A 139,440-nucleotide genomic window follows, 5' to 3' on the forward strand; every position below is an offset into this window, starting at 1 on the left:
CCTATATGATACACTACCTCCTTCCTATGTGCCCATACACTACCTCCTTCCTATGATACACTACCTCCTTCCTATATGATACACTACTTCCTTCCTATGTGCCCATACACTACCTCCTTCCTATATGATACGCTACCTCCTTCCTATGTGCCCATACAGTACCATTATTCCATAACATGTTTTTTTAATAAATTATGTGAGAATTTGAAACTGCATCCCAATGATGTCATATTTTGTATTCTGGAGGTATTTAACCCTATTAGTAACATAGGGGGACTATACCAGCCTGGGGGTAGCAGTCAGCGTCATGTATAAAGCTTTTTTCACCTTTTCATCAGCATTCCTCTTTCAGCTCTATATTGTGCCATCCCTGTGTCATGGGTATGGATAAATGGCCACCTGGGCCAAACCATTCCCCTTGTTACAGGGGAGCATGGAAAGCACATTCTGGTAGGTACACAATGCAAATAGACAAACTAAAACTGGTGACACCCACTTGTCAATTTATTCCCAAAGTTACTAACGCCATGTAATGAAGATTGAGGAGCCATAACACTGTTGCATTTGTTTCATTATTTTGCTCCACAACTATTCCTTTATATGTTAATTAGGAGAGTAACAAATTATCGCTTTGGGGGTCACAAAAAAAACAAAAACAGCATTTCTGCTGGAGAGGGACAATGGCCGGAGCAGTGATGTCCCCTGCCCTGTGCTCACAGAGGCTGCACATCCGGACCGGCATCGGTTAATGGATGAAGACAGAAGGCTCCGGGACACAGGCGGCGGTGTGCACGGGGCTGTACCGGAGGGGAGGGCTGTACCGGGGGCGTGTGTGGCCCCTGACTGTGGCCCGGCCCAGCATGAGGACACGGCCGGCTCCGCCCTGCACGCTCCAGCGCCGGGTTTTGCCGGCAGCCGGTAGTAGCTCGCTGCTCTGTGAGCCCTTTTTTTCTTGTTGTGTTTCTGTTACTCATCGCCATCTTGTTGCAGCCCCGGTCCTGTCTGGAAGGTCTGCGGGGGCTCGGGGTGACACAGCGGGCTGGTGGCTGCCGTGTATGTCGGATACAGCCCCCTGTATGTGTCACTGATTCCTGGGGGAGACGACAGAGGAGGCCCGAGACATGAGCCTGGAGACGCTCCTGCAGGCAGCCCTGTTCCTGGAATGGCAAGCCCAGCAGCAGCAGCAGCGGACACGTGGTGAGTGCGGCGCCGCCGGCCACAGGCGCTGTGTGCAGGCTCTAGGTGTGTGTGCAGGCTCTAGGTGTGTGTGCAGGCTCTAGGTGTGTGTGCAGGCTCTAGGTGTGTGTGCAGGCTCTAGGTGTGTGTGCAGGCTCTAGGTGTGTGTGCAGGCTCTAGGTGTGTGTGCAGGCTCTAGGTGTGTGTGCAGGCTCTGTGTGTGTGCAGGCTCTAGGTGTGTGTGCAGGCTCTAGGTGTGTGTGCAGGCTCTAGGTGTGTGTGCAGGCTCTAGGTGTGTGTGCAGGCTCTAGGTGCAGTGATCGGCGCGTGTTGCAGACAGTGGCTGCAGTGCCGGGTTGTGATTGGCTGCAGTGCCGGCTCCCTGGTCTGGCGGTGCCGCAGCACTTCGCCAGCGCTACCAGGTGCCGGCGCCTCCGTGCAGGGCGGTGGCAATGCTCCAGCAGCACTTTGCATAATAGCATGACACGGGCTTGTCATATGACTCCTGACAGCCTCTCCCCTTAACCCCTGCACTGCCCGGAGCGCCGGTCCCTCCGTCGGGGGCACGGTCTGTGTCCGGTAACGGGCGGTGTGTATGAGGCCGACGCGGTGTCATCCCGCTGACAGCTGCAGTGCGCCGTCCGACAGCGAAAGAGCAGCAGGCGCCCATCGGCGGAGCAGGGAGCGCCGGCACTGAAGGGGTTACGTGTGACTGGTGACGTGTCTAGCCCCGCCTCTCCCCCACGTGCATTGGGAACACGCCCTGTGCTGGGGAAGGAGTGGAGCGAGACTGAGCGGGACCCGGAGACAGACAGAGGGGGCGGGGCTAAACTGGGCAGCACGCACACCGCGTGATGCACGAAACTCGCAGCCTCCTCCCCCTCAGCAGACGGTCCCCGAGCAACACTTCCTCCTCCGCAACTGCTCCACTCCTACAGCAACTCTGCACGTATCCAACACCCCCCAAACCAGGGCCATGGTAGCGCGCCTGCAGCCCCCCGCACTAATCACTGCTGCGCAGCTCCCTCACTGCACAATGATTACCTCACTACCTGACAGAGCTCTGACTGTAGCTGTCGCCTTATTACACCATTGCCTGACAGAGCTCTCACTGTACCTGTCGCCTTATTACACCATTGCCTGACAGAGCTCTCACTGTACCTGTCGCCTTATTACACCATTGCCTGACAGAGCTCTGACTGTAGCTGTCTCCTTATTACACCACTACCTGACAGAGCTCTGACTGTAGCTGTCTCCTTATTACACCACTACCTGACAGAGCTCTGACTGTAGCTGTCTCCTTATTACACCATTACCTGACAGAACTCTGACTGTAGCTGTCTCCTTATTACACCATTGCCTGACAGAGCTCTCACTGTACCTGTCGCCTTATTACACCATTGCCTGACAGAGCTCTCACTGTAGCTGTCTCCTTATTACACCACTACCTGACAGAGCTCTGACTGTAGCTGTCTCCTTATTACACCACTACCTGACAGAGCTCTGACTGTAGCTGTCTCCTTATTACACCACTACCTGACAGAGCTCTGACTGTAGCTGTCTCCTTATTACACCATTACCTGACAGAACTCTGACTGTAGCTGTCTCCTTATTACACCATTGCCTGATGGAGCTCTGACTGTAGCTGTCTCCTTATTACACCATTGCCTGATGGAGCTCTGACTGTAGCTGTCTCCTTATTACACCATTGCCTGACAGAGCTCTGACTGTAGCTGTCTCCTTATTACACCATTGCCTGATGGAGCTCTGACTGTAGCTGTCTCCTTATTACACCATTGCCTGATGGAGCTCTGACTGTAGCTGTCTCCTTATTACACCACTACCTGACAGAGCTCTGACTGTAGCTGTCTCCTTATTACACCATTGCCTGATGGAGCTCTGACTGTAGCTGTCTCCTTATTACACCACTACCTGACAGAGCTCTGACTGTACCTCTCTCCTTATTACACCATTGCCTGATGGAGCTCTGACTGTAGCTGTCTCCTTATTACACCATTGCCTGATGGAGCTCTGACTGTAGCTGTCTCCTTATTACACCATTGCCTGATGGAGCTCTGACTGTAGCTGTCTCCTTATTACACCATTGCCTGATGGAGCTCTGACTGTAGCTGTCTCCTTATTACACCACTACCTGACAGAGCTCTGACTGTACCTCTCTCCTTATTACACCATTGCCTGATGGAGCTCTGACTGTAGCTGTCTCCTTATTACACCATTGCCTGATGGAACTCTGACTGTAGCTGTCTCCTTATTACACCATTGCCTGATGGAGCTCTGACTGTAGCTGTCTCCTTATTACACCATTGCCTGATGGAGCTCTGACTGTAGCTGTCTCCTTATTACACCATTGCCTGATGGAGCTCTGACTGTAGCTGTCTCCTTATTACACCATTGCCTGATGGAGCTCTGACTGTAGCTGTCTCCTTATTACACCATTACCTGACAGAGCTCTGTCTGTAGCTGTCTCCTTATTACACCATTACCTGACAGAGCTCTGACTGTAGCTGTCTCCTTATTACACCATTACCTGACAGTGCTCTGACTGTACCTCTCTCCTTATTACACCATTGCCCGACAGAGCTCTGTCTGTAGCTCTGTCTGTAGTCTGTCCGTTTTAGGCTGGGCTTCACTGGAGACCCAGGCAAAAAAATTACTTGACACTTTATTTTTTTTTGCCTTATTGTATGGGTTGGACACCCGACTTGAGCACCACCAGCAGCATTATTCCAGAGTACCTTGTTATTTATTTCCATTCACTGGAGACCCAACATGGCAGTGATAAGGGCCTTTGCCGACCCCAGCCGACATGGTAACCCATTGGCTTCCTGTGATCACGTGAACTCTACCACAAAGTGGAGACCACATAAACATACAGATAGGGCTCATCAAATGCACAGGCATATAGTTTACAATAGTCACTAACTGCTGAGCCATTTACTTCAGACCTCATACAGTCCTGACATCTGCATACGCACAAAAGCCGTGTATCAGGAGCTTCATGTCATGGATTTCCGTGGCTGAACAGTTGCATGCAAATCTTACATTACCAAGCACAATGCCAAACATCGGATAAAGTGGTGTACAGCGCATGACCATTGGACTCTAGAGCAGAAGAAGTACATTCTGTAAAGTTTTAACTCGTGCTTCTCAAGATGGTCTGATGGATGATTTGAAGTTTGGCAAATTAAATGAAAGAAACGTGGTTAAAAACCATAGCCAGCTCACCGACCAGAATCGCAGGTGCACGGAACTTTGTCTTGATGAGACGAGGTGAATGCAATGAAGGAAAAAGTGAACGTTCCAGCTCCTTAAGGAAAATTTAAGAGATGAAACTCCAATGCCAGTGTGGAACAGGGGGTACAAGCTTGTACCCCCCATTCCACACTGGCATTGGAGTTTCATCTCTTAAATTTTCCTATTATGGATCAATAAAGTTTGAAGATTTTTAAGGAGCTGGAACGTTCGCTTTTTCCTTCATTGAGGTTTGGCAAATTCCAGGAGAACATTACCTGCTTACATTGTGCCAACTGCTAAGTTTGGTGGAGGAGGGATAATGCCTGTGGGATCACACCCTGGCAGGTGCCTGTTCTGTAGGGTGGCACTGGTAACACGCCCTTCGCCATCCCGTCATGGCCTATGCGTGCTTGGTGTGCGTGTTACGCGGCTCTGTACGCTGCATGTAGAAATGACGTGTGTTGGCAGAGAATTGTGCATTATTCTGGGGGGAATCGTTAGTGTCGTGTGATATTTCTCATAGCGTCTCTTTATATCCACAATCATGTTGACCGGCAGAAGATGTGATCTTGCACCCGTCACAGCCGGTTCGCCAGCGTACGCCATATCTGTACATTAGTGTAATAGACACCTCGCTGTGTGCGAGTGACGGTCTTGATGCATGCCTGCCTCATATTCTTTGCGTAGTGCAGACATTTGTATGCGAGTCATCGGCGGTGATGTCAAGGAAACCACCGCTGTCTGCTGCATAAGACTAAGCATCTCTGACATGGCGCGGATCTGGTGGCATTGGCGGCTTACGCGGGTCTGTGTACATGACATGGTTGCACTGCTGGTAGCACATGGAAAGCAGCGTGTTGTGTACATAGTCGGTGACCATCGGGCAAAGTCTGTCCCCTGCAATGGGAGTACAAGCACAGCCGCATTGCTGCACACTATTCTCTTGTTTATTTGCTGGTATTAATGATTTTTTTTTCCTCCTCCAGCACAGATGTACAGGGGGTGGAGTGGGGCGGCTCCTGAGTGGGACAGATTCCACCCTCCCCTCACTGCTGTGTCTGGTTCTGGGGAGAGCCCTCCAGAGTACATAGGAGTTGGGGGAAGGGCAGACACTACAGGGCAATCCTTATTAACCAACTTCCTGCTCGCACAGAGCCAGAAATCTGAGCTTCCCACCTCTTGTAGTAGAGGCTGCAGAATCTGATGGGGAAGTCGCCGGGCGGCATTTTCTGCATCGCAGCCCACCGATTACTGGAAAGAAAAAGCTGCAAATTATTAATTTTTCCACTTCGTATTTCTAGTTAATGACTAAAGCCTGGTTAGGAATCCCGCTATACTATAACCCAAGCAGTGATGGAGGCGTCTTTATTATAGCATTGTGCAAACCCAACTGGTGTTTTATTAATGCAGCGTGGTCATGGAAGCCCCTGTTTGGAGAATTAACCCATTTTGCCATTTCCTAGCCATCTTGATACCTTTTTTTTTTATACATGATGATTCTGTTACTGCAGCTAAAGAGGTTGTCCTAGATCAAGAAAAATGTCTAATAATGGTGGGGGGATTTAAAAGAATAAAGCAGCATTACCAGCTAAATCTGAATGTACTGGTCCAGACATGACTGTTCCCGAGTGCTCCTCTGCATAGCGTGTAGGACCTGCCTCATGTATTTTCCCCCTGTAAACCTGAAGTACTTGTGCAAAATAGCCGATACGTACCAGCACAAAGGCTAATGCGGGGTCTGACTATGGACTGTGAAGAAACACGTGAAACCGTCCATATAGATTTTTTTCATGGAAGCTTGCAGAAAAACCTGCCATGTTCAGTAAGACCCTTTATTATGGGGAGTCTACTCTAGAAAATAGTGTTTCCCCGAAAATAAGACAGTCTCTTATTGTTTCTTTGTTGTGAAAGATGGGATAGGGCTTATTTCCAGGGAATGCCTTATTTTTTTTCCATGAACAACAATCCACATTTATCCTTGAACAAAGAAAAAAATCAACATTTGTTCAAATAGATGATGCCATCACGCACACTACACACACGCGCACTCTGCGCATACCAGCCTGTCTCCCCTTAAGTTCCTCTACACTAATGCAGTTAAGGACCTTTGCTGACATCATGGTCACATGATCGTGATGTCACGAAAGGTTCTTGTGCAGTCTTGGCCTCAGAATGGAAATTGCCCAGTTTCCCCCCCTAACACCAGTCTTGCATACTCGCCTGTCTCCTCTTTAGTGTCTTATTAATGTCTGCAGTGAAATAACATTTTTAAAATGAAGCAAGGCTGCAGTCATTCTCTCTGGTAGGGCATAAAGAAATGAGCTGTCTTGAAGAGATGTTTGCAAGTTGAAAGGAAGGTCCTCTTACTAATGGTCTGAGGAGGTCCTCTGACTGTACAAAAGCAGATAACTATTGCAAAACAATGGGGAGACAAAGAGCGCAATAGGGTCTTCTCCACTTTACACAGAGGAGAATATACACCAAATTTGCTCACCTGGTTAGGATGAGATTAGAGCATATAGATAGTGGCTGCTGCAGATCCACAGGTCTTCACCGACCAGGGAAAATGTCTTCAGAAGGAGATTCGTAGTTAAAATTCTGCGCTGCCGCGGAGATGAATTTCAGGAGAGTATAGTTGATCCACAGTGGTTTTATTCAACGCGTTTCAGGGGTCTCATGCTCCCTTCATCAGGAAATACCGCGGTATTTCCTGATGAAGGGGGCATGAGACCCCTGAAACGCGTTTTCTAAAACCACTGTGAATCAACTATACTCCCCTAAAATTCATCTCAGCGGCAGAGCAGAATTTCAACTACGAATCTCCTTCTGAAGACATGTACAAAAGCGGAGGCACTCACTATTTGAGACTACAGCTATATAGGGGCATGAACTAGTGCTGCCACTGAATGCTCGGTAGCTATATTGAGGAATGAACTAGTGCTGCCACTGAATGCTCGGTAGCTATATAGGGGCATGGACTAGTGCTGCCACTGAATGCTCGGTAGCTATATAGGGGCATGGACTAGTGCTGCCACTGAATGCTCGGTAGCTATATAGGGGCATGGACTAGTGCTGCCACTGAATGCTCGGTAGCTATATAGGGGCATGGACTAGTGCTGCCACTGAATGCTCGGTAGCTATATAGGGGCATGGACTAGTGCTGCCACTGAATGCTCGGTAGCTATATAGGGTCATGGACTACTGCTGCCACTGAATGCTCGGTAGCTATATAGAGGCATGGACTAGTGCTGCCACTGAATGCTCGGTAGCTATATAGAGGCATAAACTAGTGCTGCCACTGAATGCTCAGTAGCTATATACACCATGTACAGAATTATCAGGCAAGTTGTATTTTAGAGGATTATTTTTATTATTGATCAACAACTATGTTCTCAATCAACCTAAAAGAGTCATAAATAGCAAAGCTTAACCCCTCTGTGACCTTAGACGTACTATCCCGTCGAGGTGCCCTGGGCTTATCTGACCCTGCACGGGATAGTACGTCATAGCGATCGGCAGCGCTCACGGGGGGAGCGCCGCCGATCGCGGCCGGGTGTCAGCTGCTTATGGCAGCTGACATCCGGCACTATGTGCCAGGAGCGGTCACAGACCGCCCCCGGCACATTAACCCCTGGCACACCGCGATCAAACATGATCGCGTTGCTGCGAGGGTCTTACCTCCCTCCCTGCTCCAGGCCCGGATCCAAGATGGCCGCGGATCCGGGTCCTGCAGGGAGGGAGGTGGCTTCACAGAGCCTGCTCAGAGCAGGCACTGTGAAGCCTGCAGCGCTGCATGTCAGATCAGTGATCTGACAGAGTGCTGTGCACACTGTCAGATCACTGATCTGTGATGTCCCCCCCTGGGACAATGTAAAAAAGTAAAAAAAAAATTATTCCAAATGTGTAGTAAAAAAAAAAAAATATATATATTCCAAAATAATGAAAAAAAAAAAATTATTATTCCCATAAATACATTTCTTCATCTAAATAAAAAAAAAACAATAAAAGTACACATATTTAGTATCGCCGCGTCTGTAACGACCCGACCTATAAAACTGGCCCACTAGTTAACCCCTTCAGTAAACACCGTAAGAAAAAAAACGAGGCAAAAAACCACGCTTTATTATCTTGTCCCACAAAAAACGAGCCGCCATACAGCATCATTAGCAAAAAAATAAAAAAGTTATAGTCCTGAGAATAAAGCGATGCAAAAATAATTATTTTTTTCTGTAAAATAGTTATCGTATAAAAGCGCCAAAACATAAAAAAAATGATATAAATGAGATACGGTATAAACGCCTCCCCCAATAGAAATTCATGAATAGCTGGTTTTTGGTCATTCTGCCTCACAAAAATCGGAATAAAAAGCGATCAAAAAATGTCACATGCCCGAAAATGTTTTCAATAAAAACGTCAACTCGTCCCGCAAAAAACAAGACCTCACATGACTCTGTGGACCAAAATATGGAAAAATTATAGCTCTCAAAATGTGGTATTGCAAAAAATATTTTTTGCAATTAAAAAGCGTCTTTCAGTGTGTGACGGCTGCCAATCATAAAAATCCGCTAAAAAACCTGCTATAAAAGTAAATCAAACCCCCCTTCATCACCCCCTTAGTTAGGGAAAAAAAAAAAAAAATGTATTTCCATTTTCCCATTAGGGCTAGGGTTAGGGCTAGGGCTAGGGTTAGGGTTAGGGTTGGGGCTACAGTTAGGGTTGGGGCTAAAGTTAGGGTTAGGGTTTAGATTACATTTACAGTTGGGAATAGGGTTAGGGCTAGGGTTAGGGCTAGGGTTAGGGTTGGGGCTACAGTTAGGGTTGGGGCTAAAGTTACGGTTAGGGTTTAGATTACATTTACGGTTGGGAATAGGGTTGGGATTAGGGTTAGAGGTGTGTCAGGGTTAGAGGTGTGGTTAGGGTTACCGTTGGAATTAAGGTTAGGGGTGTGTTTAGATTAGGGTTTCAGTTATAATTGGGGGGTTTCCACTTGTTAGGCACATCGGGGGCTCTCCAAACACGACATGGCGTCCGATCTCAATTCCAGCCAATTCTGCGTTGAAAAAGTAAAACAGTGCTCCTTCCCTTCCGAGCTCTCCCGTGTGCCCAAACAGGGGTTTACCCCAACATATGGGGTATCAGCGTACTCAGGACAAATAGGACAACAACTTTTGTGGTCCAATTTCTCCTGTTACCCTTGGGAAAATACAAAACTGGGGGCTAAAAAATAATTTTTGTGGGAAAACAAAAAGATTTTTTATTTTCACGGCTCTGCGTTATAAACTGTAGTGAAATACTTGGGGGTTCAAAGTTCTCACAACAAATCTAGATAAGTTCATTGAGGGGTCTAGTTTCCAATATGGGGTCACTTGTGGGGGGGTTTCTACTGTTTAGGTACATTAGGGGCTCTGCAAATGCAATGTGACGCCTGCAGACCAATCCATCTAAGTCTGCATTCCAAATGATGCTCCTTCCCTTCCGAGCCCTCCTATGCGCCCAAACGGTGGTTCCCCCCCCCCACATATCGGGTATCAGCGTACTCAGGACAAATTGGACAACAACATTTAGGGTCCAATTTCTCCTGCTAACCTTGGAAAAATACAAAACTGGGGGCTAAAATATAATTTTTGTGGAAAAAAAAATATTTTTTATTTGCACGGCTCTGCGTTATAAACTGTAGTGAAATACTTGGGGGTTCAAAGCTCTCACAACACATCAAGATGAGTTCCTTAGGGGGTCTACTTTCCAAAATAGTGTCACTTGTGGGGGGTTTCTACTGTTTAGGTACATTAGGGGCTCTGCAAACGCAATGTGACGCCTGCAGACCATTCCATCTAAGTCTGCATTCCAAATGGCGCTCCTTCCCTTCCGAGCCCTCCCATGCGCCCAAACGGTGGTTCTTCCCCCACATATGGGGTATCAGCGTACTCAGGACAAATTGGACAACAACTTTTGGGGTCCAATTTCTCCTGTTACCCTAGGGAAAATACAAAACTGGGGGTTAAAAAATAATTTTTGTGGGAAAATTTTTTTTTTATTTTTATGGCTCTGCATTATAAACTTCTGTGAAGCCCTTGGTGGGTCAAAGTGCTCACCACACATCCAGATAAGTTCCTTAGGGGGTCTACTTTCCAAAATGGTGTCACTTGTGGGGGGTTTCAATGTTTAGGCACATCAGTGGCTCTCCAAACGCAACATGGCGTCCCATCTCAATTCCTGTCAATTTTGCATTGAAAAGTCAAACGGCGCTCCTTCCCTTCTGAGCTCTCCCATGCGCCCAAACAGTGGTTTACTGCCACATATGGGGTATCAGCATACTCAGGACAAATTGGACAACAACTTTTGAGGTCCAATTTCTTCTCTTACCCTTGGAAAAATAAAAAATTGGGGGCAAAAATATATTTTTTGTGAAAAAATATGATTTTTTATTTTTACGGTTCTGCATTATAAACTTCTGTGAAGCACTTGGTGGGTCAAAGTGCTCACCACACCTCTAGATAAGTTCCTTAGGGGGTCTATTTTCCAAAATGGTGTCACTTGTGGGGGGTTTCAATGTTTAGGCACATCAGTGGCTCTCCAAACGCAACATGGCGTCCCATCTCAATTTCTGTCAATTTTGCATTGAAAAGTCAAACGGCGCTCCTTCCCTTCCGAGCTCTCCCATGCGCCCAAACAGTGGTTTACTGCCACATATGGGGTATCAGCGTACTCAGAACAAATTGGACAACAACTTTTGGGGTCCATTTTCTCCTGTTACCCTTGGTAAAATAAAACAAATTGGAGCTGAAGTAAATTTTTTGTGTAAAAAAGTTAAATGTTCATTTTTATTTAAACATTCCAAAAATTCCTATTAAACACCTGAAGGGTTAATAAACTTCTTGAATGTGGTTTTGAGCACCTTGAGGGGTGTAGTTTTTAGAATGGTGTAACACTTGGGTATTTTCTATCATATAGACCCCTCAAAATGACTTCAAATGAGATGTGGTCCCTAAAAAAAAAATGGTGTTGTAAAAATGAGAAATTGCTGGTCAACTTTTAACCCTTATAACTCCCTAACAAAAAAAAAATTTGGTTCCAAAATTATGCTGATGTAAAGGAGACATGTGGGAAATGTTACTTATTAAGTATTTTGTGTGACATATCTCTGTGATTTAATTGCATAAAAATTCAAAGTTTGAAAATTGCGAAATTTTCAAAATTTTCGCCAAATTTCCGTTTTTTTCACAAATAAACGCAGGTACTATCAAAAATTTTTTACCACTATCATGAAGTACAATATGTCACGAGAAAACAATGTCAGAATCACCAGGATCCGTTGAAGCGTTCCAGAGTTATAGCCTCATAAAGGGACAGTGGTCAGAATTGTAAAAATTGGCCTGGTCATTGACGTGCAAACCACCCTTGGGGGTAAAGGGGTTAATATTTTTGGAAGTTGGAGTGTTTTTTTTTTTTTTTTTATTTTACATTTGGCTATCTTAGGAGGATATCTGTGCAGAATTATTAGGCAACTTTATAAAAACCAAATATTATTCCCATCTCACTTGTTTATTTTCACCAGGTAATAATCTATAATCATTATTTTTTTTATATAGCGCTAACATATTCCGCAGCGCTTTACAGTTTGCACACATTATCATCGCTGTCCCAATGGGGCTCACAATCTAAATTCCCTATCAGTATGTCATTGGAATGTGGGAGGAAACCGGAGTACCCGGAGGAAACCCACGCAAACACGGAGAGAACATACAAACTCTTTGCAGATGTTGTCCTGGGTGGGATTAGAACTCAGGACTCCAGCGCTGCAAGGCTGCTGTGCTAACCACTGCGCCACCGTTCTAACCAATATAACTGCACACAATTTAGAAATGAACATTTCTGACATGCAAAAACAAAACCCCCCCCAAAATGAGTGACCAATATAGCTCCCTTTCTTTATGATGACACTAACAGCCTTCCATCCATAGATTCTGTCAGTTGTTTGATGTCTTTACAATCAACATTGCTTGCAGCAGCCACCACAGCCTCCCAGACACTGTTCCGAGAGGTGGACGGTTTTCCCTCCCTGTAGATCTCACATTTTATGAGGGACCACAGGTTCTCTATGGGGTTCAGATCAGGTGAACTAGGGGGTCATGTCATTATTTTTTCTTCTTTGAGACCTTTACTGGCCAGCCACGCTGTGGAGTAGTTGGAGGCATCTGATGGAGCATTGTCCTGCATGAAAATCATGTTTACATACAGACTTCTTCCTGTACCACTGCTTGAAGAAGTTGTCTTCCAGAAACTGGCAGTAGGTCTGGGCTTCACTCCATCCTCAACCCGAAAAGGTCCCATAAGTTTATCTTTGAGGATACCAGCCCATACCAGTAGCCCACCTGCACCTTGCTGGCGTCTGAGTCGGAGTGGAGCTCTCTGCCCTTTACTGATCCAGCCTCTGGCCCATCCATCTGGCCCATCAAGAGTCATTCTCATTTCATCAGTCCATAAAACCTTTGAAAAGTCAGTCTTAAAATATTTCTTGGCCCAGTCTTGACGTTTTATCTTATGTTTCTTGTTCAAAGGTGGTTGTTTTTCAGCCTTCCTTACCTTGGCCATGTCCCTGAGTATCGCACAACGTGTGCTTTGTGTTACTCCAGTAACGTTGCAGCTCTGAAATATGGCAAAACTGGTGGCAAATGGCATCTTCGCAGCTTCACGCTTGATTTTCCTCAATTCATGGGCAGTTATTTTGCGCCTTTTTGCCCAACACGCTTCTTGTGACCCTGTTTGGCAATTTCAAGATTGCTGCATCCCTCTGCAAGACATCTCACAATTTTGGACTTTTCAGAGCCCGTCAAATCTCTCTTCTGACCCATTTTGCCAAAGGAAAGGAAGTTGCCTAATAACTAAGCACACCTTTATATAGGGTTTTGATGTCATTAGACAACATCCCTCCTCATTACAGAGATGCACATCACCTGATTTACTTAATTGGCAGTTGGCTCTCCAGCCTGAACAGCTTGGAGTAGGAGAACATGTATAAAAAGTATCATGTGATCAAAACACAACTTGCCTAATAATTCTGCACACAGTGTAGAGGTATAAACTAGTGCTGCCACTGAATGCTCAGTAGCTATATAGAGCCATAAACTAGTGCTGCCACTGAATGCTCCGTCTCTTGCACATCTCTAGCGGATTCAGTGCATTTAACACATGTATACAATGGCTTCGCGTCTAAGATGGTGGGATACACAGAAGGTTCGACATAAACCTTAAATCAGTAAGGCCATCCATAAAATGCAGAAAATAGGGGTCACTGTCCACTTTGCCTTCTGTAGACTTCTCTCAATGTTGGTACAATATCGTGTCTGTGACTTGAGGTCTATTTACACTGCAAAATTATCATGTATGCTCGTTTCCCAAAACTTGTGCAGTGTAATCAGGCTGCTGATCACCAGACAAATGAGCAAAACACTTGTTCGTCAGGTGAAATGAGCTTTAGGTTTGTAAAACGCTGACTCTCAGACTTTGTTTTTGCATCTGTGAAAAAAAAACTTTGAAGTCTGAATAAGGCCTAAGGCAAATAACCCAGGTCTGTCTGACCTCTGCGACCATTTTGATAACCTGGTAGTAGTTTGAAGTCCTTAGGTCAAGGTCAGTGACCTCTGACAACCAGGCCTAGTATATACTTAGCAGCATGGCGCATTGTGTTTACAATATAATGATATTTAAGCCCTTAATGACCAGGACTCAAAGGGCTTTAAAAAAAAAAAAAGGAACCTTCATTAGTCATCCCTTCGGATCTTTCAGTAGTGTGCCTCAGTCTGGCTGCACGATTGCAACCAAGTATGTTTTACCCTGAAGTTCTGCAGCGTTTTAGAGAAAACATTAGCATGAAAAGCCGTCCGGAGACACCTATGGTAACTAGTCCCGTCTGGTCTCCAACTGGCTTCTCTCTGCTCCGCTACCTTTGATTGCCAGGTCTCTCCCTATGTACACACAGTCGGGAGGCCCCCAAAATATATTAAGTTCCCACTATGAGTGTTTGGCGCTGCCAAGTTCCTCTGCGCAAAAAACGCAGCATCTCACAGTTCCAACAAAGTGGATGGATTTATAGAGAGCTCATGCCCAAAATTTTTTTTTTTTATGTTCTGTATAGTGGAAAAATACAGAGAGTGCGCATAAAGATTATGTACGGAGGGTAACGCTGTAGTGAGCTGCACCGTGTACTCCCATCCTCTCTTGGGACAGGACATCAGATGTTCAAAAAGTAAGAAAAGATGGAATGGTTTAGCAGACAGTGATCCCGTTGTAGGGTATGTGCCCACGGTCAGTAAACGCTGCGGGTTGGACGCTGCGTACATCCACAATGTCCATCCCGCAGTGGCCAGATGTTACAGCATAGTGGATGGGATTTCAAGAAATTATAGCCGGGATACATTATATTGATTAAAAGGGTTTTACACTACTGGACGGACACCTTTAACTGAGAAAGTGGTCAAAAGGAAAAAAAAATATATAAATGTACTTACCCCTCCTGAGTCATTGTTACGCCCACATGGCAAAAATATAATGTTAGGTGACCACCATTGAAAACTGCATCAATATCGGAGGAAATGGAAAAATGAAATGGAAAGTATTGAGATGGTGATCCATAGGTGCCTGCTCCAGGCTGTCTGTAATGGCTCCATTCTTAGCATCTTTTATGGGGACATTATTGTTTGGCTGAAAAGATTTTTTGGCCTTGAAGTTTACTGCAATTCTGCAACAATCACACAACACAATCCACGTGTTACATGCCGGTTTTGGTGTGCGTTGGCAATCTATGAAGCTTTGCAGCATGCATATATATGTGTGTTTTAAAAATTTTATATATATATGTATGTGTGATTTTTAGAACATCAACATCGAATGTTCAGTAAATTCCTGTTTACTTTTTATGCAAAATCTGCAGAGAAAATCTGCAGCAAGCTGTATGTGAATTTGAGTTATGAACAGTATTGAATTTTTGATCCAAATAGTTTTTTTGGGCATGTTCTTTGCTGAATTTACACAGGTTTGCGGACCAAATCGGCAGCATGTTATGGAACAGAAAAGTGGATGAAATTTTTCCATATATTCACATAGTGTAGAAATTAACCTACGGTACATGGAATTAAATCTGCCGCAAATCTGTGTGCAACACCTGCAGATTTTCAAGCTTGCACGTGTTCACATTAGGAGTGCTGTTTGTTTGTTTTTTTTTCCTTTATTTAGTTATTGGATGTTGACGGCATCCAGACTGATCTTGCACTCCTCCCATTGACCTTGCAGGTGGTGGTTATCAACTCCTACCTGCCTATAAATTGTAGGTTTAGCCAAGAGTGACATGTTTGTCTATAGTTGTAGGCTGGTGGCCCAAAAGTGGCATGTATGGTAGAGTAGGACCCATCAGAAGGAGATCACCTTGCCGTGGTTGATGGGCACACATGAATTGGCCAATTTATGCGCTAAGAATCTTCATTTCATCTACTACTGTAAGTTTCATAAAGGGAAAAAAAAAATTTTGTAAAAATTTGTGAAAAAAATATTTTTGAGAAGTATAATTCATATTGAATTTTTGTCTGTGTTTTCACATGGCCTAGATTCATGTACATGTGCTGCTGTTCTTTTTATCTATATGATGTGGTTTGCAGCTTGCACGTGTTCACATTAGGAGTGCTGGGTGGAGAGATATATATATATATATATATATATATATATATATATATATATATATATATATATAATTTTATTTTTTTATTTTACTTTTTTATTTTTTCTGTGAATGCTTAATCGTAATATTGTATTAATATAAACGCACATTTAATGTGAATTCTTTGTTTACTCTCCCCCTACAGTGTGAAGGCTAGACTACACTGATATTGGGTCCATAGATATAGTATATCCGGGTAGCACGGTGGCGCAGTGGTTAGCACAGCAGCCTTGCAGCGCTGAAGTCCTGGGTTCAATTCCCACCATGGACAACATCTGCAAATAGTTTGTATGTTCTCTCTGTGTTTGTGTGGGTTTCCTCCGGGTTCTCCGGTTTCCTCCTACATTCCAAAGACATACGGATAGGGAATTTAGATTGTGAGCCCCATTTTGGGACAGTGATGATAATGTCTGTAAAGCGCTGCGGAATATGTTAGCGCTATATAAAAATAAAGATTTATTATTTATTTATTATTATATGATCTTCCATGGCTGCATGAATGAACAAAATTGCAGTCAAATAAAATTAGGGGCAGCACGGTGGCTCGGTGGTTAGCATTGTTGCTTTGCAGCACTTGGATCCTGTGTTCAAATCCAACCAAGGACAACATCTGCAAGGAGTTTAAATGTTCTCTCCGTGTTTGCGTGGGTTTCCTCCGGTTTCTCAGGTTTCCTCCCACATTCCAAAGACATACTGATAGGGAATATAGATTGTGAGCCCCATCGGGGACAGTGATGATGTCTATAAAGTGATATGGAATATTATGGCCCTATACAAACAAAACATAGTAAATATGCCGTTATGGGCTGTGTTATTGCCGTACAGTTGTCACCCTGAGGGGTGATGATTAAAGAAGAATTTTGCCAATTAGTTTATTAAAAAATACATTGGGAAAAAAAAATCCAACCAAGACATTAAAGTGAAGCTCCAGTTTTGCTGATGTAATCACATTTGCAGATGTATTCTTTATTGGATTGCGATAGTCCCAGCAGCAGGGTAGATCCTGGGGAGCTCTTCTCCGGAGGTCACAAGGTCAAGTCTTGCTTTATCCGCAGCACATTGATTCTTTACTGGCTCGCTCTGCAGCCTGAGCAGGATCATTCCTCTTAGGACAGGAGTGAAATGAGGACAGTGGTTTCTTTCTTAGCACTTGGGAGGAGAACTGCTGACTAATACTTATACATTGAAGATAACAAGAATCTGAATCTTGTTACTTTATATCTGTTCTGAACTTCCAGAACACACAGGAATTGTAATTTTTGTCTCTGTATTACCATAATAATAATAATAATAATAATAATCTTTATTTTTATATAGCGCTAACATATTCCGCAGCGCTTTACATTTTTGCACACATTATCATCACTGTCCCCGATGGGGTTCACAATCTAAATTCCCTATCAGTATGTCTTTGGAATGTGGGAGGAAACCGGAGTGCCCGGAGGAAACCCACGCAAACACAGAGAGAACATACAAACTCTTTGCAGATGTTGTCCTTGGCGGGGTTTGAACCCAGGACTCCAGCGCTGCAAGGCTACTGTGCTAACCACTGCGCCACCGTGCCGCCCTTACCATCCATTGAACTGTAAAGAAAAGATTCATGTTTTCTAATCTGCATCTTGGCTCTCCGGGATGAAAGTGTGGAGCCATAATGAACATCTATCACTTATCCACCACCAGATCCAGAGCTCGGGGCCTTGTTTGCTCACTGCATGACCACGTATGAATGAGTCTGAAGGCATTGCTGGATGAGAATGGACTCTGCGGTTCTGTTCTCTTTGTGTATGGGGTTAACAGAAAAAGGTGGCTGATACATATGCAATATAATGGCCCCATATAATTCTATCTAACACCTCTCCCGTTCCCTGTTGCTCCGGTCTATTCAGCTGAAGAGACCGGAGGAATGGGGTGAGGTGAGTAGTTGAGGGGGGCAGTGCGAGCACTGGCACGGGCTCCTCTGACTCCCAGGCCCCATTGCATGCCGATGTCCCCTACGGTGAGAGGCCCCCCGTTCGTTTAGGGCCCCAGCACTTGTCTGGGTGCGCCTGGTGGTGACGCCAGCTCTGGTACAGAGATGGGACCCAAGCAACCAGACATTTAGCACATACCTAGGGGTCATCTATCCACTGGTTAGGTGATAAATGTCTATAGTGGTACCTCCCCTTTAAGGACTGGGGAGTCACAATATCTTCAAGTGTCATGTGGTCAAAGTTGGGTATCTGAGTTCCTCATCTGGTTCATTTACAAATCTTCTTTGCGGTGGATTCTTTTTGGAATCTACTCAATGCCCAACACTGTTAAGTCTGCAAAACTTCATAGGGAACAAAATGCTTCTAAAACCTTTATAACAGCTTCAAACATACAACCTCCGTTAAGACTAAACTACAGTATTTCCTGAATTGGATTGTGTTTTTTGAAGATTTTTCTTGGGATTTTTTTTTCTCCTACAAAAAGAAAACTGTGAACATATTCCTAAGGTGCTTGCTTTGACCCAGGTGTTCATAGGAACTCTTCCCCAACTATTATCCAGTGTGAATGGGCTTTTCCTTTGTTTTTTGTTTCAGACTGGACTTACAGTGAGAATGAAATGAATTGTTAGACTAAATCCCCTTAAAGGGCCATGAACACATCTTGTCCTTCCCGACCTCGGTGACTTGTCTCATACACCAGGTTTTGTTGTGATGGTGCTCGGGGAACAGTGATAACCCTTGACACAAACTGGATTCGAGACATTTGTTGCTGCCTCTATGGCTTACATAGGTCTTGACCCCTCACTTCTTTCTACAGGCATTGATTGGGATTGTTTTACCTACTGCAGTTAATCACCATTTGTCAGTTCTCTCTGTTTTTTTTACCCAGTGCTCATTATCCTCATGTGTGGATGGAGCATACATTCACCATTATGTGGTTTGGACACGAGCCCCGCTCCATGGAAGAACTTGCCGAGGGTAGTTTTGTGTTATCTGACACAGTTCTATAGTTTTACTTCCTTTTCATTTTGTAGCAGTTTTTATTACAGACACCAAGTTCCTTTTTCCTGCTCCTGGAATACTTGAGAATTTCTGACTACATGTCTGTGTCATGGTGAGGATTATAGAGACTGAGTATGGGTTTCCATTATGTTCTGGGAATATGGTTATGGTGTCACTTATCACTTTAATATGCACTGAATAGTTGCTATCTCCAGATTTTCTTCCATTTTACCACATTGTGACTCATTTTCCTGAATGGTGGCAGAATGTCACTATCATATCCCAACAATGGACGTCTCCCTCAACCCTGCCGCCTTGCTGGCTCTAGACTAGCAGCCTAATCCATTGAAATCCTATGGGAGCTTGGCCAACTTTTTACCCACCAGATTCCGAAACTTAAATCTTTCACTTTATCTCAAAGGATCATAGTCTGACATCTTGGGATCACTAAAAATACATCTGGGATTTCGGTAAGCTAAAATGACCCTTCCAGTTTGTTACACCAACAGAGTTGCTGTATCCATGTATTGCCTTTATATCTTACTGCTAAATATCCATGATCTGTGCCCAGTCTGATGTCGCCCATGAATGGTCTGTCTACATTAGTGATGTGGGGAATGAGCCTAACAATTTCTCTGTATCCATGCACCAAACAGATCATACTGCAGAAACATTATTCATTCATTTCTTCTCTATAAATGATCGTCATGGGTCATATTGGGCAGAGGCTTTTTCCTCCATGCTATCCCAATGAAAATCTACTTTGTATAAACCCTCCACAGTGCTTCATCTATTTAGAACCTTTCTGAGAATTGCAGTGAAGCTTGTTATAACCAGAGGAGACCCAAAACTATGAAAAAAACTATATATATTAAGCATGTACTATGTTTACTTCAGCTATAGTTTTATAGTGTAAATTGCCTTTTTACCTCCCACAGTCAGTGTAGTAAACTGCCTCTATACAGCTCCACTGAGGATTACATTTGGCCTTCAACATTCTGATACCAAAACAATTTACCAAAAAGGCCTATGGGTGGTCTTCGATAGTGCTCCATCAGTTGTAACAACTTGACTTTCCCGTTATACAATGTTAGACAGCGCCAATAGAGAAGGGTGAAATATCTGTAAGAAAGAAGACATTCATAAAAAAACAAAACCATCTTATGCCTGGTAAAATTCTGCCACCATTAATCGTAAAAACTGAGCAGGGTTTGTAGCCTTCATACATGATGATTTTTGATAGAGCTTCTACATTGCAGAATACTGTCAGTGACTGGGGTCACATTGTGGTCAGTAAGGTACTGACGCCCCAAAGTCTCTGTTTAGCCCCAGCCTAAAGAGGTTTTCCGCATTTCATTTTTTTTTTTAGTCTACAGCAGGGGTCCCCAACTCCAGGCCTCGAGGGCCGCCAACATTGCAGGTTTTCAGGATTTCTTTAGTATTGCATCAGTGGTAATGTGATCATCTGCACAGGTGATGATTCCAACCCCTGTGCAATACTAAGGAAATCCTGAAAACCTGCACTGTTGGCGGCCCTCGAGGCCTGGAGTTGGGGACCACTGGTCTACAGGCTTGCTCCCTGTAAGAATAAAAAAAAAAAAATTAGCCTAGGGGTTCTTTCACATTGCGTTCAGTGGTCCCATTCGGGCTTATGTCCCAAAACGATATTCAGACACATGAACCGATTGGGCCACAGACTATAATGGTGCTGGCAGAGTGAAAGTGCGCTCTGACGTGCATCATTTTCCGGCGTGCACGCTGACCGGAGGTGGATACTCAGAAGTTGTTGAGTGCATCGGAGTCCCCCTCTACAGTTTATGGCCTCGTCGGCACATATGTCCAAATCCCGTTTTGCTGGGGGTACGGACAGAAGCCACTGAATCGGGTGCCTAAACGCAGTGTGAAGGCACCCGTAACCCTCTGCCACTTCAGCTCTGCCTCTCTGTTGCCTTCCTGGCTTTTTCTTTCTTCTGACAAGTAGCATTGGTGATGTCCTGTGTAGTGTCTTGTTAGTTATGTAATTAGCAAGTAGAGGCCATGCAGCCCCTAAATCAGTGTAGATTGGTAGGTGGGCACTTCTTCAATTCTATGAATTCAGGAAACTCTTAAGTACAATTTATAGGCCTCAGTCTGCGCAACAAACGTTTTAACAAAAGGTTCTCAGTCTAGTGTAATATCCACAACAAGCAATTATAGCGTCAGCCATTTTCAAAGTATAGTCCTAGCCCAGGCTTTATTAGTAGGGATCGCTGTGGTAAATAATAGTTACCGATCTCCTTGCGGTATGTTTTCTACCCTTCCAACAATCCTTTTATTATGTATATAGACCGTGAACGTTTAGTTGTGGTGATTTATCAGGGTCTAGGTCTAGGAGATCAGTCATTCACATGAAGAGCTGACAATCTGCACATTAGGGCCTGCTTTACCTATAGTAGAAGGAAAGGGAAGGTTTGCCTGAGTAGTCTACTACGTCTGAGTGTCAACCTCCAGTAGGGGCATACGCCCGAAAGTGATGAATGTTCGCTAGGTCAGGACCATAATAGTCCATGGCCCCTCGGCGGATACACCTGAATCTCATATTCAGGACCAACGAATGGGTGCCGGAACGCAGTGTAAAAACGCCCTCACAAAGAACTGCGGAGATTATCTGCCGAGACAAAACAAATGTGATTTGCTAAATGAATAAATGACGTTTTCTTAGTTTCTTCATTCTTTTTCTATTCTCGGAGAACCCCTTTAATGTTCTTTCCCTTAAACAATCAATATAACATGTATGTTTTGGTCCATATAAATTATATAGGCTAACCATAGGGCATCAGCATGAAATCCCAGGCCTCTGCCACCCCGAAGTCTGAGTGGGTCACATTAGGTTGTCTAGTGTCGTTTTCATGTAACGTTTCTGGTGAATGAACATTGATTGCTGACCTGAATAGATGACAGCGTAATTTGGCACGGCCGGCGCAATGTCACACTGAGCTTCTATTTCCTCAGGATCTCCTGGTGCACAGGACACGGACTGAAGCCAAGGGGCCATTCTGTGTAGAGCCTGGGAACATGGGAAGAGGCCGACCCTGGGGTGATGGCTTTTTAGTTTGTAGCCTCGTTCTCCCAGTAAACTAGAAGCATTCATACACAGAGCTGGGCACAGTGATAATGGGGCTTATTATACTGCGAGCCTTCTTCCAGGCCTCTCGTGTGGATTGTGGCCTCCTATTTACTGGCGATGAGGAGATTTTGTTTTGCGATGTTGGAAGAAACTGAATGTGAACGTCTTTCTACACACTTTGGAGCTTTCAAGTGAACGGGAGTCTAAAAAATGTCATTCACACGTTGGACGGAGAAAAAAAACAGGCAGATCTTAGGGTGTGACTTAGATCAGATTTTCAGATCTATTGCCTGCCGCACCTAGTTTATTTTATTTTTTTTGCATTTTATATATAATATATAGGTATAAAAAAAATCAAGAGAATAAATTGTATGCATATATATTTATCTCTCTAAGTAGATATGGAAGTACAATTTTTTTTTTTTTTACATTTTATTCATTCCTCTTTTATGTGTATGGAAGGAAGGGAATGCTGAGAGTGTCCCTCCAAAACTATTGAAACTTTTGTCTCAAATGTAACTGAAAAATAAGTCTTCATGCAATAACATAAAGGCTAAACTTTTTTCATTCCTTCATGCCTGATGTGTGTTCTTGGCAGATATAAGGTATCATTTAAAGGGATATTGTCAAGTTTAAAAGTTCCCTATTGATAAGATAGGGGATTAATTTCTGATTATTGGAGTCCGACTACCATGGCCCTTGGGGATGCAGAGAACCAGCTGAATGCCGCTCCATTCATTCTAGCAGGAGTGTTGGGTTTGGCTTAGGATGTCTAATAATGGTTTGTAACTTTTATTTTATATATGTACAAGTTTAATATTAATATACATTAATATACATTTATTTTTCCCATGTTTGTGTATTCACTAAAATTTCCTTCTTCCTCCTTTTGCTAATAATGTGTCTGTAAAACCAGCATGAAAGGTAAAGGTGTGGTCTGGCTAAAACCAGGACAAAGGGAGGGACATTGGGAAGATGCACAATAGGTGCACTGCTTTCTACAGCCAACTAGGTCATTACAATTATGCCTATATAACCTGTATATTTGCTCCTCTGATGCGGCTGCTGCAGCGCAGCTTATTGTGACTGCACATCTGAGCGTTCCTGTGATAGAGCTCATCCCGCTATGAAAGGTTTAGTATCATTATATAATTATTATATTATTATATAATAAATAGGAAGAGTAGGATACAATTAATTTAGCAGGATATTCTTCAGCTACATCTCTGTGTGCCTCATTCCATCTAGGCTGGGGTTACACTGCAACTTTGGCCACGAAATGGGTCTTGTGCCGCCGCTAAATTACATCATGGTACAAGTGAATGGAGTCACATTGCAACCCACAAGATACTGTGACCATGACAAGCAAGTCGCAAAAAGTTGGAATCATTTGGATTTTAAGCGATTTGCTCGTTGCGGTACCTTATCTGACAATAGCACCACATTCACTTTTACTATGCAACATACAGCGATCTTTGGCTACCCTACCTGTGCAACACAATATAGCTATGGAGGATATCCCAATAGTAAAACATAACCTTTATTATTATAGAATTTAAAAATCTTGGATACCAACAAAACACAAACCAAAAGTGCTCAAGTGAACCAGTGCTCAAGAATAAAAATGGGATCGGTCTTACCAATATGAACGGACGTATCAATATAGCAGTTTGCTTCTCAATCTCCAAAGCTGGAGAGTGGTGGTCCAAATGTATGGGCAAGGGGTGGGGGTAAGTTTGCTTCCGCTATCTTCCCTGTTGTGCCCATGCAGAACTCCTGTACTCACAAGGACAGGCCACAAGTGAGCCCTACTATGGACAACCACCATATAATGTATATACCCAATGTCTCTCTTCTCCCTACGCGTTTCAACTCCAATAATGGAGAATCATCAGGGGAGTTCCAATAGAAAAAGGTGCTAATAGGCACAGCCAAGAATCAAGCAAAAAGTCCGTATATATCATGGGTCCCGCAGTAGCTAGGTACCCATAAATCAGATTGGCTAGCTGTGTCTGCAGCTTAAAGTAAGTCCTCAATGCCGTCTCCAAATGATCTCCTTTTGAAATGTGCCCGGAAACTCAGAGCTTCCCCCCACGCATGACGCGTAGGGAGAAGAGACATTGGGCATGTACATTATGGTGGTTGTCCATAGTAGGGCTCACTTGGGGCCTGTCCTTGTGAGGACAGGAGTTCTGCAGGGCTGTGATTGTTTTCTCATTCCGAATCGGCATCTACTATATAATTGTCTAAGGGTCACTTCCGTCTTTCTGTCTGTCCTTCTTTCTGTCACGGATGTTCATTGGTCGCGGCCTCTGTCTGTCATGGAATCCAAGTCGCTGATTGGTCTCGCCAGCTGCCTGTCATGGCTGCCGTGACCAATCAGCGACGGCCACAGTCCGATTTAGTCCCTCCCTACTCCACTGCAGTCGGCGCCCGCTCCATACTCCCGCAGTCACCGCTCACACAGGGTTAATGACAGCGGTAACGGACCGCGTTATGCCGCGGGTAACTCGCTCTGTTACCGCCACTATTAACCCTGTATGACCAAGTTTTTACCATTGATGCTGCCTATGCAGCGTCAATAGTAAAAACATCTAATGTTAAAAATAATAAAATAAAAAATCATTATATACTCTCCTTCCGCCGCCTTTCCTGCTCCTGGCTACGCTCCGGTGACCGCTCCATGCAAGCAGCAGGTTCCGATGGCAAGGATGGTATGGGAGAAGGACCTGCCATGACCTCACGGTCATGTGACCGTGACGTCATCACAGGCCCTGCTCGAGAAAGAGTTGCCATGACGTCACGGTCATGTGACCGAACTACAAGGGGCCCTCGGAAGGTGAGTATATGTTTATTTTTTAACCTGTGACATACGTGGCTGGGCAATATACTACGTGGCTCTGTGCTGTATACTACATAGCTGTGCAATATACTACGTGGCTCTGTGCTGTATATTACGTAACTGGGCAATATACTACGTGGCTGGGCAATATACTATGTGGCTGGGCAATATACTATGTGGCTGGGCAATATACTATGTGGCTGGGCAATATACTATGTGGCTGGGCAATATACTATGTGGCTGGGCAATATACTATGTGGCTGGGCAATATACTATGTGGCTGGGCAATATACTATGTGGCTGGGCAATATACTATGTGGCTGGGCAATATACTATGTGGCTGGGCAATATACTATGTGGCTGGGCAATATACTATGTGGCTGGGCAATATACTATGTGGCTGGGCAATATACTATGTGGCTGGGCAATATACTATGTGGCTGGGCAATATACTATGTGGCTGGGCAATATACTATGTGGCTGGGCAATATACTATGTGGCTGGGCAATATACTATGTGGCTGGGCAATATACTATGTGGCTGGGCAATATACTATGTGGCTGGGCAATATACTATGTGGCTGGGCAATATACTATGTGGCTGGGCAATATACTATGTGGCTGGGCAATATACTATGTGGCTGGGCAATATACTATGTGGCTGGGCAATATACTATGTGGCTGGGCAATATACTATGTGGCTGGGCAATATACTATGTGGCTGGGCAATATACTATGTGGCTGGGCAATATACTATGTGGCTGGGCAATATACTATGTGGCTGGGCAATATACTATGTGGCTGGGCAATATACTATGTGGCTGGGCAATATACTATGTGGCTGGGCAATATACTATGTGGCTGGGCAATATACTATGTGGCTGGGCAATATACTATGTGGCTGGGCAATATACTATGTGGCTGGGCAATATACTATGTGGCTGGGCAATATACTATGTGGCTGGGCAATATACTATGTGGCTGGGCAATATACTATGTGGCTGGGCAATATACTATGTGGCTGGGCAATATACTATGTGGCTGGGCAATATACTATGTGGCTGGGCAATATACTATGTGGCTGGGCAATATACTATGTGGCTGGGCAATATACTATGTGGCTGGGCAATATACTATGTGGCTGGGCAATATACTATGTGGCTGGGCAATATACTATGTGGCTGGGCAATATACTATGTGGCTGGGCAATATACTATGTGGCTGGGCAATATACTATGTGGCTGGGCAATATACTATGTGGCTGGGCAATATACTATGTGGCTGGGCAATATACTATGTGGCTGGGCAATATACTATGTGGCTGGGCAATATACTATGTGGCTGGGCAATATACTATGTGGCTGGGCAATATACTATGTGGCTGGGCAATATACTATGTGGCTGGGCAATATACTATGTGGCTGGGCAATATACTATGTGGCTGGGCAATATACTATGTGGCTGGGCAATATACTATGTGGCTGGGCAATATACTATGTGGCTGGGCAATATACTATGTGGCTGGGCAATATACTATGTGGCTGGGCAATATACTATGTGGCTGGGCAATATACTATGTGGCTGGGCAATATACTATGTGGCTGGGCAATATACTATGTGGCTGGGCAATATACTATGTGGCTGGGCAATATACTATGTGGCTGGGCAATATACTATGTGGCTGGGCAATATACTATGTGGCTGGGCAATATACTATGTGGCTGGGCAATATACTATGTGGCTGGGCAATATACTATGTGGCTGGGCAATATACTATGTGGCTGGGCAATATACTATGTGGCTGGGCAATATACTATGTGGCTGGGCAATATACTATGTGGCTGGGCAATATACTATGTGGCTGGGCAATATACTATGTGGCTGGGCAATATACTATGTGGCTGGGCAATATACTATGTGGCTGGGCAATATACTATGTGGCTGGGCAATATACTATGTGGCTGGGCAATATACTATGTGGCTGGGCAATATACTATGTGGCTGGGCAATATACTACGTGGCTGGGCAATATACTACGTGGCTGGGCAATATACTACGAGGACATGCATATTCTAGAATACCCGATGCGATAGAATCGTGCCACCATCTAGTAGGGAAATAATGGCAGATGTGATCTGCCCCATAGGGTAACACTGGGCCGAGTGCTATCTGATGTTTAGTCACATAATGCTCAGTTGTGTTATAAGGTAGTGTGACCCTGGCCTAAGACATCAGCTCTCTGGACTGAATTCAAGAAAAGTTTACTTAGCTTTCCGCTCTTACTACAACTTCCTGGTCTTAACGAAAAATGAAGAAATGCTAATGGTCTTCCTTGTTCTTGCCACCGAATGACAAAGGGGAAACGCATAGGAAATTGAGAATTGAACTCCTGCAGGCAGATAACGCACTATCCAGGGGATAGAGGGACGCTTGTTCCTATATGATGGCGTATCTAGCTTGGGGTGTTTTGAGGGTCTTTGCAGGATGTCTGCTCTGGTCTGTTTAAATCCATAAATGTCTGATCAGTGTAGACTCTTGTTATATGATAAAGGGGTTGTCGTCTTCCAGATGACGTTTGGCCCTTGCTGCAGTTTTATTAAACATAGCAAACTGCACTTTACTCGCGTTCCCCAAGTCCACCGGCAAGTCTCCACCGCTGCTTCCAGTGTCTGTAGCCTATTAGTGAGCTCAGCAGCTCTGCCCGTGTAGATGGAAGCACCTTCAGAGCCTGTAAGTTCTCTGATTGGCTGCCGCGTTGTAGACATGATGTCTGCTCCATAGCTATGGTGGACCCAGGGAAGGTGAGTGCAGCACTGTTTATTATGTTTTACCAAACTGCAGTTGGGATAGAACTTCATCTGACAGAGCACAACCCCTGTAATATCTGTAACTTTCTGTGTAGTCACTATATCTGATACATGTGCGGTTTTTATTTGTATAAAGGCTTCTAGATATCTTCAGGGACTGATGACAAGAAATGGGGACATCATTGACCATTGTGTGTTATAGTTCTAGGGTGCTGGGAAGGGAAACAATCCCACCATGTTTCTTTTTCCTTTCTTTCCGCGTTCTTTCTGATTCTGTAAGTAAATAAAGAGATGGACTTCCACTACACATAACTGTTCATTTGGACCTATATCGGTTAGTAGTAATTGCTTCTATCCTGGATATTGGTTTTTAGTTTACCTGTTTGGATTGTTATGAATATCTCTACATTCTTTAGAACTTAATATTTAATGTGTTTAATAAGTTATATTTTAAAGGCCCCTTTTTCTAATACAAGTTTTGGAACCCTTCTACAAGGGTTTCTCCTTTCTGCACAGTTCTCTTGTTTTTGTCCACACTTTTGTGTGCAGCAGTCCTTTTTATTGCTGCCATACTTTTCCTGAGATCATTGTAGGGAGATTGAAATTGTACTACAGTCCTTGTATTTTTTCATATATCTTCCAGCCACTTTCTGCAACTTAGATTGCGTTGTTATATACACTGGGTCTGAGTTTTGGGTCAGTCTCCCCCCAAAAAAGGGAGATTCAAATTCTCAACAAATTTATAGAAAAATACTTAGAATTGAGAGTCCTCAGTGGTTGATACCTTTTAATGGCTAACTGAAAAGATGGTAACAAATTGCAAGCTTTCGAGACTACATTTTCTATCTACTGGCTAACACGGTACCAAGATATATATTTTTCCTGTATCAACAAGTTTATATACACCTTCTACCTTGTTTTACAGTACCATATATTTTGGTTAGGTTTTCCAAGAAATGAAAACGTCTCGTGGAAGAGGCCGTGGGCGGTTGTTGCCAGCTGGTACTGATGGTCGTGGTGGTGCATCTGGTGGTAGTGGCAAAAGCACAATAGCACCTAAGGCTGGAGGTGTTGAGCCAGCATCATCGTCTGGCTACACAAGGCCTCGAAGGCTCCCTTATCTGGGAGTAGGAAAACAGCTTTTAAAGCCGGAGCAGCAGGAAAAAGTTTTGGCTTTCATTGCTGACTCAGCCTCTAGCTCTTTCGCCTCCTCTTCAAAAAATTCCAAATATAATAGCAGCGAGTCGTCAGTGGATGCTCCCGGTCAGGAACAAGACGTTTCCTTGTGTCCTTCACCCAAACCAAAAGTGAAGGATGCGCCAGGCGACACTACAGGTTACTCCATGGAGCTCTTTACACATACCGTGCCTGGGTTAGAACGGGAAATAGTTAACAGCCCATTACAAGACGAATCGGACATGGAGTGCACTGATGCACAGCCACAGCTAGATTATAATGCTGTTCCATTGACTCAGATCACTACATTGCCCTCGCAGTGTACTGAGCCAGAATCTGACCCTGATTAGACTATGGTGCCCCGTCCCAAATGCTATAGCACCTTACACGGTGACACAGAGGAAGGTGCACATGACATTGAAGAGGAGGTGATAGATGACCCAGTTGTTGACCCAGATTGGCAGCCATTGGGGGAAGAGGGTGCCGCTGCCAGTAGCTCAGAAGCGGAGGAGGATGATCCGCAGCAGCCATCTACATCGCAACAGCTGTCATCTGGCAGGCCCGTATCAGGCCAAAAACGTTTGTGAAAAACAGTTTTAGGACAGTGTGGCCATCCGGTAAAAGTAGCACAACGTGCAATGCCTGAAAAGGTATTCCATAGTAGGAAGAGTGCAGTGTGGCAATTTTTTAACCAAGATCCAAATGATCAGTCAAAAGTAATCTGTAAGAAATGCTCAAAGACCTTTAGCAGAGGGAAGAATCTTCAAAATTTAAATACAACGTGCATGCTTAGACATTTAACCAGCATGCACTTGCAAGCCTGGACTAACTACCAAACGTCCTGTACCGTTGGTGCACCTGCTCAGAATGAAGGTAGTCAGCAACGCTACATTGCTTCCCTCACTGTAAGCCCACCGGTTAGGAAACCACCAGTAGAAAATGTGGAGGTATTGTCGCAAGGCCGAAGCTGTCAGGGAATCACAAGGTTGTTGGTAGGAAACACTGTATGTAGGCCAACATCAAGAATACCATCACCAACCCTCTCTCTCTGCCATGTCCACCACTACCGCTAGTTCCACCATATGCAGCTCTCCAGTCCAGTTCACTCTACAAGAGACTCTCGTTAGGAAAAGAAAGTTCTCATCCTCTCATCCGCGTACACAGGGTTTGAACGCCCACATTGCTAGACTAGTCTCGTTAGAGATTATGCCCTACCGGTTGGTTGAAAGCAAAGCTTTCAAAGCCCTGATGGTCTACGCAGTACCACGCTATGACCTACCCAGTCAACACTTCTTTGCGAGAAAAGCCATCCCAGCCCTCCACCAGCATGTCAAAGACCGCATTGTCCATGCACTGAGGCAATCAGTCAGTAGAAAGGTGCATCTCGCAACAGATGCATGGCCAGGGATGTTGCGTGTCCATCACGACGCACTGGGTTAATGTGGTGGATGCGTGGTCCACAGGGGACAGCCATAGTGGGACAGTTCTGCCTAGCCCACGGTCTAGAAAACAGTTGGCTGTAGGCGTTCGCCAACCCCTCCTCCAGAAGCGAACGCTCGTCCACAGAGTGCAGTCGCACGACCACTCCATCCGCAGCTGCCAGTGGTGCACACGAGGTGTCCCATTATCGAACAGCTAGTGGTAAGCGTCAGCAGGCTGTGTTGGAAATGAAGTGTTTGAGCGACAACAGACACACCGCGGAAGTACTGGACGAGAACTTGCAGCAAGAAACTCAGTCATGGCTGGGCAGTGTACATTTTGAGGCAGGCAAGTTAGTCAGTGATAACGGAAGGAATTTTATGGCTGCCATAGCCCTTTTAGAACTTAAACACATGCATTGCCTGGCTCACACCTTGAACCTGGTGGTGCAGTGCTTCCTCAAAAATTATACGGAGTTACCAGCCCTGCTCCTGGAGGTTCGAAAACTTTGCTCGCACATCCACTGGTCGCCCGTACACTCCAGCCGTATGCAGAACCATCAGCGATCGCTGAATCTTCCCCAACACCGCCTAATAATCAAAGTTGCAACAAGGTGGAACTCCACACTGCACATGGTTCAGAGGCTGTGCGATCAGAGGCGTGCTGTTATGTATTTGTGGGAGGATACACATACACGGGCAGGCAGTTCGATGGCAGACATGGAGTTGTCTGGTGTGCAGTGGTCGAAGTTCCAAGACCTCTGTCAAGTCCTTCAGTGTTTTGAGGAATGCACACGGCTGGTAAGTGTAGACGACGCCATCATAAGCATGAGCATCCCGCTAATGCGTCTGCTGATACAAAGTTTGACACACATTAAGGAGCTGGCGGCCGAGGAGGAGGGAAGCCTTGATGATAGTCAGCCTTTGTCTGCTCAGGGAACTCTCCTGGACGAGGTGGCGGACGAAGAGGAGGATGATGGGGATGAATATTTATGGGAGGAGGATGCTTCTCAGGGGGCAATAGAAACTGGTGGCGTTGCAAGGTCAGGTACAGGGTTTTTACAGGACACAACTGATGTTGATTTGCAAGAAAGTGCTCCTCAACCCAGCACAAGCAGTGAATTGACACCTGGAACATTGGCCCACATGGCTGAGTATACCTTGCGTATCCTAAAAAGGGACCCCCACATTATCAAAATGATGACTGATGATGATTACTGGTTGGCCTGCCTCCTGGATCCATGATATAAAAGGAAAATTACAAAATATCATGCCACATGAGAACCTTGACCAAATATTGGCTACCAAACATACAACTCTTGTAGACCGTTTGGTTCTGGCATTCCCAGCACACAGCGGCTGTGAGGGTTCTCACACGAGCCGTAGAAGGCAACATGGCAGAGGTGTTGGAGGTGCACAAATCCGAAGTGGTGATGGACAGAGGGGTTTTATGACCAGGTTGTGGTGTGATTTCGCAATGACCGCTGACACAACAGGTACTGCTGCATCGATTCAAAGTGACAGGAGACAGCATTTGTCCAGTATGGTTACGAACTACTTTTCCTCCCTTATCGATGTTCTCCCTCACAGGTCATTCCCATTTGATTACTGGGCATCTAAAATAGACACCTGGCCTGAATTGGCAGAATATGCATTACAGGAGCTCGCTTGCCCAGCTGCTAGTGTGCTCTCAGAAAGAGTCTTCAGTGCTGCTGGTTCGATACTGACCAAAAAAGGACTCGTCTGGCTACCCAGAATGTTGATGATCTAACCTTCAGTAAAATGAACCAATCATGGATTTCAAATTATTTTGCCCCACCTTCTCCTGCTGACACGTCGCTTGCCTGAAAAATGTCTTGCTTTTGGCCTCCTCTTACTGACTTCTCCAATTCCTCCATTTGCAGTTGCTGAATGTCCACCATAGGCCATTTTTATACCTCCCTAAATGGGCTGATTCCCCCCACAGGGCCGTGGTCACCACCTGGCGCAAGCACCCGTGCGAGTGCCGTTTGCCTGGACAGGTGGGTGCGCCCACTCTTGGGTGACGGCACTGGCACAGGGTCCCTCATAGTACAATGAAGCGTCTGACGGTGGTGGTGCACAACCAACGTCAGACACACCGTCGTAATATGAGGGGCCCTGTGCCAGTACCACCGCCCACGAGAGAGTGTCCCCCCCCCCCCCCCCCCAGCTCGAACAGTGCTCTTTCACTTGCAATACTTACCTCTCCCTGCTCCAGCACTGTGTAGTCTGTGCTGGTAAATCCTTCAATGGCACTGCCAATACAAATTTGTTGAAATGATAGATGATAGTTAAAATATACAGGGGCCCTGGCCTCCATTTAGACCAGTTAATACTTTGCACCTACTACCACTGTCTGATACTCAGCAGAGGAGCCCACCCCAGTACCTAGCTATGCCACCTGTTTTATTTATGAAGTATTTTTTGGCAGACATTTTGCCCACTTTATTATTTGTGCCTACCAACTGTGTCTGCCACTCATTACAATTGTCCTCCACTGAACAAAGCAATGCTGCCTGTTTAGTCCTGTTACCAATTTTGAACTGCATTTGGCCTACTTAATCATTTGGGCCTACTAACTGTGTCTGGCTGTCAGCCACTCATTAGTTGTCCTCCACTGAACAAAGCAATGCTGCCTGTGTACTCCTGTTACAAAAAAAGCAATATATAGTATATTAAACGTGTCAAATGATCCTACCAAAGGTCTGGGAACATAGCATAAGCAGGAATTTTAAAACATAACTTTTAATGTGTTATAAAATAAATATAAAATGGTGTCACCAAAGAAAATGTCATAAAAAAGTACTATATGATGTAACCTGTTAAGGAATGCACCACATCTAGAATAGTACTCCTAAGGATTTAGTGAAAACAACACTAGCAATGGCCCAGTGTACTATCACTCACCCCAAGGTACCTTATTTAATAATAATGATGCATGGATGCAACAGCACTTATCAAGTGCAAAACCGAATAAATAGGTAACCTTGGTTGCATAAATATTAGCAGGTATCAAAAGAGAGGGATAAAGAACAAAAATGGTAAGAAGAATAAACAATTGTATCAATATTCGAACATTCTCACCAATTGCTGAGGACAGGTAAGGTGAAGCCAAAACTTGCTGGAGTGGAATAATCCACATGCCACTGTTGTGAATTCTGTGATCAAGATCCCTCCTGTGGTCACGAGTGGTACTGCGGCTTCTGAGTTTCCTTCCTCAGGTGATGAGGTTAAGTCGTTAGGTGCTGCTCTATTTAACTCCACCTAGTGCTTTGATCCTGGCCTCCAGTCAATGTTCTAGTATTGGTCTTGCTTCCTCCTGGATCGTTCCTGTGGCCTGTCTGCTCAGCATAAGCTAAGTTCTGCTTGTGTTACTTTTGTTGCTATATTTTCTGTCCAGCTTGTTTTTTTTGGTTTTGCTTGCTTGCTGGAAGCTCTGAGACGCAGAGGGAGCACCTCCGTACCGTTAGTCGGTGCGGAGGGTCTTTTTGCCCCTCTGCGTGGTTGTTTGTAGGTTTTTGTGTTGACCGCAAAGCTATCTTTCCTATCCTCGGTCTATTCAGTAAGTCGGGCCTCACTTTGCTAAATTTTTTTCATCTGTGTTTGTATTTTCATCTTAACTCACAGTCATTATATGTGGGGGGCTGCCTTTTCCTTTGGGGAATTTCTCTGAGGCAAGGTAGGCTTATTTTTCTATCTTCAGGACTAGCTAGTTTCTCAGGCTGTGCCGAGTTGCATAGGGAGCGTTAGGCGCAATCCACGGCTACCTCTAGTGTGGTTTGATAGGTTTAGGGATTGCGGTCAGCGGAGTTTCCACGTCTCAGAGCTCGTCCTAAGTTTTGTGGTTTTTGTCAGGTCACTTGTGTGCTCTGAACTTCAAGGTCCATTGTGGTTCTGAATTACCTATTCATAACCGTACTGGAGGCCCAAAGTACTATGCTTCTCAATAGAGGGAAAAAAGAAGTTCTGAGACCATTTTTTTTTCTTTGCACTGTGTTTTGCCTTTTTTTTTCCCCTAGACATTTGGGTGGTTCAGGACACAGGTGTAGTGATGGACATTAAAGGTCTGTCTTCATGTGTGGATCTTCTCACTGCAAGAGTACAAAATATTCAAGACTTTGTGGCTCACAATTCTATGTTAGAACCAAGAATTCCTATTCCTGATTTGTTTTCTGGAGATAGAGCTAAATTTCTGAGTTTCAAAAATAATTGCAAACTGTTTCTGGCGTTGAAACCTCGCTCCTCTGGTGACCCAGTTCAACAAGTTAAGATCATTATTTCTTTATTACGTGGCGACCCTCAAGACTGGGCATTTTCCCTTGCGCCAGGAGATCCTGCATTATGTAATATTGATGCGTTTTTTTCTGGCGCTCGGATTACTGTACGATGAACCTAATTCAGTGGATCAGGCAGAGAAAAATTTGCTGGCTCTGTCTCAGGGTCAGGATGAGGTAGAGATATATTGTCAGAAGTTTAGAAAGTGGTCTGTGCTCACTCAATGGAATGAATGTGCTTTGGCAGCAATCCTCAGAAAGGGTCTCTCTGAAGCCCTTAAGGATGTCATGGTGGGATTTCCTATGCCTACTGGTCTGAATGAGTCTGTCTTTGGCCATTCAGATCGGTCGACACTTGCGTGAGCGTAAATCTGTGCACCATTTGGCCTTATTATCTGAGCATAAACCTGAGCCTATGCAGTGCGATAGGACTTTGACCAGAGCTGAAAGGCAAGAACACAGATGTCAGAATGGGCTGTGTTTCTACTGTGGTGATTCCACTCATGCTATCTCCGATTGTCCTAAGCGCACTAAGCGGTTCGCTAAGTCTGCCACCATTGGTACGGTACAGTCGAAATTTCTTTTGTCCGTTACTTTGATCTGCTCTTTGTCTTCCTATTCTGTCATGGCATTTGTGGATTCAGGCGCTGCCCTGAATTTGATGGACTTGGAGTTTGCTAGGCGCTGTGGGTTTGTCTTGGAGCCCTTGCAGTGTCTTATTCCATTGAGAGGAATTGATGCTACGCCTTTGGCCAAGAATAAGCCTCAGTATTGGACCCAGCTGACCATGTGCATGGCTCCTGCGCACCAGGAGGATATTCGCTTTCTGGTGTTGCAAAATCTGCATGATGTGGTCGTGTTGGGGTTGCCATGGCCCAGTATTAGATTGGAAATCAATGTCTGTGTCCAGCTGGGGTTGTCAGGGGGTACATGGTGATGTTCCATTTCTGTCTATCTCATCATCCACCCCTTCTGAGGTCCCAGAGTTCTTGTCTGATTACCGGGATGTATTCGATGAGCCCAAGTCCAATGCCCTACCTCCGCATAGGGATTGTGATTGTGCTATCGAGTTGATTCCTGGTAGTAAGTTTCCTAAGGGTCGACTGTTTAATTTGTCATGACCTGAGCACGCCGCTATGCGGAGTTGCGTAAAAGAATCCTTGGAGAAGGGTCATATTCGGCCGTCGTCATCGCCATTGGGAGCAGGGTTCTTTTTTGTGGCCAAGAAGGATGGTTCGCTGAGACCTTGTATTGATTACCGCCTTCTAAATAAAATCACGGTCAAATTTCAGTACCCCTTGCCGTTACTATCTGATTTGTTTGCTCGGATTAAGGGGGCTAGTTGGTTCACCAAGATAGATCTTCGTGGTGCATATAATCTTGTGCGTATTAAACGGGGCGATGAATGAAAAACTGCATTTAATACGCCCGAGGGCCATTTTGAGTACCTAGTTATGCCATTCGGACTTGCCAATGCTCCATCAGTATTTCAGTCCTTTATGCATGACATCTTCCGAGAGTACCTGGATAAATTCCTGATTGTATACTTGGATGATATTTTGGTCTTCTCGGATGATTGGGAGTCTCATGTGAAGCAGGTCAGAATGGTGTTCCAGGTCCTGCGTGCTAATTCTTTGTTTGTGAAGGGATCAAAGTGTCTCTTTGGTGTTCAGAAGGTTTCATTTTTGGGGTTCATTTTTTCCCCTTCTACCATCGAGATGGACCCTGTTAAGGTCCAGGCCATTTATGATTGGACTCAGCCGACATCTCTGAAGAGTCTGCAAAAGTTCCTTGGCTTTGCTAATTTTTATCGTCGCTTCATCTGTAATTTTTCTAGTATTGCTAAACCATTGACCGATTTGACCAAGAAGGGTGCTGATGTGGTCAATTGGTCTTCTGCTGCTGTGGAAGCTTTTCAAGAGTTAAAGCGTCGTTTTTCTTCTGCCCCTGTGTTGTCAACCAGATGTTTCGCTTCCGTTCCAGGTTGAGGTTGATGCTTCTGAAATTGGAGCGGGGGCTGTTTTGTCGCAAAGAGGTGCTGATTGCTCGGTGATGAAGCCATGCGCCTTCTTTTCCAGGAAGTTTTCGCCTGCTGAGCGTAATTATGATGTTGGCAATCGAGAGTTGCTGGCCATGAAGTGGCCATTCGAGGAGTGGCGTCATTGGCTTGAAGGAGCTAAGCATCGCGTGGTGGTCTTTACTGATCACAAGAACTTGACTTATCTCGAGTCTGCCAAACGGTTGAATCCTAGACAGGCTCGTTGGTCGCTGTTTATCTCCCGTTTTGACTTTGTGGTTTCGTACCTTCCGGGCTCTAAAAATGTGAAGGCGGATGCCCTGTCTAGGAGTTTTGTGCCCGACTCTCCGGGTTTGCCTGAGCCGATGGGTATTCTCAAAGAGGGAGTAATTGTGTCTGCCATCTCCCCTGATTTGCGGCGGGTGCTGCAAAAATTTCAGGCTAATAAACCTGATCGTTGCCCAGCAGAGAAACTGTTTGTCCCTGATAGGTGGACGAATAAAGTTATCTCTGAGGTTCATTGTTCGGTGTTGGCTGGTCATCCTGGAATCTTTGGTACCAGAGATTTGGTGGCTAGATCCTTTTGGTGGCCGTCTCTGTCGTGGGATGTGCGTTCTTTTGTGCAGTCCTGTGGGATTTGTGCTCGGGCTAAGCCCTTCTGTTCTCGTGCCAGTGGGTTGCTTTTGCTCTTGCCGATCCCGAAGAGGCCTTGGACACATATCTCTATGGATTTTATTTCGGATCTCCCCGTCTCTCAAAAAATGTCGGTCATTTGGGTAGTTTGTGATCGCTTCTCTAAGATGGTCCATTTGGTACCCTTGTCTAAATTACCTTCTTCCTCTGATTTAGTGCCATTGTTCTTCCAGCATGTGGTTCGTTTACATGGTATTCCAGAGAACATCGTTTCTGATAGAGGTTCTCAGTTTGTTTCGAGGTTTTGGCGAGCCTTTTGTGCTAGGATGGGCATTGATTTGTCTTTTTCCTCGGCTTTCCATCCTCAGACAAATGGCCAGACTGAACGAACCAATCAGACCTTGGAAACATATCTGAGATGTTTTGTTTCTGCTGATCAGGATGATTGGGTGTCCTTTTTGCCGTTGGCTGAGTTCGCTCTTAATAATCGGGCCAGCTCGGCTACCTTGGTTTCACCGTTTTTCTGCAATTCTGGGTTCCATCCTCGTTTCTCTTCAGGGCAGGTTGAGTCTTCGGACTGTCCTGGTGTGGATACTGTGGTGGACAGGTTGCAGCGGAATTGGACTCATGTAGTGGACAATTTGACCTTGTCCCAGGAGAAGGCTCAACGTTTCGCTAATCGCAGACGCTGTGTGGGTCCCCGACTTCGTGTTGGGGATTTGGTTTGGTTGTCATCTCGTTATATTCCTATGAAGGTTTCCTCTCCTAAGTTTAAGCCTCGTTTCATTGGTCCGTATAGGATTTCTGAGGTTCTTAATCCTGTGTCTTTTCGTTTGACCCTTCCAGATTCTTTTTCCATCCATAACGTATTCCATAGGTCATTGTTGCGGAGATACGTGGCGCCTGTGGTTCCATCTGTTGATCCTCCTGCCCCGGTTTTGGTGGAGGGGGAGTTGGAGTATATAGTGGAGAAGATTTTGGATTCTCGTGTTTCGAGACGGAAACTCCAGTATCTGGTTAAGTGGAAGGGTTATGGTCAGGAAGATAATTCCTGGGTCTTTGCCTCTGATGTCCATGCTGCCGATCTTGTTCGTGCCTTTCATATGGCTCATCCTGGTCGGCATGGGGGCTCTGGTGAGGGTTCGGTGACCCCTCCTCAAGGGGGGGGGTACTGTTGTGAATTCTGTGATCAAGCTCCCTCCTGTGGTCACGAGAGGTACTGCGGCTTCTGAGTTTCCTTCCTCAGGTGATGAGGTTAAGTCGTTAGGTGCTGCTCTATTTAACTCCACCTAGTGCTTTGATCCTGGCCTCCAGTCAATGTTCTAGTATTGGTCTTGCTTCCTCCTGGATCGTTCCTGTGGCCTGTCTGCTCAGCATAAGCTAAGTTCTGCTTGTGTTACTTTTGTTGCTATATTTTCTGTCCAGCTTGTTTTTTTGGTTTTGCTTGCTTGCTGGAAGCTCTGAGACGCAGAGGGAGCACCTCCGTACCGTTAGTCGGTGCGGAGGGTCTTTTTGCCCCTCTGCGTGGTTGTTTGTAGGTTTTTGTGTTGACCGCAAAGCTATCTTTCCTATCCTCGGTCTATTCAGTAAGTCGGGCCTCACTTTGCTAAATCTATTTCATCTCTGTGTTTGTATTTTCATCTTAACTCACAGTCATTATATGTGGGGGGCTGCCTTTTCCTTTGGGGAATTTCTCTGAGGCAAGGTAGGCTTATTTTTCTATCTTCAGGACTAGCTAGTTTCTCAGGCTGTGCCGAGTTGCATAGGGAGCGTTAGGCGCAATCCACGGCTACCTCTAGTGTGGTTTGATAGGTTTAGGGATTGCGGTCAGCAGAGTTTCCACGACTCAGAGCTCGTCCTATGTATTATGGTTTTTGTCAGGTCACTTGTGTGCTCTGAACTTCAAGGTCCATTGTGGTTCTGAATTACCTATTCATAACATGCCACCCTCTATGCTACAATGCAGAGGTGGCAGGTCTCTATAATTCTTCATGTAGCACGTAAGCACTTTATCTCCCATGCAAGCTAGTCCCCTGATGATCCAGCTTGAAAAGAAGCGCGTTGGGACACCCAAATAGGGAGAGTGCAGGGCATGTTATACTTTAGGGGTAGATGTGGACTGCCCTTGTAAGGGCGGGAGCTTGGGGATTCAGCTTTATGGATAGCCCCTTAGGGATTGACAGGGTATTGTCTCCCGACGCTGTGGCATGATGGATTCTTCCACTCCAGCAAGGCTCCACCTTACCTGTCCTCAGCAATTGGTGAGAATGATACAATATTGATACAATTGTTTATTCTTCTTACCATTTTTTTTCTTTACCCCTCTCTTTTGATACCTGCTAATATTTATGCAACCAAGGTTACCCATTTATTCGGTTTTGCACTTGATAAGTGCTGTTGCATCCATGCATCATTATTATTAAATAAGGTACCTTGGGGTGAGAGAGAGTACACTGGGCCATTGCTAGTGTTGTTATCACTAAATCCTTAGGAGTACTATTCTAGATGTAGTGCATTCCTTAACAGGTTACACCATATAGTACTTTTTTATGACATTTTCTTTGGTGACACCATTTTGTATTTTTTATTTTATAACACATTAAAAGTTATGTTTTAAAATTCCTGCTTATGCTATGTTCCCTGTACTCCTGTTACCAATTTTGAACTGCATTTAGCCTACTTTATCATTTGGGCCTACTACCTGTGTCTGGCTGTCAGCCACTCATTATAGTTGTCCTCCATTGAACAAAGCAATGCCCCCTGTTTAGTCCTGTTACCAATTTTGAACTGCATTTAACCTACTTTTGTATTTGGGCCCACTACTTGTGTCTGCGCCACTCATTACAATTGTCCTCCACTGAACAAAGCTATGCCGCCTGTTTAGTCCTGTTACCAATTTTGAACTGCATTTACCTACTTTTTTTGGGGAGGGGCCGATATCTGTGTTTCCTCCTCATCCTGCCCATTGCCCAGCCACTGCTAGATGAGTCTGCTGGTACATTGACCCAGACTACTACATTCCCCTTGCACTCTACACAGCCAGAATCTGACCCTGCTGAAAGTCAGGTTCCCCTTCCCGCATACTATACCACCTTACACGGGGACAAAGAGGAAGGTGCAGATGAAGGTGCAGGTTCCTTCATCAGGTGGGGCGGCATACTCGTTGGCACTGGCACAGGACCCCTCATAGTACGCAAAAGTTCTCTGGCAGTGGGAGGCCCCACCCGCCGTCAAACACACCACTGTACTATGAGGGGCCCTGTGCCAGTGCCAACTAGTGGGGCCCCCCCTGCTTGCTCAGAATCACAGCACTTGCAAAGTTGAAATACTTACCTCTCCCTGCTCCACCGCCGTGTTGTATTCCACGATTCCTGGGCCCACGAAAATCTTGAGCCAGCCCTACCCCCCACAACTTTAGCCAAATGACCCCGTTTTCAATGCCTAACTATTATTATAAAGTAAATTAAGATTGACAAGCTTAAGAAATAAGAATTGATGTTTTGGGCATTAAAATGGGCACTGTAGGTGTTTTCCTGTCCTTTACTCACTGCCGACTTTGATTCCCCATTGACTTGCATTGGGTTTCGTGTTTCGGTCGGCCCCCGACTTTTCAAAATAATCGGCCGATTTCACACGACCCGACTTTGGACAAAGTCGGGTTTTGCGAAACCCAACTCGATCCTAAAAAAGTAAAAGTCGCTCAATTCTACTGGACATGTGAGACACTACATTTTTTTTGAGCAGAGAAAATGCGCAACGTCAAAAACTCATTGTGGTAACTTAACCTTAAAGGTCCAAAGAATGATTTCTATGGCAAACCACTTTGCCGCACCGCACACACCACCCTGCAGGGCAAAGCGGTGGTGGAATGGCAGCGTGACTTGTGGAGCTGGCCGCTTCCAGCTTTGTGAATGGGATTTCTGCTGAGGGTCGTGCACGGTACCACTATGTGGCGATTGTACAAAGCTTTCACGTCCCATTATTTTCCTCAGTCTTAAGTATAAAGAATCAAATACTCAATATCCCATTTCACTGTAATTAGCAAACCCAATTAATTAGCGGTGGATTGTTCCACTAATGTTCTGCACATTTCCACAGAAACCTCTCCACCATAAATAGCTCGCTCATCATTTCCTTCCGTGATACTCGGATTCCTGTAGATTCCTGAACATTAACACTTTGTACTTAAGAAAACAGTAAGGATGTGCTCTGATGTGGCAGATGTGTTGCAGACATTGGTTTCTGCAAGAGTTAAATGTCCAGGTCTAACACTGACAACCGATCCTTACAAGAGGTCATCAACTTTATATCGCTGGCAGTCCGTAACGTGGCACCTCCACCAATCGCCTGTTATTTGTCTCAGCTGTGGCAGGAAATCATGTACTTGGCAGCTTCATACATTCAGTGGCCCCTCCCTAGGATGGCACCTTTTTCCTCATTCATCGTATAGGAGATGAGGTGCCGCACCCGAGAGCAGCCATGCTGTGCCGCCTCCACACACTATATAGGTTTAATAATTCAACTGATCGGTGGGGTTCGGAGAGTGGGATCCCCACTAATCTAGTATTTATGACCTATTTTAAGGATAGGTCATCAATATGTTAGTCACAGACATCCCCTTTAATTAGATGGCTAGGACAATTGTAGAGATTTTGACAAATCTGCCACATCTATTCACCAACCGGACGCCTAATGTAATGGTGGGCTGATCTTTTTTTTTTTTTTTCTCCGCACATCACATATCGGGAAGACGCCGTACTCCCATGCACAGATGGCTCAATGCGCACGACAAAAGTTCAGCCTGTGGCGCACACTACTCTATAGCTCTCCTCTATTGGGATGGTAGGGCATCGTGCAACTGTCCTATGGAAAGCGGGCTTGAAAAGTCTTCAGCTTTTATCTAAATCCGCCACACGGCTCAGGAGTTATGGACTTGTGATGTACCGCTAACTTGTATGGTCTGTACCCTGCGAGCACCGCCCCTGAGTAATTATGCAGAGCAGCTTAAAGACCCGCCCTGAAATGGTCCTGTCAGCCACGCCCAATTGGAAAAGGCCCGTATCTCTAGAACTGTATGGAGGATTTAAATGTGCAATAAAACAACATTCTGGAGAGCAGCAGCAATAACAGAAGTGAAAACTGGTCACATCTGAAATGGTCCCTTTAAAACCCTAACTGGCTGCCACTATACCTCACTAGATGGTCATTACTGGACCTTTTTCTAGAGCTCCATGTTTTGCTGCACTGTGCAATAACAGCTGTAAGGCGCTATGTTACCTATCCTGACATGACTGCTCCCCTTAGATTCTAGACGAGCATGTAATGCAGGTGACGACTGTGCCGCCTCTACTTCCAGGTCACGTGACCGTGCCCCTGTGTCTCACCAGGCCCAGAACAGCTCGACGGTGACAGTTCTCACTTGTCAAAAAACTCTAATTGTAATGGAAATAAATAGAAAAAAATAAAAAACAAATTCCCTTTTGGATGACGTAAGAAAAACAGTAAAAAAGAAAAAAAAAAAAAAAAAAAAAAAGATAATGTAAAAACCCATAAATAATGACAAAGAGCCCTCCTATCATAAACCGAGCCTCCTCATCCTGGCATCACATATGGCATGTCATATATCAAAATAACCAGCACAAAATAATGGAAAAGAATATACAGGTTTCAGCTGTTTGACAAGTACATACGAAGAACTGTAAAAAGTCTACCGGTCAGAATGATTCTAGGGAAAATTGGTTAAACCTGATTCTCCTAGTGAAAAAAACTATGGTCTCCTTTTTATCCTATTCAAAGTGTTTTGTTTTGTTTTTTTGTTACAAAAGTTCATTATTAAGAATGTGTGTCCTGTTCTGGAACATCTGACCATGACTGACTGACGTTTCCGTGCCAGTGACTCGCCGTGGGTGACTGGCACTGATCTCCTTGCCAAGCTTGGAGGAGGTGACGGCCCTGGTTCCAGATACAGGTGAAGAGTGTCCCGATAAGAAAGGCGCAAACTGCTTAAAAACCCTACTAATGCAGCATGTGGACATATTGTGGACTGGTGATAATTGTCCGTACCTGACGATATAGATATAATATTTATGTATACATGTATTTTTTTGTTTTTAAAGGCAAACCTCATTTTGTTGCTAATTTACAGCTGTTGTGACTGTTTTACTACACTGGTTATTGCTTCCTTTTTGTGGTATTCTTATCATCTCTGCATTCTGCTGCCTTATGCACGAGTCCAAATGTCTTTATGATATAACTAAATCACCAGGACACAAGGGACACAAGACAAGCAGTGTTGTCATGGGAGCAAAGGTGCTGAGGATAGTCTTCAACACAAACTAGATACAGTATCTAACAACTAATTTGGATATCAACTTTTTTTGTTGATATTTACGTTTACTGCATTAGTACTTTATTTTTAGTTATAGGGCTAGATTTTTTTTGGGGTTTCAAATGGCAATAATTTTCTACAGTAAGAAAAAAAATGTAGAAAAAAATGTGTAAGAAACTGGCACATGTGAGAACAGCCATAAAAAAGTAACTGGCGTTTTTACATTATTTCTTTTTTTTTACAAATCAATAGTATACATGAAAATAAAATATTTTGTAATACATCTTATTGGAATAATCTGCGGGTCATTCTAGAAATTCTCAATTTTATGGGTTATTTCTATCTTCACATTTTCCAATTATTGAGACAGTTGGTGCTCATAAGGTTCTATGGAAAACAGTAACTGTCGTTTCAGGAGAACTTGAAGCAGAATGTCTGTGCCTGCCTGTAGCTCTTCCCATAAAGTTTCAAACGTACTGTCTTCAATAAATATTTTACCTGGGAATGGTGATGGGCGAGCATGCTCGGATAAGGTGTTATCTGAGCATGCTTGTGTCCTAATTGAGTATTTTTGGCGTGTTCGAAAAATATGCTTGAGTCGCCGCGGCTACATGTCTCGCGACTTAGAGTTGCTTTTTTCCATGCGCACTATTGACTTAAGAAATAAAACGATGGTTACTCTTTACAGTCCTCTGCAGATGCAGAAGATGTGATTCCGGCTCATACTGACTAACTGGGCAACCACCATTTAATTTAATCATTGCATGTGAAGGAGAAACTACAAATGGCTTTGCTGGCACACAACTCTTTTTCCTCCTCTGCAAGGACCATGTGTTATGTATTAGCTGAGATTCAGAAGGAGATCTGGAAGTCTCCTCCTCCCTCAATCCACATCACGGTTACTATGCCAATGACTAAGTGCTCGCTGAAGTGGATCACAACCTATCTGAATAAGTTTTGTGCCTCTGCTGTTCAAACAGCGAGAACACGTCTACTCGTCTCCCTGCTGCCTATTATTCATTTCAATAATATATTAAAAACGGCTGAAAATTGTAATGAGCAGTAAATTGTATTTAGATGCACCATCCAACAATCCCCATTTATGAAGATGGGAATAAGCCAAAGTTTAGCTGTTCTTTAAATATCCTTAAGATAGGCCGCCATTGTGTAAAGGTCGGGCTCAACCCCTTGTCACCTTCAGAAATAGACGGCTCCTTTCCATAGGACAAGACGCTGTGCCTCTGTAAACAATTAGGAGGGGTGTTCTTATTTTTTTTTTCATTAATGGTCTTTGGCTCGATCTTGACTTGATTGATGAGCGATCTGTGGGAGGATCGATCCTGTGCAAGCCTAGATGGGTGTTTTCCGCCTTTGGGTTGCCTTGTTTCTTCATGACGTCCTTCTCTAGTGATTGCTCTCTTCGTATGATGCATCCATAGTAGCTTGGTGATCCCTGCTTTGAGTGACACGGCTGGCTAGATTTGTTCTGAAATTGATTTATTTGATCTGTTTGTCATCCATAAAATTCATAACATCCTTCTCCATCACCATATACTAGTTTTTTATTTTTTTATTTTATCGTCAATAGATAAGCCGACAATATTTAAAACGCTTATCCGGGACAATTTACATTTTTTTATGTGTCTAATTACTTATATGCATGTAGTCGTTAACTATCTGCCTGGTGAAGATCTCTGCCAGCTCAGAGTAGTCACTGACGACGCCTGCTGTCAATTCTGTGCTGTCCGGAGACATGTCGACAGAGCAGCTGCTTCTCTTCCACTCTGCTCTGTTAACAAGGCGTGACTGCTGATGTCATGCTGATTGACAGCCAGCTCCCCGCTGCATATCTGCGGGGAGCCAGCTATCAATCCAAGTGATGCCGGCAGTCACGCCCCATTGCCAGAGCAGCCCAGAAGAGTAAGCTGCATTGTTAGGCTACGTTCACACTAGCGTTGTGCGTCGGCGACGCAACGCACGCAAAAACGCCGCAAAACGCGCGCAAAAACGCTGCGTTTTGCGACGCATGCGTCGTTTTTTGCCGAAATTTGGACGCAAGAAAAATGCGACTTGTTGCGTTTTCTTGGTCCGACGCTAGCGGCAAAAAAGACGCATGCGTCGCACAATGCAACAAAAAAAAAAAACGCATGCGTCCCCCATGTTAAATATAGGGGCGCATGACGCATGCGTCGCCGCTGCGTCGCCCGACGCAAACTAGCATAACGCTAGTGTGAACGTAGACTTAGCGTGAAGCAGCAGAATCGCCGGCAGGACCGGTGTAGTATTGCTCTTAGCCGGCGCCGGGCAGAACAGGCAAATAGTTAGCAACTACCTGCCAGTCTGTTCTTAGCCCCATGAGAAAAAAAAAGTCTCAGATAACCCAGTCAGTTGCATTGTTCTACTACACAGAACTAATATCCTAAAATGAAATTCTTTATTACTTTTTTGTTACTTTACAGCTTTGTAGACATTAATTTTACTCTGACTGTCATTATTCTGCATGGGATCTGTCAGGGTTCTCCTTGTAATTCCCGGAACCACCTGATACACATTGCTTTCTACATAGCTAAAATTGTTCAGAGGTCAAGTGGGAAACATTCGGCGGATTAACCGGATTAACAGTAATGCATGAAAGGTCACATAGATCTAATTTCATTTTCACCCTTTCGTTGCAGAGGAAAATGATAAGATTTTGGTGGAACAGGAGGAAGAGGAAGAAGAGGAGGAAGAAGAGGACATCATTTCTCAAACAGAAGACTTGGTAAACCAGGCCCCTCCTGATCCTGCTTCTCCACCAGCGCCTGCACCTCCTCCACCCCCACCTCCTCCCCTACCTACTCCAGTAGCCGTCATTCCCCTTCCTGTGGTAACCAGCACTCCTCAACCAGTAGTCCAAACATCTTTGTCACCTCCTGTTGTTCATCGTCAGCCACCTGTTGTCAACCCGCCTGTTATCAACAAAGATGTATCCCTGGCTCCTGTCATCCAGCGACCACCAGGTCCCGGACTCCCAGAGATCAAGACAACACCTTTAAGTGTAGGAAGTCCTAAGCAGCTGCACCATTACTCAACCCCTGTACTGGCAATAACACACCACCACATTGTGCAGCAACAGCAACAACAACAGCAGCAGCAACAGCAACCAATACAGCCCCAGCCAGCAGCCCTACAGCACCCACAGCAGCAGCAGCAGCCTCCAGCACAACCCTTGGGTGCTCTTAGACTATCTTCAGTAGATGATGGAAGGCCGAATGAGCAGAGAAGACGACCTGGAGGGTAAGAACTTCCTCATTACGACCAAAACTAGAGCTTTTGGTGTTACTCTGCCCTAACCATTTTTAAGATCTTAGATGCATCACAGATGATTCCATAATCTTCAAGTGTATAAGAAATGTAGGCGTACGTGTCCTTCTGTCTGACTAGTGATGATAAGCTCAAAATTGCTTCATTCTCTGTTCCCGATCCACCTGTCACATATGTCCTCAGCATTTGATCGGTAGGGTCCAAAAACCATAACCTGACAATAGTCAATGAAGTATTGTGCCACTTTGTCTTTTGTCGGCTCCACTTAGCTTTTGGTCCATGGGCTGCATGGTCTGACTTTTGGTAGGACACGGTTTTAGTGCCACTGGCTCTATGTTTAGGCTATGAGGAGGTTAGGGTGGTTGGACTCCAGCTAATACACATGAGTAGTATATAGGCCTGTAATGTATGTGATGACTGATACAAGTTAACCAGCTTTAAAAAAAAAAAAGAGAAAGAAACGCGGATTCATCAAGTCCGGTGTTTTGTACTCTAGTCCTGATGAAGAGTCCCCTAGTAATATGCACCTCTTCATGAATTGTGTGCACATTTCAGCTGCCGCGCACCAGCATATGAAGTGTACTTCTGTCAGGTGATGTCATTTGTTATGATGAAGTTATTGGCCACATTCGACTATTCCTCCTATTTCACAAACCTCACCCTCTTTTCAAAAAATTGGCCTAAAAAATGCCAAAAATCACAAAATGCAATGGGCTCAAATATTTTTCAACCTTCCATTTTTACTGCCGATTTCTGGCACAAACTGATGCATTGGCCCCAAAATATTTGTGTTACTCCTTGATAGAGTAAGGGTATGTGCACACGTTGCGGTTTTTGCTGCGGATCTGCAGCGGTTTTGACGCTGCGGATCCGCAGCAGTTTTCCATGCGGTGTACAGTACAATGTTAACCTATGGAAAACAAAAACCGCTGTGCACATGCTGCGGAAAAAAACGCGCGGAAACGCTGCGGTTTATTTTCCACAGCATGTCAATTTTTTGCGCGGAATCCGCAGCGGTTTGGCACCTGCTCCATGTTAAAAATCCGCAGGTGTAAAACCGCAGTGGAAACCGCACAAAAAAACGCGATAAATCCGCAGTACTTTTTGCACTGCGGATTTAATCAAATCCGCAGCGGAAAATTCCGCAACGGAATCCTCAGCGTGTGCACATGGCCTAACACAATAATGTTATTGTTTTCAAAGAAGGTCAACTTGCATCTGTCATTTTGGGATATTTCAAGCTGAGAGTTAAGGTAAGAGTAGACACATTTACAGAGTTGGTATTGGTGCCCTATTTTGGATCAACTTCTATCCTCTTGACTATACTTGGATGTAAGTAGCATTAAAGTGTAATTGTTGTTTCAAGTGACTTTTCAGAATAGGTTGTCTATAAGGAGTAGCACTATTTCTGGCAATAAGAGAAAAATGCTCAGAATTGCAGGCTACAAGTTGTCCCCCTGTCTCCCTCACTTATCCCCTTCATCCTCTTCCTGTTCCCCCTCTCCATAGACTTAGAGAGGCAGCAACTGTAATCTGATCCCTCAGTGAATTGAGGACCTGTTTTCATTGAAGACAGATTTGAACAATGAAGATAGAGGAGACTGATAAGTAGTTAAAGGGGCATTTTTTTTCTTTAGTAAGGTATATTAGAACATTTTTAATCTTAACATGTTTCTATTGATTTTTGGAAATATCTGTATATTCGGTGTATTAATTTTAAATATCCGTTTCTTCTAATGGTACATCTGCTAATTATTTCCCCTTCAATTAATTAGGATAAATTTTATATTCATGTTGTAAGTATTTTGGTTCCTTGTATGTACTTTGCCTGGCAGAAGGCGATTCTCCATAAGGATTCAGTGCTTTACATTGCTTTATTTTTTCCCCAAGATCATTTATTAGAACTATTGGCTAATTTTGTAAAGAAAAAAAAGAGACTATTGAATTTAGTTTTTGTCAGAATACAGCCCTTTCTAAAATAGGAGTGAACTATGAGCGCTATATATAGTGGCAGGTTATGAGCTCATCTTTTTTTTATGGAGCCTTTACCATACAGAATAGTTACCAATTTTGGCAACTGGACCTATAATCACAGTGTAGCATCATTGGTCTGTGGGTTTATATATTTTTGCTTTGTGGAGTTTTTTTTTTTTTTTTTTTACATAAATGAGTGTAAGGCAATAAACTAGTGGATTATATAATCTGTTTTCCGCTTTTGTTCTTTTGCCTGCAGGGCTGGCACTCGGGAAGTTCATAATAAATTGGAGAAAAACAGGTATGTAATTAGCCCTGGCGCTCTCCTTTCTGTACCAACTCCCTAGACCACTTATGCAGTATTTATCTAACTTAATGCTCCAAGTTAACCGATTAATTTAATATTTAGTATGGCTTTGGTCTCAAGGCACGTAATCGGATTTTGTAGTCTAAAAATTTTATTTTACTTCATTTTTTTTTTTATTGAGGCCGTAATTGCCACATAAACATTTTTATAGTTCGTTTTATTAGGCGTTAATTGCTTCAAGTAGCTCTTACCAGTACTACAAGCCAGGATGTAGGTTTCAGGTTCTGCGGACTGTTGCCTCCGGACACGTGGAAGACAACTGTTTTCCCGGAAAGTGACTGATAGAAGTAATTATGTGTTCAACTATTGATAACTTGTATAGTATTCATCTGTATACAAAGCTGACTGTGCAAATACCTTGTGCTACTTATTGCAAGTTGTGTTGAATTCACAAATTCACAATTCTGTAGGCTTCGGAGCATGGATCGACCACGCTTAATGGCAGAGGGGTCTACAGCTGTCTGTCGAGGTTCATGGAGGGTGTATAGCTACATTAACTCTCCCACTGAGGTACAAGCTACAGGAGAAATCTATCTTTGTACCCCATTAGTCCTTAGAAATGAAGAACTTTACATTTTGTAGTTTTTGAGTTCATCTAATCTTCCATGAATGTTATCTATTCATGGGTTCGTCAACACTTTCCAATGACAACCAGCAAAATTGTGGATGCGGCTCTTGGCTGCACATTAGCATGTATTTATATAGCTGCTCAATTTTTAATTTTTTTTTAAATAGATTATATTTCTGTGTAATAGGGAACCTGGTGTTTCATTGTGAACGTATGCTTGATTTCCTCAATTCTGGTCCAGCAGACCATACGAGAAAGAACATGTAGACAGATTATTATTATTATAGCGCCATTTATTCCATGGCGCTTTACATGTGAGGAGGGGTATACATAATAAAACAAGTACAATAATCTTGAACAATACAAGTCACAACTGGTACAGGAGGAGAGAGGACCCTGCCCGCGAGGGCTCACAATCTACAAGGGATGGGTGAGAATACAGTAGGTGAGGGTAGAGCTGGTTGTGCAGCGGTTTGGTCAGATGAAGATTACTAGTGATTAGGAGTGATCGGTCAGACGGCGTAATGCTTCAGCCTCCTAATAACTGCATCTCCGATAAATTGATCAGACTTTAGTTATTTTATTAGATGAAAAATAGAAAGCGTCCACTTCAGGGCTTTGAGATGTACACTCGTATGTAAACTTGTTTGGAAGCATCTTGACTTAATTTTGGCAATAGATAAATGTCTGACACAACTGCAACACTTGCTTGCGTATTTTAGTTTGTATTGCATGACTTTGTAGAATCTGTATCTCTAGGCTAGGATACACCATCACTTAGATTGGTGGTGTCTGACCTATGGGATCCCCACAGATCTTGAGAATGGAGGCGCCCCACAGCTGGTTTAGTGAGGTGTCCCATTCAGTTTTATTTTACCTGTAAAATGGCCGCGAACTATGAAAAACTGGCCATTCCCAATCGGGTTGGACGAATGCCAGTCATAAAGTGACAGCACAGCCTTGTGATAAGAGAACAGCAGCTTGTTAGGGGATTCATGCTGCCAGAACCCTTAGGAGCATCTCCCAGGGATAGGATCTCTTGTTTCAAACCTCAATCTTAAAACCGTTTATGCGGAGAAGAGAAAAGAAATTGCAGATAGCACTCACCGGTCCTTAAAACTTCTTCCTTTATTCAATTACTTAAAACGTCATGCCAGAGGAACAGGTTACTGGGATGTGCGAGCCAGTGTAGACGACGGCCGTTTCGCACTGCATGACGCTTAAACGGGTCACTGACCCGTTGAAGCGCCGTGCAGCGCGAAACGGTCGTCGTTCTACAATGCCATTTTCTGCAGCCCGAACCATCTGGTAACCGACATGTTGTGTACATTCTCACATGAATTTAATGTACCCTAGAAGGATGGCGTGTAGCTTGGAAGCAGGGACAAGTAAGTGCTAGTAGAGCAATGTGTAGCCCACTCTATTGGTGGAATGGGGGTCTCCTGATCAAATAAGTTGTAGAGGTGGCAGTACATTAGTGCTACTATCTCCAGCAGCTCACATTTACTACAATGGAGAGAAGTGCATGCATGCTGCCTCCCTCTCTGGTGTGCTAGCGGGAAAGCGCCCAATAGCTTGGAGCACTAGAAGGGGTACTGGCACCTATCAGACATTTCTGCCATATGCTTTGCACAGGTTAGAAATGTCCCTGATAGTAATGCCTCTACGTAATGGTGTCTTTAGCTTTCATCATTCTGCATGCCATCAGCCTTTGCCTGCCTTACAAAATAATAAAATCCGCATCTACTCGCCCTTCACACTCCCCGCATCATCTGTTGCTCTGCCACTGCTCTGGTGACTCTCTACTGGTGCAGTGATGATGTCCATCAATAGCGCTGCATCTAATCACTAGGCTCAGTGACTCTGCTGATATAGACAGCACAAGCCCCTCAGTGATTGTCTACAGAAGGGACGTCGCTACACTCAGGTTAAGTCACCAGAGCAGCGGCACAGACGCAGCGCTGGACCCAGGGAGGGTGAGAACTGGTCATTTCTATTACACTGCTCCAAAAAATAACGGGAACACTTAAAGAACAGAATATAACTCCAAGTAAATCAGACTTCTGTGAAATCAAACTGTCCACTTAGGAAGCAACACTGATTAACAATCAATTTCACATGCTGTTGTGCAAATGGAATAGACAACAGATGAAAATTATTGGCAATTATCAAGACACACTCAATAAAGGAGTGGTTCTGCAGGTGGGGACCACAGACCACATCTCAGTACCAATGCTTTCTGGCTGGTGTTTTGGTAACTTTTGAATGTTGGTTGTGCTTTCACACTCGTGGTAGCATGAGACGGACTCTACAACCCACACAAGCGGCTTAGGTAGTGCAGCTCATCCAGGATGCCACATCAATGCGAGCTGTAGCAAGAAGGTTTGCCGTATGTCAGCGTAGTGTCCAGAGGCTGGAGGCGCTACCAGGAGACAGGCCAGTACACTAGGAGACATTCAGGGGGCCGTAGGAGGGCAACAACCCGGCAGCAGGACCGCTACCTCAGCCGTTGTGCAAGGAGGAACAGGAGGAGCACTGCCAGAGCCCTGCAAAATCGCCTCCAGCAGGCCACAAATGTGCATGTGTCTGCAGAAACGGTTAGAAACCGACTCCATGAGGATGGTCTGAGTGCCCAACATCCACAGATGGGGGTTGTGCTTACAGCCCAACACCGTGGAGGACGATTGGCATTTGCTGCAGAACACCAGGATTGGCAAATTCGTCACTGGCGCCCTGTGCTCTTCACAGATGAAAGCAGGTTCACCCTGAGCACATGTGACAGACGTGACAGAGTCGGGAGACGCCGTGGAGAGCGATCTGCTGCCTTCAGCATCCTTCAGCATGACCGGTTTGGCAGTAGGTCAGTAATGGTGTGGGGTGGCAATTTTTTGGAGGGCTGCACAGCCCTCCATGTGCTCACCAGAGGTAGCCTGACTGCCTTTAGGTACCGAGATGAGATCCTCAGACCCCTTGTGAAACCATATGCTGGTGCGGTTGGCCCTGGTTTCCTCCTAATGCAGGACAATGCCAGGCCTCATGTGGCTGGAGTGTGTCAGCAGTTCCTGCAAGATGAAGGCATTGTAGCTATGGACTGGCCCGCCTGTTCCCCAGACTTGAATCCGATTGAACACATCTGGGACATCCTGTCTCGCACCATCCACCAATGTCACGTTGCACCACAGACTGTCCAGGAGTTGACGGATGCTTTAGTCCAGGTCTGAGAGGAGATCCCTCAGGAGTCCATCTGCCACCTCATCAGGAGCATGCCCAGGCATTGTAGAGAGAACATACAGGCACGTGGTGGCCACACACACTACTGAGCATCATTTCCTTGTCTTGAGGCATTTCCTCTGAAGTTGGATCAGCCTGTAACTTCATTTTCCACTTTGATTTTGAGCATCCTTCCAACTCCAGACCTCCGTGGGATATTAGTTCTGATTTACATTGATACATTTTAGATTTTATTGTTCTCAACACATTCCACTATGTAATGAATAAAGATTTACAACTGGAATATTTCATTCAGTGATATCTAGGATGTGGGATTTTAGTGTTCCCTTTATTTTTTTGAGCAGTGTATTTTAAATTAAAATAGTGTGCAAAATGCTGGGAGTGGAATCCCCCCAATACGTTAGTTGTAGGTCTTCAGATGGGTCTAATCTGACATCGGGGCCCATAGACCAGAACATGTTTTGCAACCTTATTTTAAACTCTGTTAAAACTTAGATGTTTGTCACCAATAGAGCGTTTCCCTGCCTTATGCTGCAGGGATTCTTATGTACGTATGCTGGTATTTGGCAGGCCTCATTACTTTGCATTACCAAGCAACCATATGATTCTCCTTCTTGGTGACCACTATTTTTCTACAGATGTGGTCTTCATGCCTTCCTGTGCAGGCATTGTTCTTTTAGATCAAATCTTTTCAGAAAACAGTAGGTGCCAGAAGATTTCAGACCACATACACAGCACTTCAGTCATATCGGGGGAAATGTTCAGGAACAATGACATTATTCAATGATGTGCACAAGAAATCCTAGACCTGTGCTTTGTGTTTGCTGTAACAGATTACCTGGAATTGATACATAGTAAGAATGTGATCGTTTTACCAATGATCCGTTTTGTTCTCTTGCAGACGAGCACACCTTAAGGAATGTTTTGAGACGCTAAAAAGAAACATCCCAAATGTAGATGACAAGAAGACGTCCAACCTCAGCGTGCTGAGAAGTGCTCTGCGATACATCCAGGTAAGGCTTCCATCAATATTGTGAGTCTGATTGATTCTTTGAAGCAATTTCTGTCTCATCCTGACGAGAACATAAATCATTCAGTACATGTCCGCTTCTACCTGTAGTCAGGGTGTAGCTGCTGATGGTGGATGCCAACAAGCCACTTTTCCTTGGCGCCATGTGAATCTTGTAGCCATTGTATAAATACTTGTTAATATGATTGCAAAGCTGTATTACCAAATATCAAGAATTTGTTTCCTAAACCAATTAATCCACTGGGGCAGATGTGTGAAAACCAGTAGGCACTGGAGGGATTCCGGCTGTTTATACTCTTCCCCTTGTGCTTGCAGTAGTTTTCCTCTATAATATACTAATATTACTTGTTCTATAATTTCTCTTTACTTGAATTTTGGCTGGTGTATCCAAATTTTGATGATCATATGCTGTTTTCTCTTGGACAATAGCCCATAATAATGTCATGACTTCGCTGCCCCTGATATCAGCGTCTGCTTTTTATTATTACAAATTGCACTGAATTAGAATTTTGCTTTTCTGCAGAACTGAAATTGTAAATTATTTTGTTTAGGAAATCTCCTTTCCCTCCTTTTGCTTTTCTACTTGTCGGCGTCTCCCGCTGGTATAACATGGGCTCTTGAATAGTCTTGTGAGATACTGCTTCTAGCACAGCAATCACATGCCTGGAATAGTATAGCGGCAGCACAAAGAAGTAAAAATGAAGCAAACGTCACAGCAGGGAACATAACCCAGAAATCTAGAATTCAGAAGATTCAGCTGGGAATTGTGCAGGAATCGCTCAGAACCGTGGACCTTTCTTTTGCCTCCCTAGAAATCCTCTTTTCCATATAACATGACTGTGACTCCTCAGTGACTGGTCACTTTCCGCTACTCCTGCTCTATAGGACTGATCTGCCGGATATAGGTTATGGCCAAGTAAGGGTGCATTCACATGACACTTTATGGTCTCATAGTCAAAAATAAAAAAAAACTCAAACCGCACAACTGTTTTACTGCAAATTGGCAGATTATAGATCAATAAGTGGGAAATAGTTGAATTCAGGTTTTTGGGATGATGTTGATCCCTATGGTTGGCTTAAAACTAACCTGTCAGCAGATTTTTCTACCCCAAACCAATGTCATCTGTGTAAAGTAGCGGTAATGTTGATTCAGTCCTTATCATTAGAAATCCTAGTTTAGGTATTTTCAGGAGTCCACCTGAAAATGTTCATGCAAATGAGCCACAGTTGCCCGGCGTTGGCACTGCACAGCTCTCCTTATTTCCCCCGGCCGCTGCCGGCCCCTATCAATAACTGACGGGCCACTCTTGTCTCTCCCACTCGAGATGTTACCAGGATGCCATCTTTCCCTGGAGTGGAGCATGCACAGTGGCATCCTGATGACATTGTGAGAGCCGGAGTATCGATCTGCGTAGTCGCCACCTTAGAGAACAATGGCACCTGCGCGACATCTCGAATAGGGAGGCAAAAGTGGCGTCTGTCAGGCGTGAGATGAGAAATAAGGAGAGAAACCTGAGAACTGTAAGTGCAGTGCCAACCCCTCAGTTGCATAAATTTGTGATGGATTTCTTCAAAACGGATATGCAGATTTCTACTACAAAGATGTGGCTTTACTCCGCATTGCAGCGACTTTACATAGATGACATTAGTTTGGGGTGTAAAATCCTCCGGAAGGTTCCATTATTACAAACTTACTGTAAATTAAGCTTAATACACAGATTATACCCTACAGGTGTTTTTATACATGTTGCAGGTTTCTTTGTGGCTCTGGTTTTGGAATTGCTAGAATTCCTTAATTTTACATGATGTTTTACAAATGTAACAGTTGTTTCCCTGCAGATTGAAAGTGACTCTGTCTGAAAAATTATTCTGTGCAAAGTACAGGCGCATGCTGCATCATGTCTTGCCTGCTGTATGTGAAGCTAGCCTTGCGTTCGGTTCCAGTGCCAGAACAGTACACAAACGTCCACCAGAACCTGAACCCCATTGAAAATACCTTTTGTGGCTTACCCTCCTTGTGGAGTGTGCCAATAACTGCCAACTGGTCATCTGTCAAGTCAGCAGTCTTCCCCATGATTGTGGAGCCTACTGAAACAGACTGAGACCTTTTTAAACATTTAGGAAGCCTTTGCAGGTGTTTCTTGTTAATTATTCTAATTTTTTTACTGAGATAATGACTTAAGTAATATGTCTGTCCACACTGAAAGACCTGTCAAATAGGAAATTGTTTTACTTGATGTACATGCGGCTGTTCTCCTGAATCTGGTGGTGGTGGTTTGTTATTGTCCTTATGCTTCTCCACTATGGAGATGTGGCCCCCTATTTTCTGTATGTAAATCTTGCCTTATTAGCCAATTGGGCGTGGGCTCCAAGAATATACCCACATACAAAAGTTGAGGGCCATGCCCCTTTGATTGTCAGTACTAGATTTACATACAGGAAAGAGAGGGACAAAACATCAAGAATGGAGAGGCATGGTACAAAGAAAACCATGCCAGATTCAGAATAGTGAGCAGGTAAAAAAGGCATATTGGCCTTGAGTGTCAGCTCCAGCTCCGATATTCCGATAGTAGATGTATAATACATTGCATGTAACTTCTCATGACTGGTGTATGATAAGGATACTGGGATAGGGTAGAATAAGAAAAGCAATAGTGATCTTCTATGACTGGGGGTCATTTGTGGCATTTTGTTAGTGTATTTGTGAGATGCCCAGCATAGTAACACTGCGCTTGCAGTTCTTCATGCATTTTTGGTAAAAAGGGAATTTGTGATCCAATAGAAAAATGTTCCATCTAGTAGTCCACATAATTTCATACAGTGCAGCATTTAGAGCTGTTGGTTTGGATGACAGAGGATAGGTTTAATGCATTAATGCAGCGCTCCCGTTTCAGTCACCGGATCGGCGCAGGTTTAGTCTAGGCTCTGAGTATAGAGAGCGGTGACTGAAAGAGCTTGTTAGTCTACTTTATAAGGGAACACTTAGGCATTATTAGTTTATAAAGAAAGACTCGGGCACAAATACTTTATTTGATGGGGGCTTGAGCCATTATTATTTTATTAGGGGGCACTCATTGTATTATTACTTACAAGGGGGTCCTCTGTGAATGTGAACCTTTAAAGAGGCAAATGGGGCTTCTACGATTTCTTCAACTAGAATGTGGCTGAAGACCATATTTCAGAGGTGAATGACATTGACAAGGTAGGAGCGGTTGAGGACCCATACTCTATACTTTCAGGCATAAAGAGCCAGCGACTTCCTAGTAGAAGCCGTCCGTAGGGTGCACAGGTCACTTACTTTAACAACTTCAGGGTTTCCAAACCCAGAAGCGGTTAAAGGACATGACATAAGATGGAACCTGTACATATCGGTGTCGTTTTGACATTGCTGTGCATTTTGTTCATTTTATGGAGCGCTTTGGAGTAGCTGTTTGAGGTGGAATCCGATTGAAACGTGCCATGTGCAAAATAAATGGAGACGCCGTGTGAGACGCACTTAAGGGAGCAAAAAATGGAGGTTTACCACTTGGACTCCTCGCTTCCCAGGCAGACGTGTGTATCTAGACCTTTAGCACTGCACATGTTTGCCATTTAAAATAAAGAAATTAATGCAGGAAATTGAATAGAACAGTGCAGTCAGCCGTGGTTTCTATGGTTGGGACTTTGGGACCCTGACGTATGCCAGAAAGACACCTTATTGCACATGTTGATCTATTAAAGGCAATCTGTCGCGTCTGCCAGGGCAGGGGTGTATTCACAAGTTGGTTTTGGCTGCAGTCGTCTTGCAATGCAGTTTTTGCCACCTGTTTGTTTTTCAGCTGAAAAACATTTAGGCCAAGCATACACGTTGCAGAATTGCCGTGGAAATTTCCGCAGCAATTCCGCTACTCCTGCCGCTGATATATCGCATGCGGAATTGGCATGCGTTTTCCCGCTAAACACTAGCGTTTTGCAAGCGTTTTTAAGCTTACAGAATGCTAGCGTTTTCCAAGCGATCTGTTGCATCACTTGGCAAACTGATTGACAGGTTGGTCACGCTTGTCAAACATAGTGTTTGATAAGTGTGATTAACTTTTTACTATTGATGCTGCCTATGCAGCATCAATAGTAAAAAGATAGAACGTTTAAAAAAAATAAAAAATCATGATATGCTCACCTTCCGGCGTCCCCGGCAGTCTTCCCGCTCCTCGTGATGCTTCCGTTCCCAATAATGCATTGCGGCAATAACCCCAGATGATGTAGCGGTCTCGCGAAACCGCTACGTCATCACAGGTCATTTTGCAATGCATTATTGGGAACTGAAGCATCGCAAGGAGCGGGAAGACTGCCGGGAGTCTCCTCTCCTCCACCCTGGTTACCAATCACACATGATCTGCTTACTTCCCCCATGATGGGCATAGCCACATGCGGAAAGTAAGCGGATCAATGCATTACTATGTGTCCCGCGATTCCGCACAAAGAATGAACATGCTGCATTTTTTTCCGGAATGTGATTCCGCCGCAGAAAAAAAGCAACACGTGCACAAAAAATGGAGAATGCATTCTAATAGGATTCTTAATGTATGCGGTTTTTTTTGCGAAAAATCCTGAACGTTTGCACACAGCCTTACTTTACATGTCACCTGTAAAAACTGCAAAGAAAAACGGAGAATTTGGTTAAGGCCGCAAGCATCGTAAATGCACCATAATGACATATATCCTGATTCCACCACTGTGACCCTCATTCACGCCGTCACTAGACATACTCTCATATAGAAAATCGGAGAACCATTGTTCGGCCAACAGCCATCTAATATGTATGCAGGCTTAAGGCTATGGACATGGGCATATATGCCCCAAAAGTGGCCATTGTCAGCAAAGATTCCTAGGCATTCAGCCTCCATTGGAAGCCATTGCTAAAAATAAATAATTAAACCTTCCTGCGTATACTGGGAGCAAAGTGCATGAATAAAATGTGTGCATAAAAGAATGTATCCCAGATTTTTGCTACCCAATCTGAGAACAGCATGATGTAGACCCTGATTACAGCGACGTGTCACTTACCGAGCTGCTTGATATTATTGTTATACAATCGGTGTTTTCTCTGCTGCAGATCTGTCAGTTCTCTGAATGCGGAACTCTATATAACCTCGCCCTCACCACTGATTGGCTGCTTTCTGTGTACACTGTGCATAGGCAAAAAGCTGCCATTCGGCCTTTGGGTCGGGGTTATATAGGCTCTGAATATGGAGGACTACATGGCAGCAGCTTTAATAGTCCACTAGGTATAACTCATACAGATAAACTGTGATTTTATTAAAACTACAGCATCAGCCCAGTAAGTGACACATCACTGGAATCAGGGTCTCTGTCTCTACATTATACTATTCTCTGATGAGGTGGAAAATAAACTGGTGGCAGATTCCCTTTAACTTCATTTATGAATTGCAGCTCCCGCTTCCTCCACCACTGAATATCAACTTGCTCCATATTCTCGCATTACTGTCAGTCAGTGGCCGGGGGAGTCACGGCTTATGCACATTGAGGAACCCTGAGCTCAGGGCTGCTGTGCTTCACGATGTTGCTTATGACTACAACAGTAGAATTGGAGTCTCTGCCATTACTTTATCCTGCCCCCAGTGCAGCCTAAACCTGGTGACAGATTCCCTTTAAATTCTGTGGCCAATTCAGCTGACATGCTGACGGTAAACTACACATGTGGTGTGAATTTAGCCAGAACTCTGATTTCTAATCCATTTAGCCCCTAAAACAGAGACAACTAAAGAACACATAATTTTGTGCTGTGTGTATTACTTGCTGACAATTAAGTGTCATGTTGCTCTGAATTTTAAAGCTGTGTGGGGGGGGGGCGTAGAAATTCATTAGCCAAGGATGTTTTCTGAGTCACGCTTTCTCCACGTTGGCTACATTAACCCTTGTACTGTAAAGAAGGCCGCCCTCTTTGACTGCACAGTCTGTTAGTCATGGTGGTGATGAGAAAATATAGAAGATGGGGACCAGACTAGTTTGGTGCTGCCCAAGCTGGCTTCTCCCTGCGCTGCTAGAGGTGATTGACAGGTCTTTCCCATGGCAGGAGACCTGTCAATCCCCTGCAGAGCAGTTGGACTAGTCTCCTATTTCAGAGAAATCTATACCTGGCAGCAATCATACGGCCAGGCTCCGATTCATGCCGCCCCTAATTCTGAGCAGCTGCATACAAGCCTTACATCACCAAGTACAATGCCAAAATTTCCCAAAACATTTCTCCAAAATCTTGTAGAACTCTGTGAGGGATGAGGGAGACTCCATTTTGGATTTATTCATTCAGGACCGATAGTGCCCCCCACCCTTGGGATAAGTACATAAATCCCCAAAAGAACAGAACTTTTGCCAAATGGCCAGAAAATTAGAGGCCACCTGTTAATGAAGGCAAGGAGGAACAGAGCTGAGACCCCCTTCTGTCTTTTGTGCAAGGCGGCCCACATCAAGGGGAAAGTGTAGACACTTTGGCACGACACCTAGAGATGAATTATGAGAGTACCGTGCATCTCAGGGTTAGGTCCAACATACCTTCAGAACCCTGGGAGCCCTCTGCCCACACCCCTGCATCTCATATTGCTCTAGCTGTCCTGGATGCCGAACTATTGAGACTGGCTCTCCAGAACCTCTTAGCCGACCCAAGTTTAGACTCTCCGTATCAGTCCAGCCCCAGCAAACCAGTTGACACTTCAGTCGTCCCGTTTGGACCTCCCCCTAGGAAGTTATGACCCATCCTAGATATTGGGAATTATTTCAGCTAGGACGTCAAGGGAGAATTCAGACCAACCCAGAGGGGTGGTGGCAAATATGGGAGGGGGCGAGCTAGGGGTTAAAAGCTAGCTACCCACCTTTAGCCTGTGTCATTGTTCTGCCATGGAAGCCACGTCACGTCACATTTGGAGACGGACCAGAAACTAAGAAGGTGCATGTGGATGCGAGAGCTTCCCTCCATCCACAAGTTATATGGAATGGTAACGTGACACTATAGCTAACAGCTATCCCCAACCTGTTACTTCTGGCTGTAATATCTGTATATTACTCTGTATATATTTGTAGTATCTAGCAATTAAAAGAGCAGCCCAACATGAATTGATATTTTATCTCGAAACCCGATTTCCCACGTCCATGAGTCCGGCTAGTACTTATACGCTACCTGGGGTTGGTTTCTGACCCAATATAAGCTTGTTAACGGACCGTGCTTATATCTAACGAGGAACTGGTGGCAGCATACCATTCATTTGGAGCCAAAACGTTGCCCAGACATGTGGGTTTAATAAATCCTGCACAGTTTTTCAGATGATATGGAGTGCTGCCTTTTTTTTAATTTTGTATACTTTGTGCAATCCCTGGACAGGTTGCCTGGGGGCCTTGCACCCGAAGATAAGTAAAATATATATATATATATATATATATATATATATATATATATATATATATATATATATATATATATATATATATATATATATATATATATATATATATAATTTCCGGCCTGGGGATATATATACTGCCCCCACTGCAGTGTCGCGATAGCCAGTACCTGACAGGGCAGCCTCTCCAGTGACTACTTATCCTAGGGTGCAGTTCCCTGACTGACCTGAGGGTAAGGGGGATGCCAGAGTTGTGATTGTGTAAGCTCCGTCACAAATTGGTGACGGCTGGGGGATTTCCGTATCCCCGTCTCTCCTCTTGTGCGTGTTTTTCCTTACAAATGCCTTCCCAGAAGAGCAGAAGCTGTTACAGCTGCAAACAGGGCCACCAAGTCCTCTTAAAAGGGTTGTCCACTACTGACAAGCCCTTTTCAATCACCATATTCCATCCTGCAACTTAATATCAGCCTGTACTCTTTTCCGGGGACGTATGTCACCTGAGCCCTGCAGCCACTTCTCCCTCGGCTCCTTCGGACATAACTGATATCCCGAGGAGTCCGGGGACCAGCGGCAGCTTCCACTTGTTCCGGATGTCTGTTTTGTCTGAGGGAAGCGGACACTGATTGGCTGCAAGGCTCACAGGAGAGGTATGTCATTGAAATGATGCCAGCAACAAGTATAGGCCGGTATTATTTTATGTGGGAGAATATTTTTAATGGTAAGTTCTTCCACCAGTTCAGGGGCACAGCAATGAGGAGCCCCTGTGCTCTAACTTATGCTAATCTGTTCCTGGGCTGGTGGGAGGATACCGTTGTGTTTGGGGAAGAGGAGGCCTCAAGGTGGAGTCCCAGAATATTGTTTTGGGGGCGCAATCTGGATGATGTCCTTATACTGTGGTCTGGTAATCCGGAACTCTTTTACAGTTTTGTTGGGGAGTTAAATGATAAATCTCTGGGTCTAAAATTGACTTTTGAAATAAAATATGAAACCACTAATTTTCTGGATGTGAAAATTGGTCGGGACGACACCGGACGGATTACTACGGAGACATTCCGCAAGCCCACCGCTACAAATAATCTCCTGCATTGGAGTAGCCGTCATCCTCTCAGCTTGAGGAGGGGGATCCCCAAAAGTCAATATCTTCGTGTGAGAAGAAGTTGCTCGTCAAATTCCAAACAGGCCCGAGATTTGAGGGATAGATTCCTGGATAGGGGGTATCCCTTGAATACATTAAATGAAGCATTTAAGGGGGCTAAAGATAGGGACAGGACATCATTATTGAAGAGTAGAGAGGAGGATAATCTGGATCACCAACTGAGACTGATTGGTACTTTTGATGACAAAGCAGGGGAGGTAAAGCAGGCCCTAAATAAATATTGGAGTATACTGAAAATGGATCCAGAGATAGGCGACATTATTCCCGATTTTTCCCTCTATTACATACCGTAGGGGCAGATCCATACAGGATCAGCTGGTACATAGCTCTTACTCCCCCATAGTGAGAGCACCGACTTGGTTGGAGAATAGGGAAAGAGGTAACTTTAAATGTGGAAAATGTAAATTCTGCAAGTATATTCAGAAAACTAACAATTTTTCTAGTGCGAGTACAGGCAGAGTATACCAATGTAGACATTTTTCAAATTGTAGGAGTTACATATATTTTCCAGTGTACATGCCCTATTGACTATATAGGGAAAACCAAGCGGGAATTACGGAGGAGGGTGGGTGAACATGTGGGGGACATCCTTAGTGCCCAGGATACCCCTATCTCGAGACATGTTAGGGAAGTCCATCATGGAAAATTGGACTGTTTTCAGTTTATGGTTATGGAAGTGGTCACACCACCGAAAAGGAGGGGGGATTGGGATCGTCAACTTCTACAAAACGAGGCAAGATTTGTTCACTGTATGAATAGTGTGTCTCCGGACGGCCTAAATGAGCAGCTACAGTTTGACTGTTTTTTTGTGACTCCACGTCCCTATATGGTGTTCTCTGGTATTGCAGCCCGTGCTTCCCGGCTGGACTATTCTGGAGGAAACCCTGTTATGTGGGCCCATCGACCCTAATGGGTTTTTGGCCCTTATCAGCATTTTTTAAATTGTATTTGCTTTATCGTTATGAAAAAAAAATTGGTTACCCCCGATTTAAAAAAAAAAAAAAAACAACAAACAAACAAAAAAACATAACCCCGGAAAAAGATATTCTAAGTAGATAAATCGCTATATGATCTACCCGATCTTCATTAGTCTAATACTATGAAAGTAAATATCTCCTTATAAATCCAGCTCCCTATGGGATGCAGTACGCACGTGCACAGTGGAATGCATTTGGCTCCCTTGATATAGAGGGGACGTCCATACAATTTGTGTGCGCTTGCCAAGAGCCTGGGCTGCCCACATATGATGAACTGCATCTTGCGTCTCATCAGTACTAGGGGACGGATGTGGACGTGTCGCCTGCGTCGGGTGGACCGCATCTGCATTCCAAGAACACAGGATGCCATAAATGGAGGGATTGGAAGGAGTTTTGAAAAGATGGCGGATATCGACTCCTGACACGCGCATATGGCATTATTACCACGCTGTTGTCCTGATCTATAGACAAGAAAAGTCTCCCCCTTTTATGGGATATGTATACCAGTATGTTCTCCTGAAGAACCAATCTGTGGGGAAACGCGTCCAGGAACATACATACTGGCCCTTTGTTTGGTGTTGGTCCATATGGGGTGTCAAAATCCTTTTTAATTATTGTATTTGGATAGAATGGACAGAGGGTTTAATATGATCATCTAATCCCTCTGAAGAGTGCAATTAATAGCACCTTGGGTTTTTTACTGGAATTTTACCCCTATTATATGTGTTTTGGGAACTTGTTTTGATATATGTTCCTTTATTCATGGGCAATGTGCAATATAAATATACTATCGACTGGGATATGGCACAATGATTGCTTATGATGCATATGTTATGATATCATTTATTTTTGGCACTTACATTGTGAAATCTGGTTAAAGTGCAACAAGGATATTACCAAAAGATTATCCGCATACTGAGGATTTTTGATGCAATCTTTAGGATACCGTCTTCTGCACTAATTTTTGGATGTGATTTTTTTTGGGAATATATATTACAACTATAACATCTGTCTATTTTCTAAACTTTTTTTGATTTTGGTGTTCTGCTTTTGGGCCGATTTATCTCCCTCTCTGACATATTGCACGTACCACATGGTGTATCAGAAGTCGGGTACTAACTCTACTACATATGGTACTATGATGATTTTTTTTCTCTGCACCCTACTGGATAGGGTTGTTTAGGGAAAGGGAGAGTCGACGATGAGTGGGGGCGCCAATGCGCAGGTATAGGGTGCCAACCTCCGCTGGTAGGAAGGGATATTATACTAGCCTATTGGGGTAAAAGATTCCCTTCCTTTTTGTACCAAATAGCAGACCCATATCATTTTATGGGGTATGGACTGTAAAAGGAATTTCTTTGGAAGAGTTTCTATTGATAATTATTAAAGGTTGTGTCTTATGATTTCAGCACTATTCGGTGAAAGTGCAAAAATTGTGTCTCTATTATTTGAAATTTGGTGATTAGGAGAATATGGTGGTTGAGGGGCTTGTCTGGGGAGTAGACGACCCCTATATCAGCCAGGGCTGTAGCATGGGCGGTGCTGTGGCAATGCGTTGGGGCACAACTCCTCCCCACATAGTATAATATCCGCCATATTATGCCGTAGTCGTGTGATAATGGCACGTTTTGCTCCATGTACCGACCCATATCCCAGCCCAGAATGGCTAATTCCATCCGGTAGTTACCGGCCCACACTGCACCCATGTGGCAGACTTCCCCCGTAACGCTCTCGCCTCGTGTTCACTGATCGGCTGCAGGGGTGCGATCGGCTGCAGCAGCGCGTGTATTAATATTTTCCCCGTATCTTTGGGGTTGCCATGTCTGAGCCGTATCGGTGCTTAAGGCCATGTCCACACGTTCAGCGTTTGGTGAGTTTTTACCTCAGTATTTATAAGCCAAAACCAGGAGTGGGTATGAAATGCCGAAGTGGTGACGTGTTTCTGGTTGAGGCTTACAAATAACAAATAATGACCGTGTGCACGTGGCCGCAGTCATGAATGTGCGTGGACTATTGGCACTACAGGTCCCAGCCAGTGTGAGGCCGTCAGTCACACACCACTTGGCGGGAGATGCCGCCTCCCCCCCGGCAGTGGGACCGTGCAGTGTGCCCGTGTCTCCCTGCATCCGCCTGTCATCATGTGTGAGCAGGCGGTGGCGGAGGAGGCGATGACGTCGTCTGTGGTGTTTCCACACGGCTTGGCTCCGCCTACTGAGCGAGACTCCTGAAGCCCCGCCCTCTGGTATCACGTGGGCGCGTCATCTCCGCCCCGCTCCACGTGCGCACAGAGCACATGGCTACCCCGAGTCCGCTGACGTCAGCCGAGCTCAAGCCCCGCCCAGTGACTGATGCTCAAGGAGGGGGGGAGGGGGATACGGCGCCAGCGGCCACACGAGATCCGCAACGCGTGTTTCTGTGTTTGAGGTCAGGCTGGGGGTGGGGCGCTCCATAGCTACGCGATGACACAGTAGTGATAGTGCTGCCCCCTGCCGGGGTCACGGCGAATAGCGGCGCTGCTGTACTGCACGGAGAATGACGGCCGCCGCCTGCTGCTGCTGCTTCGTGATGGGCTGATGGCGCAGTCAGGGCGGACGCGGGGATATTATAGGCTTTGTACTATTAGTCCTGTTTGTACCTTACAGTTGGGGCCAAAGCGCCTGTGTGTGGCACCCCTCCCCCCCACTGCAGCCTGACGGTGTTACGGCAGAAATGATCGTCTGCAGCCGTCACATGCTGTGTGAGCCGGACATTCCTGTGGAGGCACAAGACCAAACCTATTTCGGGTCTCTCCATTTCTGAGAGAGGTATATGAGCGCATATGCTATAGTGGTTACAATACAGCGTCCACATAGGATCCTGGACCGCTCACAGGCTTATATAAGGGCGAAAGAATTCCATAATTCGCAAATACTAGCATATAGTGTGCGAATAATACCGCAGTGTAGTGTGCGAATAATGCCGCAGTGTGGTGTGTATATAATGCCGCAGTGTAGTGCGCATATAATGCCGCAATGTAGTGTGCGAATAATACCGCAGTGTAGTGTGCGAATAATGCCTCAGTGTAGTGTGCGAATAATGCCTCAGTGTAGTGTGCGAATAATGCCGCAGTGTAGTGTGCGAATAATGCCTCAGTGTAGTGCGCATATAATGCCGCAATGTAGTGTGCGAATAATACCGCAGTGTAGTGTGCGAATAATACCGCAGTGTAGTGTGCGAATAATGCCGCAGTGTGGTGTGTATATAATGCCGCAGTGTAGTGCGCATATAATGCCGCAATGTAGTGTGCAAATAATGCCGCAGTGTAGTGTGCGAATAATGCCGCAGTGTAGTGTGCGAATAATGCCGCTGTGTAGTGTGCATATAATGCCGCCGTGTAGTGTGCGAATAATGCCGCAGTGTAGTGTGCGAATAATGCCGCAGTGTAGTGCGCATATAATGCCGCTGTGTAGTGTGCATATAATGCCGCAGTGTAGTGTACGAATAATGCCGCAGTGTATTGTGCGAATAATGCCGCTGTGTAGTGTGCATATAATGCCGCTGTGTAGTGTGCATATAATGCCGCAGTGTAGTATGCGAATAATACCGCAGTGTAGTGTGCATATAATGCCGCAGTGTAGTGTGCGAATAATGCCGCAGTGTAGTGTGCGAATAATGCCACTGTGTAGTGTGCATATAATGCCGCAGTGTAGTGTGCGAATAATGCCACTGTGTAGTGTGCATATAATGCCGCAGTGTAGTGTGCATATAATGCCGCCGTGTAGTGTGCGAATAATACCGCAGTGTAGTGTGCGAATAATGCCGCAGTGTAGTGTGCGAATAATGCCGCTGTGTAGTGTGCATATAATGCCGCAGTGTAGTGTGCGAATAATACCGCAGTGTAGTGTGCAAATAATGCCGCAGTGTAGTGTGCGAATAATGCCACTGTGTAGTGTGCGAATAATGCCACTGTGTAGTGTGCATATAATGCCGCAGTGTAGTGTGCGAATAATGCCGCAGTGTAGTGTGCGAATAATGCCACTGTGTAGTGTGCATATAATGCCGCAGTGGTGTGCGAATGATGCCGCAGTGTAGTGTGCGAATGATGCCGCAGTGTAGTGTGCGAATGATGCCGCAGTGTAGTGTGCGAATGATGCCGCAGTGTAGTGTGCGAATGATGCCGCAGTGTAGTGTGCGAATGATGCCGCAGTGTAGTGTGCGAATGATGCCGCAGTGTAGTGTGCGAATAATGCCGCAGTGTAGTGTTCGAATAATGCCGCAGTGTAGTGTGCGAATAATGCCGCAGTGTAGTGTGAAAAACTTTATTATATAAATATAGAGTACAAAACCAGAGCAACAATACACAGTACGGCTAAAAGATGACAAGGGATGTCACCAACATCATGCCAAGCCCAAGGTAGGGTACATCCCTGACTAAAATACTAGAAAACAGGTGGTTTGTAAAATGCAAAGTGAGAGATGCATTAACGGTGATATTCACCGGAACATAGGGCAATTAAACCCATATACACAACTAACCAGCAATCCAACATAAACACAATATACGATAGCTGCAGTGTGACATGTACATTACCTGATGCAGATGGTGAGTACTATAGGGACACCCGTCCACCCCTTGAGGAAGGTACCAAACCGAAACGTGCGTCGGGGTGGACGGGTGTCGCTATAGTACTCACCATCTTTTCCATATCAGAGAAAGTGTTCTACTCCATAAACCTTAAACTCGGCAGCCGGACCCTGCTGACCCCGGATGGGATCAGTAGTTTGATCCACGACTCTGATCACAATCAGACATTGGTGTTTTTGCCCCGTGCCGCTGCCGGGGGAGCAGGAGAATTCAGCGAGCTCTATTTACCTGAATACGGCCATGCTGCAGTTTTCTGCATATAACTATAGTGACAGTATGACCTGAATGTAGGAGATGGAAATAACCCTCCAACAATAATTCATCACCGGGAAAGGGAGTTTCCAGGCGCCACCTCTTTCATTTTTGTGTGAATTCCCTATTAAGCCGTTCCTGACGTGTGACATAATAGTGCATCACACATTACAGGGGTAAGGAGCTGATCTGGCTCCACACGCTGCAGATGCCGGCTTTATCATGTAGCCAGCATCTGCCTCTAGCAGCAGCGACCAGGGCTGGCTCCAGTCACTGCTGTTACTCGCCCTAAGGGCTCATTTCCACTTGCGAAGAAAACGGACGAGTGCATTCCGATAAAAAAATCGGATTGCACTCGGACCAATGTTATTTAATAGGGGTCTTTTCATTTGCTTTTTTTTTTCTCAGCCGAAATCGGACTGAGTAAAAAATCGCAGCATGCTGTGTATTGCTGCGATTCTCGGAAGAGACTCGCCAATGTAAGTCAATGGGTGCGAGAGAAAAAACGCACGGAATACGGACCATCCGTATTCCGTCCGTTTTTTATGGATACCTTAGGCCATGTTCACACCATCCTTTTTTTAATGCGGAACCGCTGCGATTTTCCCGCTGCGGGTCCGCAGCTGTTTTCCATGCAGGGTACATTACAATGTACCCTATGGAAAACAGGAACTGCTGTGCCCACATTGCGGAAAATCGCGAAAAAAGCCGCGCTGAATAGCCGCGGTAAAAAAGAAGTACCATGTAACTTCTTTTTGCAAAACTGCAGCGGTTCTGCACCCATAGACCTCCATTGTGAGGTCAAACCCGCAGTAAAACCCGCAGATGAAAAAAATATCTGCGGGTTTTCTGCGGTTTGTGGTGCAGAACCGCTGCAGTGTGGCTGCCCCCCCGTGCCCCAATCCCACCCCCCCATGCTCCGATGCCACCCCCCGTGCTCCGACGCCCCCCCGAGCCCTCATCTCCCCCCCTTATACTTACCCGGCCTCCCGGTGTCCGTCCGGCCGTCTTCTCCCTGGGCGCCGCCATCTTGCAAAATGGCGGGCGCATGCGCAGTGCGCCCGCCGAATCGGCCGGCAGATTCGTTCCAAAGTGCATTTTGATCACTGAGATAGGTTATATCTCAGTGATGGTATATCAGAAGAAAAAATATGGCACTCACCCCTAGAAATGCTGTGATGAAGTCCTTTATTTGCTACAAACAGCAATCAGGTACACATGGAGAGGCGGCAGGACGTGAACAGGAGAGGGTGCGGGGAACCGGTAAGGACTACGGCCGTTTCGCGCAAAGCGCTTCAACGGGTCCAGGTGCCACCTGAAAATGCCACCTGGACAATGAAGGTGCCACCTGGACCCGTTGAAGCGCTTTGCGCGAAACGGCCGTAGTCCTTACCGGTTCCCCGCACCCTCTCCTGTTCACGTCCTGCCGCCTCTCCATGTGTACCTGATTGCTGTTTGTAGCAAATAAAGGACTTCATCACAGCATTTCTAGGGGTGAGTGCCATATTTTTTCTTCTGATATACCGTCAGTGAAGCCTTTGGTCCTCTGTGGATTGTTCTGTGAGCACCACCCTGAGCTGTTTTCTCTGGATAGTGTTGCAGCCGACGCTGCCGCCGCTCATCCACACACCTGTGAAAAGTTGTGGTTCTAGTGCCGCACGGCTACCATTCTTTGGTTTGCTTCTGGTTATATCTCAGTGATCAACATAAAAAAAATAGTAAATGACCTCCCCCCTTTGTCACCCCCATAGGTAGGGACAATAAAAAAAAAATAAAGAATTTTTTTTTTTCCACTAAGGTTAGAATAGGGGTAGGGGTAGGGTTAGGGTATTTTCAGCCATTTTAACCCTAAAACACTTCCTAGAAAACACACAGACTCTGCATAGAAAACTGCATAAAAAAACGCACTAAAAAACGCATCAAAAAACGCACCAAAAAAAGGACCTGCGTTTTCTGCCAAGAGCTGCGGTTTTTAGTGCAGAAAAAACAGCAGGGAAATCAGGAACGTGTGAACATAGCCTTACCATTCTGTGGCATAGAACACTGTAAATAGTCCTGTAAATGACTGTATAAAAATAGTTGCAGAGAAAAAAAATGCATTGCATACGGATGTCATAAGGATGTAAAACGGATGGTGCGATTAAAATAATCGCATTGAACTCGCATGACAATCGCATACTTTTCATCCCTTTTTTTCGGTCCAGATTATGGACAGTTTTTTTTTCTCGCAAGTGGAAATGAGCCCTTTATGTCAGTCTAGCTCTGACTGCTGCTTTTAAGCCGGCTGCCATACCATTGTGGGCATCCATCAATGGTATGACACCCCTTATGACACCCCGATGGTATGCCACAGCCCCCGTCGCTGTAATATTGGTAATCCAGTCTCCATAAGGGGATTTAAAAAAAAAAAAAAGTTCTGACATTTTTTTAGTCCTTAAAATATAAGAATAAAAACCATACAAGTTTGGTATGACCATAATTGTACTGACCTGAAGGATCAAATTGCCGAGTTATTTCTATCACACAGTAAAAAAAAAAAAGTCAACGAAACGCACAAAAAAGTGGCAGCGTTTTGTTTAGTTTACCATTTCACCCTGTATTGGACTTTTTTTGACCAACTTATCGGTATATTATATGGTAAATAAATGTCATTCTAAGCAACAACTCCTCCTGCAAAAATAACAAGCAGTCATACTGCTATTTAGATAAAAATTCTAAAAATTATGGCACCAAGGAAAAGGTGGAAGAAAAAAAAATTAGTGCGTAAACGGGGTGAAAAAAAATCGCCTGGTCATGAAGACCTCAGTAAGCCAAACCTCCGACTCCTCAATTTCCAAGACACTGGCTCCACCAAAATGGGCTCCAACTCCACGACTCCGACTCCACAGCCCTGGCAGGTAAGCCAAACCTTCGACTCTGACTCCTCAATTTCCATGACGCTGGCTCCACTAAAATGGACTCCGACTCCGCAGCCCTGGTAAAGCAATATCTAGTGGTCTACCAGTTGATCAGCCCGGACTATATTATTTTCATGCTATATTTTTGGACTTCAATACGTAGAGGTCTCCTTTTGAGATTCCCCAAGTTTCGGGGACGGACATATCATTGGTGCAACCTCCAGGGGGCCACTTCAACCTCCAAAACGGGTGGAAATTTTCATTCTGATGAGTTGTTGGACTGCAAAGGGCCCATATATTGTTCTTGCACAGGGGCCCAGTTTTGTCTGTGCCCGCTCCTGCCACGATGCAGAGCGCACGAGCTTCAGCAGAGGTGTACGGAATGTGTGTGGTCTCCAGCAGCGTGGCATGTGCTCCGGATCTTGGCGTTGAGCGCTCTGTTTACTAGTAGAGGATCGCATCCCCGAGTAGCATGGCGTCTGTGTTCTGTTTGCGTAAATGGCAAGAGTTTCGTTTTGAGTGTGGGTGGCTGTATTAAATAGCTGGTTATCTGCCAGGTTTCTCGTTTCCACCACAGAATCTATGGAATGATGAGTGATGGGGAGATTAGACATTTTCTTTTTTTTTTATGGTGTAAGAAGTAAAAGAGGAAATGTGAAACTTGCGCTGTAGTGGCAAACTCTGCACATGGGGATTTTAATGCAGAGAAACTAAATTCTGCCTTAGCTTGTAAACTATAAAATGGCATTTTGCCTCCTGTACTAGTGAAACTATTTACCCGGACGGGTTAATAGAGGTAATAGAATAGCTTGTGTCGTGTTTCGGCGGTGAGATAATGCTCATTACTATACTGCATTTTTTTATGGCCAGTATGTAGTTAATTTTATATCCTGCTATTCCTTTATTCCAATATCTGTAGGATGTCTATCAGATAAGATCAAAATGGCAGAATTCATCCGTTTCTTGGCGCTGTTATCCTTCTTTCTAGAGAGATGACTGGGCTAGTTGACATGGTTTGGAGATATATATATATATATATATATGTATTTTTTTTTTTTTTTTAAGAGACCAGTGACTGCTCTTAAAGGGAACCTGTCACCCCCAAAATCAAAGGTGAGCTAAGCCCTACAGCATTCTGTAATGCTGTAGATAAGCCCCCCCCCGATGTATCCTGAAAGAGGAGAAAAAGAGGTTAGATTATACTCACCTGGGGGGCGGTCTGGTCCGATGGGCGTCGCGGTCCGGTGCCTCCTTTCTTCATAGGATGACGTCCTCTTCTTGTCTTCACGCTCCGGCGCAGGCGTACTTTGTCTTCCCTGTTGAGGGCAGAGCAAAGTACTGCAGTGCGCAGGAGCTGGGCCTCTCTGACCTTTCCCGGCGCCTGCGCACTGCAGTACTTTGCTCTGCCCTCAACAGGGAAGACAAAGTACGTCTGCGCCGGAGCCGCAGCGTGAAGACAAGAAGAGGATGTCATCGTAAGAAGATGGGAGGCCCCGGACCGGACCGCAACACCCATCGGACCCGGAACGCCCCTGGGTGAGTATAATGTAACCTCTTTTTTTCATCTTTCAGAATGCATCGGGGGCTTATCTACAGCATTACAGAATGCTGTAGATAAGCCCCTGTTGCCGGTGGGCTTAGCTCAACTTCGATTTTGGGGGTGACAGGTTCCCTTTAATGGAGCACTCCAGCAGTTATTTTTATTTCCCCATCAGTTAGCCATCAGTAATGTATGTTCTGTGTATGCATTAAAATACTCACCCATTGCTATCCTCTGCCGTTTCCAGCGCTGCCCTCCTCCCTCTCCGGAATCATGTGACCCAAATATGACCCGCTAGCTAACACCGCATTCAACATGCGGACCAGAAGTCAATGATGCTTCCTTTCTTAATGTAGGTGTATGACCGCCTTGTTCTGAGTCTCACAAACTAACGGTTGGCTGTGTTAGCAAGAAACTTCTGCAGTCACATGATGCAGGAGAGGACTGGAGGAAACAGCAGCCGGTAGCGTTGGTTAAGTATTTCTGATTGCTAACCAAGATCACAAATAAATCACATCGGAGTGGTCTCTTAATTAATGTGCTAACATCATTAAATAGATGCTGTAGGATATGCAACAGTATGGATGATAGATCACTGCTGTCTAGTAGAGGTGAGCATATAAACTTGCAGGAACCCTGTTCCAGCGGCTACATCAGTGTTTCATGGTTGCTGGACAGAAGCCCCTCTAACCTCCTACCTGCTGGCATCCCTGGCTCCTCTTCAGATTAGCCGGCCTGACATCATGTTGATAGTGTAACATCAGACAGACTAATCAAAAGAGGATCCGTGATTCCGGCAGGTACAGCTTCTGTCCAGCGTCCACGAAATGCTGACATGTCCGCTGGACCATGGTCATACAAAACAATTTTTCTCTTTTTTTATTGTGTAGCCATCTCACCAGGTAGAGAGATAACAGCAGTAATGTTATTGCTGAGTTATTGTTGCCTGGTGCCCTTCTGGCCTTCTCTCTATCGCCATGACACTGATATTGGCACATGGGACACTGGCTGAGTTGGGTCAATGATGTGGCCAGTAAAAGGTTCAGCAGTCGATAAGAGACCAAAAAGTAGAGACTAGCAAGGAATCTGGAACTGCTAAGAATTGGTGAGGTTTTTTTTAGATCCTTCTAATTTTTATTTATTATATTTAATGCACTTGTTCTATATAGTACAATGCAATTGAGATGGCAGCTATTGGGGCCTTCACCAGGCACTTGGCTGTCATGGTAACTTATTGGCACCCAAGCGATAGTGTTGTGGGGTAAACGGCCGTGGGAGCCTGGATGCCACACTTGACAGACCGTGCACCTTACATACTGCTGTCAGTTTGACAGCGGCTGTCACGACACTGTTTTCGGGTGACCCAAGACCAGGGGCTCATTTCCTATCCCTAACAAAGGCGTTGCCCTAGCTCGGCCTGTTCCCCAGGTTACTTCTGAAGGTGAAGATGCCGGTGCCACGTACCTTGCCTTATCTCCTGAATCCACCCTCTGTAGGGGATAGGAGTGGCTAACCGTGCTCAGCTGAAAGCCTAGCTCTCAACATGGCTGCTGAACTCCTGTACTGCCAAAAGAAATGTCACCTTTTTAAATAGTGTAAGTGCTTTTTTTCAGCGCAGAAGTAGTAACAGCAGTAGGAGCAATCGGACACTGCGGTCTTCTGGCTCCTCTCTGTCGCGGTAACCCCATGACAGCGGGTTAAGGGGTTAGCTGCAGTGATGGGAGCTCCGCTCTGATCGCCACTGTTACATGCATATGGATGTTGGCTTTATAATAGAATTGGCATCTGTCCGGTGTGATGCTTGCTTAGCTCCTGGGCCTTGTCCATATACCCACCCATCTCATAAAATATCACTAGGATACGCCATCATTTTGCGATCAAACGATGTCAGACCTCTTGCATCCCAACTGATCCTGAGAATGGGCAGCAACACTGTGGCCCTGTGACTGTTTTTTCCAGCGGCCATTCACGTGCACCGCTCACATCAGGTGGCCAGGAAAGACCGTGCAGGGGCCACAGCCCTGAATTACCTAGACCTACACAAAAGTGATGGCAATTCTAGCAATATGAGAGCGGAATGATCCTTTCAGCTTTATTTCCATCAATCCCCTGTCAGTTGCTCATCACTTGCTCCTAAGCAACAGACACAATCCCTTTTCATCATAAAGAATGTGGACAGAATAACGATTTGTTGAGGAGACAGAGAAGCAAGTGACCAGACTTTTAAGAGGAATGATGGAAATCTCTGCAAGCCTGAAACTGTGTGAGCCTTTAATGGGTAGGTTTTCTTTAGTAGCATGGAAGTATTATTAGGGGGTAGCGTGGGATTCGTCTTTATAGGATGGCTTGGCTGTCCACGGCTGAGGGTGCTTGTGGTTTGTTTGGTCTGCAAGGCACAATCGTGTGCTCGGCGTTTACAGGCGCAGGATGTCTCATTGATTTTACGTGATCAGCACACTGAAAAGGAAATAAGTGGGTCACTGCAGAAAATACCACTGATATATAGGACTAAGTAGGTGTTCTGCTGTAGGTCTACAGATCGGTCCCTACGACAGTCAGACCAAGAATCGTGCTACCTGGAGAAGAGGGATTTTGGCCGGTTGGGTTTCCTCCTTAGCGCCTCATCTTTGATGCCTGGCTGTCTCATCATGTTGTAGGCTGACACTAGGCAGGAATGCTTGACAAGCTTATTTTTGCTCAGATAAATGATGTATGTAATATGGTAGAGACGTTTCCATGTTGCTGTCACCACTCCTAGTGAACCATTACTGATCTATCATTGGAAACGTCTTACAGTTTGGTTCCCATAGGAATATCCATATAGATGCAGGGAAGCTGTTCTCAGAGTCTTTACTTATGGGAATGCTTTATTTAGATGGTTACCTAAACCTGAATATGCCCTGCTGGCGCAAATTTGTTTTGAGGTGTCCAGAGAGTTGGAGGGGCCTCATAGCAAATGATTAAACTCGTACCCCTTTGTAAAGCTTGATATGGCTACCATAACCTTTACAGGAGTTTTTTGGACCTTTAATACTAATAAATTCAATAAATGCTGCTGGAGAAAAGAGCGCAATAGGGTCTTATCCGAGATGCTATTGATTAGAAAGATAGATTCTACTCTTTCGGCTCATAGATATATCCTGCTGCAGCAGATCCACCGGTCCACTCGTTACCAACCAGAGATAAAAAAAGGGGGTAAAACGTGGATTTATACTGCGCTGCTGAATGATTCAAGGTCCAATTATGTAGCCATTAATAATCCACAATTTAATGGCTACATATTTGGACCTTGAATCATTCAGCAGCACAGTTTAAATCCACGTTTTACCCCATATTTTATCGAATACTAATAAATTGGCATATCCGTAATATAGGTCAGTAATATCCGATCAGCAGGGGGCTGCTTCTTGGCACCCCTACATTCCGCCGATTGAAGAGATCTGCGTGCTTTGGTGGGTGCTGTGGCCTCGGCGCTGTTCACTAGGCTCAGTTTTGTAAGTTTTGTTGCACCTGTTATCGCAGCTACGTCCAATTAATTTAGGGCGGAGCTGAGACTCCAAGACTAGGCATGGCCACTGCACAATTTCCAGAGCTGTGCCTGGTAAACCATGCCGAAGTGCCATGGTCCCTTTTTCAGATGATTGATGGGACTGCTAGGAGTCAGACCCCTGTAGATCTGGTAGATATCCTAGCAAAAAGGGGTCTTCAGAAACCCTTTAAGTCACTTGGGACTTGCAATATTGGTACCGTATATGGTACCCTCTCGGCTTATACTCGAGTCATACGCAGGGGTCGGGAGGGGGAGCGGGGGCTCTCTAATTATACTTACCTACTCCTGGCGCGGTCCCTGGCTTCCCCGGCGCCGGCAGCAGCAGATTCTTCCTGTACTGAGCGGTCACATGGTACCGCTCATTACAGTAATGAATATGCGGCTCCACCTCCCATAGAGGTGGAGCCGCATATTCATTACTGTAATGAGCGGTAACGTGACCGCTCAGTACAGGATGAAGCTGCGGCGTCGGGGAAGCCAGGTACTGCACCGCGCGAGGACCAGGTGAGTATACGGGGAGGGGGAGCGCTGCACGATACCTCGTTCTGGGCGTCGCTCTGTCTTCAGCAGTGATGCTGAGGTCAGAGGGCGTGGTGACGTGGTTAGTGCGCACCCTCTGCTGAACGTCAGTGCCGAAGACGGAGCCGCACCGGAACAAGGAGCAGGTAACTATTGAAAGTGCCGGGGGCCTGAGCGACGGAGAGGTGAGTATGTGATTTATTTTTTATTATCGCAGCAAATAGGGCAAGTGTCTGTATGGAGCATCTATGGGGCCATAAGGTTTGTGCAGCACTATATGGGGCCATAACATTTTTGCAGCACTATATGGGGCCATAACATTTGTGCAGCACTATATGGGGCCATAACGTTTGTGCAGCACTATATGGGGCCATAACGTTTGTGCAGCACTATATGGGGCCATAACATTTGTGCAGCACTATATGGGGCCATAATTTTGTGCAGCACTATATGGGGCCATAACATTTGTGCAGCACTACATGGGGCCATAACGTTTGTGCAGCAATATATGGGGCCATAACATTTGTGCAGCACTATATGGGGCCATAACATTTGTGCAGCACTATATGGGGCCATAACGTTTGTGCAGCACTATATGGGGCAAGTGTCTGTATGGGGCCATAATCAAGGTTTGTGCAGCACTATATGGGGCAAATGTGTCTATGAAGCATCTTACGGGGCTATTATTAACCTTTATGCAGGATTATATGGGCATATTTTAATATGGAGCATCTTATGGGGCCCACCATAAACTGTATGGAGCATTATATGGGGCTCCTGATTCAATATGGATATTCAAAAACACTTAACCTACTGATGTCTCAATTAATTTTACTTTTATTGGTATCTATTTTTACTTTTGACATTTACCGGTAGCTGCTGCATTTCCCACCCTAGGCTTATTCTCAAGTCATTAAGTTTTCCCAGTTTTTTTTTTGTGGCAAAATTAGGGGGGTCGGCTTATACTCGGGTCGGCTTATACTCGAGTATACACGGTACTTGTTTTCTCCATGTCCTTTCCCTGATCCTTTGGTCGGTTCCTGACACTTGTTTTTTACTCCCTGTGGATTGGACCCCTTCACAGGTCCTTGCCACCTATTCACCCCTTCATTCCATGGCCACCTGAGCAGCCATGTGGTTGGCCTCCATGGCACGTACACCAGACAGGGTTGTGGGAGAGAAGAACGAAGAAACAACAGTCTGTTGGCTAAATTGAAGAAAGTGGTCTGTAGCTGTCGGTGACCTAGTTATAAAGCGAAGTACGAGGAGCTTATGTGATAATAAGAATAGATTTAGGAAATAATACTTAATGTCCCCATGGCTCGGTGTTCTGTTTTATTTTCCCCTGGATAAAATACTATTTTTGTTTGGCCAGCAGAGAAGTCCTACGTAAATTAGGACTTGCTGTACCACCAGGAAACCCTGCTTGTCTGACCTTGTGTCCTATGCTTATGTCAGGAAATTCGTTGCCTATTATTATTCTGTGGCCGATTAAAAGTTTAACATCTTCTGCTCGGGGAACTCATGTCAATTACTGTGACCTGATATAAAAGGTGCTACTATGTAAAGTAGGCTGTTTTATTTATACACACACACACACACACACACACACACACACACACACACACACACACACACACACACACACACACACACACACACACACTTTTCATCCGGACCAGTCTACCATTAAAATTCTCCCTTGATGCCAAATATGAGGGTATGGGGCAAAGGACAGAGCATATTGGATTTCAATGTGTCCAATCCTTTATTCTTTAGAGAGGTAATGCTAAGCAATTTTTTTGCCAATTTTTACGTTTTTTTTTTTTGTATTGCCATGTATCTGTGACCATACATTACCCTGTTCACATGGTACATATCCAAGTGTTATATGATGACTCATTAGGATAAGGAATCTTTCTTTGCTTAATATTGGCCATCAGAAGGCTGACCGTATGCGTCAGATTGCCACTCATTCAGTAGTCAAATTTGGGCTAAAATCACTCTGTAAACTCAGGAGGAAGTGTAAAAAGTAAGAACATGCAGTAAAAAAAAAGCTTACCGTACATATTATTTTCTCTATAATGCACATAATTATTTTTCGGTAACCCTCCGGTCATTTACAATTGTCAGGGAAGATATTGTAACCCTGATCGGGGACAAAAATAGGGTTCAATGTTTCTTTCCAATAAAAGGTAGTCCAAGGAAACCCAAAATGATGCAGTATTTATCTGTAAGAAGTAACTCAGCCGAGGCAGTTTCCAAGGCAATATCTCGTTTCTGTCTCCCTGGAAACGCGCTGGGATTCCGCCAATGGAACATGTCAGACAACCTCATGGTCTCTACAGACGCATTGTGAGCATTTACACTTCAACACTTACAGTCGAGCAGAATCGGTTAATAAATAGCATGGATAATTCTAGCAAAATTTAATTCCAAATTTATTGATGAAATAAAAAATAAATGTTTGGACAGGGCGGCATTGTAAATGTATCTTCACTCCTGAAGGGTGTGATGAATAAAGACAATGGAGCCCAAACCCTTACGCCATGCTCCCACCATGAGCGTTTTACAGTTCTAGCAAAGTGGTCGGGATTTATATAAAAAAAAAAATCTCTTGCCCACAGTGAGTTTTTTTTTTTTTTTAACTGAGTAAACTGACCTGCGATGCGTGTTTCAGATCCGCAACATGTCAGTTTCTCTTGAGGGTACGTGGAGTCTTATTTCCAAATTTTTCCCATAAACTTACATTAATGTTAGATGCTGAAAATTTGCAAGTAAAAAACACAAGTGCGATTTTTAGTTCGTGTCCGTGGCGAAAACACAACAAAAACACATGTAATCCACACCTTTAGGGTATGTTTCCACGTTGAGGATTCGACACAGGTAAAATCTGCACCTGAGGTCACTGGCAGGTCACCTGCGTTTTTCATAGCCTGCGTTTTTTTTTGTCTCTTGAAATAAAGCTGATTGAAAGTTGCCTTCTGGGAATTAAAAAAAAAAAAAAGGATTTCCTGTTTGCAAAAACATTTTTTGCTGCAATGCCTCTAGTTTTACTGCCAAACCAAAGGAAGAGAATTACCGGTATCTACTTGATAATTCTCATTATGAGGCCGAACATGCTACAAACAGTAAGTATCTAAAAAAAAAATGGTGTGGGGTCCCCTACATTTTTGTTAACCAGCCAGATGAAGCAGACTACTGAGGCCTGGTATTTAAGGCTGGTCCAAAGATCCAATATCCATGAACCTTACCAGCCTGCTAATACAAGACCGCAGCTATCTGCTTATCTTGGCTGGTTATCAAAAAAGGGGGGATCCCCTCGAAAAAAAAGGCGTGGGGTCCCCCCTATTTTTGATAAGCAGCCAGATGAAGCAGACTGCTGCGGCCTGGTATTAAGACTGGCAAGGCCCATGCATTTTGGCCCTCGATCAGCCTTAGGCTACTTTCACACTAGCGTCGGATTCGGCCCGTCGCAGTACGTCGGGCTGAGATTCCGACGCTAGCGTTTGATGCAGCGCACAACGGGTGCAGCGGATGCATTTCTCTGGCGCATCCGCTGCCCCATTGTGCGGTGCGGGGAGGTGGGGGCGGAGTTCCGGCCGCGCATGCGCGGTCGGAAAAAGCGGTCCGTCGGCAGTAAAAAACGTTACATTTAAAGTTTTTTGCTCCTGGCGGTCCGCCACAACACGGCGCAACCGTCGCACGACGATTGCGACGTGTCGCAATGCGTCGGTAATGTTACTCTATGGGGCAAAAACGCATCCTGCAAACAACTTTGCAGGATGCGTTTTTTCCCCTAAACGACGCATTGCGACGTATTAAAAAAAAACGCCAGTGTGAAAGTAGCCTAAAAATACCAGCCTGCAGCAGCCCCACAATAGGCGCATCCAAAGATGCGCCAATTGTGGAACTTTACCCGGCTCTTCCCACTTCTGAGTAGCGGTGGGATATGGGGTAATAAAGGGTTAATGTCACCTTGCTAATGTAAGGTGACATTGTTAATAATGGATAGGTGTCAATAAGACACCTATCCATTATTAATCCAAAGTTTGTAAATGGTTAAAAATAATGCACAGCCAGAATAAAATATTTTAATGAAATAAAACACAACGCAAACACAACTCAAAAACTCAGCAAAAGCTCAGGGTGAGAGCATAGCCTCACACTGTGCCAGAGCCTTCTATGGGATGCACACTGTGTCGGACTGGGGCGCCAAGGGCCCACCAGTAACAAACTCCAGGGCCCCACTTTTCAGCCTCATGCAAATGTGACATTATCGTCAATCACAAATTTTTATAACCATAAACTTGGTAGATTGTTACATGGATAAGATGCCGCCTGTGTCTGTACATAGGGATTCAAGTATAATGTGCCAAGTACTGCTCCTATAAGAGGGTGGTGGGCCGTTCCTGCACAGGGGCCCACCAGAGGATTCTCCTGTGGGCCAGTCCAAGCCTGGATGCACAGTATAGGAGGATCGCTCAAAGGTACATACAGTAGATTCCTAATCTAAAAAAAATTACCCTTCTTTTTACCATATCCTTCTACATAACATAGCCGAGAATAGTCTACTGTTATTTTACATAACAAAATGACGTGAATGGTGGTAGATGTATAAATCAAAAACTCTTCAGGTCAATAAACCAAATGTAGTTCACAATCACGTTGTGTCCAGAGCATTAGCACATTATGTCTAAAAAGTGTCCTAAAAAAGGGAAAATAAATAGTGTTACGACCATATGCACATTGTGTATACATACAACCAAAGAACAAGGAATTAATAGTTCCGGCCATCCAATTCACAGACGTAGCAAATAGAGGAAGGATTGATGACTTCTGTAGACATCATTGCCATTCGGTTCAGTGACAATTGTGCTTTAGGATTTGATTATTACAGATGTGCTGTGTGACCGTGTCATAGGCATCGTACCAGATTGTCAGATGTGACACACATTACATCATTTCCAATTCTTCTTAAAGGGAATCCATCATCAAAAAACGACCTATAATTTAGACCACAGAGTAACCTTGCTCCCAGTGCGATCTGATTTATTTATTTGTAATTTGATTGCAGTCGTCTGATTTCTACGTTAGCGGGCGATCCCTGAATCTGACGAGTTTTGAATTCCGCTTTCACGATGTTCTTAGTTTCTTCCTATTCCTTCGTTGTAAAACAAGCACCTTGATTATGTTTTGCTGGGGATCTAATATAAGGATTAATTAATATAAAAAAAAATATAAAAATCCTCAATCCAGGTACAGATGACAAGTATTGCAATTCTTGCACACTAATTAGCTCAGGGGTATATCTGGGTTTCACGGGTATTTTACTGTTTTGTTTTTGTTTTTTCTGTGGGAGGGAGAGGGGGGCAGGGGGGGGCCCTTGTTCTTTAAACCAAAGACAGAACAGTTCCTTTTTAAGTCTTGTAAGTTTGTAGAATTACAGAATAGTTTGTATATCCAGAAGGCGCTCGCTTCTGGTCTTTGGTAACTATTTTGAACTTGATGGTGGCCCGATTCTAATGCATCGGGTATTCTAGAATATGTATGTGTGTAGCAGCCACATAGTATATAGCACAGGCCATGTAGTATATAGGAGTACTACGTGGCCTGTGCTATATACTATGTGGTTGCTATATACATACATATTGTAGAATACCTGATGTGTTAATACAGCCCCGCAGTAAATAACACAGCCCACGCAGTAAATAACACAGCCCACGCAGTAAATAACACAGCCCACGCAGTAAATAACACAGCCCACGCAGTAAATAACACAGCCCACGCAGTAAATAACACAGCCCACGCAGTAAATAACACAGCCCACGCAGTAAATAACACAGCCCACGCAGTAAATAACACAGCCCACGCAGTAAATAACACAGCCCACGCAGTAAATAACACAGCCCACGCAGTAAATAACACAGCCCACGCAGTAAATAACACAGCCCACGCAGTAAATAACACAGCCCACGCAGTAAATAACACAGCCCACGCAGTAAATAACACAGCCCACGCAGTAAATAACACAGCCCACGCAGTAAATAACACAGCCCACGCAGTAAATAACACAGCCCACGCAGTAAATAACACAGCCCACGCAGTAAATAACACAGCCCACGCAGTAAATAACACAGCCCACGCAGTAAATAACACAGCCCACGCAGTAAATAACACAGCCCACGCAGTAAATAACACAGCCCACGCAGTAAATAACACAGCCCACGCAGTAAATAACACAGCCCACGCAGTAAATAACACAGCCCACGCAGTAAATAACACAGCCCACGCAGTAAATAACACAGCCCACGCAGTAAATAACACAGCCCACGCAGTAAATAACACAGCCCACGCAGTAAATAACACAGCCCACGCAGTAAATAACACAGCCCACGCAGTAAATAACACAGCCCACGCAGTAAATAACACAGCCCACGCAGTAAATAACACAGCCCACGCAGTAAATAACACAGCCCACGCAGTAAATAACACAGCCCACGCAGTAAATAACACAGCCCACGCAGTAAATAACACAGCCCACGCAGTAAATAACACAGCCCACGCAGTAAATAACACAGCCCACGCAGTAAATAACACAGCCCACGCAGTAAATAACACAGCCCACGCAGTAAATAACACAGCCCACGCAGTAAATAACACAGCCCACGCAGTAAATAACACAGCCCACGCAGTAAATAACACAGCCCACGCAGTAAATAACACTGCCCACGCAGTAAATAACACTGCCCACGCAGTAAATAACACTGCCCACGCAGTATATAACACTGCCCACGCAGTATATAACACTGCCCACGCAGTATATAACACTGCCCACGCAGTATATAACACTGCCCACGCAGTATATAACACTGCCCACGCAGTATATAACACTGCCCACGCAGTATATAACACTGCCCACGCAGTATATAACACTGCCCACGCAGTATATAACACTGCCCACGCAGTATATAACACTGCCCACGCAGTATATAACACTGCCCACGCAGTATATAACACTGCCCACGCAGTATATAACACTGCCCACGCAGTATATAACACTGCCCATAGAAGTAAATAGTCCCATACAGCTTCATATCATAGACTACTCCGCACAGCTGGGGCCACCGTACACATAGAGCACTACGCCCGGGCCCGGCCACTCACCATGTAATTAAAATAAAAAATAGTGATATACTCACCCGCCGGGATCCAGCTAAGCTGAGCCGATGCGCACGGCTGCCGCCATCTTTCGTTCCCAGGATGCATTGCAAAATTACCCAGATGACTTTGAGGTCTCGCGAAACCGCTAAGTCTTCTGGGTAATTTCGCAATGCATCTCTGGGAACGGAAGCTGGCAGCAGGCGCGAGCGCATCGTTGGACGACGGAAGGTGAGAATAGCAGGTTTTTTGTTTTTTTTTATTATTTATAACATTAGATCTTTTTACTATTGGTGCTGCATAGGCACACAGGGTTAATAACGGCGTTAATGGAGTGCGTTACCCGCGGCATAACGCGGTCTGTTAATGCTGTCATTAACCCTGTGTGAGCAGGGACTGGACGGGAGTATGGAGCGGGCGCCGGGCACTGACTGGACGGAAGTAGAGAGGGACTAATTCTCGGCCTGACTGTGCCGACGCAGGATTTCCGTTACAGACGGACAGACGGAAGTACCCCTTAGACATATATATAGATGTTTTCCATCCTTACACGACCACCGCCCCCTAATGCAAAGGTCATCAAGTGCAAACTGCTGTGACTAGTCATTTCCCCCCCAATGGGAGGTACTTACCCTTGTTACCATGTTTAGTAATGAAACTGACAGCAAACAATATCTAACGTTTACTGTGGATGCCAAGATTTTGTCCCGATTTAACAGGCATAGCTAGGCTAACCTTTGAAGCTATGTTAACATGAGCGACGATACCCCAAGACTGAATTCAGACTACATCTAGGCCCCCAATTCTGACTCCATAGGGGGCTTCTATTGGAACCAATGAAAAACAGCATTCAAAAGTGCCCCCAACTAAGTCACAGACCTCTGTTAGACCAGCAGAATCCAAAATGTGCAAGTAAAAAACTTGGGATAATTTTTAGACAGTGTACATCTTTAAAGCCAGACATAATGCTGTTGTCTACTATAACACTGTAAATATTATTATTATTTATTTATATAGCACCATTGATTCCATGGTGCTGTACATGAGAAGGGGTTACATACGAATTACAGATATCACATACAGTAAACAAACTAACAATGACGGACTGATACAGAGGGGCGAGGACCCTGCCCTTGCGGGCTTACATTCTACAGGATTATGGGGAAGGAGACAGTAGGTTGAGGGTTGCAGGAGCTCCGGTGTTGGTGAGGCGGTAGCTTCGATATGATATAAATATGATCAAACACGGTTTGCGTTTTTTTGTTACTCCATTTGCCTAACTGAAGTCTATGTCTCTGTATTCAGCAAGTCTGAATCCCGTGTTTCGTTTGGTTCCTAAAGGAAACCTACGGAATAAGGAAAGGAGGCCCCACGTGGTCTGAAGCCAATGTTACTTGGTACAAATGGAAAAATGAAGTTTATTATATTTGTTTCTGTTAGCCGTGCACCTCCCGGGGGTTTCATGCAGATGCCAAACAAGCATCTTTTGTTTGTTTTTTTTCCATATCTGTTCTTTTTAGAAATTCTAATGTAAAAAAATGCAAAAATTCCAGTGTCGTTGTCAGTCAGCAGTTAGTGAGATGAAATTCCCAGTAGTGCTAGTTTCACATTTGCATTTAAAAACGCAGCGTTTAAAACGCATCCGCAGGAGGTGAAAAAAACGCATACAAACGCTGCGTTTTTTAGACGCATGCGTTGCCGCATGCGGTTAAAAAAACGCTGCATTTGTACGCGTTTACATGCGTTTTTCCTTCGTTTGCGCTTTTGGTACGCATGATGAGAAATTTCACAAGAGAAAAATCAAGATCAAGACACCGCCAATGGGACTACAGAGGGCGTGTGACATGACTCTGTGGACCAAAATATGGAAAAATTGTAGCTCTCAAAATGTGGTAACGCAAAAAATATTTTTCGGAATAAAAAGCGTCTTTTAGTGTGTGACAGCTGCCAATCATAAAAATCAACTAGAAAACCCACTATAAATAGAAATCAAACCCCCTTCATCAACTCCTTAGTTAGGGAAAAATTAAAAAATTGTATTTATTTCCATTTTCCCATTATGATTAGGGTTAGGGTTATGGCAAGGGTTAGGGGTTAGGGTTATGGCTAGGGGTAGGGTTAGGGTTTGGATCCCTTTATCACCTTTATGGTGGGGGGTGGCTTATCAGTGTCTAGACTTGTTTTTCTCTATTGAAACGCATGCGTTCAAAAACGCAACCAAACGCATGTGCTTAAAAACGCATGCGTTTACATAGACAGCAATACGTTTTTTGTACGCAATCGAACGCATGCGTTTTTTTGCGGCAAAAAAAGCCTCTAGAAATTACTACATGTTGCATTTCCGCACCAAAACGCAAGCATCGAAACGACGCATGCGTCGTCAAACGCGTACAAAAAAAGCATGCGTTTTTAATGTTAAATATAGGAAAAAACGCATGCGTTTATATGAGTTAAAACGCAGCGGCAAAAACCGCAAATGTGAAACCAGCCTAACTTTTTTCATAGTATTTTTGTCATTTTTCTTCTGATGAAGGAGCCTATGTGTTTTGAATTGTTTCTTTGATTTTTCTTTTTTGCTGTACTGATATCACTCATATGACTATCTAACATACATGGTTCTGGTTAACCTGGTATCACACATTTTTTTTCCCATGTAATCCACAACTTTGGGTGAACAGGGCTCCACGCCCGGCATGCCGCGCCGACCACATGGATGAGGGCTGCTGGCACGCTGTTTGTATAAGCCTTACATGGAATGCGCTCACACAGGGGGCAGAGCTTGTTCCTGGCACCAGTCCAGTTCATTTCTCGGCAAAGAGAAAAAAAAGAGCAAGAGGCTTAAGGGAGGGCCAGCATATTTGTGAGGGATTGTGACGTGCCCGCCACACGTGTGTGTCTGTCCCCACTGAGTCTTAAAGGAGCAATGCTGTAGTCATTCAGTGCAAGACCGACTTCACTTCTGTGTAGCACAATTTTTGGTCATTATTTTTGGACAGGACAATCTTATTATTATACAAAAGTCGGAGTGGAGACTTTTCTTCTCAGCTTGGAAAACACCTTTATGGCTTTGTTTGTTGGGGTATGTCTTAGAAATATTCCCCGATTTTACGACAAGTCAGAAATCCTTTTACTGCTGCGCTGAGCAGACACAAATTTGCACCTTAATTTTGCTCTTTTCAACGTGATAAATGTCTCTATTAAAAGCATAGATTGAGAGAGAAGGGGCCCCGCAAGTGTGATAGAGAGAATTACTGTACACACGAGTCAACGCTCACGTAATGGAGTTCTGCTTGGAGTATAACAACTATTACCACTTGTGATGCTCGTGGTAGCAGTGATCCTCAGCAGGGGTGGACACAGACAAGAGGGCCCCTGCGCGAGAAAAATGTATGGGCCCTTTGCAGTCGCACAGCTCTTCATGATGACCATTTCCACCTGCTTTGGAGGTATAAAAGTGTCTCCTATATGGCTGCATATGGGGAATGTCCACCCCTGCATCAAGGTTCCTGCTGTGTTCCAACAGGTGTCCAGATGGCAATATTAACCAACGCTCCAGTTCTAAAACATCAGGACAACGTTTATTCCATAAAATGGAATTTATTGATATTATGAGTTTTGAGTCGTTTACACGGTAGGGGGCTTGGAAAGGTTCTTTCCTCAGGATAAACATTTGTGCCGGTCCTGGTGTTTTATTCCGAGGAAGGCACCGTTATGACGCAGTAAAGCATAGTTTACCCAAAACCCATAAGGTTAATAAAGTCCATTTTAGAGAATGAACATGGCCCCGGTGTCTTGGGACTGCAGCGCTGATTAATGTGCCCAGTTTCTTTCCATATTGATAAATATAGCCTGCGATAAATGTCAACTGCGAGACCATGCTCATCACTTTTCAAATATGATGAGCAAGGGAAGATTTTATTTCAAGTTTAGCTCAACTTCCTTGAAATTGAACCCCTTAATGACCAAGCCAATTTTTACAATACTGACCACTTGTCACTTTGAGGTTATAACCCTTCATCGGATCTCACTGATTCTGAGAGAGTGGTTTTTTGTGACATATTGTGCTTCATGTTAGTGTTAACATTTCTTCGATATGACTTGCGTTTATTTGTTGGAAAATAAAACAAAACGGAAATTTGGCGAAAATTTAGCAATTTTCAAAATTTTAATTTTTGTGCCCTTAAATCAGTCACACAAAATACTTAACAAAGAACATTTCCATTTTCCACGTGTCTACTTTACCTCAGCACAATTTTGTAAACATAAAATTTTTTTTGTTAAGTTATAAGGGTTAAAAGTTGGCCAGCAATCCGATCTGAAAGATAAGAAAAATAAGTTTTATTATACTCACCTGGGGGCGGTCTGGTCCGATGGGTGTCACAGGTCCGGGTCCGGCGCCTCCCATCTTCTTGAGTTGCCGTCCTCCTGCTTGCCTCATGGCTCCCCGGCACCGCGCTCCTGCACAGGCGTACTTATCTGCATTATAGAATGCTGTGTATAAGCCCTGAAAAGCGGTGGCCGTATCCTATATCGGGCAAACCTGGTGACTGGTTTCCTTTAAACACTGGCAGACCCAGTAACTTGCAAATTCTAATTATGAATCAAATAAAAACTCAACAGAGCAGAGATATTATTTTGTATCATTTTAATTTTCACGCATGAGGTGATTCTCACATTAAGGTTTCCTCAGTTCTACTTAACCAAAATGAAATATGCTTTGGGAAAATTTCCGATCAAGTTTTATTGCTTGTAATAACCTACTTGTCTGATGTAGGTTTTAGCGTTCCAAATAAATGGTCAGATCTGCTTTCATTTTTTGCTGGCGTACAAACACGATGTTGTCCATAACCATTAGACTTCTCACTTTTTTTTTTTTTTTTGTGTATACTCACTGGAAATTTTTATATAATTATTTTCTTGGTTTTTAGAGTCTTAAAAGAAAAGAAAAGGAATATGAACACGAAATGGAACGTCTGGCGAGAGAGAAAATCGCCACCCAGCAGCGGCTGGCCGACTTGAAAAATGAACTCAGCCAATGGATGGATATAATGGAGATTGACAGAATTGTACGCCAGACAGTTCAGCCAGAGGATGACCAGGCTTCTACCTCAACTGCCTCAGGTAGATTTTTTAGAAAAGTGTATTTATAATATACTCAGGACCCCAGCGCTGCAAGGCAACGGTGCTAACTACTAACTGAGCCTCTGTGCTGTCCAAAACATGCCTTTTCCAGATTCCAGTGCATATATCTCTTGAAAGTTTCCTTTTCTGTATGTTCCATGCATTAGCTTTGCATGTGTCCTTAAGTGGCTGCACAATCCCGGCATTAAAATGAAAAGAAACTGCAAGCGCTCAGACGCTTTTCTATTGAGACTGATAACTAAATGTACAGTAACATACATTAGCGTTAATAAGCCAATTCTGGGGAAACTTCTCCACTACCTTCTAGTAGTGATGGCTGCTTCGTTATATAACGCACACTCCACCAGCTGCTGCCCTCTATAGGCTGTTCCTGAGAATTGCAGGCTACAGGTCGTGGTGTGCGAAGTCTGTCAAAACCAAAGCTACCGTCACCTTGCTATTTGTGATGAATGACTGCAATTGAACAGGTCTATAAATGCATATGGATGGATCTAGAACAGGGGTCTCAAACTGCATTCCTCGAGGGCTGCAAACCATACGTGTTTTCAAGATTTCCTTAGCATTGCACAAGGTGCTGGAATCATTGTGTGTAGGTGATGAAATGATCACTTGTGCACTTCAAGGAAAACATGACCTGTTTGCGGCCCTTGAGGATTGCAGTTTGAGATATCTGATCTAGAATATACAAATTCTTAGATTTTTTTTAACTATGTTTGCGTCTGTCTTTCAGAGGGTGAAGACAACATTGATGAGGACATGGATGATGATAGACCTGTCAATACTTTACAGAAACGTCAACAGCCGGAGCTTCTGAAGATGGTACCATCCAACGCAGCTTCCCACAATCATCATTCCACTATTTTGCCTCAGCACGTCTCCATTCAGCAGAAACAAGTCCCCTCTCCTCATGCACAGCCTCTCTCCAGCCAAGCACTGGTCCCACCTCAGGCCTTGGTGCCGGCACAGACTCATATTGTTGCTGCTTCAACGGTGCAGTCAACAGTAATAGCCCACACGGCCACCACTCATGCCTCTGTCATCCAGACTCTTAACCATGTCATCCCAGGGCCGCAGACAAAGCACATTGCTCATATTGCACCTTCCACGTCAAGCCCTGTACAGCTAACCACTGCTGCTCAGCCAATTGGCCACATCACTGTGCACCCAGCTGCCATTAATCATATGACCCATCTTGGCCCGCAGTTGCCCCTCTACCCCCAATCTGTTGCAGTAAGTCAGCCCATGGTGAGCCACATTGCTCACACCATCTCCCATCCACAAGTCAATGGAACCGCAAACCTGGGTCAGCCTACTGTCATGGCAAAGCCCACTGTAGGAGCCCAGGTGGTCCACCATCCCCAACTAGTTGGGCAAACTGTCCTGAACCCGGTGACTATGGTAACCATGCCCTCATTCCCTGTAAGCACTTTGAAACTAGCCTAATCAGTAAAAAAAAAATGTAAGAATTAATTAAGTTAAATTATCCACCAGACAACTGAAACTCCATACATTCCTATCCAGTCATGTTCCAAGGAAGATGAGACGCTTCTTTACAAGGTTCTGGTCCATATTTTAATTGGCTTTGGAAAAGACATCATGCTTTATGATCTAGGCCCATAGACGATAAACCACAGAGGGCCCGATATACTGGATTTTTACCATTCTCATTGTGACTGTCACCCATAATGACTTTTCATTTACTCCTACCAGTAATCAATGAATAGAAAACGAGATGTTAATTTTTTTACCCGCAACTCCACTCACACGTATTTTATTCTTTTTTTTTTTTTTTTTTTTTTTTATTCTTTGGTAAATGTGTATCTGTAACATACAAAATCGATGACCTCTTTCTAGTATAAGAAATCAAGTTGAAAACCATAAGCATAATGTCGATTTTATAATGTTATGGGGGTGACCGCTGCAGAACGTATACACTAATAAAAGAACAAAAAAAAACCACTTAATTTTTTTAAGTAGCTTAAAAGAATGAAAAAAAAAAAAAAAAAACATTATTTTAGTGGTGATTACAACACAGGGGTTAATAAAAGACTTTTCTGTAAGTAATTTTATATTATGGGTTTTGCTTTAAGCACTCAATCATGTATTTATCTATTTTTTTTTTCTTTTTTTGGTTTGAAGCGATACTAAAAAATTAAATCCACCACCTGCAAAATTTTATTTTTAATATATATATATATATATATATATATATATATATATATATATAATTGTCCCTCGTCGCTTGATTCTTAGTAATTACTACTTGAAGGGGTTGTCTCACAGACCAAATCACCTATCCATGGGATAGATGATAAATTAGTGATTGCTGGTTTATCGCTACTGAGACCCTTTTTGATCGTAGAAGCAGGGAGTCCAAAGTTCCCTGTCTGAATGAAATGCTAATGAGAATGTGTGACTACTGCTCCATTAAAGGGTTACTCTCGTTATTAAATCGGTAAAATTGCAGAGTGCTTGTAGAAACTTTGCAATTTACGTGTTGTTTTAAATTTTTCTCCGTTCTGAAAAACAGAAGGTTTTCAGCTTTATTTTTTTTTACTGCTCGTTGCCTGTGTTATTGGCCAATGATTGGCAAGGAGGCACTACTCTGAAGCTTGCTCCGGGATTGTTGGATCTGGCCAGTTTGTGCCACTGTGCTCCACTGACGAGCCCACAGCTCGATGCTACTGGTCTGAACCATCAAGCAGAAGGCTGGGGAGCGGCGTGCTCCTGAATAATCGAGGAATGTTGTATCTGGCCAGCTTCAATGCTACTGCGCTCCACCGCTGTGCACACAGGTCTGCCAATCAGCAGCATACTGCCCCCAGCAAGCAGAAGGCTGGGGAGCGGCGTGCTCCTGAATAACGTTCTTGGGATAAATCCTTTAAGCATATAACTCTTATAGACAGTTAAAGGAGCAGTGGTTGTACATGCAAACTAGCACTTAATTCACAAAAGGGATTTTGAAGACCCCGTTCTCATGAGCACTGTTTATGGGGCAACCCCTTTAAAGATGGACTCGCATCGAGTGGGTTTTAAGTAAATATGGTTAATATGTCTGTAATATGTAAAGAAAATGATAGTGTGAGCACGGCTAAGGCTCTTTATCCTCTATGTGAGCTGATTCGGCCTAACTTGAATAATGGGATTGGTTGCGAAGGACTTACTGCCTGACATCCCCATGTAAATTGTGGAGCTGTTAGGCTATATATCCATAGCAACCATATTGTCTGACAGGCCTCTTCAGCTTCAAGTCAAATTTATACTGTGCTAAAAGCTGAAAAGAGCAAAAGCAACTTGGCCGGTATTTCAACCTTTCTCCACCTTATCTGTATGTGCACACGGAGTCTTTTTGGAGCAGAAACTGACAGGAAAACTTGTCAAGACTCCTCAAACGTGGAGGTTCTGCTCTGAAAACTGTGCAAAAAGACTCCATGTGCACATAGCCGGTCTTAGAAGATGAATCAGGTTTTTTAAAGGAAAAAAGATTCACAGAAAACCTCTACAATAAGCTGTGGCGGGTTCCTGTAGTTACCCTGTTTAATATTATTAGGGTTATGATTTTTCACACATTTTTTGATACACACTAAGCTACTTCATGAGCCAGAAACTAAACATGAGGTATGGGATATGGTAACATCTGCAAGGATAGGCAAAATGAGAAACTCTATTTTTATATAGGAAAATGATTATTAAAAGTTGTTTGTGCCGCAGAATGAAAATATGTGCTCCCGGTGTGTAGCATGTGGCAGTTCGGGTCCTGGAGATCCCAACTAGAAGGAATCACTGTTTACATAGAGGACACCCACAGACCAGGAATGTGCAGCCCTGTGCTCCTGACATCTGTTCATCAAATTGCCATGTATATGCCACCTAGCAGATAATTCCCATCCATCAATTCCTCTATATACCACAAGCTTTAGTTAGAAAATATAGCATTAATAAGGATTGTTCATCTATATGGTAGGAAAAGTCTGTGACTGAGTTATTTGCTGTCTAATTAGTGATTTTCCCATTTCAGTTAATAATGCCATCCCTTAAAGGTGTTTTCTGGGCACAACATTTATTGTATTTATTTTACTTGCTTGTATAGCGCCATCATATTCCGCAGCGCTTTATATACATTATCATCACTGTCCCCAATGGGGCTCACAATCTATGCAGTCATGGCCAAAAGTATGGACACTCCTGCAATTCTGTCAGATAATACTCAGTTTTTTCCTGAAAATGATTGCAATCACAAATTCTTTGTTATTATTATCTTCATTTGTCTTAAATGAAAAAACACAAAAAGAATTGTCCTAAAGCCAAATTGGATATAATTCCACACCAAACATAAAAAAGGGGGTGGACAAAAGTATTGGCACTGTTGGAAAAATCATGTGATGCTTCTCTAATTTGTGTAATTAACAGCACCTGTAACTTACCTGTGGCACCTAACAGGTGTTGGCAATAACTGAATCACACTTGCAGCCAGTTGACATGGATTAAAGTTGACTCAACCTCTGTCCTGTGTCCTTGTGTGTACCACATTGAGCATGGAGAAAAGAAAGAAGACCAAAGAACTGTCTGAGGACTTGAGAAACCAAATTTTGAGGAAGCATGAGCAATCTCAAGGCTACAAGTCCATATCCAAAGACCTGAATTCCTGTGTCTACCGTGCGCAGTGTCATCAAGAAGTTTAAAGCCCATGGTACTGTGGCTAACCTCCCTAGATGTGGACGGAAAAGAAAAATTGACAAGAGATTTCAACGCAAGATTGTGCGGATGTTGGATAAAGAACCTCGACTAACATCCAAACAAGTTCAAGCTGCCCTGCAGTCCGAGGGTACAACAGTGTCAACCCGTACTATCCGTCGGCGTCTGAATGAAAAGGGACTGTATGGTAAGAGACCCAGGAAGACCCCACTTCTTACCCCGAGACATAAAAAAGCCAGGCTGGAGTTTGCCAAAACTTACCTGAAAAAGCCTAAAACGTTTTGGAAGAATGTTCTCTGGTCAGATGAGACAAAAGTAGAGCCTTTTGGGCAAAGGCATCAACATAGAGTTTACAGGAGAAAAAAAAGAGGCATTCAAAGAAAAGAACACGGTCCCTACAGTCAAACATGGCGGAGGTTCCCTGATGTTTTGGGGTTGCTTTGCTGCCTCTGGCACTGGACTGCTTGACCGTGTGCATGGCATTATGAAGTCTGAAGACTGCCAACACATTTTGCAGCATAGTGTAGGGCCAAGTGTGAGAAGGCTGGGTCTCCCTCAGAGGTCTTGGGTCTTCCAGCAGTACAATGACCCAAAACACACTTCAAAAAGCACTAGAAAATGGTTTGAGAGAAAGCACTGGAGACTTCTAAGGTGGCCAGCAATGAGTCCAGACCTGAATCCCATAGAACACCTGTGGAGAGATCTAAAAATGGCAGTTTGGAGAAGGCGCCCTTCAAATATCAGGGACCTGGAGCAGTTTGCCAAAGAAGAATGGTCTAAAATTACATCAGAGCATTGTAAGAAACTCCTTGATGGTTACCAGAAGCGGTTGGTCGCAGTTATTTTGGCTAAAGGTTGTGCAACCAAGTATTAGGCTGAGGGTGCCAATACTTTTGTCTTGCCCATTTTTGGAGTTTTGGTTGAAATGATCAATGTTTTGCTTTTTGTGTTTTTTCATTTAAGACAAATTAAATGAAAATAATAATACCAAAGAATTTGTGATTGCAATCATTTTCAGGAAGAAGCTCAGTATTATCTGACCGAATTGCAGGGGTGTCAATACTTTTGGCCACAGCTGTATTCCCTATCAGTATGTCTTTGGGGGTATGGGAGGAAACTGGAGTACCCGGAGGAAACCCATGCAAACACTGGGAGAACATACAAACTCCTTGCAGATGTTGTCCTTGGTGGGATTTGTACCTAGGACGTCAGCACTGCATGGAGCTCAATATCAGATTGGTGGGGGTCACACTGATGATCTGTTATTGCTATTGGTCGCTGGATGTAAACACTTATAGTGGAACTGTATAGGGCAGCGACCTTCTCATAGCTTATCAATGCTTTGTGCCATCAGTTGGCTACGGGATCGGTATTAGATTCGTGCGGGTCCAACACCCAGCACCATTTAATGTATAGCTGCCAGGTATGTGCTCTGCAGCAGTTGCTACATTGAATGGAGCTGTTCTTTGCAGTTGCATTCAAAGTGTTTACATCCTGTGGCCAATGAGCAAATAAGCGCTCATCAGTGAGGGTGTCGGCGGACCCCCAGCGATCTGACATTGATGTCCTATCCCAAAGCTTGTTCATCAATATTTTGTGCCCAAACTACCCCTTTAACAATCACAAGTGATTCAATCTCTGGGCCCTCCATTGATGCTGACAATGAATGGGGCACAATACTTTTTATTGTGTGCCCTTTCCTCCAGGCCTTGTGCAACTCTCTGAATGGGGGCATATCCTACATGAGTTCTCCTAATCTGATAAACAGTCTTATTTAAAGAGACTCGGCTTTCACAGTCATTTTGTGCTGGCAAAGTACAGCCGCTCGGTGCACCATGGCGGAGCCAATCCGTTAAATACACCAAGCAGGGTGGGAAGACGCACATAAACCTTTGGCCACACCTTAGTGCACCGAGCGCCTGTACTTAATTTGAACAGTAATTATTTGCTGACAGTCCCTTTTAAGGAGATGTCATAGAAAAGAACAATAGAATTTGCCATTTCCCCCCCTATAAGTGGCATCAGTTGTGTCCATGGTTATGTTGAGTATAAATGTGGATGTTCTCCCAGACACAACCACTGCACAGAAGCTTCTCTGTTTCTGGAGAAAAACAAACAAACAGATTAACGCTCATCAGTTGGATGATTGTTTGCTGTATTTTGCTTATATACTTCACCGTTCCATCTTGCGCATAACGCTTTTAATGAGTTCACTAACTATACAAATCTATCATACCTGCTATCTGGTGGAATTAAAAACACTATTCCAGCCATCAAGTTAAATAGAGGCTGTCCGTAGTGTTCTACAATGTGATTATTGACCCCATGATCACTACTTTACCCCCCCCCATATTACTTTTTCCTAGAATCATAATATAAAAGCAGCATATTACTACTACAGGTCCATCCATATTCCTAGAAGCCAAAATGGCACTAAAATATTTTGTTTTGATCCTATAGAAAGTGCTGAAAGAATACACCAAACTCGCAGTTTGAGTGCTATGTGATCATTAGGAGAGCACTCGCCCACCATCACCACCAGTCTCGGGACCCCTACCCCAGCTGTAAGTGGGGTGACTGCAGAGAGAGAGGCGATGGTGGAAGCTGTCCTCCTTAATGCATTGATACTTTATTTATGGAGTATTCTTTCCCTTTTTGCTACTACATTTTGGCTGCTTGGGCCAGGAGCTATAATATGATGCTCTTACGTGCAGATAGATCAGCTTCCATTTACTATTCCTTTAAATGTTATTGCTATTTATTAATATCCCTGTAAATGTTTCCATCATTGTCACAGAACTGCCTTATAGATTATGCGCTCATGCAGCATCCCTGAGCATGTGGTATACCAATGCAGAATAGTCACCCAAAGTAACTGTACTACTGCACCATGGGATATAGTAGGGGAGTCGCTGAAGGACTGACCCGTAGCGCCACCCATTCTAAATCGGCATATGACTTGGTACATTTTAACTACAAGCACTGAAGATTTCATCCTTTTATGTGGACTTTGTTTATCTTGGAGTTTGTGCCATTATTTCTTTGTAACTTATTTATTTGTATACTGTTTTCATTGACATCTAAAACTCCTGTTAATAGTTTTATCTTCAGATTTTATATACGCCTCGCGTGGGTCCCCCCTCGAGGAGTTAGAATATTAAACTCTGTACATAAAGGCATTATTATTCTCTTGAAATGTTGTAAAATTACAATTAAGTAGAGGCTTTGTGTCAGGCATGAGAGTGTATAACAATGCAAATCATTTTATCCGAATTGTGTTCAATGTGACAAATGTGTTCATTTGGTTTATTATACCAAATACAGATAATTTGACTTCTTACATAATATCTATATTTATAAAGGGTATTTTGGGCGTTCTTCATTTCTAAGACGTTATTCCAAGTATTATGTGCTTAAAACCCAATACTTTCTTTTGTTTTCCCAGGCCAGTAAACCTAAAAAAAAAAAAAAAATGATGTAAGTTACTCTCTGATATATAGCAGTTACCATATCATGACTATTGTTGAAACTGAATGGCGTTGTGTATGCACTTGTAACATTGGTGCAAGCTGTTGTTCTGTGTCTACCATTTGAGGCTTATACAGGAATGTTGCATATGTAAAATAACATTCTTTTTAGGTTTATTGGCCTGGCTTCAGTTTTCTTTTTCCAACAGATGATTCTCAAAATGATTTTCTAAAAAAAAATAAAAAAATAAAATACTTTTTATTATTAAAGATTCCTGATGCTTGTCTACTCCAGACTCCCGGAGAACAGTGTTTTGCATTAATGGGAGAGCTAAAGAGGACCAAGGGACATGTACACAATTTGTCACTATGTGACTGATAGGACCACATCACACGGTGTCAGGGGTTCAGTCCTGGTTTTTGCTTTTCTAGCATCTTTGACGGAAGGAACAGCAAAGACCGTATAGCGATTTCTGTCAAAAATGCTGTAATATTTAAGGTCAATCAAGCAAATTCATGATGCTAGTGTAATACATAGATGTATGTGGCCTAATGTTCAAACCTAAAAAGCATCATGTTAAATGGAATCTGTTGGTAGGATCAACCCTCCTAAGGCTACTTTCACACTAGCGTCGTGCACTGCACGTCGCAATGCATCGTTTGACTAACATTAGCGACGCTTTGCCACACGTCGCAACCGTCGTGCGACGGTTGCGCCGTGTTGTCAGACCGTCGGCAGCAAAAAACGTTACATGTAATGTTTTTTGCTGCGTTGTCTCCGCCATTTCCGATTGCGCATGCGCGGCCGGAACTCCGCCCCCACCTCCCAGCAACTCACAATGGGGCAGCTGATGAACTGGAAAAATGCATCCGCTGCCCCCGTTGTGCGGCGCTTGCACAGTATGCGTCTGTACGTCGGGCCGACGCAGTGCGACGGCCCCGTACCGACGCTAATATGAAAGTAGCCGTCTATATGGGCATACAGATCATAGGAAGCTGAATAAATGATACCCTGATGTCTTATTCCAGAGAAATTGACAGTTTTATTAATATGTAAATGAGCTGTTAGCTCTATGGGCCGGTCATATATCTCTCTGAGAATCTGCCTCCAGAGCTCATTTTAAATAAAAGGAGGAATTACCAGTGTGAGACATGTATATTCGGAGAGCAGGCTGTCAGTCATTACATGTCTCACACTGGTCCTTTCATTTAAAATGAGCCCTGGAGGCAGATTCTCAGGGAGATGTATTTCCTGTGCAGCAAATGTACATATTATGAAAAATGTGGACCGCTCTGGAATAAAACATCGGATCGCAGATATCAAGGTATCATTTCATTCAGCTTCCTATGACCTACATGCCCTTATAAACCAGTTAGGAGGTTTGATCCTACTGACAGATTTTCCTTAAGTACACTAAAAAGCAGGTAACCACTAGTCATATTAGTGACTTGCAGATAATGATTAAAATAATGTGGCCATATAAACAGAGAGTATTCTCCCCACCTAAGACTCATGTGACAGCGTATCGATGATGGTAAGGTTATTTTCCCAAACCTCTGACATCTATGCCAGGTCCATTTGAAAAATGATATTGGCAAGACATGAAGAACTCAGCTTTGCTTGAAATTCCCATAGCTTTATCAGCAAAAACAGTAATGTGGACAGATAAATTTGCTGCCAAAATACAGGAAAACCTTATTACCTCCTATAATAATAAGCTGTAGAAAAGTCAGACTGGAAATAATGAGCCTTCTTACTCTTAGATCCTGTGTTCCTGACTAGACAACCTTTATTGCGCAACTACATGCCGCAGTGCACAGACTGGCCGCCGGTCTCCTGACCCAAACCTGACCGCCTCATCTATACTTATGAGGCATTTGGGAGACCCAAGGCCAATGTGTGAATCACAGGCCATGGCACACAGATGTGATCCAACGTTGGTCTCCGAATAGTACCCCTATAGGAATGATTCTTGTAAACCGTGCAGGCAATATTTGGTAGAAAGAGTCTGTGACCAAGTGTCCCTTGTAAAGGAATCAAGCATCAGAAGAATATAAAAATGATGCACCTCCAGCTCTTGTATGGGCGATCATCTACATACCACCAACACTTCTGTACAATGGGTCCACGGCATGAGGATTTGTGGCTGCACCCAATGGTAGAATAGAATGTTGTTAGACAACAGGTAGAACTTATTTCAGCACTTTCAAAAATTATTAATTTCTGTACAGAAATTACATTTTCATGGCCATATTATAAAGCAAAAATGGAGCCACAGTGTCAGTCCACCATTCTGCAGCCCTCTTAACTTTATATTTTGCCAGATGTGTGTAGCCAGCCATGATCTACTATATAAGGTCAGTCCTTTGAACACTCAAGCTTTGTGCATGGTGTCGTCTAGATGCCGGCGCACCTGACTGAGTTTTCCCAGGCAAAGTTGCTTCAAGAAAATGTCAGCAGTTCTACTGAAGCAGCTTTGCTGGCGGTTTTGATGTCATTCTTGCTTTGGCTTCATCACTGCCGTCTTTTATTTTATACTTTCAGGAAGGTGCCCAAAGAATGAACATTTCACTTTCTTTTGATCACGGGTTTTTGAACAGAACAGGATCACAGTTACGTTGTTTTGACATTGCCATAGGTATAATTCTGAGGCACCATGTGCTCATATCCACATACATGCAAAAGGAACCCATAAAATGAACATAATGTGCAGCATTGTCAACATGCCATTGTTATGGAAATGTCCCGTTTGTCACGTATTTTAACCACTTCAGGGTTCATATTTTTCAGTGTTCTTTTAGTTGGTAAAAAGAATGCACTACAAACACAGCACTTTTTTTACATTATTGGCGCATTTAAACCTATAAAAAACTCCATCCAAAATAAATGAGAATGGCCCCTACTAAGATAATATGAAACCAAGAACAGCTTCTTCACATCTCTCTCAAAGGTAGTTATATGGCCACAATTATAAAGGGAATGGTGAAAAAAAACGCAAAAAGAAACCAAATAATCAAAACATATTATAGTTTATTACATAACAATTCAAAATATTGCACAGTAAGAGGTAAGGGAGACAACCGGCTAAGAATAGATAAATAGGGAGTATGGAAATGCTAGCCTCAAATGAGTAGGATCATCATCTCCCTAAATAAGAAGCAGGACACCCCTGTAACTGTGCTGCAGTGAAGTAGATCAATTAATGCATAAAAAGGTATGAAGATATTGGACACATGCAGATATCGCTACAATAGTTAATGAAGTGCAACAGAATAATGAAGTCAATGCAGCGAAATATGAAGGGGCAATATCAATGAACTAATCTAACAACCATCGGGACGATTGTGAGAGTAAATGTCCAACACCATAACCACTCAGATATTTATCGCCCAAAGAGGGTACAGATCATACGTAGACAGGGAGAACACAGAAGGGGACGCACAGTTACAGGGGTTGTCCTTCCTCTTATTTAGGGAGATGATTTGCATATCTATGCATGCATGGAAATTATAAAGTGTCTCAAAATATACATTTTGTTAATGTTTCCCGTTTTACTCATATGACAAGAATTCTCTTTGAATGAAAAGATTTTCCTGGAAACATCACCACTTGTATAGCTGTGTCTGGAGTTGCAGTTCCATCCCATTTAATTTAAACCCAGTATAAGGCTGGTTTCACACGTCAGTGCCTCCGGTACATGTAGTGACCGTTTTCTCACATGCCAGAGACACTGACACACGTAGACCCATTCAAATGAATGGGTCTATGCACATGTCAGCGGGTTTTCATGGACCGTGTGCAAAACACGTACACATGTCCGTTTTTTACCGGCAGCACGTACTGCAATACGTCCCGCACACGGATAACACTATCCTCCGTGCGCACGGATGGCCGTGGGAGAAACAGTGCTACTGTAAGCGCTGTTCCCCTGTGTGTGGTGCTAAAGCCGGCTGTCATCCGCTCTCCCCTGCTCAGCCGGAAGCAGCGTGAGCAGGGGAGAATTGATGAAAGAAAAACCGACGTCGTGTCCCCCCTATATTTTCCAACCAACCCGGCAAAACACAGCTGCGGGCTGTTATTCACAGGCTGCTAAGGGGCCATGGCTATGGGCCCCCCCAGTCTTAAAAAAGCAGCCCACAGCTGCCCAGAAAAGGTGCATCTATTAGATGCCCCAATTTTGTAGCTTTGCCCAATTCTTCCCATTTCCCTGTGGCATCGGCATGTGGGGTAATAAGGGGTTAATGTCACCTTGCTATTGGAAGGTGACATTAAACCGGCTTAATAATGGAGAGGTGTCAATAAGACACCTCTCCATTACTAATCCCACAGTTGTGAAAGAGTTAATAAAACACACTAAGGCCGGCGTCACACACAGCGTAAAACAATACGGTCCGTATATTACGGCCGTAATACGCTGAAAAGTCCCGAAAAAAGTGGTCCGTAGCTCCTCCGTAGGCAGGGTGTGTCAGCGTTTTTTGCGCATGGCATCCTCCGTATGTAATCCGTATGGCATCCGTACTGCGTGGCTTTCTCGCAGGCTAGCAAAACCAACATACCGCTATAGAAGTGATCCATGTGTCCCAAAAAGAAAAGAAAATATATATATACTGTCTATATATATATATATATATATATATATATATATATATATATATATATATATATATGTGTGTCAGTAGACACATATATTAGAGAGAAAAGCCGGTAATTCAGTGCGGTGTACAGTAAAATCACACTGACAGCTTACAGTAGAATAGGTAGAATAAATGTGTACACATAGAATAGGTATATATATATATATATGTCAGTGAGACACATATATGTATATATATTAATATTTATTCCAGCGCTAGACAGCTTGAAAGCCGGTAATTCAATTACCGGCTTTTTCCTTCTCCTTCCTAAAACCCGACATGATTTGAGACATGGTTTACATACAGTAAACCATGTCTTCTCTCCATTTTTTTTGCAGATTCCACACTACTAATGTCAGTAGTGTGTATCTGCAAAATTTGGCCGTTCTAGCTCTTAAAATAAAGGGTTAAATGGCGGAAAAAATTGGCGTGGGCTCCCGCGCAATTTTCTCCGCCAGAGTAGTAAAGCCAGTGACTGAGGGCAGATATTAATAGCCTGGAGAGGGTCCACGGTTATTGGCCCCCCCCCTGGCTAAAAATATCTGCCCCCAGCCACCCCAGAAAAGGCACATCTGGAAGATGCGCCTATTCTGGCACTTGGCCACTCTCTTCCCATTCCCGTGTAGCGGTGGGATATGGGGTAATGAAGGGTTAATGCCACCTTGCTATTGTAAGGTGACATTAAGCCTAATTAATAATGGAGAGGCGTCAATTATGACACCTATCCATTATTAATCCAATACTAGTAAAGGGTTAAATAAAACACAAACACATTTTTTAAAATTATTTTAATGAAATAAAAACAATGGTTGTTGCAGTATTTTATTCAACGCCCAATCCAGTCACTGAAGACCCTCGTTCTGTGAGTAAAAAAACATAATAAACCAACAATATCCTTACCCTCCGCAGATCTGTAACGTCCAACGATGTAAATCCTTCTGAAGGGGTTAAAACATTTTGCAGCAAGGAGCTGTGCTAATGCAGGCTGCTCCTCGCTGCAAAACCCCAGGGAATGAGGCTAAAAATAGATCAATGATCTATATTTAGCTTCATTTGCGGTGAGGCGCCCTCTGCTGGATGTTCATAGATCGTGGGAAATTACCTAGAAAGCTCCCTGGCTTTCTAGGTAATTTCCCACGATCTATGAACATCCAGCAGAGGGCGCCTCACCGCAAATGAAGCTAAATATAGATCATTGATCTATTTTTAGCCTCATTCCCTGGGGTTTTGCAGCGAGGAGCAGCCTGCATTAGCACAGCTCCTTGCTGCAAAATGTTTTAACCCCTTCAGAAGGATTTACATCGTTGGACGTTACAGATCTGCGGAGGGTAAGGATATTGTTGGTTTATTATGTTTTTTCTTTCACAGAACGAGGGTCTTCAGTGACTGGATTGGGCGTTGAATAAAATACTGCAACAACCATTGTTTTTATTTCATTAAAATAATTTTAAATAATGTGTTTGTGTTTTATTTAACCCTTTACTAGTATTGGATTAATAATGGATAGGTGTCATAATTGACGCCTCTCCATTATTAATTAGGCTTAATGTCACCTTACAATAGCAAGGTGGCATTAACCCTTCATTACCCCATATCCCACCGCTACACGGGAATGGGAAGAGAGTGGCCAAGTGCCAGAATAGGCGCATCTTCCAGATGTGCCTTTTCTGGGGTGGCTGGGGGCAGATATTTTTAGCCAGGGGGGGCCAATAACCGTGGACCCTCTCCAGGCTATTAATATCTGCCCTCAGTCACTGGCTTTACTACTCTGGCGGAGAAAATTGCGCGGGAGCCCACGCCAATTTTTTCCGCCATTTAACCCTTTATTTTAAGAGCTAGAACGGCCAAATTTTGCAGATACACACTACTGACATTAGTAGTGTGGAATCTGCAAAAAAAATGGAGAGAAGACATGGTTTACTGTATGTAAACCATGTCTCAAATCATGTCGGGTTTTAGGAAGGAGAAGGAAAAAGCCGGTAATTGAATTACCGGCTTTCAAGCTGTCTAGCGCTGGAATAAATATTAATATATATACATATATGTGTCTCACTGACATATATATATATATATATATACCTATTCTATGTGTACACATTTATTCTACCTATTCTACTGTAAGCTGTCAGTGTGATTTTACTGTACACCGCACTGAATTACCGGCTTTTCTCTCTAACAGCGCTGCGTATTTCTCGCAAGTCACACTGCTTGTCCGTGTGTAATCCGTATTTTTCACGCTTCCATAGACTTTCATTGGCGTATTTCTTGCGCAGTACGGTGACAAACGCAGCATGCTGCGATTTTGTACGGCCGTAGAAAGCCGTATAATACTGATCAGTAAAATACGGCAAATAGGAGCAGGGGCATAGAGAATAATTGTGCCGTATTTTTTGCGAGTTTTACGGACGTAGATTCTGCGCTCTTACGTCCGTAAAACTCGCATGTGTGACGGCGGCCTAAGAAAAAAGTATTTTAATGAAACACAGGTTTTTAATATCTTTATTGCACGTTCAATCCAAGCAAAGCCCTCGTTCACCTGTAAAAAAAAAAAATTCCAAAATAAAAAAAGCAACAATATCCCACACCTGTCCGCCGTACATTCAAGTACCACGCAGTAATCCATATCTGGGGGCATTTGCATTTACAACCGCGAGCGCTGCTAGTGCGACCGCTCCCGGCTGTAAACAACTGGGGAATTAATGAAATGCAGGGAATGGAGCTTCGGTGACTAGTGGTGCCATCACCGAAGCTGCGCCCCTTGGCGGCATGAACTCTGTAGCATGGGAAAATAAACTTTACCACGTTCACCCCCTGCATTTCATTAATTCCCCAGTTGTTTACAGCCGGGAGCGGTCACATTAGCAGCGCTCTCAGTTGTAAATGTAAATGCCCTCAGATATAGGCCGGCGTCACACTTGCGAGTTTTACGGACGTAAGAGCACAGAAACTACGTCCGTAAAACTCGCAAAAAATACGGCACAATTATTCTCTATGCCCCTGCTCCTATCTGCCGTATTAAACTGATCAGTATTATACGGCTTTCTACGGCCGTAGAAAATCGCAGCATGCTGCGTTTGTCACCGTATTGCGCAAATAAAACGTCAATGAAAGTCAATGGAAGCCCCAAAAATACGGATTACGCACGGACCAGCAGTGTGACTTGCGAGGAATACGCAGCGGTGTTAGAGAGAAAAGCCGGTAATTCAATTACCGGCTTTTGCTTTCTCCTTCCTAAACCCGACAATGATATGAGACATGGTTACATACAGTAAACCATCTCATATCACCATTTGTTTTGCATATTCCACACTACTAATGTCAGTAGTGTGTATATGCAAAATTTGGCCGTTCTAGCTAGTAAAATAAGGGGTTAAATGGCGGAAAAAATTGGCGTGGGCTCCCGCACAATTTTCTCCGCCAGAGTAGTAAAGCCAGTGACTGAGGGCAGATATTAATAGCCTGGAGAGGGTCCATGGTTATTGGCCCCCCCCTGGCTAAAAACAGCTGCCCCCAGCCACCCCAGAAAAGGCACATCTGGAAGATGCGCCTATTCTGGCACTTGGCCACTCTCTTCCCATTCCCGTGTAGCGGTGGGATATGGGGTAATGAAGGGTTAATGTCACCTTGCTATTGTAAGGTGACATTAAGCCTAATTAATAATGGAGAGGCGTCAATTATGACACCTATCCATTATTAATCCAATACTAGTAAAGGGTTAAAAAAAACACGTTATTAAAAAATAATTTATTGAAAAAATCACAAAGGCTGTTGTATTAATTTATTCTACTCTCAATCCACTCACTGAAGACCCTCGATCTGTAAATTAAAAAAAAATAATAAACCAACAATATACATACCTTCCGAGGATCTGTAAGGTCCAACGATGTAGATCCATCTGAAGGGGTTAAAATATTTTGCAGACACGAGCTCCGCTAATGCAGGCTGCTCATGTCTGCAATACCCCGGCGAATGAAGCTAAATATAGGTCAATGACCTATATTTAGCTTCATTTGCGGTGAGGCGCCCTCTGCTGGCTGTTCCTAGATCGTGGGAACTTTCCTAGAAAGCTCCCTGGCTCGAGAACATAAGAGGGCGCCCTCTGCTGGTTGTCCTCATATGAACTCGAGCCAGGGAGCTTTCTAGGAAAGTTCCCACGATCTAGGAACAGCCAGCAGAGGGCGCCTCACCGCAAATGAAGCTAAATATAGGTCATTGACCTATATTTAGCTTCATTCGCCGGGGTATTGCAGACATGAGCAGCCTGCATTAGCGGAGCTCGTGTCTGCAAAATATTTTAACCCCTTCAGATCGATCTACATCGTTGGACCTTACAGATCCTCGGAAGGTATGTATATTGTTGGTTTATTATTTTTTTTTACTTTAGAGATTGAGGGTCTTCAGTGAGTGGATTGAGAGTAGAATAAATTATTACAACAACCTTTGTGATTTTTTCAATAAATTAATTTTTAATAATGTGTGTGTGTGGTTTTTTTAACCCTTTACTAGTATTGGATTAATAATGGATAGGTGTCATAATTGACGCCTCTCCGTTATTAATTAGGCTTAATGTCACCTTGCAATAGCAAGGTGGCATTAACCCTTCATTACCCCATATCCCACCGCTACACGGGAATGGGAAGAGAGTGGCCAAGTGCCAGAATAGGCACATCTTCCAGATGTGCCTGTTCTGGGGTGGCTGGGGGTAGATGTTTTTAGCCAGGGGGGGGGCCAATAACCGTGTACCCTCTCCAGGCTATTAATATCTGCCCTCAGTCACTGGCTTTACTACTCTGGCGGAGAAAATTGCGCGGGAGCCCACGCCAATTTTTTCCGCCATTTAACCCCTTATTTTACTAGCTAGAACGGCCAAATTTTGCATATACACACTACTAACATTAGTAGTGTGGAATATGCAAAAAAAATGGGGATATGAGATGGTTTACTGTATGTAAACCATGTCACAAATCATGTCGGGTTTAGGAAGGAGATAGCAAAAGCCGGTAATTGAATTACCGGCTTTCTGCTATATCGCGCTGGATGAAGTAATAATATATATACATATATGTGTCTCCCTGACATATATATATAGATAGATAGATAGTATATATGTTTTTTTTTATTTTTAACACATGGATCCCTTGTATAGCCGTATGTCGGTTTTGCAAGCCTGCGATAAAAACACGCATTACGGCTGACATACGGATTACATACGGAGGATGCCATGCGCAAAAAACGCTGACACACCCTGCCTACGGAGGAGCTACGGACCACTATTTTCGGGACTTTTCAGCGTATTACGGCCGTAATATACGGACCATATTTTCATATGCTGTGTGTGACGCCGGCCATAGATTACTGTGTGGGACTTGACTGTACGGTGGACAGGTATGAGATAGTGTTGCTTTTTTATTTTGGATTTTTTTTTACAGGAGAACGAGGGCTTCGCTTGGATTGAGCGTGCAATAAAGATATTAAAAAAACCTGTGTGTTTGATTATTTCATTACAATACTTTTTTCTTAGTGTGTGTGTGTTTTATTAACTCTTTCACAACTGTGATTAGTAATGGAGAGGTGTCTTATTGACACCTCTCCATTACTAAGCCGGCTTAATGTCACCTTACAATAGCAAGGTGACATTAACCCCTTGTTACCCCATATGCCAATGCCACAGGGCCATGGGAAGAATCGGGCAAAGCTCCAGAATTGGTGCATCTAATAGATGCGCCTTTTCTGGGCAGCTGCGGGCTGCTTTTTTAAGGCTGGGGGTGCCCATAGCCATGGCCCCTTACCAGCCTGAGAATAGCAGCCCGCACCTGTGAGTTTTGCCAGGTTGTTTGTCAGCCGAGCAGGGGAGAGCGGATGACAGCCGGCTTCAGCACCACGTGCAGGGGACAGCAGTTTACTATAGCGCTGCTTCCCAGCGGCCGTCTGTGTGGTCCTGATACGGCACACGGCTGCCGCACATGTACCACATGAGTACACGGATATCTCCGTTACCGATTTTTCCAGTACCGGAAATATCTGGACATGTGAAACCGCCGTAAGGTTGTTGTAAGATTTTATCAGCACATGTTCGCTCATCACTATTCTTAGGTTGTTTTCTGACTGTTACCTTTGTTCAAGTGACTGCTGTAAAGCAAAATTCTGAACTGATATCCACAGCATAGGGAAACAGAAAGATGGCTGACCCCATAAATATGTATAGATAATAGAACACATCAGAAGAATAAAAAAAAAGAACTGAAAACAAGCATGTATCATGAGATAGATAGTCTGAATAGGTTAAAATTAGTGATGAGCGAGCGTGCTCGGATATCATGTTATTAGAGCATGCTCGGGTGTTATCCGAGTATCTTGGATGAGCTCGGATAATATGTTTGAGTACCCGCGGTTGCATGATTCGTGGCTGTCAGACAGCCGCAACACTTGCAGGGATTTCCTAACAAAGAGACAGCCACAACACATGTGGTCATTGGCTAACAGCCTCGAATCATGCAACCGCCGGTACTCGAACATATTACTAAAGCACACCCGAGATACTTGGATGACACCCGAGCATGCTCGCTCATCATTTTTTAAAATAAATCTATAGATCATTTGTGAAAGGGTGACTGTTTTTCATGCACCTTTAAAGTCGCCACTTTCAGACTATTGATGACCCTATGCCTATTAGTCGAATCCTAATAGAAACTAGTGATGTCATTGAATAGTAAACTGGACTTGGCGTCCAGGTGGCCCTCAGTGCCCAGCAGGACTTGCTTCATTACTGGTGATAAAATGAGAACTGGAGCACCCTACATGGGAAAGTATTTTTATAACAATATAATTATATCAGTGTGATAAAAAGTTTTATATATACCACCATGTCTCTTGTTGTAAATACATATGAAATGTATCTAAGCCAGTTATTGTTAGTAGACAGGACACTAACATTTTGTTTTTCTTTCCCATAAGTGGTTGCAAAGAGTAAAATGGTTTTATTTTCTTATATTTTGAAGAGAATTCAAGAATGGAAAGTAAAGATCTTTTATCTACAAGTTTCTCACCCTCTCGGTCTAGAGCCTTAAACATAATATTGGCATTATCATCATTCTGTCTTTTGTTTTTATTAAGAAATTTCTCCTGGTCTGAAAATAAACCGTCTTAGGCCATGTTCACACAGTGCGTTTTTTACCGCGGAACCGCGGCGGTTTTGCCGCTGCGGTTCCGCAGCTGTTTTCCATGCAGGGTACAGTACACTGTACCCTATGGAAAACAGGACACACTGTGCACATGGTCCGGAAATTGTAAAAAAAAAGCCGCGCTGAATAGCTCCCGGAAAAAAGAAGGAGCATGTCAATTCTTCTTCCTGAACCGCAGCGGTTCTGCACCCATAGACCTCCATTGTGAGGTCAAAATCGCAGTAAAACCCGCAGATCAAAAATATATCTGCGGGTTTTACTGCGATTTGATGTGCAGAACCGCTGCAGCAGGAAGTGCGGGGGAGCGGGTGGAAGTGCGTGGGCGGAGTGTGGCTGCCCCCCCGTGCTCCGATCCCGCCCCCCTGTGCTCCGATGCCCCCCCCCGTGCTCCGATGCCCCCCCCCAGTGCTCCGATGCCCCCCCCGTGCCCTAATCTCCCCCCCTTATACTTACCCGGCGTCCCGGTGTCCGTCCGGCCGTCTTCTCCCTGGGCGCCGCCATCTTGCAAAATGGCGGGCGCATGCGCAGTGCGCCCGCCGAATCTGCCGGCCGGCAGATTGGCTCCAAAGTGCATTTTGATCACTGAGATATAACCTATCTCAGTGATCAAAATAAAAAAATAGTAAATGACACCCCCCCCACTTTGTCACCCCCATTGGTAGGGACAATAAAAAAATTAAGATTTTTTTTTTTTTTTTTTTTTCACTAAGGTTAGAATAGGGTTAGGGGTAGGGTTAGGGTTAGGGGTAGGGTTAGGGGTAGGGTTAGGGTTAGGGGTAGGGTTAGGGGTAGGGTTAGGGGTAGGGTTAGGGTTAGGGGTAGGGTTAGGGGTAGGGTTAGGGGTAGGGGTAGGGTTAGGGGTAGGGGTAGGGGTAGGGGTAGGGTTAGGGGTAGGGTTAGGGTATTTTCAGCCATTTTAGCCCTAAAAAGCTTCCTAGGAAACACACAGTAAAAAAAGGATAAAAAAACGCATCAAAAAACGCATCAAAAACGCATCAAAAAAGGACAAAAAAAGGACCTGCGTTTTCTGCCAAGAGCTGCAGTTTTTTAAAAAAACTGTCCTGAAAAAAAAAGGATGGAAATCCTGAACGTGTGAACATACCCTTAGGCCTTATTCACACATGTCTCTCTCCAAAAGAAAAATCTATATTATTTCTTTGCTATGGTTTGTGTTTTAAATGTCTACACTCCATGTATCATTCATTTATCTCATCTGATTTCTCCAAAACAGACCTAAGTTGAATGTCTTATTTATTATTTTATAACAAATAGTGATGAGCGAATATACTCGTTACTCGAGATTTTCCCAGCACGCTCGGGGGTCCTCCGAGTATTTTTTAGTGCTCGGAGATTTAGTTTTCATCGCCGAAGCTGAATGATTTACCATACATCTGTTAACCAGCATAAGTACATGTGGGGGTTGCCTGGTTGCTACGGAATCCCCACATGTAAGCCCAGAATGTGACTAGCCACATGGTATATAATGTGACAGTTTGGTGTCCGTGGGAAAATGGACAACACGGAGGACAAACGCATATCTGGATACTCTCTAACTCACTTGTACAGAGTTAGAAATTGGAGAAATGGACAGATACCTGTGTAAAATACTCAACTAGGACATGAAATGAAGAAAATCTGCCAACAGATTTTTGCGCTATCATAAAGTGGCACAAAGATCGTATTTTCAGCCGTGCCATATTATTCTTGCATTAGTTTATCAGCTGCAGTGTGGACTGAACGTAGGAGTCTGCTCAATGATGTGCACGTGTTCTGGAGGTCTTGATTTCCATAAGCTGTCGGCTCCCAACACTCATACTCCACATGGATCATGATTGGCATGGCATTGCCACTGCCGAACTCCATGCAGTACAGGGTTAAATCTCCATCTGATTCACTTGCATGGAGCTGTGCACCAATGAGACTGTATCGGGGATGGGGGTGGGGGGAGGGTGAAAGCAGACCTTGTTTGTAATCTCATACATCCTCTTTAGACTTTAGAACCAGTACTATAGACAGCTGAGTAACAAGAGTCCTAGGGGCCCTTAAGGCAAAATTTGGACCTGCCCCCCCTCAGTTCTGGCCATATAAATTAATAAGGCCCCTATATAGTAATGATACCCCAATTCTGGCACTATAGATTAATAATGCCCCCTATGTGACCCCCATATTGTAATTATGCCCCCCATACATTTAATATAGGCCCCCACAGTGTTTTAAATTTTTTTGTAATTCTCATCTATCCTCATTCCCATGTTGAGCGGCTATTCGTCTTCCTCCATCTTCTGGCTGGCTGCCTGTGCGCATTTATTTATAGCCTATCAGAGGGCTGAATCTGCAGGTCACATTGGTGTAACGTCGCAGGCCCGGCTAGACCCATTACGCTGGAGCGCTCTGCTGCTGTAACCTCCAATAAGCCCTCGGCTGTAGAGCAGGAGCCAGTAGCTCTGCTCAGAATAAGCTTTCAACTGGAGGTTCATCTGGAGACACCTCCACTGAAAATAGTACTGGTCCCCCTCTCCTACGGGCCTGGTCACGGTCTAACCCACTGTGACCACTATTGCTACAGCCCTGTTTATAGGGACATAGAGCCCCTTGCACATCGTCATTGTGCTATACACGTAAGATTGCTCTATGGGGCTTTACAATTATATCTTCATTGTTTATAGTTTTGGCGCTTTTATTTGACACAATTTATTTTTCATGCAGTTTTTTTCTCTATTCCGATTACTAACGTACTAAAATGCGTTTTGCTTCTTATAAAAACTTACCCTCATCTCAGATGTAGGAATGATTGCAGTTAGGCAGGTTTGCCCATCTGTGTCTTACAGTTTGAGTAGGGACCACCATGCAAGGACTGGCCGCGAGTCACCTGACCTGAACTCGACAGTGTCCTAGGCTTACATGAAACTCAAGTTTGGGGCAGGAGACCCACAGCGATCCGAGCGTTGTGGCTTGTACTCAGATGTGTGAATCCGTCCTAACCAGAAGTGCTTAACTCGCCTGCATTGTGTGATCATGACAAGAACAGGACAGATTTGTACTCCATGGAAGTGAACAATGAAGATTAAATGACAGCAAGCAGAGATCCTATCTGTTCAGTAGTGTCAGAAATATCATTCTTTTTCCTGTTCAGTTTTTTTTTTCGGATTCATTTTTTTTTATCTCCTGCAAATGGCTACCTACACGGTAAAGATAATATCTGGCTGTTCTCCATTTATATTAGAATTGTTCCCGATACGTGGTCTTCATTCTTGCAGTTCATTGCTTTGATCTTTACCTTTCTGTATAGACCCCCGTGGTTCCGCACTCTGAGGCTCATTTACATGGCTGTCATTTAAACCATTTTGGAAACCGCTGTGAATTCGAAGGTATGAAAAGTTAATGCACTGTACACATTAGCCCCATTTAGTAAATTATGAAAGCTACACAAAGGGAAAAAAATGTTGAGAAATACCCTGCAGGAGTAGCAGCGTTAGGACAACTGTTTTGTTTTGCCAGAAATGAGACTAAACCTACAGTGAGAGATTACATTAATAAAATGAGGTCTCATGATTATAAAGCTTTTCTCATCTTCGTAAATGGGTAAAATTGCAAAGTGCTTGTAAAAAAGAAGGAACTTTACAATTTAACGCTTATTAAAAATCCTCTCTGTTCTCAGGAAGGATTTTTTATTTCTATAGTTATTCCTATAGTTAACTGCTAGTTGTCTAGGTTACCGGCCACCACTGATAGAGAGCAGTGATGGCCAGTAAATGATAATACGTAGATTAAACTGTACAAGTAGGTAAACTGGTTATGGGGAGGCACGCTGCCTGTAGCTCTCTCTATGAGATGACATAAAATGATGACCCATTAAAGGGGTTGTCCACTGAGGAACATGTGAAATAACTAAATAACTCAGCAGGTGCTCGCCCTCTCGAGTCCACCACCAGTGCCCTGGTCTCAGTATTTTGGCTGCAGCGGTGATGTCGCATCAATCGTGCGTGTCACCGTCTTTGCCAATTACTGAGCTCAGCGGTTTATGCACCGAGCCCAGCAATAGATACCAGTTGTGTAGACTAAGGGATTAAACATTATACATAGTTATCCAGATAAATATAATGTTCCGCAGAACGTAATAGTGCTCCCTTTTTGATGGCAGTTGTTCACTTTTCATTTATTTTCCATCTGGCCCAGACCGCCATGATGACTTCCTCTAACCATGACTTGAATCTACAGAGTTTGCGACAAAGACATGTTTTACGTCTCACAAATCTAGCGCCATCCCAGCTACACTAAACTCCCTATCCTGATTCTGTATCTGTTGCAGCTCCATTTGATCCATCACTGCATATACAGCTCTGGCAAAAATTAAGAGACCACGACATCAAAGTTTCACCCCCAACAATTTAAAAGTTATCCCCTATCCTTTGAATTGGCGATAACTGTCAAACTTGAGACAGTTTAAGGGACACAAACATCTAAATAAAAAAATCAAAACAAATAAGAACCTGGCATACAGATGACAATACAGATGGAAAAACTTTCCATCTGTATCGCATCATGTATGCTATCCGCTTGTCCGTTTTTATTACAAACGCATGACATCCGTTTTTGTGTCAGCTTTGAAAAAAATTGAATTGCCATTGTTACTTAGGACCAAATTGTAGGTAATAATGGCAATGTATCTGCACAAATCAGATGCTATATGTTGTTCCCTATGGGATCCGATTTATTCTTTGAGCACCCATGGACTTCAATAGGCGACTAGTTAGTACATGCTGCATTTTTTCCTCATGGACATTTGGCGTGTGGGAAAAATGGTTTTCTGAACAGCTGAATTGAGTACCATTGGTGCAGGTGTTGTCCATTTGATGTCAGCGCTCGGACCAAACGTACGACCATGTGGATGAACCCGTATAGATATTATATTGTTTTCTGAAGGCCTGAATTGCCACCCACCTCTGCAGTGTATTTCCAAAGCCTAAATGCGGCATCATTCTGTGCCTTACAACCTCCGAAACGGTTAAAATCGCGCTCACTACCCCATGTACTTTGCATACCATTTGTTTGTGTCTCTACGCCCTCCCTCCGCAGCATGTCGTCAGCTAATGCTGCAAAGAATGTGAAAAAAAAAAAAACTTAATTGAGTTTTACTCAGGAGTGCAGCCGGTTGCCAGTGACGACGGTCATTTCAGGTAACGATGCTGCAGTGTGTTCCCTCAGTCTGCCTGTTAAATAAACCCAGCCTTTCAGTCACAAGCAGCTGGCAGGGTCAGGAACGCTCCGAGCTTTTTGAGGGGAGGAATTGGATCCCTTTGTCATTTCCCCTGCGGCGGTATAGTAAAAGATAGAGAATACGGCATCGTGAGCCAGCCTGCATTGGAATAAAAACAAAAAAATATTTCCCCGTAAAACAAGACGAAATTTTCTCACACCGATCCATAAATAGCAGTTGTCAGGCTGCCAATGAGCAGATGAATTGGAGTTCTCCTTGTAGAATAGCGTAAACTCAGATGAACCAAGGAGGACGCATCACAGGCCGGATTCTCCACACAGGAGCGAGGAAGGCATTTCTTTTCTTATTTGCTGAAGTGCGACTACGGCAAAACTGAAAATCTGGGTAGGACTCCAGTGATGCTGAAATTAAAAGCAGCAACTTGTAATTTGCAGAGGCCATAAAATCCCCAATATAATACATTTCTTGTTCCAAATAAACTATAACAGATACTGGAATATTTTCCTGCTCTTTATTTGAGGGTTGCAACATTAAAAACATAAGTGCATTCACTTAGAGGCAAGCAGCAGAGAATACTCAGAAACACTTGCTGGAAAACCGCTCACTGACAGGATTCTCCTCCTGCAGAGCTCCCTGCACAGCCTACTGAGTAGGAGAATGAAGTGCTGTTTTGGTTGGCCTCTTTACACGGTCGCTTAAAAAATCGTACTCATGGAACAGTCTGTTTCCACTATATGTGGTTTTCTGTTAGTTGTCCGTGTGTACCATCCATGTGATATCCGTTTCTAGGTGTGTACCATCCATGTGAAATCCATGTGTGCCATCTGTGTGTACCATCCATGTGATATCCGTTTGTGTGTACCATCCTTATGATGACATCAGTTTCTATGTGTGCGCCCTCCGTGTGTACCATCCTTGTGACATCCACGTGTACATGTGTGCCATCCATGTGTACCATCCCTGTGATATCCGTTTGTACTTGTGTACCATCCATATGATATTCACGTGTACATGTGTGCCATCCATGTGTACCATGCCTGTGATATCCGTTTGTACTTGTGTACCATCCTTATGACATCCATTTGTACATGTGTGCCGTCCATGTGTACCATCCTTGTGATATCCGTTTGTGCATGTGTACCATCCTTGTGATATCCGTTTGCACGTGTGTACCATCCTTGTGATATCTGTTTGCACGTGTGTACCATTCTTGTGATATCTGTTTGCACGTGTGTACCATCTGTGTGACCCATACCAGAATAGAATTCAGAATAGAATTCAGAATAGAAATAGCAGATTTTTATGTGTTAAAGACGTGCAAAGATGAAGAAATAAATATACGGCACATATATAATTTGTGTATTGAATGTGTAGCCTACTGTACAACCTATTAAATGAAAAAAATGACGTGGGGTCCCCCCATTTTTGGTAACCAGCAAAGGTAAAGCAGACAGCTGTGAGCTGATATTATCAGACAGGGAAGTTCCCTGGTTATTGGGCCCTTCCCAGCCTAAAAATACCAGCCTGTGTCTGCCGCAGAAGTGGTGCGTGAGATGCTTCCTGATTTGCCCTGGTGTGTTGAAAATCGGAGTAATGGGGCTTGAGGTTGATGTTAGCTGTGAATTGTCCAAAAACACAGCTGACATCAAGCCCTGGTGTTAGTAATGGAGAGGTGTCTGTGAGACTTCCTTGGTTCACCACTCCTGACGTAATCTGCCGAATTTGAAGTAGTCAAGCTAAGTCCATCAAATCTGCTGTATAAAGTCTATGGAGCCTTGTTCTGAGGCTCAATAGACTTTGCAAACAGCCACCTCCTTGTCACGCTGTGCTGCACGAGACCCAGCGCCTCTGAAAGTGGTGACATCCTTAACCCTGAAGCAGTTATAAGAAGTGACATGCTCATTCTTTTGGTGGCTTCTGCTGGGAAACCACCCAATCTCTATACTTCACAGTTAAGGCCAGGGTCACACTTGTGAGTGCCATGCGAGAAACTCGCGCATCAATACCCGGCACTGCCGCCGGCACTCGGGACCGGAGCATGCGGCTGCATGTATTTCTATGCAGCTGAACGCTTCGGTCCCGAGTACCAGCGGCAGTGCCGGGTATTGATGCGAGAGACTCGTGCAAGTTTCTCAGATGGTACTCGCTAGTGTGACCCCGGCCTAAGAGTAAAAGATGCTGGCAGCATATCTGCCGAAAGAACAACAGCAATGCTGCCGGTGAAGCCACCTGAAGTGATTTCGCCTGTGGAAACTTAGTGGTTGTGTTGGTGTCTAAAAGAATCCGTGGGCACATAGCCTTAGACCTGCTCTCTCTTAAACACTATACTAATGAGGGCAAAAAGCCCAATTACAGGTAATCTTGTCTGAAGGGTGTGATTTTTTTTTAATTTTAGTGTTTCTAGAGTGTACAGTTTAGCAGGAACAGTGGCAGAGTCGGACATATATTTGGTGCAACCTGTGCAGTCGGACAGGGACCCAAAGGGTAAGTGGGCCCACAGCCATCTCCAAAGAAGTTGGAATTGTGCATTATGATGAGCTATTGGACTGCAAAGGATCCATATACTGTTCTTGTATAGGGGCCTACTTATGGCTATGTCTGCTCCTTAACCATGGTATGACCCCCAGGACCCCCAACAAATCTTGATTTAGACTTCAGTTGGAGTTTCTGGATTTCGGAAAATAAAGTACCGTAACCCCAAAAGGAAAGGAAAACTAAATGAGAACAGAGATTCATTCTTACAGCAGATTAATCTATACCAGCCAAAGTAAGTGATATTACTGAATCTGCTGGTTATGTGATTTTCTGTTTCTTGACACTGATATTACTTCCTCCAGTTCGGAGATTCCAACTATTCTCCATTTTATGCTCCTGTGATGTCGGCACTATGATTCCCGGAAATGCAAATGTTATGTCACATGACGGCTGCAGTACTCACAGTTCCAGCTCCGTCTGGCGGAAGCCCAAATTACTGTAGTGGACTGTTTGCTATAGTAGCTGCTCCTGGCATCTGAAACCAACCATGGCTTGCATGTTGGGGGACACAAAGTCATAGGGTCAGATTCATCATATGTGGTTTTTTAAGTCACTTTTATTTTTTTATCTTGAATTTTGCACAAAGTAAAATAACCAAGAAAAATTATCTTTCACAATTGGTGCAGAATCCAACTAGAGGAGCAGCACTTTTAGACCTAATACTATCTAATAGACCTGACAGAATAACAAATCTGCAGGTGGTCGGGCATTTAGGAAATAGCGACCACAATATTGTGCAGTTTCACCTGTCTTTCACTAGGGGGACTTGTCAGGGAGTCACAAAAACATTGAACTTTAGGAAGGCAAAGTTTGAACAGCTTAGAGATGCCCTTAATCTGGTAGACTGGGACAATATCCTCAGAAATAAGAATACAGATAATAAATGGGAAATGTTTAAGAACATCCTAAATAGGCAGTGTAAGCGGTTTATACCTTGTGGGAATAAAAGGACTAGAAATAGGAAAAACCCAATGTGGCTAAACAAAGAAGTAAGACAGGCAATTAACAGTAAAAAGAAAGCATTTGCACTACTAAAGCAGGATGGCACCATTGAAGCTCTAAAAAACTATAGGGAGAAAAATACTTTATCTAAAAAACTAATTAAAGCTGCCAAAAAGGAAACAGAGAAGCACATTGCTAAGGAGAGTAAAACTAATCCCAAACTGTTCTTCAACTATATCAATAGTAAAAGAATAAAAACTGAAAATGTAGGCCCTTTAAAAAATAGTGAGGAAAGAATGGTTGTAGATGACGAGGAAAAAGCTAACATATTAAACACCTTCTTCTCCACGGTATTCACGGTGGAAAATGAAATGCTAGGTGAAATCCCAAGAAACAATGAAAACCATATATTAAGGGTCACCAATCTAACCCAAGAAGAGGTGCGAAACCGGCTAAATAAGATTAAAATAGATAAATCTCCGGGTCCGGATGGCATACACCCACGAGTACTAAGAGAACTAAGTAATGTAATAGATAAACCATTATTTCTTATTTTTAGTGACTCTATAGCGACAGGGTCTGTTCCGCAGGACTGGCGCATAGCAAATGTGGTGCCAATATTCAAAAAGGGCTCTAAAAGTGAACCTGGAAATTATAGGCCAGTAAGTCTAACCTCTATTGTTGGTAAAATATTTGAAGGGTTTCTAAGGGATGTTATTCTGGATTATCTCAATGAGAATAACTGTTTAACTCCATATCAGCATGGGTTTATGAGAAATCGCTCCTGTCAAACCAATCTAATCAGTTTTTATGAAGAGGTAAGCTATAGGCTGGACCACGGTGAGTCATTGGACGTGGTATATCTCGATTTTTCCAAAGCGTTTGATACCGTGCCGCACAAGAGGTTGGTACACAAAATGAGAATGCTTGGTCTGGGGGAACATGTGTGTAAATGGGTTAGTAACTGGCTTAGTGATAGAAAGCAGAGGGTGGTTATAAATGGTATAGTCTCTAACTGGGTCGCTGTGACCAGTGGGGTACCGCAGGGGTCAGTATTGGGACCTGTTCTCTTCAACATATTCATTAATGATCTGGTAAAAGGTTTACACAGTAAAATATCGATATTTGCAGATGATACAAAACTATGTAAAGCAGTTAATACAAGAGAAGATAGTATTCTGCTACAGATGGATCTGGATAAGTTGGAAACTTGGGCTGAAAGGTGGCAGATGAGGTTTAACAATGATAAATGTAAGGTTATACACATGGGAAGAGGGAATCAATATCACCATTACACACTGAACGGGAAACCACTGGGTAAATCTGACAGGGAGAAGGACTTGGGGATCCTAGTTAATGATAAACTTACCTGGAGCAGCCAGTGCCAGGCAGCAGCTGCCAAGGCAAACAGGATCATGGGGTGCATTAAAAGAGGTCTGGATACACATGATGAGAGCATTATACTGCCTCTGTACAAATCCCTAGTTAGACCGCACATGGAGTACTGTGTCCAGTTTTGGGCACCGGTGCTCAGGAAGGATATAATGGAACTTGAGAGAGTACAAAGGAGGGCAACAAAATTAATAAAGGGGATGGGAGAACTACAATACCCAGATAGATTAGCGAAATTAGGATTATTTAGTCTAGAAAAAAGACGACTGAGGGGCGATCTAATAACCATGTATAAGTATATAAGGGTACAATACAAATATCTCGCTGAGGATCTGTTTATACCAAGGAAGGTGACGGGCACAAGGGGGCATTCTTTGCGTCTGGAGGAGAGAAGGTTTTTCCACCAACATAGAAGAGGATTCTTTACTGTTAGGGCAGTGAGAATCTGGAATTGCTTGCCTGAGGAGGTGGTGATGGCGAACTCAGTCGAGGGGTTCAAGAGAGGCCTGGATGTCTTCCTGGAGCAGAACAATATTGTATCATACAATTATTAGGTTCTGTAGAAGGACGTAGATCTGGGTATTTATTATGATGGAATATAGGCTGAACTGGATGGACAAATGTCTTTTTTCGGCCTTACTAACTATGTTACTATGTTACTATGTTACTAAAATGGTCTTTTTTTATGTCTTTAACCACATTTTTGCGACTTTTTTAGAGCAAAATGTCGCACATTTAGCAAAATACTACAAAATTGCTGGTCTGCATTAATTTAAACCCGTGAGGACTTTACAAATCGGGCCAATAGTTTTTAAGGTGATTTAGGTTATGTAAGGAGATGGACATACTGCTCTTGTTCCTCCCTTGAAGAAACAAGTATAATGTTATGTGATTTAATGTGAACTGTAATGCATAATGTGAATTGTGATGTGCGTTAAACATGTTAGTAATGTTGATAATTAGTGATGAGCGAGCATACTCGCTGCTCGGGTTTTCCCAAGCACGCTCGGGTGACCTCCGAGTATTTATGACTGCTCGGAGATTTAGTTTTCATCGGGCAGCTGAATGATTTAAAGATACTTGCCAGGCTGAGTAAATGTGGGGGTTGCCTGGTTGCTAGGGAATCCCAACATGTAATCAAGCAGGCTAGTAGCTGTAAATCATTCACCTGCCTCGATGAAAACTAAATCTCCGAGCAATCATAAATACTCGGAGGACACCCGAGCGTGCTCGGGAAAACCCGAGCAATGAGTACACTCGCTCATCACTATTGATAATGTGTATGGTTTGACAATAGGGTTAGTAATAGTTAATGTTTGGGACTAGCTCAGAGTGGGAGTAGCTAAGTTGAGTTTCCTGTCAAGGAGTTAGATAGAACCTGGAGTGCATAGAAAGAGGACCTAAGGTCCGTTGTGAGCAGTGCTGCATTCTGAAATGTCCCTAAATTGAGAGGAGACTGAAGGAACGAGATAGCAAGATCCGTAGCAGAAATGATTGAGAGACAGAGTGATCTACTGGAGATGGGTGCAGGGAGAGAAACCTAGCAGCAAGGCCCAGAGTTCGATTCCCAAGAAGTAAAGGGCCTAGACAAGACCGAGTATGTGAGACGACTACATTGTCCCACGGCGGGAGTTCTGGTTTGTCAGCATTAGAGGAGATAAGTATGAGGAAAACTGGCACCCTGAGGGGAAAGAAGATGTGAGTGGAATAAAGTAATCTGCTCTCTTGCTAAGCAGGACTGTAGTGTTAATCTGGGTTGTGGGGAAATAGTGAGAAACAGTGAGTACAGAGGACAAGTAGAGAGAGGAAAGGTGAACATAAAGAAAAAAAGGAAGGAAACTGTGGAAAATGCTTTGAGTTCTAAAGGAAATGTTCATAAGACTGTGTACTCGCTATCTCTTGTACATATTCATTACCAAGTTCACTTTCAGTAAAATGTTTATTCTTGAATGGTGATCTCCCTCTTAGAACTGTGAAATATCTGGTCCTGGCAACATCAGTTACACACGGCCTGCACAGGTGTAGCGCCCTCATAGCACAAGTCTACACACCCGGCTAGGACCCCTACCTCCATGTAATGTGCCCGGGCATAAGAGACGAGTACCTCGCCCACGGCTACTGCCATGCGCCACGTTACAATTACACCAGGACAACATTGTATTGTTTTCTCCGTCTGCCGGAAACAGCTTTTTTTGCTGGATCCAGCAAAAAACGGAAGAAACATGTGGCCATCAGGTGCAATCCGGTGCTATTACAACTCTATGAGAAAAAAAAAGGGATCCGGCAGAAAAAAAAACAGATCCGTTTTTTTTTCAAAACTCGCCGAATTGTGCCTGATGGCAAAAACCTGATGTGTGAAAGTAGCCTAAGCAATGCGAGGTTATTCTCAAGAAAAGATAGTAAGAATTAACATTGATGGCCTATCATTATCATAGGTCATCAGTGTCTGGTCGTTGGGTGTGTGACATCTGTTCAGCTGTATCCGGTGACAGTGGTGGAAAGAAGTTACAGAGCTACACAGCACCGTCAACTGTATATTGGCCGCGGCCGTGTCCTGCACATCCCCCCTATTTATATCAATAGGTGGTGGATGTGCAGTCCCCGACTGTGGCCACTATTCTATCGACAGAGCTGTGCAGTGCCTCAACTGAGCAGTTCTGGGCACACTGAGAAAAGATGATCTGCGGGGGTGCCTGGTGTCAGACCCTCACCGATCAGACATTGATGACCTATGACAAGGATAGGCCATCAATGTTAAAGTCCAGGAAATCCCTTTATCAGTGTCTGAACGAGATTATGTTGTGCCTAGACTTTTTCCTAGCGCCTGCCGCTGCATAACGTGCTGCCCACAGATAGGGGGTATGCTGACTAATTGGCTAAAACAGAAATTGTGATTAAATCCAACAACAATGACCCAAATTTTCACTAGAAAAAGCTGAAATGTGCATCAAGCATGGAGGCTCCCCTGGGTGCCTTGGAGATAACTGCATGATATGCCGCTAGTGTTTCTGAACCCCAGTATGCTATGTATGATTCTGGTCTTTATGTATGATTTATAGGTTGGGGTTTTCTACTGTGCGATGGGATATTTGGGGAATTCTTTCATCACCTCATATTTTTTTGGACTCATCTGCTGATCCTGACTGAGAGTTGGAGTGATTTTCTGTAAGTTGCATGCCTCTTAAGGCTCAGTTCACACACTGTGGCCTATTGGTGGCTTCACTGCAATCAAGCTGCATCTAGAAACCAAGCTGACCTTCAAGTCATGGTCACACGTTCAGTATTTGGTCAGTATATTACATCAGCCAAAATCAGCCAGAAACACGTCACCGCTTTTGCATTTTTCACCCACTCTTGATTTTGGCTTACAAATACTGATGTAAAATACTGACCAAATACTGAACGTGGCTTCAGAGCAACATATATTGTAAATGACAGCAGCTGAAAACATAAAAAGCAGGTAAACAACATTTTTTTAATAGGAATCATTAAAGGGAACCTATCACTTGAATCAAGTGCAGCATAAATCCGTGTCTGGCTGTACGATTGCAGCAAGGTATATTTTTCTTTAAAATGTTCTGGATGTTTGAGAAAACATAGTTTGAAGAACCTGCTGGGGACCATATCAGAGATGAGACTTGTCCGGAGCTGCTCCCGGCCCCATAAGGTCTGAAGTGCAAATTCTTTAATGGATTTAAAAATACGTAAATCCATGCAACACATTCTTTCCTGCACTAAGTGTGTTAATAAGAGAAAAAATAATGGATCTACCTGTGGCCAAACATTTTTGTTTGCCTGATCATAGCACCATGAACCTGAAATTACTTGTATTGAAAGGTAACTTCAAATCTCAAGAGAGACAGGAGAATCTGGGAGTATAAACTTATGACAACCTTTGACACACTTAGTGCAGGAATGAATGTGTTGCATGGATTTATGCCTTTTTACATCAATTAAGGAATTTTCACCTTATGGGGCATCATAACACAGAACCAGACCCCAATCAGAGGACAATAAAACATTCGAGATGACTCGGCTTCAGGAAAATGGCCGCCGCGATCTCCATCTGCGCACGCGCGGAATCCCGCGGCCATTTTCCTGAAGCCCCGGGCAGCAGAGGACTCCATATGCGCACGCGCGGCCTCAGGAAGATGGCCGCCCCCACAGATCACCAGGGAAATAGCGCAGATCGCGCGTTTTTTCGTCTCCTGCCCAGTGGATTCAGAAGATGGGCATGCGCAAACCACTACGCCACCAACGGAAAGATATGCAAGATCTGGGGGAAGAAACAGCGATGTAGCCACGCCCATATGACCTGACCAGCCTGAGTGACAGGCGAAAACGGCGACTTTGGTAAGTTATTTCGGCAGCATAGGTGGGGAATCAGGGTGCACAAAATACACTATAGTAACGCACAGCTCAGGCCCTATTTAACAGTATTTTTATCTCGTACTGAAAAAACGGGGTGACAGGTTCCCTTTAAACAATTACGCCCGTGTCTGGATATTGCTGTTACTTACCTGTTATGATACCCCCTGCTGTTCTTTTGATTCCCTCTCCAAGCACCAGAGACCGTATTGCTCCTATGGTTTTCCTTATTGCGTAAAATATAGTAAAATATAAGATTTCAAAAGTTCCTGCCAAGCTCAGGGACGTAGACAGTGTGTGGATGGGAACGTTCCAGAGATAATTGGAATATAAAATAATAATTGGCAGATAAAACATTTAGCTACAGAACTGCATTGCAGGGTTTAGTGCCGAATACCCTGTACAACTCATTCTCTTATGTCTGTGGAGTGCAATTTGTTCCCAGGTTAGGCCTCCATGGTGGCTTCACATAGAGATTTTCTGCCATGAAAAAAGTATCTATCACATGTCTTATCAACCCCCTTGAGCACCAGCAATATATCTTGTTTCAGGTAAGGATTTATCATCAATTTCTAGATTAAAGGGGTTGTCCAGGTAAAACAAAAAATCACCTATCTGCAGAATAGGGGATAACTTGTTGATTGGTGGGGGTCCGATTGCTGGGACCCGCACCAATCAGCAGAATGAGAAACTTTGGTGTTCATGCTCCATGCTCATCCACTGATTCCATCATTCCCTATGGGTCTGCCGAGAGCTGTGCTTGGATTTTCCTGGATGTCCTATTGAGAATGAATCGAGCTGCAATGAGGCACATTTTGAGAATACCTTGGTGAGTTTTGCATCTCGTGAGCTCCCGTAAAGTCCAGTTGTGCATGAAATAGATTAGGTCAAGAAAAGGGAGAAAAGGAGAAAGAAAGAAAACACAAGCAGCCATGTGTCCCTACTCTCCTGCTGTTTCATCTCTAGGGTGGATTTGTTGCTTCCCACCCCAGATATTGCCAGGGCGTCCCTCCTATCATTCTTCTCTTTATGTCCACCTCAGAAGGGGCTACAGCCAGTATCTAGACTGCCGGATCGCACATCAACCCAATAGGCCTTTATATATTAAATATGTTATGAAGGGAGAGGGGTTCCCACGTGACGACTCTTTTCTGTCACCACCCTGGACCGTCAATACAGGTCTTGATGTCTGATTGTATATTTTAGCAATAAAGGATTCCCAAGTATCAAAGAAGTTCTTTGTGACCAATCTATTTTTAACGCATATTTTTTCTAGAAACAATTTGAAGGGAGGATGTGGTTCTCTAACCATGTGCGTAATAAGGATTTTACTTGTCACGAAGTTAAGTAGTTTGTTTGCCTCTGATGTCCAGTTAATATCTACATCTTATGATTATTATTAATAACAGCCTTCGGCTCAGTCTCGATCTTGATAGATGAACACTCTGCAGGAATATCGATCTTGTGAAGCCTAGATAGGTCCACCAGGGTCTTCTCCGCCATTATCTTGATAATATCAAGCCATCGGATTGCTGGTCTTCCTCTTTGCCTTGTTCCTTCTATTCTTCCGACCATGATGTCTTTCTCCAGTGATTGTCCTCTGGTATGATCTAGTTAACCAAAAATGGCCCGTTATGGTTTCTGTGGTGCAATCGGATGCAGTTCCAAAATAGGAGATTTATCTTTTACGCCAAGTCATTTCCATAATTTGCCTTGTCCTTTATATGTGCCTACACAGAAATATTGTGCCTAGTGAAGTCCATTAATGCCCCCACACAGTATACCACCTTCATGGTCCACACAAAACCCCTCATACACAGTATGATTCCCCAACAGTACATGCCCCGCACACAGTATAATGCCCCCCCAACACCTGCCTAGACACACACAAAGCCCCCCAAACACAGTATTATACTGCCTACTGTCCTCCCCACACACAGTACGATGCCCCCCACACACTGGCATCCTACTTGCTTGTGTGACCTGCTTCTTTGCTGAGCTGGTCTTTGCTACTAGAGCACCTGCTAGGGCCGTGTGGTACTCGGCACCGGGCCAGTTTCTTAACGGGATGTGTCATGGCAGCAACGACCCGGTCCGTGGCCCTGGACGTCCAATAAAATATGAAAAAGGGGAATAAAGTTTATGGGATAAATGTTCGTGATGCCACCTGTGGTACTCGGCCAGGGATGGCCGACACTGCTTAAAGGCGTCCACTGGGGCTGATGTTGTTGCAGCAGAGTTGGTATAGCTGGCCACAGGTAGATCTTAGTCCCCAGTGCTCCCGGTGCAGTTGGTAAGAGATGATAGTTGGTGGAGTGCAGGAAATAATTGGAGGACACAGGATTTGCAATCTCTTTACCTTTTACTGGTGAACTTGCAGTCCAGGGCACAGGTTACAGGTGATCTTTGAAATCCGGGCAGCCTGGAAGTGGTTTGGAATCCCCCTGGCCAGGTGGGGTTGGAAGCCCTCCTTTCTACACTGAATTCTGGGTTCTTGATGCCTTAGCTTTCAAGTCCCTCTCTCAATCTGTCCCTCAGGAGGAACACTACCCACATAGCAAGCAGCTTGAGCCTTTTTACAGGTGTCCCTCTCTCGTGGTGCCTTCGGGTGTCAGTTGTGGCCAGAGATCTGCAATCTCCTGCCCTCTGGTTTCAGCTGTGGGGCATAGAGTTCCCACACATCTTCGGACCCCGGTGTCCGGTTTCTTGCGCTTAATCCTGGGGGTGAGCTCAATCGCAGCTCCACTCAGTTTCTCTCCCACTTGCTCCTTCTCCATTCACTGTCTCACACAGACTGACTACTAACTCCTCCTCCAGACCAGAACTTATAGGGAAGCTACCCTGAAACTGGGTTTAGAGCTCCCCCTTCTGGCCTGGAGTCAGGAAAGTGTTGCATGCTATTGTTACCTGCTAAGGGGATTCCTTCTCACCTCCATGCATGGCATCACCCTCCCCGGGAGGCAGGCAATACCACTTTTTTGCAACCGGATTCCTGGGGTGCCACACTACCACTCACATGTCCTGAGAATGCCATGTAAGCTCAGGGTTCTTGCAGATCCTTCTGTCTCTAAACAGTCTGAACGGTGGCGTAGGGGTCTGATGGTTCTCTGTTCCACCATTGTGTCCCAGGGACACAGATACAGTTGAAGTATAGTTCCCAACCATCCCGGATTCAGCGGGACTGTCTTGATTTAGGGGAGCTATCCTGGGAGGTCAGGGCTATGTCTCGAATTTCACTTATGCTGTCTGCAATGTCTCCTGCAGTGAAGGCTCCACTCACCTCACTTCATCACCGTGTCAGTTTATTGCTCATCAGTGCTGCATTGGTTATTTTCTTCTATAAGCTACTCTGGGGAGCATAAAAAAAACACATGTTAAAAAAAAAACATTGCGTTTTTAAGTGCAGAATCAAAGTGCTTTTTCTATAAAAAAAAAAAGTAATTAAAAATACTACTTCAAATCTGCACTAAAAACACATTGACGGAAAGCACATGAAAAATGCAATAAATTAGATACAATGGTTATTGTTTAGTATCGTGCAGAAACCGTGCAGATGAAAAGCATTATTTACACTGTGTGTGAACATGGCCTTATAGACAAGTTTGGAAAAATGGCACTTAAAAAACTGCTTATCTCGCAGAAAACCAAAACCTCATATAGTGAAGATAGAACTAAATGATTTGACGCAAAAATGTAATCGAGCACCATAAGACCATAAGATAAAAGTGAATAAAAATAACGCAAATTATTAATCCTATCCTACAATCTACTTATCATACATAACCAAAGAATCCACTAGTGGACTTGCCACCTCCAAAAACACTATTAAACAGCACAAACAACCATACCAACACGCAGGTGAAAATGAGGCATAGGCATACATTTAAAAATATATATTTTATTAGAATAAAAATAAAATAACAAGACAAGGAAATTCAATAAAAACTGATGGCAAGCAGGAGTAACAACCAAAATATAGTAGGTAAAGCTACTCTAGAAATACAATATCATACTGCTATACAAATATATAAAGCATGCATTATGACCAAAACCGGACTATAAACGCATGTTATATTGATAGACACATAAAGCTGGCTAGAAGCTGATAAAGTGTAGGTGGAGGATAAAGAAAAATAAATACTGCTCACAAGAGCCTGTATAACTGCAGTAAGAACCCAAAAATGCAGGGCTTCCAATCCTCCAGCAGGTATAACCACAAGTAAAAGCAAGCTAAACAAATGTCTCTAGCCCAGCAGGACAATATGATAGTGACCGATCAGTGGAACAAACATTCCTTACGGACCAACCCATTGGTAACAGTTCTATAATAAGGTAGTAGTAACTTACATCTTAATGTGTCTCAATGCTGCGTGCCCACCAGTGAACCCCGACAGCGCCGTTTCGCCTTGTGGCTTCTTCCAAACGGGGGCATGCCGTTTTTCTTTATCCTCCACCTACACTTTATCAGCTTCTAGCCAGCTTTATGTGTCTATCAATATAACATGCGTTTATAGTCCGGTTTTGGTCATAATGCATGCTTTATATATTTGTATAGCAGTATGATATTGTATTTCTAGAGTAGCTTTACCTACTATATTTTGGTTGTTACTCCTGCTTGCCATCAGTTTTTATTGAATTTCCTTGTCTTGTTATTTTATTTTTATTCTAATAAAATATATATTTTTAAATGTATGCCTATGCCTCATTTTCACCTGCGTATTGGTATGGTGGTTTGTGCTGTTTAATCTACTTATCATGACGCTTCTCATCCCACTAAGATTGTAAATTCTGATGGACAGAGACTCCTTTTATCTCATCAGATTATTCTTTCAGTATTACTTGTCATTGAACTTGTTTGACGCTTTCGCAGTTGTGCAGCGCTGCCCAATATGATGGAGGAGGAAAAAAAGAGCATTAATGGAGGACCAGTGTGCACATGTGTAAGCCCAGGCTGTGCTGACATCTAGTGGAAAATAGAAAAACTGCAACTAGGGTGATTTTAGAATACTGTGCAAAATGTGCCCTTAAACTAGTATTAATTATGCATATCGGATGATAATTTATATAGAAGCTTTAGTATATCTTATGTATACATGTGGAAAACTGCTGACACCATTTCCCCTGATTCTCCCAGAAATAAGTAGCCCGATATTGGCTGAGCATATCTGGTTACACCACATAGGGACTGGTGGGAAGGTGGTTTCCAAACATCCCGACTGCACCAATAAATCTATATACAAGTGGAATATAGAGAATTGCTCTTACTAGAAAAATCTTCATTTTTTTTATAATAATGTTGATGACAGTAAAAGGTGAATATAATTAATGGGGTTAAGAATAAATTATCAAATGTCACAGAGCTGTATTATATAAATGCATATTAAAATATAAAGTAGCTTTAAAAGGCCACTTAATTTTACCCATTATAGTTTTGTCTGGTGGAAATATGTGGTACTTCATTTGAAATAGATTTATTCTGGCCTCTGACATAAACCACGCATGGGCTCCCCTCCCCTTTAAAGGGGGTTATCTGACTTCAGATATAGTTGCATGTGCTGTAATCATACTGACATGTCTGCTGAGCTCATAATTGTACTTTTGATGCCGTTCTATACATATCATGCTGTAGAGGTCTTGTCTGGCCCAGCTGTCTTATATGTGAGTGAAGAATCGACATCTGTCTGGTTACCGTGATATTATAAAAGCATGTCCATCACTTCATCTCCATTGATGTGATCACTCCCTTGCCTCACTTCCTGCCTGCCTAGCTCCATTAATTTTACCTTCCCATGGCGGCACCATGGCTCAGTGGTTAGCACTGCAGCTTTGCAGCACTGGGGTCCTGGGTTTAAATCCCACCAAGGACAACATCTGCAAGGATTTTGAATGTTCTCCCCGCGTTTGTGCAGGTTTCCTCCAGTTTCCTCCCACACTCCAGAGACATACTGATAGGGAATATAGATTGTGAGCCCCAATGGGGACAGCGATGATAATGAATGTAAGAGTGCTGCAGAATATGATGGTGCTATATAAGCAAAAGCATAAAAATAATAATAATTAATAGTACAATTTTTTGCAGTGTGATCCTAATATACAAGGGGCTGAGACCCTCATACATCAGTCTTGGAAAAAGTACTCCCTAAGGCTGGCCATACAAATTATAGATGGTTGTCTGGCTGAACAATGCTTTGGCCAATCGTTTGACCAACAGCCATCTCAGTCATCCCTCCCAACGGCCTGTGTTCTCCATGAGAAAGCCGCCAACTAACATATAGGCAGGTGGCTTATTTCCAAGACAACAAAGTGTTGGGGGTGGGATATCGGATATGTGCGATCCACATCTCCCCCAACCATCAGTCGGCCGGTGCCTCCATACACATTAGGGCAGTCTCACACGTCCAGATAATTCCGGTACCGGAAAAATCGGTACCGGAATTATCTGTGTCCGTGTGCCGGTGCGTTTCTGTGGCACATCAGTGCGGCACACGTGTGCCGCCCGTGTGCCCACTGGGTACCACACGCACCGTGCCGGAGACAGCGCTAAAGTTTAGCGCTGTCCCCTGCATCGTGCTGAAGCCCCATTCATATCTTCCCTGCAGCAGCGTTTGCTGTAGAGAAGATATGAATAATAGTGTGTAAAATCCAGATCCAGGTCATCGACCCCCTCCCACCCCCTGTGCTCCCAACGCTGTGATTAAAATACTCACCCAGCTCCCGGCTCCCTCGCTGCTTCCTGTCCTGGCCGCACCTTGTACTGTATGCGGTCACGTGGGGCCGCTCATTTACAGTAATGAATATGCGGCTCCACCCCTATGGGAGGTGGAGCCGTATATTCATGACTGTAATCGGCGGCCCCACGTGACCGCATACAGAAGGTGCGGCCAGGAGAGGAAGCAGCGACAGCCAATGAACAGCGGGGGGGGGGGGGGACGGAGGTGGGCGCACAGGGGGTGGGGACATGGACCTTTATTTTATACACGAAAAACCACAAAAAAAATGGATTATTCATATCTTCTCTGCAGCAAACGCTGCTGCACAGAAGATATGAATCGCGGTTTCAGCACCATGTGGGGGGGACAGCGCTTACTGGAGCGCTGTCTCCTGCACGGCACACGGACTGCACACGGACAACGTCCATGTGCGGTACGTGTTTTACACGGACCCATTGACTTTAATGGGTCCGTGTAATACGTGCGCTCCCACGAACACTGACATGTCTCCGTGTTTGGCACACGGAGACACGGTCCGCAAAAAATCAATGACATCTGCACAGATGCATTGATTTTAATGCGTCTACGTGTGTCAGTGGCTCCGGTACGTGAGGAAACTGTCACCTCACGTACCGGAGCCACTGACGTGTGAAACCGGCCTTAGATTGTCGTCTGAATCCGTTGATATCGTTGGGTTTGGCCGACATTGGTCTACTGTGTATGGGGGACTGAAATCTGTTTGAAAATCTTCTAGATGTGGAAGAGCAAACTAAAGGTATGATGGCCAGCCACATAAAATGTCAAGAAATCTGCCCTGGAAAAACTGAAGATTTTCCTAAATATCATTGGATTACCTTTGATGTGATGGGACTCAGATATACAAGTATGTTATCTAATCCCACTATGACAGGTTACGTCTATGATTCCTGAGCTCCTTCCATCCCTGCACGGTTCTCGGCCTCCGCAGCCTACAGACAATAAATCCTAATATTTGCTCTGTATTTTGTGCACATTCCCAGAGCTCTAGAATTTTTCTCTATAAATGAAATCTTCTGATTACGTAGAGCAAATAATCACAGGTTGTGTGTTTTCCAGTGCCGGTTCAGGGAGGATTTGATGAATCGCCACGATCGCTGATTTGTTGGTGGTTGGGGCGTCACTTTTTAGGTAGCGCTATGATCTGTGAATAACCATTTTGTAGATGCTACTATATGAGATGTCAGATATATGAAGGTTTCAGGAGACTGGGGATCGCGTGAGCCGATTTCATAGCGGATTTTCTGTGTTCCAATAAGTTTCTTATTAATGGACATTACACTGATGGAAGTTTGCTTTTAACAGGACAGATAACCACATTCTAATAACTTGCACATTAGCAAAATAAAAACAAGAAGCACAAGGTGTTTATTCACAAAAGGTCCAATCATGTTTTATTATTTTACACTGAGAGATAAATATATCTGACTGGTACATGGCAGTGTTATAGAACCGGTAACATTTGTCTCCAAAGCAAAATTAAAGGTTAAAAAAAAACCAAGAATAACTCACAACATTGTGCAGTTATCCAGGGCACGATGCCCAGAAATTGGCACAGCAGTGGGAAAGAAGAGTCAATGAATATACAATATACCAGTGCTTTTATTAAAACTATATGCCTAGATCTCAAATACTCAAAACCATAGTCTGATTTTTAGAAAAATAATCTCCTCTGAAGTGAGTCATTATTGTGTCTGTCTATGAACATCACAGAACTGCGCTGGAAGAGAGGGAAGTGCTTCACAGTAGGGGTCTGGGTTCCGGGGCCATACCAGCACCCCATGGGTCACATCATTAGCCCACAGGGTATTCCACAAACCCACAGGCCACACTATTATGTCTGCAACATCACATGATTATTTTGTTACTTAATTGTTTTTTGTTTCTTTACAAATGGATATACTCAACACTTCTGAGTGTGTCCTCTACACTACAGTGATAGGGACCATGATTTTATACCAGGTAGTCTGTCAGCATGATATTGCTTTGTAAAGTAAGAGCAGCATGATGTAGGGGCTGAGAGCCTGATTACAGTGATGTGTCACTTACTGGTCTGTGTTTTGCTAAAATCAGTGTTTTATCGGCAGGAGATTATCACTACAGGACAACTGTTCTTGTGCATCCTAGTCCAACCAAACAGCCACCACTAAATTAGCAGCTCTCTATCATTATACATTGTACACAGAGAGCTGCAGTAGGGAAAACTGTGACTCTATCACAACTGCTGCACCTAGTGATACATCACTGGAATCAGGGTCTCTGCCCCTACATCGTGCTGCTGTCAGATTACGTAGCAAAAACCTCCTGACAGATTCTACTAAATGGTTTGGAGACCAAAGTGCACACAGTTTTTCTTGTCCCACCGTTACTGATATGCTTATAGACCAAGTCCCTTTCTACTTTTTAACCCTGCAGGAACTGCTTCTCATTTTTGCTAATCTGTCTCTTCTTAATGCACAATTTACATACCTACAAATTGCCTAAAATAAATAAAAAATCATGAGAGACCCCCACCAATATCACCCACTTTCAAAAAACGCCAATGCATTTGTCAATACTACTGCATTGAATAGAAACATATGACACCTCCAGGGTGGTCCGAGGCCATGTTCCCACGTAACATAAATGCCATTTTTACTTCTGTGCTTTTTTTTCTGTACAGAAAACATTCTGCACTTATTCCAAACAAAGTGGATGTGATTTCATGCAATTATGTGCTTGTTGCATTTAAAGACGCTGTGAAACTGTGCTTGTGGTTTTGGTGCATTTTCTCTCTATAGGCTTCTATGGGGAGCCTGAAGAAAATGCATTTAGTAATGCAAATCCTGGTGTGAAATCTGCACCAAAAAATGCATTAAAAAGGGAAAAACCTAAAAAATGTAGAAATATTCAGATGACATTACTATTGTATACAAAAAATGGAGTTGGAAAAAAAAAATCTGCTTTTTTTTTGCATGTGGGAACATGGCCTTACATTTACTGTTGATTATCAATACTGTTGTTTTGGGGAACTTAAACTTAGCAAAAGTTTTAAAAAATCAGTGGCTATCTCATTCACAGTAAGAACGCAGGCGAGGAAGAACTAGATGGGTGTCGAGAAAATGTCTTGGTATTGAACTGCAGTACAGGCAGGTCATCAACTTTTGGGTTATTCACTTTGAGAAAACAACGGCTTTGGGACGATCTTATATGAAAGAACAATACAGAAATCTTTCTAATGATCGTTTTACGCCTAGGACTGCAATGATAGGGACATCCTCTACGTGTAAAGGTTCAATCATAATCACAGGCACACATTCTTTACTGTAAGAGCAGTGAGATTATGGGACTCTCTGCCAGAACAGTTTCTAATCGTTGATTCACTATAAGGCTATGTGCACACACTGCGTTTTTGCAGCGCAGAAATGGACCAAAATGCTATGGAAGCCGAATGCAAGCCAATTCAATGACAATCCTGAAGTGCTGTGCACATGATCAGTAAATTTCCTTTGAGTATTTGCAGTGCGTTTTTTTCTGCAGCATGTCAATTTTTTGTGCGTTTCTGCAGCGTTTTTCACCGATTGACTTCATTGAGTCAGTTAAATCTGCAGCAAAAACGCAGGTGTAAAAATGTTTACGGATTTGCTGAGTTTTTATTTTGCGTTTCATCAGCTTCCTATGGTGTTTCCCACGCTGTCATCTGTGTGACAGCATGGGAAACACTGGTACGGTGGTTCTTATCTGCAGTAACGCAACCGCCGGTAAGAACGTCGGTCAGAGCATTGTGGAATCATGCTGTCAGATGTCAGCGTGACCCCGCAGCTGTGACTGTGACCCGCGATAATGCAACCACCTGTAAAACTGTCGGTCAGAGCGCTACAGGGTCATGCTGTCAGATGTCAGCGTGACCCCGCAGCTGCAACTGTGACCCGCGGTAATGCAACCACCTGTAAGACTGTCGGTCAGAGCGCTGCAGGGTCATGCTGTCAGATGTCAGCGTGACCCCGCAGCTGCGACTGTGACCCGCGGTAATGCAACCACCTGTAAGACTGTCGGTCAGAGCGCTGCACGGTAAGGCTGTCAGATGTCAGCGTGACCCCGCAGCTGTGACCCGCAGTGGTGACCTGCGGTAAAAAGCTTACCGCAGGTCAGCAGGCGTGGGCTGATATGACTACTGCTCCCACTGGGCTCGTCTGCCGTCACTGATAATAGTGACAGCAGGTGCCGCTGAAGGGAGACATAGTCTCATCAGCTGGAGTCTGTGCTCACAGTTGAAAAAAAAAAGTAAAAAAATTACATATACATTCACATAAACGTAAAAAAAAATTATTCTCACCTAATACCAAATCCTCGACGCCCTTGTCTCCTCGAAATAATGTAAAATAATAAACCAACATACTCACCTGTCCACGATAGTCCACGTAATACTGAGTATCCCACGGCGATCTCACGTGTAGAACAGTCACACTGCTCTACTCGGCCGCTGGCGATACACTGACAGGAGGTAATCCAGAAGTGTATCGCTGAGCTGCTGTGAGAGAGTTCACCGGAGTTCAACAGCTGATCAGCTCCGGTAGTCTCACTTAAGGCACCGCTGCGTGGGAAAGTTTTCACATAGCGATAGCGCCGTGAGAGCACCGGAGCTGGTGAACTCCAGTGAACTCTCACTGCATCTCAGTGATACACTGCAGGAGCGATTACCTGATGTCAGTGTATTGCCGGCTGACTTTGAGAGCAGTCACATCAGTGACTCTCAAAGTGATCAGGGTCGTCTTGGGACAATATAGATTACCTTCTATGCAGATAGGTGAGGTATATTGTGGTTTATTATTTTATTTTTGTTGCCGGAGACGTTGGCGTTGGTGGATTAGGGGTTCGGTGTGTATGATTTAATTAAGATTCATTAAAGGAGTCTGCATCATTATTTAAAAAAAAAAGAACTTTATTCTGGGTGTCTGTTTTTATACAATATCACTATGGGGTTACTAATGGATAGGTGTCTTACAGACGCCTCTCCATTACTAACCTGTGGGCTTGATGTCACCTGACAATACAAAGTTGACATCAACCCCACAAATATGAACCCCACTTGATACCACTACAGAGCAAGTAGGAAGAGCAAGGCTAAGCACCAGATTTGGTGCATCTTATAGATGCACCTTTTCTGGGGAGGCTGAGAGCTGATGTTTTTAGTCTGGGAGGGGCCAATATCCATGGCCCCTTCCTAGGCTATTAATATCAGCTTGCAGTAGTCTGCCTAGCCTTTGCTAGTTAGACTGTATAGGGGGACCCTATGTCAATTTTTTCTGGAGTCCCCCTGTAAACTAGCCAGTAAAGGATAAGCAAACAGCTGTGTGACATTAATAGCATGGGAACCTTTATGGCTATTAGCTCCTTCCCAGAATATTAACATTAGCCATCGGCTTTCCCTCTGCTGATGATTACAATTACGTGGGAGCCCATGCATTTTTTTTCTTTAAAATTAGCAGTTGCTGTCTGGTTACAGCCTATGTACGTTCATTCTGCTAGCGCTCCTACATAGGCTAGTGACAATGTGTGTGTGTGTATGTGTTTGTGTTTACTTATTCGGCTTATGATGAAGGTGTCAGGTTGACACCTCTTCATTACTAAGTCTTGGGCTAGGTGTCAATGACCTCTGCTGACACCAAGCCCTAATCCAAGTACCCTGATGCCACTGCATCAGCATGAAAAAGGTGGCGTTGAACCAAGAAATTACAACACAAAACTTTTTTTTATAAATATGTTTATTTATCTCAAAAAAGCATTTATTGCTGTAAAAAAAAAGCACGCAAAACGCATACAAAAACATGTCAAAAACATGCGTTTTTTTCCCACAGAGTTTTTCCTGCCAAGAGATTCAGAAACCTTTTAGAAATTTCTGCAAGCAAATACTCAACGTGCACACATAGCCTAGGAGTTCATGAAGGGCCTGGATGCCTTTCTTGAAAGATATAATAGTACAGGTTATCGGTTCTAAATGCTGTGATGGTACGTTGATCCAGGGAACTAGTCTGATTGCCAGATGTGGAGTCGGGAAGGATTTTTTCCCCTAATATATGGCAATTAGCACCTACCTCATTAGGTTTTTCACCTTCCTCTGCATCCATGTTAGGTTATAGGTTGAACTCGATGGACTTTTGTCTACCTTCAACTTTAAAACTATGAAACTATAAGGCTACTTCCACACTAGCGTCGGGCTCGGCCCGTCGCAGTGCGTCGGGCCGTGGTTACCGACGCTAGCAGTGAATGCGCCGCACAATGGGGGTAGCGGATGCATTTTTCCAGCGCATCCGCTGCCCCATTGTGAGGTGCGGGGAGGTGGGGGAGGAGTTCTGGCCGCGCATGCGGAAATGGCGGACCGTCGGAAGCAAAAAACGTTACATGTAACGTTTTTTGCTCCCGGCGGTCCGCCACAACACGGCGCAACCGTCGCACGACGGTTGCGACGTGTGTCAATGCGTCGCAATGCGTCGCTAATGTTAGTATATGGGGCAAAAACGCATCCTGCAGACAACTTTGCAGGATGCGTTTTTTCCCCTAAACGAAGCATTGCGACGTATTGAAAAAAACGCTAGTGTGAAAGTAGCCTAAGTCATAGGAAACTGGGATGTGATGTATCTATCACTTAAATCACTGCCGAATAAAGCTATGGAAATCATGCATACCCTACCAATAATGATGATAAGGATGAGGGGGATAACAAGGTCTTGTTTTAATTGCAACTTTAGATGATACATCACAGAACAGGAGAACGGCGAGGCCTTCAGTGAAGGATAACACTATGAGACTGGTGATGGGTACTGCAGCATTTCGTCAGTACGAATCAGCCAAACGAGGGAAGAAGCGGCTGTGTGGAAGGGCACGAACGGTTGGTATTTTCTGATTGTTCCCAGATGGCATTATAATTTCAGTATTCTGCAATTATAAAAGTGTCATCCGCTTAACACTAGTTAAGGAGGCCAGGTCTCAGTAAAGTAATCTGATAGATCTGTGACATTTCAGATTGCAGCACAAGAGATTAGACTCCTCAATAAATGTCTGCTAAAGACAAAGAAGAATTTACTAGAGGCGCTAATGGGAAATGTCAGTATCCCAGTATTTAAGATACAAGTGCCTGAATTTGTACTTTTGACATTTAACTTTGCTACAAAGCAACTAACATGAAAATCCAGGGGGACATTATTTACCTACCAGCATGGGCAGCACGGTGGCGCAGTGGTTAGCACAGCAGCCTTGCAGCGCTGGAGTCCTGGGTTCTAATCCCACCCAGAACAACATCTGCAAAGAGTTTGTACGTTCTCTCCGTGTTTGCGTGGGTTTCCTCCGGGCACTCCGGTTTCCTCCCACATTCTAAAGACATACTGATAGGGAATTTAGATTGTGAGCCCCATCGGGGACAGCGATGATAATGTGTGCAAAACTGTAAAGCGCTGCGGAATATGTTAGCGCTATATAAAAATAAAGATTATTATTATTATTACCATCCCGTTCTTACATTTTGGATGGAGAAACGCTTGAGAATATTAGGGATCCGATAGGTACCACGCACACAAGAGCCGATGTTTAACTTTTAATAACCAAATTAAATTGTGGAATAACTGTAACTCATCTCAGTGTTCACTCACATCATGGCCAGATGACCGCCACTATGTGTGTCTGTACCCCTCTAAACTGTGCAATGTAACTATTGGCACAATGACACTCACCGCGTTCTTATCCTAGATGTCAGTGCGATCACTATAGAATCGTGCACTCGTAGTTAGATCTACAGATTTTCTTGCAATAAGGTTGAGGAGACTTTGATACTCTTCTGTCTCGAGTATGTTATTCCTCGTGTTAAATTGTTTTTCTGGGATTTCTGAAACCCCAAAAAAGACAAACTGTGCATTACACATCCTCCTCGAGGCCAGTACTGAGTCTCCGCAGCATCAACAGCGCTACAGCCAAATAATGAGCTCAGCGACTGCCCGAGTCGATGGAACAAGCTGTTCAGATCAGTTGAGCTTAGTGACTGGCTGCAGCGTTCTTTTATTTCCAATCATCACTGCCAACAATTACAGAAACCTGGAACAGCAGCAGAGAATCAGCACTGGATTCGGGGAGGGTGAGTAAAGAAAAGTTGTTGTTTTTTAAAAAATATTACAGTCAGGGGACAGAATTTTTTCCGAAATCGTATAACTCCTTTGATGTCTACTTGGTTGTTATGGTTGGTTCTGCTCTGCATCCTTTCCACCATGAGATGGTGAACATCATCTTCCCGTTCGTGGCTGTTCTAAAATGAGGCACATTTACTAATCACCTCCCATTCATATCTAATAACACACAGATGATGAGCAACTAAAATGAGATTAGTACAGCTGGCACTTTAAAAGACTCCATTTGGCTGTCATAGAATGATCAAATAAATGTATATTGAATAAAAAACATTTTTTAAAAACATTCTTCTCCAAAGTGGTCAAACTCACAGGACCTTATAATAGATGCATTTTAGGTCTTGTATTTTTGATTGAACCTTATCAGCAGGGCTGTGGAGTCAGCAAGCCAAACCACCGACTCTGACTCATCAATTTCCCTGACTCCGACTCCACGACTCAGACCCCACAGCCCTAATCACTACTGATCATGTACATAAAGTGTAGCACAGATTCATCTCAACTAACAGCCCAGATCCTTAGATCAGGAACAGAACAGACATTTATAGGACATTTCATGACTTTCCAAATTACTAGGAAAACATTTACAGCACATCCTGCATTGTACTACTGAACCCAATTTGTTATATATTTTAGGAGTCAGATACGGTCCATTTTATACTGACCCCAATTCTGACTCCACCAAAATGAAC

At 44.0% G+C, this 139,440-nt stretch overlaps 1 protein-coding gene across 2 annotated transcripts; it reads left to right on the forward strand.

Annotated features, from left to right (window-relative positions):
- Nucleotides 1-889: 889 nt before the first annotated feature.
- MNT (MAX network transcriptional repressor) lies at nucleotides 890-91,473 on the forward strand. Of its 2 annotated transcripts, XM_069761286.1 has the most exons (6): nucleotides 890-1,197; nucleotides 46,410-47,010; nucleotides 49,271-49,312; nucleotides 54,079-54,190; nucleotides 89,203-89,395; nucleotides 90,147-91,473. In XM_069761286.1, the coding sequence occupies exons 1-6, from the start codon at nucleotides 1,122-1,124 to the stop codon at nucleotides 90,857-90,859; spliced, it is 1,737 nt and encodes a 578-aa protein (XP_069617387.1). In that variant the 5' UTR covers nucleotides 890-1,121; the 3' UTR covers nucleotides 90,860-91,473. The 2 variants fall into 2 exon arrangements, with proteins under 2 accessions (XP_069617387.1, XP_069617388.1); XM_069761287.1 differs by lacking the exon at nucleotides 49,271-49,312 and having other exon boundaries at nucleotides 948-1,197; nucleotides 90,147-91,396.
- Nucleotides 91,474-139,440: the final 47,967 nt, after the last annotated feature.

This window comes from Ranitomeya imitator, chromosome 3 (genome assembly GCF_032444005.1).
Source record: "Ranitomeya imitator isolate aRanImi1 chromosome 3, aRanImi1.pri, whole genome shotgun sequence".
Taxonomy (NCBI): Eukaryota; Metazoa; Chordata; class Amphibia; order Anura; family Dendrobatidae; genus Ranitomeya; species Ranitomeya imitator.

Excerpts from the sequence above, each read along its gene's own strand:
- MNT (XM_069761286.1), top strand. The coding sequence starts at position 1,122 with ATGAGCCTGGAGACGCTCCTGCAGGCAGCCCTGTTCCTGGAATGGCAA. Across the intron at positions 54,191-89,202 it reads GTGCTCTGCGATACATCCAG|AGTCTTAAAAGAAAAGAAAA; the intron begins GTAAGGCTTCCA and ends CTTGGTTTTTAG. Across the intron at positions 89,396-90,146 it reads TTCTACCTCAACTGCCTCAG|AGGGTGAAGACAACATTGAT; the intron begins GTAGATTTTTTA and ends TCTGTCTTTCAG.